The sequence below is a fragment of the Melospiza melodia genome, chromosome 9 (assembly GCF_035770615.1).
Source record: "Melospiza melodia melodia isolate bMelMel2 chromosome 9, bMelMel2.pri, whole genome shotgun sequence".
NCBI lineage: Eukaryota > Metazoa > Chordata > Aves > Passeriformes > Passerellidae > Melospiza > Melospiza melodia.
The window spans coordinates 32,084,148-32,225,504 of NC_086202.1; the positions used below are offsets into that span (position 1 = coordinate 32,084,148).

The following is a 141,357-nucleotide window of genomic DNA, read 5'->3' on the forward strand; positions in this document are numbered from 1 at the left end:
GAGGGGACGCGTGAAGCTGTGAGGGGTCGGCTAAAGCTGGGATGGAGCGGGTGATGCTGTGAGGAACCATGAGGAGCTGGTGTGAGGCGAGTGAAGCCGTGAAGGGGCGGGAGGGGCTGGGGCTGGGGCTGGGGCTGGGGCTGGGGCTGGGGCTGGGGCGGGCCCTGGGGCCACTGAAGCCGTGAAGAGTCGGCCCCGCTCCGCCTCTTCCTGCGGCAGCCGCGCACTTGCAGCCATGGCGCCTCGCCGGGAAGCCGCTCTGATGCTGCTGCTCCTCGTCCTGCCGCTGGCGAGCGCGGGGCTGAGCGGCTACTTCGGCACCAAGTCCCGCTACGAGGAGGTGAACCCGCACCTGGTGAGCGACCCGCTGTCGCTGGGTCCCGGCGCGGGCGGGTCGCTGCCCGCCTCCTGCACTCCGCTGCAGCTCCGCGCCGTGCTCCGCCACGGCACCCGCTACCCCACGGCCGGGCAGATCCGCCGGCTGGGCGAGCTGCACGCCCGGCTGCTCCGCCGGGCCGCGGGAGCCGCCGCCTGCCCCGCCGCCGCCGCCCTGGCCGAGTGGCCCATGTGGTACGAGGAGAGCCTGGACGGGCGGCTGGCGCCGCAGGGCCGGCGCGACATGGAGCAGCTGGCGCGGCGCATGGCCGCCCGCTTCCCCGCGCTCTTCGCCGCCCGCCGCCGCCTGGCGCTGGCCAGCAGCTCCAAGCACCGCTGCCTGCAGAGCGGGGCCGCCTTCCGCCGCGGGCTCGGGCCCACCCTCGACTTCGGCGGCGACGGTGAGTGAGCGACACCGCCCCCTTCCCTGAGGTTTTTCCTGAAGGGCTGAGGTGGTCCCAGCTGTCCCAAGGGGATGGGGGAGTTCCCGTGCTTTCTTTAGGTGCTCTCTGGGGCCCTGCTCCCTGAGGGGTGAGGGAGACCCATGCTCTGAGGGAATGGCTCCCGTGTCCTCCCTGAGGGACTGGGGCCGTCCCTGGGACTCCCAGCTCCACCACAGGAGACGGAGGTGCCTCGCAGCCTCTTTGCGGGATCTCCATCCCTTTCCTGAGGGAACCCTCCAGCTTTCATGGCTGGAGCCATGATCCATCCCTGAGGGTCTGCAGGGCTCCTGATGGGTGGCTGGAAGAATCCCTCCCTGTTGGGGATGTTCCCTGCTCTCCCCGTGGTTGAGAGGGACCCTGCACCCTCTCCATGGGGACACAGCCTGTCCCTTGGTGGGTGCCACGTCCTGGTGCCTTTGGGGGTGGTGCTGCTCCCTCTGACGCCCACGTTTCTTTCAGAGGTGGAGGTTGAAGTTAACGACTCCCTGATGCGGTTCTTTGATCACTGCGCCAAGTTTGTGCTGCTGGTGGAGGAGAATGACACAGCCATGGGCCAGGTGAACGCCTTCAAAGAGGGGCCTGAGATGAAGAAGGTCCTGGAGAAGGTGGCCAGTGCTTTATGTTTGCCAATGGAGGAGCTAAATGCAGGTAAGGCATTCCTGTCACAGGTGGCTTTGGCTCCAAGGCTGGCCAAGAGCAGCTTCCAAGATGTGTAGTTATGCAGAGAAGGTAATTTGGAGTGGCTGTGACTTGGAGATGCAGTCTTTAATTAAGTGCATGAGACTGTAAGTCTGTTTTGATGTTGGAGTAATGAATGCTTGTTGGATAATGGTCAGAAGAAAAAATATGCTTGAAAACATCTTTCTCGTAGGTAAAATCAGCTTTACCTGGTTTTGGAGGGATTTGAATGTTTTAATTTTGCTTTTGTGAAACCCATTACAACTCCAGCACATAAATGACTTGAGGAAAAGCAGTCCTGTGTGTTAACTCCTGTCCAGAACAGAAGTGCTGGATTTCCCTGGATGGTTTTGGGGGGCGAATCACCCCAGAATAAGTGCTGCTGTTGGGATTGCAGCATCAGGGACATGCTGGAGGCAAAGTTCAACCTGGTGCTGCTTGTACACAGCTGCTGATGTGGAGGGGGTGTTGTCCATGAACTCACATCTTCCCTTTGACTCTTCTGACCTGTGTGGCTGCACCAGCAGCTGACACCTGTTTCACATCAGCTGATGGACAGCATTTAATGTGGAATGCTCTTGTTTTCCCTCTTATCATGATGTAATGCCAAGAACTTGCAGTCCAAAATTTGGATTTTGCACAATAATCCTGTTAAACTGTGTATTTTTGGTGCTTGGTCTTTGTCCTGCCAAATATTTATTGGATGTCATTGTTTGTATTGCCAAACAGTAATTACAATTCATTTTAGAGGTAAACTGAGGAGAGAAAGCTGCTACTTGTGTAGCAGTGATTTATTTATCTTTTTCTTGTTTGTTGGATTTATTGCAGATCTTGTTCAAGTGGCTTTTCTCACCTGCTCCTATGAGCTGGCCATAAAAAATGTGACCTCCCCATGGTGTTCACTCTTCAGTGAAGAAGATGCCAAGGTATGTGAGGCTTGGAGCAACCTGCTCTGGAGGGAAGTGTCTCTGCCTGTGGCAGGGGATTTGGAATGAGGTGATCTCAAATGGCCTTCCATCCAAAACCTTTCTATAATGTGTGGTTTTAGCATGATAGAACCAGGTGATAAAATTCACTCCAGGGGACATCAAATGAGGTCTTGCAGGGCCTCCAAGACTCTCTGGTTTTGGGATCTATCAGCTCTCTAAACCAACACAGAACCCAGATAAATGAGACAAATGTTTGTTCCTCTTATTTCAACTTTTTTTTGATACTCAGTAAGGCTCCCCCAAGGCTCTTAAGGAAATTTGCACCCTTGGGAAAAGAGGAGACCTTTTCATAGATGGGTGTGCCTAAGATGATCAGGGTCACCATGGGCTTCTGCTGAGCCCTGCCCTGTTCAGTCTGGTTATAAATAACTCAGCAGGCAGGTGGGAAATGGCTTTGATGCCAGCAATTGTCAGGAGAGGAGCAGAGAACAAGGAGAAAACTGCAGGCTCTTGAATAATTCTAAGGCACAGTTCTGTCTGCTTGAGATGTGTGCACGTCTCTGGAACTTGAAATCAGACACAAAACAAGCTGGGCTGAAGGTGTGGGATGGATTCTGTGAGAAGAATGGCAAGCCAAGGGGAAAATCAGAAGTGCTAAAAAAGCTGTGGGTAGTGGTTGTCTTATGGGCAGGGGTTTTTTTGTGATTGTCGCAGGGTTGGTTTTTTTTGTGTGATTGTTACCAGATGCTGAATTTGGTCATTCTTTGATCTGTTGTCTGGTATTGTGTTGTTTGTGAGGGTCCCCAGGATGAGGTGAAAGATGAGAATCTGACTCCTTGTTCTCAGAAGGCTGATTTATTATTATATTCAATTAAAAGAATGCAATACTAAAGCTATACTAAACTACAGAGAAAGGATACATCAGAAAGTTTCACACGAATGATAATGAAAACTTGTGACTGACTCAGAGTCCAGCACAGCTGCTGGTGATTGCTTCCATTCTTCTTAATAGCCAATCAAACATTCACCTGTTGGTAAACAATGTCCAAGCCACATTCCCAAGCAGCAATCACATAATTATTGTTTTCATTCCTCTTTGAGGCTTCTCAGGAGAAAATCCTGGGCAAAGAGGATTTTTCAGACAATATCACAGTGACGTGGTTTTATGCTGAAGGGGTTTGAAATGGAGCCCTGATGTTTGGGGTTGTTTTTGTGTCATGTCTCCAGGCTGTGAGCTTTTTGGTGCAGCAATAAAAACTTGTGAACTCCAATTTTAGGTGCTGGAATACCTGAATGACCTGAAGCAGTACTGGAAGAGAGGATATGGCTACGACATCAACAGTCGCTCCAGCTGCATTTTATTCCAGGATATCTTCCAGCACTTGGACAAAGCAGTGGAGGAGAGCAAAAGGTAAATCCAGAGCCTGCAGTGCTTTGGGTGTGAGCTTTCTGTGCTCAGTCTGAGCTGGGTTTCATTGACAGAAAATTCAGTATTTTACTTCTGAATGTAGCAACAACAGGAGAGCTGGAGCTAGGAGAATTTTAACAGTGAGAACACAATTTTTACTGGAGCAGTGTTACTTTGTAGACTATATTTTTTTGCTTTCATTGTACTCAGCTAAACTATTTCCATCTTTTAACTTGCTGATCCACACAGGCCTTCAGGGAACTGCTACTTGATAGTGATGTTTTCTTTCTGCAGTTTGAGAGGAGACAATGAATTAAAATAATAGAGCTTTCTTGTTAAAAATGTCCTCATTAAAAATAATTTGTTGCTTAAATGTTGATTTACAGTCTGTGTTCATGTTCTGAACAATTAGGAATTCATGGTTAATAATCAGTCACATGAATTAACACCTTAGCAGATTCGTGTGGAAATTTTATAGAGGGATATCAAGGATAGGGCCATAGGATTGTATAATGGAAGGAGAGTGATCAATTTTGTTCCCTTTTAGTGTCATTTCCTCTTTGAGCAGTGAGAGCCTTTCAATCCTTACATTGCACACGAATTGCAGCTGTATGTCTATCAAACATCCCTGTAAGTTTAATAACAGCAATTTTTAAAAGCTCAAGAGCTGTAGTTGGAAGAAGGAGGTACAGATGGAGATTTCTGATTTTTTTGGGAGCTGTCTGAGGCAGAGCTCCCAAGCACAGTGGTAACTTTGCCTTTCAGCACTGGCTATGGAAGTTCATTTGCAACACCAGGGGCTCTCGTGTTTTGCTATCACAGAAAGAAGCAGGCAGTGAATGTAGAGAGTCAGGACCCTAAATCTTGTGAAATCCCAAGCTGGGTGAGCAGTGTTCAGGATGAGCCTCATCCTAAACAGAAATGGAAAGCTGAGGTAGCCACAGGAATGTGTTACTCCCTTCCACAACAGAAGGTGGCAGTCGTAAAGCACTGGAGAGCTGGGAATAAACGGGGTTGGGTGACCTGGAGAGCATGTGGGGAATCTGCCAGAGCCAGCTTGTCTGCCTTGGAATGTGGGGAGCAGAGGTGCAGCTAATCCCAGTTCATCTACAGAGGGAGATTTATCTCTTTTTCATAGAGACACCCTGTGGCACTGTGAGAGCACAATGAAAATGAGAAAACATACAAATAAAATATAGAAAAGTCTGTCTTTTTATAGTGATGGTCAACTTCAAGGCAGCAGGTTAAACATTTTTGCAGCTTTTTCAGGAAATGTACTTTTGTGATGATGAAATATCTTTCAGTGGAATGTTACTTCAATTTAACAGTGTTTAACATGGATTTATAACTGGCTGCTTGCTCTAAAAATTTAAGAAGTTACTCTAAAACATTTAAGAAAAAGAAATTTTCTTCCAGGCATTATCTTTGCTCCAAAATCTCTTTTCTCTTTGGAAAGCTTAGATTGGCCTATCCAGAAGTAAAAGGGAAGCATTTCTGTTCTGGGAAGAAGCTGAGGGGTCTGGATTGTCTGTGCTGCTCAGACTGGACAGTGGAGAGCAGTGTTGGCAAAGCTGCATTTTTGTGGCATGCTTTATGCCTTTATGTTCAACAGCTTTGTTCTCTTTTCATTCCCAGTGAAATCAAAAAGAAACCTGGTTCTGCCATGAAGTGATTGCTGCCCTTGCAACCTTATCACCAAACTTATTGTCTTATCAAAGCTTGATTTTATTTCCTTGGTAGAAAACTCTTCCTTCTGGTTAGTCTGTTCTTAGTAGCATGATGAAGGTGTAATAAATACCAGTTGCTGATCAGTCCCACTTTCAGTTTGCAGTGCAGAAGTTTCAGATGGTTTTAGGCTCTCCCATCATGTGAATTCCAGTATAACTCTGGGGTTTAGACTGGGAATAATCTCTTCTGTGCAGGTCTTGCTGTTAAAAGCTCTGAAAGGGAAAGGTTGAGGGCCAGGACTCTCTTTCTTCCATACAAATTTTCTTAGTTACAAAACCACAATGAGATATATATAAAATGAAAGCATTTCTGTTTTAAGGAATAGACTTTGGTTGAAAGTTTCTCTTATTCCATATCAAGCCCATGTGATTTGCTCTACTGAAATGGCATAGTTGGGCAGTTTTCTTATGTCTTCACATTTCTAAAGAATTGTGGTTTTTCCCAAGGGGATAGAAAATAACCAGGGAAGCTGATGCAGAATTACTTTTCAGTGCTGCTTTTCCCAGCAGTTTAATGAACAGTGTTTTGCCCAAGGAAGTCTGTGTATGTTGATGAGAAATTCAGGTATTTTGGTGCTTAATGCAATATGAAGCTGCTCATCTGATTTTAAAAATCTCTGCAGCTGCATGCTTGGGCAGAGGTGGATTTGCAAATCAGTTGTGGCACACTTTAAAGCACATCAGCTATTCACTAAAGCTCTTTTAGACTTTCCATTTTTTTTTTCTTCTAGCTTCAAATATTTAACATTACTATTTCCTGCTGAAAGAATAAAAAATATTATTACTTGTACTGTCCAAATGGGTTACCATGAGGCTCTGGAAATTGGGAGGAAGCTTTGTGCAGCCATCTCAGTATTTGCAGTGTATTGATAATTCCAGCTTAGCTGTACATATGCATTGCAAAATATTTGGTGATGGTTTCCTCTTAGAGAGTAAAGGGTTCCAAGGTATTTAAAAAAAAAAAAAAAAGACTAATTGGAATATGATTCAAGATCAGTTGAAGGTGATCTTTGTGATTTATGGTAGACAGACCAATTTGGCAATTTCTTGGTAGCTTTTATTGTTGCATGTAATTTGCCTTGCTCTTCTCAGGTCACTTCCCAGCACAATTGGGACCTCTCAGGAGTCAATTACAATTACTGCTGTGCCCTAATTACTCCTCCAAACCTATGACTCAGTACAAAGGAGTGTAATGGATGATCCAAAACCACCTCACAGGTCAGAACTCTACAAAGGGAAGTGAGCAAAAAGCTTCTACATATGCAGCAGCAATGAAATAATTAGGTTGAAAATCCCCTTTTTGCTCAGGTTCTGAGTTTTTTATGGAAAACCCTTCACTGCTGCTGGGGTGGCTTTTATTAATAAACAATCCATGTCTCAGTCAGCAGCTCTGCATCATAGTGTGGGCTTTGATTGCTCCATCTTTCAAAGGTGGCACTTCTGACATGACTGGAAGGAGTTTCTGGGGAAGCCAGAGGTGTGGAATTCAGCCCAGATCCTTGTGGCACGTTCAGCAGCATCCCTGTGCCTGCATTTCTGATGTGTGTGTGTGTTTCAATTTCTCAAATCTTCTCCCCGAGCTGGGCAGCCCAGGGTTTCTCCCCTGGGAGTGTGCCTGTCCATCTGTCTAGCCAGAATTAGAGATTTAAAAGTTTCTTGTGCCTTTCAGACTCCCCAGCATGTCCTCAATCTCATTAATTAGTTAATGGATACTTTTTCAGATCTATCCTGGGCAAGTATCTGAGCAGCTTTGATAGAGTCACACCCTTCTGTGTAAGAATGAAAAAGCCAAACTACACACTCACAGACAAATGAACTGGTCTGACCAGTGCCCACCTTGGCTTTGCCAGGTGCCAGCAGCCTCTTGGTTTGGTTTTGGATCAGCACTGAGCATTATTGTGGTGCTGCTGCAGGAGTGCATTTCACCTCTGAGGTCTCAAACAATGGCAGAGGTGAGATCAGCCAGGAAAGAGCCTTTGAAAGTGCAGTAGCTCCCAATGAAACACGAGGAGGCCCAGCCTAATTACCTCCAGCTGATAAAGTGTTGCAGGACTAGATAAGAGCCTTTTAATCAGGGCTTTTAATGAGTTCTGTGCAGTCCAGTCAGCTTTTCAAGTTTCCTTTTGTCATCAGTGAGCTTGTTCCTTGTTGCAGCAGAAGAAAATTTTCTGCTGTCAGTATTGGTGGTGGCATTTCCTTGTTTTGGTGCTGATTCTGGGAATGATTGGCTGTCTTTATGGTGGAAATTTTGATATATGAGGACTGTACTATTTGACAGATATCTATTTTATGCTTTTCTTATTCTTCTTCCCACTGGTGAAAACCCTCTGAGCTTTAACACTGAAATATTTCTGCTGCCCTCTGAGTGGGCAGCCTTCCCTGGTCTCTGCTGCCTCCTGCTATGTTTAGGGTTTGTCCAGCTTCTTTTTCCATGAAATAAATCCCAGGGGGAAGTGAGAAGGATGGAGAATTCATCCCACAGTTGAAAGCAGGTTTTGGAGTCCTTTGACCTGCCTTTTTTATTGGGGAGAAAAGGGACAGAATGTAGTCTGAGCTTGCTTGTTAAACAGGTGGTAAATCTTAACTTCTGTGCAGTTGTTGGAGGGATTTTTACAGGAGGTTTGAGGGTTGGCTGGTTGAGCTTTGCTGCAGGAAATGTTTCATCTTATCCCACTGTTTCCTGGGGTTTGAGTTATTTCGAGCTGAAAATCCAGTCAGTGCTTAGGAAGTAAACTTTGGTTAAAAGAAAGTTCACTTTTTCCACATGGAAAATGAACTGTCAGTAGTGGGAAGAGCAGGAATGATCTGCTCTGGAGGATGAGTAAATTGATGCAGAAGATTCAGAGTTAAACCCAAACCTGCTGAGATCCAGGAGAACTAGATTGTACCTGGATGATAAATCCCACATCTGTGCTTTTCCATGATGCTTTTTCTTTTCCCCCCATGGTGAGATTCAGCTTTTGGGGTTGTGCTGCTGAATTGTTCAGTACTTCCTGTGGCCAGACTTACTTAAAAGGTAAAAAAACCCCATAAAACCTCAAAAGTGGGCAGTTGAGGAGCTGGCAGATCTCTGCAGTGAAACTTCCTTGTCTCTGCCTCCTGAGAGCCCCTTCTGCTCATTGGAAGTGCCCCATGGAATGAATATAAAACAAATCCCTTTCAGACAAGCTGCTGATATTTATGGCAGAGTTTTATGCACAATCCCCTCACAGGTGGCAATGAGATTCCCCCAGTGGGCTTTCCCCAGCCATGCACATCAAAAGGAGAGGAAAGGTGGATTGAAATGCCATTAAGTAATTGCCAGAGTGCAATGTGGAGAACTTTGATGCTTCCAGCAAGACACTGAGTCACTGATAGATTGTGAGGCAAACTGAGCAGGGAAAACGTCTGCCATTAATATTTTATTAACCTGTGCTGCTGTTTATCACTGCTTTGTTGTTTGTTCTGCCCTCACAAGGAATGCAGGGCCAGTGGTAACCTTTGCCTGTGGGTATTCTCTGAAGATCATCTGTCATCATTCTCCCCACAATTAAAAATATTGCAGGGTAACCTTAATAGCTGTTGTGATTGTCATTGCTGGCTGATAGGAAACCACATCTGAGCTGGAGTCCAGACCCTGGCCCTGAACAGGGAGTGCTGGAACAGTCTGGGAAATCACCAGTGCTGCTGGGTTCAGGAGCCTGTGGAGAACTCAGGGTTGGAGAACTCAGGGTTGTGCTGTATCAGGAAACAGTTTTAATCTTCATTACACTAATCCAGTGGGATGGTGCTGAGTGGGAGAGGTTTGCTTTGCCTCCCAAGGCTGCTTGGCCTGTTGGCATGAGGATTTTATGAGACTAAAGCAAGTGAAGGAAAAAGTCAAGCTGCACTGAGAGTGAGCACCTTGTTCAGTCCTTCCTTTCCCACTTCTCTTGTTCTTAAAAACTTCTCTGTGCTAGAATTTGTTTCCTGCTTTGCAAACATATACCTTGCTGGTTTTCTGATTTATTTTTTGCTCTATTTTTTGTGATTTACTTCCATTTCAACATTCCTGCTTAGCATCACCTGGAAAGTAGAGCTGAACTTTGCTTAAAGCCAGCTTTGATAGCCAGAATGTTCATTTATTTTTGTCTTAGCATTTCTGAAGCCTTTTTTGAGTGAAATCCATTCCCTGTGGGGTAGTAATGCCTGTGTAAGGTTGTTTTGGAGATTCTAGCAGCATATTTGCATTCCCAGCTTCCCTCTTAGTTAACAAAACAAAGGCCATGCAGCTGGGAAGACATGAAAATACAAATAATTAAATAAGAGAAATATTGAAAAAGCATCTCCAGGAGAGAAATAGAATTCCAGGCCAGTCTTGTAGAAATAAAAAAATGCTCCACACTAGTATTGCTGAGCACCTTGATGAATCTGATACACCTGAGAAATGTTAGGGTGGCTCTTTAAAAGGAAACCATTCCTCTTGGAGCTCTTGGGAGGGATCAGCAAATATAAAATAGGGTGGTTGGTAGCTACAGTTATGGTTTCCAAACATCCTTCTGAACAGGTTTCCTTATCTAAAGGAATCAGGCAGCTGGGGTTACAGGGAGAGGTCCTTACAGAGGGAAAAACTTGATAAAATTACAAGAAATGAGGGTAGGGACAGCTGATTGATTTTTCCTAGCAGAGATAGAGCTGGAAAGATCTGACCTGCTTGGAATGTTGAGGAGAGCTGACAAGTTCAGTGGCATTGCAAATGTGGCAGTTTTATTCCAGATAAATGAGATGAAGTGTTTCTACAAGGGAGATTGTGAAAGGACCTGGGGAGACTGACTGGGCTGGAAAACTGCAGAGCTGTCAAGTAATCCACATGGGGAAAAATGATTTTTTTATCAGCTGTTGGGTAGAATCTGGGAGAGCCTATTGCTCAGGGGCCTTTAGGAGGTTGTTGTAGCTGTCTGAGATATCTCAAACTTCAGGCACGTGGGGTTTGGGGCAGCCTGGCCTGTGGAGGGTGTCCCTGACAGGGACAGGGAGTTGGAATGGGATGAAATTTAGGGTCCCAGTCCAAATCATTCCTTGTTGGATATTAGGAATTAAGCAGAGAGCTCATGGGTGTAGCATTGTTTTCTCTTATGGTTCTTGAGTTTTGTGCATTCTGATACTGTGATCTAAAGGGATGTGGAAAATTGTGAAATGACTGAGGTAGGATTTCTCAGCTTGGTAACAACACTATTGCAAAGCTGTCAGAATGGATTAAATGGGACATGGAATGTGCAGATAGAAAAATGAAGAGCAGTGTGTGAAGCTGTGCAGCTCCTCCCCACAGGACATTGTGTGTGCTAGAAATGCACGTGGATTGAGGGAGAGATTTGGCAAAGCTGGGATTCATTACCTAGGAGCCACCTCTGGCCCTGGAGACTTCTGAGCTGGAAATTGCAGGAGATCAAAGGAATGGCCTCCTGTTTCCTTCCACAGACATCTGTGTCTGGCTGCTGTGACAGGAAGGATGTGAATGTGTCCTAAAAACTAAAAATACTTCCCTGCAGGAGTGTGTGGATGGGAAGGATACATGTGAACTGGTCAAGTGGATTAGAAAGGGAAGAGAAAAGAAAGGGGATTCAAGGATCTAAAAAAGCTTTATAGTTTTCATAAATAGCAAGGGGAGAACACGAGCAGGAACATTGATTTTGGAGGAGCTGGAAGAGTGGTGAATGTAAAGATCTTGGTGCAACAGAGGCATAGGTGGGAAAAATACACTGTCCTCCACAGAGAACCTTTGTGGTTTGGAGGCTCTTGCTTTTGAGCAGAAAACAGAGGCAGGGTTTGGATGTATTTTTTAAGGGATATTTTGTCTAAGGGGGAGGGTGTGAGGAGTGGAGTCAGAAGGGCTCAGGCTCACCAGGAGCGTGGTACAAGGTGTGTGTCAGACTGTACAAACACCAGTGCACCATCCTGGCCCAGCCCTGAATTCCTGCTGAGCTGATCAAAGCTCCAATCCCCAGGTAAATCTCCCACTTAACCATTTCTCCATTGCTTTGGGTGGGAGCTGAGGAAACTCCTCCTTTCCAGAGCAGTCAAGATGTGTCTCCTGAAAGCTGAACCTGTGTTTACCTGTGCTGGATTTACATGGGCCACTTGGAACTGGTCCCCAAAAGCCATCGTCCTCCTCTGGAGCAAGGGTCAGATTTTCCTCTTGGCTGGAGTTTCCTGGCACAGCAATGCAGCTCTTATCTCCCCTTTGGCTGAGCCCTGTGTGTAACCTTTTGTTACATAAGCTGTCCTGGGTCAGGGTTCGAGGCAGTGCCTTGATTTGCTGACCTGTTCCTGAGGGAGCATCATCTCCTCCTGGACTGCTTGGTGCCCTCAGGGATTGGGAGCAGCAGTGCTCCTGCTGGTCATTGGGGCTGCCACACTGGGGAGGGACAATCTGCATTTCTGTCTTCAGGCTAAATTTGGTAAATGCTGCTGATGATTTGGAGGAAACTCTCTACATCTAATGAAGGGTTTGGCTGTGTGAGCTGCAGTCCCTTTGCATGCAGAAATTGCTGCTGCTGTCCCAGCTGAGCCTCCCCTGGCCCAGCCTGAGGCCCTTTCCCCTTGTCCTGTCCCTGTTCCCTGGCAGCACAGCCCGACCCCCCCTGGCTGTCCCCTCCTGGCAGGGAGTTGTGCAGAGCCACAAGGGCCCCCTGAGCCTCCTTTGCTCCAGGCTCAGCCCCTTGCCAGCTCCCTCAGCCCCTCCTGGGGCTCCATTCCCTGCCCTGGACACGCTCCAGCCCCTCCAGGGCTCTCTGGCCAGGAGGGCCAGACCTGGACACAGCCCTGGGGTTCCTCAGCAGGGCCAGCACAGGGGACAGTGACAGCCCTGGGCTGGCACAGCCAGGGCCCGTTGGTCTTGTGCCCCCTGGGCTCCTGCCCAGCCCTGGCACAGCCCCCAGGGCCCTTTCCAGCCCCTGTGCCCAGCCTGGAGCTGCAGGGCCTGGCACTTGCTGAACCTCACTGTGTTGGCCTTGGATCCATACTTGGACAAAGTTTAGGGAGCTGCATTTAAAATGTCTGCACCAGACTGCAATTCCCAAAGAGATTTTCCTCACAGGTTCAAGGTGTCTGTACCAGACTGCAATTTAAAATGTCTGTACCAGACTGCAATTCCCAAAGAGATTTTCCTCACAGGTTCAAGGTGTCCCTCAGCCACGGTCGCTGGCAGCCGTGCCACGCGTTGGAGTTTTGCTTTAAGGCACAACCTCTCGCTCATCCCTTCTGCTTCTTTTCTTTTGTAGCTCCAAACCCATTTCCTCACCTTTGATTGTCCAAGTGGGGCACGCAGAGACCTTGCAGCCCCTGCTTGCCCTGATGGGTTACTTCAAGGACAAGGAGCCCCTCCTGGCCACCAACTTCGCGCGGCAAGAGCGGCGCAAGTTCCGCAGCGGCCGCATCGTGCCCTACGCCGCCAACCTGGTGTTCGTGCTCTACCACTGTGACCGTGCCAATGCCTCCCAGCAGGAGTACCAGGTGCAGCTGCTGCTCAATGAGAGGCTGCTGCCCTTCCTGCACTCCAACGAGACCACCTCCACCTACGCTGACCTCAAGGATTACTACAAGGACATCCTGGAGAACTGCCACTTCAAGGAGGAGTGTGAACTGCCCCAGCTCAACGTCACTGCCGTCGATGAGCTGTGAGGGAATGAAGCGTTCTGCAAATTGCTCTGGGCTCAGCTCCACAGCTGTCGGGAACAAGCACTTTGGATGATTTGCTGCTGCTGTGTTGACTTTCTAACCTTGCAGATCTGGGGGGTTGTCTCAGCTCGGTGTGCTGGTTCTTTGTTGCATAAGCACAACTGCTGTCACAGGGAAGTTGTAACAAATGCGTGATGCAAGACACAAATACCTGTGTGTTTATGTGTGCACATGAGCTGATTTCATTGGTCACTGCTGTTGTGAATGGGCCATGGATGGATTTAAGAGCTGGGGCAGCTTCTATTTTATTGAATCTGAAGTTGGTTGGACTGATTCAGTGTTGCTTTCTGCTGCCTGTGTTTCTAGCTGCTGTTTTCCTGTGCCACGCATGAAATATTTCAAACCTTTTTTTGATCCTTTTCTCAAGCTTCTAGAACGGAGAGGGTACATAGTTCTTCTCCACAGCTGAACAACTTCTGCCTGGACAGCACCATTTCTATTTTGAGCATTTTAAAGCAGGAGGAGTTCCTGCATGCATCACCTGCTTGAAAAGGGGCAAGGAATTAAAAGTCTTAAGGTCATCATCAACCCATCCTGCATAGCAAGTTAGTCTCCAGGGTAAGTAAATTATCTTTACAAAGAAGTAGGAAAAAAAAAAAAGGAAATAAAAGTGAGGGAGTGGAAAGTAGCCACTCTTCCTTTTAGGTGCTCTGGGAAATGCAGCAGTTATTGTTTAAATACTCTGGAGTGTCCTTTCAGTAACACCATCCATTTCTGGTGTTATTTGGGCCATGGCTCTCAATCTCTTGGTCCTGCCCAGGTGCTGACAGTTTCCCTACCAGCCCTGGCTGGAAAGCACCTCTGATGTCTCCAGCCTCCTGCTGGAAATGGAATTGTTGCTAACTCTAAATCCAGTTTTTTGAACTGTATAAAGATTGGGCTGAGGCTTGATTTCTGCTGACTTTAAGGCACCAAACGAGCTGCCACTTATGCAGGCCTTACACATTTGATGTGCCACCTTGCTTTTGAAATGCAGCTGTTTTAAAGAGGTGAATGGCATAGAAGGACTGGTGATATTTTAAAGGAAGTGCACTTTAAGTAGGTTCCCTCATGCCTGAAAGCTGGGAAGTATTTCAGAGCTCTGCAGTGTGACAGTAAAAGGAAAACTGAAGCTAGCTGATGAGAAATGTCAGAAAAAGATTCTGTCATCACCTGCAAGGGAATGGTTGTTTGACCAGGCTGGCCCAAAGCAAATGAAGGATGGATTTTTGGTGCTGGTAACTCTTGAAGTGTGCACTCTCACCATGTAATGAGCATCCAGAGCTCACCCTGCCAAGTGGGGTTTGTTTGGCTGTGTTTGCTGGGCAGGAGGTGAAGGGGTTACCACAGCATGGCCTGCAGCACTTGAGGGTATAAATGTCTATAGTGCACCTGATAAGTGCTTTTTGTGGGCTCACCCCCAGAACTGGGAACTTAACTGCTGCAGAAACAGAAAAAAGCCAAACTTCAAGCTGAGAAGTTACACTTGGTGTGTGTGGGTTTTTAAATTTTTTTTTCTTGAGGACTCAGCCTTTGGTCACTTTTTTTCTTCTTAATATACCTTGTATAAAAGCACTTCATGTTTACATCCTGTAAGTTAAGGAGCAATTGAACACCTGGTTTTTGCTGCTGTGTTCAGGGCATTTCCCTCCCTGTGCTTGCAGGGCCCTGTTTGGTTTGTGCACCACTTGCTGCAGAGATCACTGAAGATACTGATTCCAATATTTCAGCACTTAGCTGTGTAAAATGTTTGAATCAGTATCCACAGCTCTTTCTGAAGCTGGGGAAATGGTTAGGGAGGAGTTGAGTGCTGCAACAAGCAGAGGAATATAGGTCAGGATAATTGTCAGCCCCTGCATATGACTCCTGCTCAATCACCTTTGCATGGCTTCTTTTGCACATGATCCTACCTGGAGACTGTCAACTGATGGAAATGGTTGTGACAGAGCCCAGTTAAGAACTTTATTGCAACATTTGAGTCAGGCTATAAAGAAATGAGCCTTTGTTTGAAGGCAGTTAAGTTTGGAAAGAGCAGATATCAGAGTGAGAAAATCCACCTTTGAACAAATATTTTTTTTCTGTGAGTCAGTGATGATTCATGAGCAGAAGGGATGAAAGCCTGACTATGTGAGATGAATGGAAGATTCTGTTGTCAGTGTTCAGCAAGACTGATTTTGAGACATCACATTTGTTAAAAGATACATCCTTCTTCCTTATGGAGGGAGGAATACCTTGCACTTGACTGCTTTTCTGATTGTGTGCCAGGTGAGGTGCAGGAACAAAACACTCCTGCTGTGGGTACCCTTTGTGCATTAGCAGGTTGATTGTGTGTTTAAATTCTGTGGGTGATGCCTCAGAAGCTGTTTCCTGGTCCACCTTGGAGCTGGGTCCCTCAAAGCCCTGTAACAGATCTCTCTTCAGGACTGTCAGCAGCTAACTGGAGAGGAAAATCTGCTGTTGGGGCTCAGGATGCTCTGACTCACTGCTCTGGCAGAATTAGAGGCTCAGTGTGGAAGTTTTACACCATTGTGGCTCTGTAGAAGTGTTGGGACATGTAAATATCCAGGCACTTACTCTGGTTCAGCACTGGGGAGGTGCTGATGCTTTTGTCTGATAAACAAAGACATTTGTTTAGACATTAAAAAAAACCCAAACTAAAATGGATCCAAATACTTCTCCAAAGCTGTGCACTGGCTCAGTGAGCAGTGTTTGATCAGGCTGCCACATCTCCTGGCAGTGCACATTCCCACATCCTGCAAGACAAATAATGCTTCCTCCTCCTTCCTGTGCCTCTGGAGCCTCATCTCACACACCTGTCAAGGACTCTCTGCAACTGGAAGCTCTCACTGATGGAGAATACCAACAGTGCTCTGCTATGCTGGCCTTCAATATGTGAAAGTACATTTTCATTTGTGAAATGGTTCATCTTTCTGGCAAGTGAATTTTTGCTGCCCAGTAAGAGCTGCTGCTGTTCTGGTTAGCATGGAGCTGTCAGATGCAGGTTTGTAATGATCTGGTACTAACTGGAGGAATTTGGAGAACTTGAAATGTGGATTTTTAGTGCTGTGAAATAAAACTGCACACGTTCTTGATCTGTTTTCTGAGCAGCAATAATGAAATGATCTTTGGAATCATGGTTTTGTTTTTCTTCAAAATACATTTGGGAGGTTGCTCTTACCTGTGTTGGTGTCTCTGATTATTTTAAGTCATCAGATTTCTTGGTGGTTAATAGAAAATTGCTTAATTAGGCAAAAACCTAACCTTAATTAGGTTTTTATGCTCACATTTTGAGGGGACTAAAGATTTCCTCTTGTTTCCAGGAACGCTGCTATAAAAAAGGTTTTTATACAATTTCCTGACAAGGTTTTTGCAGATGTAAAGAGGGTGCTGTGGCTGGGATGGCATCATCTTTGATTGAGGGCTGTTCCTGCATTTTCTGTGAAGGTGTATTAGTCTGTAAGAGAGCTGGAAATGGAAAACAGCAGAGGATGTTCTGTTTAAAGCAGGGAGAAGCCCCCAAACGGTGCAGGTGAAGAGGGAAATCCTCTCAAATGAAGACACCACACAGAACCCTGAGGAAAGAACACCATCATCACCATCCAGCTCCCCTCTCCCTGGTTTTTGGCTCTTTAATACATTAAAGAACTGTGTTTGTTGTCAGCCCTTCAAAGGGAAGGTGATATTATCAGGTGCTGCTGAGGCAGGAGTAATGGCTTATCTGTAAAGTGTTACATTCTTGCTTTCCTGGGCTTTAAATTAGAGATTTTCTCCTGACCTGACTGGCCTGGAGTGAAGGTCAGGACTGAGGAGGTTCAGGCTAACATCATGTGGTGGACTCATTTATTTATTTAATTTAACAATTCCTTTGAGTTCCAAGGGACCATTGTTGCTGCTGAAAGGTTGGAGCACGCCTGTTACTGTGTTCACTTAGCAGAAACAAATCCCTTATCTTCAGGGAAGGGATCACTGTGCAAGGAAGGGTGTGGAGGGAGCAAGGTGAATTTTGCATTATTTATTTCGGGGTTAGAGAAGCTCTGCAGGCCTGTCCACATTAGTGATCTGTAGCTCTCAAATGCTTCCCTGGCTGTGAGAGCAGATCCTGAACCTCTTACAGAAGCAGGAGGTGCCCAGGTGGTCTGGGAGCCACTCCAGAAAGGGGATCCAGGTGGGATCAGGCTCAGGGTCCTTTGGCCTGGGGCCCTCTGGCTTTTGGTGGGACGTGGTGCCTTGAGCATAGGGACAGAGCAAACATTCCCCATCCATCCTGATGGTGGCTACAGGGTTTCTGAGCTAGGGACAGTGGATTTGTGTTTAATTTAATATATTTGAAGGAATTTCTCTTCTACACAGCTGTCCTGGTGCTTTGCTAACCCAAAGGCAGGATTGTGCCCCTGGGCTCAGGTGAGACCCCACCTGCAGGACCTGGAGCTGCCGCAGAGAGCCCAGGGCAGGCACCAGCATGGGCAGAGGGATGGAGCAGCTCTGCTGGGAGGAAAGGCTGGCACAGCTGGGGGGGCTCACCTGGACAGGAGAAGCTCTGGGGTGACCAAACTGTGGCCTGAGAGAGCTGCAGGAAACATGGAGAGAGATTTTGGACAGGAGATGGGAGTGGCAGGACCAGGGGAATGGCTTCATGCTGCCAGAGAGGAGGTTTAGATGGGATATTGGGAATTAGGAATTGTTCCCTGGCAGGGTGGGCAGGCCCTGGATCCCTGGCAGGACTTTGGGACTTGGGGCACCCTGGGACAGTGCAAGGTGTCCCTGCCATGGCAGGGGTGGCACTGGATGGGATTGAAGGTCCTTTCCAGCACAAACCTTTCTGTGATTCCATGCCTTGCTTTGCAGTGGGATGGATGAGGTGGATGCTGGAGCTTTGGGAAGGTCCAGCTCCTCTCAGCTGAGCCTCCTGCCCGACTGGAATTTCAGCCACGTTTCCAGGAGCTGTGATTTGAAACCAGAGCATTCTCAGTTAGCAGAATTAGTTACCATATGCAAATCTGGGGCTTGGCATGTGTTCTGGAGCAGCTCTGCTGATACTGATCTTGTTTCAGTGTTCTTTTCCTCAATACCAGCAATTCATCCCATTCCTTGCAGCACTTTTATTGGGAGAGCAGTTAAACACTTGACCTCTTTGCATCACGCTTTGCTACTTGTGACTTTTGATTTTCTTTTCCTCACATGGGAGGGGCTCATCTTCTTCATTCCTTGTGCTGAAGTTACTCTGTTCTCATTGCTGCTTTGATTTTTGGCTTGGTTTTACCCTGTGCCTATAAATATATTTCCTAGGCCACACTTGCACACACTGTTCAAGGTGAGCCTGTGCTGTTGACTTGAAAAGGAGTGAAATGATAATTCTTGTGAACTTTTCTAGGTTTTTATTTCACACTTCCCCCACATAAAACAGCATCCCAAAGATGTCCTCTGTGTATGATGCATTGCTCCTTCTTGCTATTAATGTTATTTTGCTGCTCTCTGAGTGTTTTGGTTGCCTAAAAACACTTCTGAAAATTGGAACAACTTTCTAATATTTATGAATGATTAAAATATCATTAAAAATATTCTGATTTTTTTATATTATGGTTGTTTGAAATGAATCATTGGTTTGTTAGAATAAATACACAAGGGATGAGGTAGAGGGAGTATTTTCAAACAATCATGTAGGGGAGGAGCACAAGGAGGTGGCTCTTGCTCCTCTGTGATCCCACCTTTGTGCTGGACCAGCCAGGACACAGTTGGCTTTCTGGGCTGCCAGCTCATGTCCAGCCTCTCATTCACCATCAGATGGAAATGCCAACCTCCTAAGCTCCAGTTCCTGGTTCATGTGAGGTGCTCAGGGGTTTGGTTTGCAGCCTGCAATGTCACTGTCACCCGTTGTGTCCCTGCAGTGTCACTGTCACCCTCTGTGTCCCTGCAGTGTTACTGTCACCCTCTGTGTCCCTGCAGTGTTACTGTCACCCTCTGTGTCCCTGCAGTGTTACTGTCACCCTTTGTGTCCCTGCAATGTCACTGTCACCCTCTGTGTCCCTGCAGTGTCACTGTCACCCTTTGTGTCCCTGCAGTGTCACTGTCACCCTCTGTGTCCCTGCAGTGTTACTGTCACCCTTTGTGTCCCTGCAATTTTACTCTCACCCTTTGTGTCCCTGCAGTGTTACTGTCACCCTGTGTGTCCCTGCAGTGTCACTGTCACCCTTTGTGTCCCTGCAATTTTACTCTCACCCTTTGTGTCCCTGCAGTGTTACTGTCACCCTTTGTGTCCCTGCAGTGTCACTGTCACCCTGTGTGTCCCTGCAGTGTCACTGTCACCCTGTGTCCCTGCAGTGTCACTGTCACCCGTTGTGTCCCTGCAGTGTCACTGTCACCCTGTGTCCCTGCAGTGTCACTGTCACCCTTTGTGTCCCTGCAGTGTCACTGTCACCCGTTGTGTCCCTGCAGTGTTACTGTCACCCTCTGTGTCCCTGCAGTGTTACTGTCACCCTCTGTGTCCCTGCAGTGTCACTGTCACCCTTTGTGTCCCTGCAGTGTCACTGTCACCCGTTGTGTCCCTGCAGTGTTACTGTCACCCGTTGTGTCCCTGCAGTGTCACTGTCACCCTGTGTGTCCCTGCAGTGTCACTGTCACCATTTGTGTCCCTGCAGTGTCACTGTCACCCGTTGTGTCCCTGCAGTGTCACTGTCACCCTCTGTGTCCCTGCAGTGTTACTGTCACCCTCTGTGTCCCTGCAGTGTCACTGTCACCCTCTGTGTCCCTGCAGTGTCACTCTCACCCTCTGTGTCCCTGCAGTGTCACTGTCACCCTTTGTGTCCCTGCAGTGTCACTGTCACCCTCTGTGTCCCTGCGGTGTCACTGTCACCCTCTGTGTCCCTGCAGTGTCACTCTCACCCTCTGTGTCCCTGCAGTGTCACTGTCACCCTCTGTGTCCCTGCAGTGTCACTGTCACCCTTTGTGTCCCTGCAGTGTCACTGTCACCCATTGTGTCCCTGCAGTGTCACTGTCACCCTGTGTGTCCCTGCAGTGTTACTGTCACCCATTGTGTCCCTGCAGTGTCACTGTCACCCATTGTGTCCCTGCAGTGTTACTGTCACCCATTGTGTCCCTGCGGTGTCACTGTCACCCTTTGTGTCCCTGCAGTGTCACTGTCACCCGTTGTGTCCCTGCGGTGTCACTGTCACCCTCTGTGTCCCTGCGGTGTCACTCTCACCCTCTGTGTCCCTGCAGTGTCACTGTCACCCTGTGTGTCCCTGCAGTGTCACTGTCACCCTGTGTGTCCCTGCAATGTCACTGTCACCCATTGTGTCCCTGCAGTGTCACTGTCACCCTCTGTGTCCTTGCAGTGTCACTGTCACCCTTTGTGTCCCTGCAATGTCACTGTCACCCTTTGTGTCCCTGCAGTGTCACTGTCACCCATTGTGTCCCTGCAGTGTCACTGTCACCCTGTGTGTCCCTGCAGTGTCACTGTCACCCTCTGTGTCCCTGCAGTGTCACTGTCACCCATTGTGTCCCTGCAGTGTCACTGTCACCCTGTGTGTCCCTGCAGTGTTACTGTCACCCTCTGTGTCCCTGCAGTGTCACTGTCACTGTGTGTGCCCCTGCAGTGTCACTGTCACCCTGTGTGTCCCTGCAATGTCACTGTCACCCTCTGTGTCCCTGCAGTGTCACTGTCACCCTCTGTGTCCCTGCAGTGTCCTGACACAGCCATTGCCCTGATCCCTCTGCAGATGCCACCTGCATCTCATTTCAGCCTTGGCTTTGCCACATCTGATAACTTGGTCCCTCTCCCTCTCTCCTCACCTGGCTTAGTTCAGGTGTGGGTTGCCTTGTTTCACTTCAGTTCTTTTGAACTTTAGTGACCACCACTGTGCTTGGTTTTCCAGATGAGGTCCAGCAAACAGGTCCTTCCCTTTTTAAGGTTAATCATTAGGCCAGTGTGGTTTTTCTATTTATTTGCTTGGTCAGAGGCTGTTTTCTGTGGCCCTGGGGAGGTTTTGTGCTCTGTTTCCCATCTTCTGTTTCAGAACTCTCTCACCAGATGCCACAGCTCATTTCTTGCACGTGGATTTGCGTAGAACAAATTTCACTTTTGCAATATAAAGAGTTTTGCCAGCTCTGTCCTGCATTTCTCTGTTTGCCTGCATGCCTGCTGCTTTTGTTACCCAGGACCTGCTTCCCCAGGGCTCCCAGCCCTCTGGAGCATGAAGCATATGCAAAATCCTGCTGGCTCCTGCCCTTGCAGGAAAGCCTTGGGGGCTCAGATTTCATCTCCCATAACCCAGAATTATCAGGCTGTTCTTCATCTAGAGATGTGGCAAAGAACAGCACATCTTTCCTCTGCAGCTCTGCCCTGAACCCACCACTGGGGGTGTTTGGGTTTCCAGGGCTTGATTATCCCTGGGGATAATCAGGAGCTTTCCTGTGCTTATTAATTGTTGTGGTGTTGTGAGGTCCCCAGGATGAGGTGAGGAGAGATGAGAATTGACTCTAAGTTCTCAGAAGGCTGATTTATTATTTTATTTTATTATATTAAAAGAAAATTATGTACTAAAAGAGAAAGGAGACATCAGAAGGCTAGAAAAGAATGAATAATAAAAACCTGTGGTAGACTCAGAGTCTGACACAGCTGGACTGGGATTGGTCATTAAGTTAACACAATTCACATGGAACCAATCAAAGATGCACCTTCCTGGAAGCAAGCAACTTCCAGACCAACTTCCAGACAACTTCCAAGCAATCAGATAATTATTGTTTACATTTCTTTTCTGAGGCTTCTCTGGAGAAAAATCCTGACCAAGGGATTTTTCAGAAAATATGACAGCGACATTTTTGCCTTTCTTCTCCTGGGTTTGAGGTCAGGTGAGGTGGATCCCCCAGTGTTCCCAGGAGCAGATCTCCCCTGTGTCCATCTGCATCCTTCCCAGCAGAACTGGGAGCAAGTGCCACTCCCAGCATGACTGCCCTGTGCTCCATGTCCCTGCTCAGGCAGGACAGAGGTGGTGACTCAAGGGACTTCTTGATGGCTTCAGCTTCTTTCTTTTCTTTTTCTTTTCCCCCACGAGGTGCTGCACGTGTTGGGCACAGAGTTGGGTGTCAAAGCCAAATCTGGGGGTGTGCTTGGAGCTCCCAGCTGGATGAAGCAAGACAAGGAACATCAGAGGTTCATGTGACCTACTTGTTCAGCTCTCACACACAGCCTGCAGAGCAGGGACCTGGCTGCAGGGCACAGCTCTGCTGGGAAATGAGGAATTGTTTCCATCCTGCACAGAAAGGGAGAGCTTGGAGCTCTGTCAGGTTATTGGGCCACTTTGTGTGGCTGCCCCTGGATCCCTGGAGGTGCCCAAGGCCAGGTTGGACCTTCAGGTTGGTTGAAGGTGTCCCTGCCATGGCAGGGGTGGCACTGGATGGGCTTTGAGGTCCCTCCAAATCAGTGTTTGAATAAAGCACCCAACACTGTCACAAACAGTAAATATCACCCTGATTTTTAAAGCTTATCACTTCTACCTAAGAGTGGCTTTTCTATGAAAGTGGCAAAAAGGCTTCTCTGGATTATTTTAAAAATAGCAAAATTGAGTTTAGCAAACCAGTAGAAGTTTCCCTTCACATGGTTTTCCTGTGAGAAGCCTTTTCTTGGTTGCTGGCAGCACACATCATGGGTGACAGCTTGGCTGGGAATCTGTGTGCCAAACCCCAGTGGGGAATGGCACAGGGGGAATGCTGCCCTCCAGCAGTGCATTGCAGATCCTAAATCTGCTGCTACACGGGGGTGAGGAGCTTGGGCTTTGCCCTGTGCTGCTGGCAAAGTGCTTGGTGCTCCTGCTCACCAGTGGCTGGAGATGGAGGGAGTGACAGGAGGAGCTGCTGTCACAGCTGGCTGCTTTGTCAAAGGATTAGGATGAAATCACACTTCAAAATGTGACTGGAGCTGACTTTTCCCTGCCTGCCTGGGCTTGTCCAGCTCCAACACTGCCTGGCCCTGGAGAGGCTGGGTTTTAAATTGGCCCTTCCTTAACTGGTTCTGCTTCAATCCCCTGTCCTGGTGGCAGTTTTAGCCAGCCTGGTATCTCTGTAGATGTCTTTGGCCTTTTTTATCTGCCAGCCTGCTTTTAGAAGAAGACATAGATGGTTTCTAATCTGACTTCCTGAGTTCCCAGATTACTGTAGGGAAAGTGAGTCTGAAAAAAAATTCAGGAGCTGGGGTTTTTATTCTGGTATTGTAAAAGGAACAAGGCAGGGATATGGGTCAAAGTCTGTGATAGGGATAAGAAATCACACAGGGCAAAGGGAACAGACCTGGAGTAGATAATTACACTCAATAAATAAATATCTTTACTGCAATATGACACACCACAAAAGGATAAGAATCCTTGTTTTGCTTCCAAGCAAAGATACTTGTAAAATCAATATTCCCTTCCTTGTAGACTGTTGTCCAGGCCCTGGCAGGGATATATTTTATATATTTTATATCTTGCAGCTGTGGTGTGCAATCAGAAGGAGAGCATAAGGTCTGTCTGCAAGTGGGAGCTGGGATTGCTCTGGGTTCTGTGGGACTGGCAAGGAAACCTTGAAGGCACTGCAGGTTTATAGATAGGCAAAGGGAAAATAGAAATATGAATTTAAAAATTAAAAATAAAAAAGAAATAACTAAAAATAGGTGAGTGAGAAAAATCAAGGACCCCTGTCAGAACTTAGTTTACAGATCTGGTGGGCAGAAGCTGATGGCCAGCAATTCACCCAAAGCTGTGCCCTGGGCTCTGGGATGGCCCTGCTGGGGCAGGGAGGGGACACCAGGTGCCCTCTGAGCTCCTGCAGCCTCACACACCCTGGCATCCCGTGCTGAGCAGTGCTTGGAGAACAGGACAGGTTTGTACCCACCCTAAAAATGAAAATTATAGCTGTGGGATTGATTATTTTGCGTTTTTACCATTTCCCTCATGACTGTGGGGTTTTGGTCTGTGTGTGATGCCATCCCCAAGGCTGGACCAGTTGCACTGGGATCTCAGAGCTGTCAGTGCAGCCCAGAGGGTGTGTGGGAAAGCAGGATCTGCAGGGGAGCAGCAGTGCTTGTGTCACTGAGGCACTAAAACCTGGCCTGGGCTGCTTGCAGTGAGCTCTGCAGCACTGTGGGGAGACCCGGGTAGGTGCAGAGCTTGTTCCTGCCTTGGGCTCCTCTCTCCCATTGTGAAATCCTGGCAAACTGGTTTGGAGCTCAGCTTTTGGCTGTGGCAGTCCCCACCAGCAGTGGGTGTTGCCACTGGCTGATTTCCTGTCACTTCTGGAGCTCTTTTTCTCTCAAGCAGCTCTCTGGAAGTTTGGGATGATCCCCTGTGTTTGAATTATGGAACAAGGAAAGGAAAAACATTTCCTGTTCTCATTAGAGTGCTGATTGCTGACTCCAGGAGGTAATTCCCTACCCTGGGATCTCTGCTGCTCCCAGCAATCTGTGCTTGCCTTTCGTGGCTCATTTCTGATTTCACATTTCACAAGTGAGGCTTTAGGGCTGCAGATCCACCCTTGACTTATTCACAGAATTCAACCCCCTTTGTGCAAAGGGTGAAAGGTGAGCTGGATAAGCTGGAAGTGCTTGTTGGGGCAGTTCAGTATCTCTGGTATCTCTGCAGGCTGAGGAGTTACGTGTGTTCATTTGGGGAATATTCCGATTTCAAAGGTACCTCATGCACTGGGGACAGGATGAACAGAATTTCCCCCACTCCCTGTGGCTGCAGGATGCTCCATGAACTTGGTGACAGCTTCCCCTGGCAGTATGGAAAAACAAAGCCAGAGAATCTGAGAGGAAACAGAGCTGAAGGCAACAACTGTGTCTCCATCACTTGTAAAACTAAGCAACTTGTGAAAACCCAGAGCACTGGGAATATTTCTGTGTCTGCTCAGGGGTGCCCTGACCCCCAGGGCAGCACTGACTCTGACCCTCATTCATGGAGAAAGTTTCCTGAACTCCAGAATAGACCACAACCCACAAAAGTGTGCAATAGATTATAGAGAGCAGTGTAGGTGCATCACTTGGTGAGAAATTGAGGTTTTGGGATTTTTAGTGTGTTGTGGATGGAAGCAAGATGGAGGGCACAGGGTGTCATCCTGGGTTTCTTCTTCCTCCTTCTCCATGGGTTTGGGTGGCATTTTGTAATTGGGTGGAAAAGTCCCCATGGCAGCTCTGTGGGATCAGTTATTGGGTTAAAAGGGAAAACAATCCAGGTGTCAGTTCTTCATTGGATAGTTTAGTCTTAAAAGCCCTTGGGACAAGAGATTGTTGCCATTTGGTGCCTTCTAACAAAAAGCTGCTGAACTCACAGCAGTGAGACTGTTTTACTGATAAGAAATGATAAACACCTGAGTCTGAACATGAGCTACTGTCCCAAGTGCCTTCAATCCAGACCCAGAGAAACCAACAGCTGGGACCCCCAGAGCTGAACTTGCTCTGTAGGTTCCTGGTGCTAGGAAAGCAAATTAACCAGAGCAGAGGCAGCAGCAGTGGAGCAGTTTTAAATTCAGGGAGCAGTGGAGTGCTTTCCCACCTAGCAGTCATCAAATGAGGGGATTGTGCAGTTTCAGAGCCAGTGAGCTCCCCCTGTATCTCCCCTGTGTGAGAGCTCTGCCAGGCACAGCTCTTTCCTTCCTGGCATTGCCCAGGGGCTGCAGCACTTTGGGGCTGATAGAGCACAAGGGATGGGGCCTTTTCTTTCCACCTTGGAGGTGGCAGAAAGTTTTAGTGAAGATATCCCACTGGTCATGGCCAGCTTGGGAACGTTGATCGGAGTTTTGGCGCTTTGGGGCGATTTCTTGGGTAGTGCTGGGACAGGAATTGAGACCGAGAAGGTGATTTGGAATGGGGAGAGGTGGATGGAGCAAATGCCTCACAAGCAGCTGCTTGCTGGGCCTGTTTGGGGGAGTTATATATAGATTGTGCTCTCTGCTAGTGTGGCAGCTTGCACAATGGGCTCCTGGGAGAGCTCTTTCTCCAGGGATTTATTGTTTCTTTGAGATCAGGGTGTGAGAGCAGCACAATGCAGGAAAATGCTGAATCCCAGTGCACAGGGGCAGGTGACACCTGAATGACTTTCTTTTGTCCTTCCCAGTGAGGAGAGGGATCCCAGTTTACTCCTGTAAACAGAGTGAGAATCATCACAAATAAAAATATTCCCTGTAATCACAGAAAAACCGAATGGTATGAGTTAAAAGGGATCTTAAAGCTCATCCAGTTCCACTCTGTGCCACCCTGGGACGCCTTCCACTGTCCCAGGATTCTCCAAGCTGGCCTTGGGCTCTTCCAGGGATCCAGTGCCAGCCCCTGCCTGCTTTGCTGGGATGCTGCTGCTTTCCCTGGCTCTGTGAGGCTGAAGCTCTTGTTCAATAGCCCCAAAGTTCTTTCATGAAAATTGAGTGTCACTAATTTGTGTGTCTTGAGGTAAGCAACTAGATTTTTTTTTTATTATTTCTTGCTTAGTTTCTGATTGTTACATCAATTACTTCCTTGAAAAGCCCCACACAAATTAAAACTTGTGACAAAATCAAAATATATTTAGTTATTATAGCTTAGTATAATGGAAGGTCACACCATTCTTTCCATTGTGCTCGGGAAAAATAAGTGAAAAACAGATTAAAAAATCCTTAGATCTCTTATGCACCAAATATTTGCTAGAATTCTCAGGAAGGTTATGAGCAGTCAGTTTAATTCCTAGAAGGGAAATCACTTTGATGAAGTTAGAAGTGAAGAATGATGCAACCAATGGAGATAATGTTGACTCACTTTCTGTCTCACTGATGTGTATCTAGGGGAAACATGGAGGTGTTACATGCTCTGGATGCTAATTTTTCTGTTACATTGTAACACTAGTTTTAGCTCTTTCCCCTTCCCTTTCTACAGCTCGCTTTTAATTTAAAAAAAAAAAATGTTTTCCTTCCAAAATGCCTTCTCTAGAGCCAGTTGTGTGCCAGGCCAGCGTGGTTTAGGGTGGTCTGTTGTTACAGGAGCCCTTCTTTGTGCCTCTTCTTCTTCACAATCCCCTTTGTGCTGCTCCTGGTTCTTCTGTAAATGTGTTTCCCTGCTGGCCTTGGTCTGTTGGGCACCTTTTCCACCCTTCTGCTTTCCTGGAGGTTCAGAAAGGCAAGGTAATTCACAAAGATGTGAATTTAAGTGTACCAGGATGGACTTTCCCAATGGATATTGTGTTCAGCCTTCTTTCCCTGTGTTGTTTCTATGGCAGAAATTTAATCTGCCCTTAATTGAGAAAAACAATATGAGGAAAAGCAAGGAATGAGAGATGCTCAAAAGCAAGCCTGGTATTCTTTAGCCGAGTTAATCCTGAATGTAATGCCATGGGTTTAACTGGAATTACACTGGGGATTAGTCCAGCTGATAGCTGATCACACTGGAATAGCTGCCTGGCTTTGGGAATTGGGTGAGCAGGTGCTGTTGCCTCCTTCCAGCCCCATTCCTTCACGTCCCTGTTTTCCCACAGTGGGCCCTGTTCCTCCTGCAGCAAGATCTCATTTGGGGAACCCCATTTATCCCTTGGGGTTTCCTATTTTCTGTTTAAAGAGTTCATCAGAAGAACTGGGAGCATTGCAAAATCCCAACACCTTTTCCCGTTTCCTTCAAGGGGCTCACTCAGGGCATCAATGATTTTAAACTCTGCTGGAATGGAGGACAGAGGTGAACAGGAATATTTTATGAACTGCTGGTGAACGTGTGCTGAAGAGTTAAAGTAGGCTCAGCATGTTGGACCTGGAGGGAGCTTTGCTCTTGCAGGCACGACAAGAAGTGAGGTATCTCCTCCTAGAGGAGAGGCAGCACAGTTGGCACAGCCATCCTTGTGGCCCTGGGATGGATCCATGGATGGGTGTGGAGCAGGAGGCAGTGGTCCAGGACCACAGGTGCAGTGCTGGATGGCACCGTTCACCCTCAGGTGTAAATTACCCACTCACCCACCCACCAGGATCTTCCTTTCTCTGTCCCTGGCTCACAGGCCATCCCAGGGCTGTACTGGGGTTTCTCTCCACCAGGATCTTCCTTTCTCTGTCCCTGGCTCACAGGCCATCCCAGGGTTGTACTGTGGTTTCTCTCCACCAGGGTATTGCTTCTCCTTTCCTCTGTTTCAGCAGAGTTCAGGGACCTGAGCTTTTCCAGCAGTGGGAGACCGAGGATTTGGGGCAGAGCTGTCAGTCACGGCATTTCTCTTCCCCTCACCTTCTGCCCTTTGTTTGCTGGGAGGTTCCTCTGAGTTTCCTTTCAACTTTATTTCGTATTTTTGCCAAACCCTCAGCGACCACCCTCCAGCACCGCTTATTTTAAACATCCCTTTTACCATCCTCATCCTCCTCAGGAGCTGCTTTTCCCTCAGCAGCGTTGTGTGGGCTGCCGTTCCTCCTCCCTCTCCCCTCCCTGGCCGTGGCAGCAGAGCCCCAAGCTCCTCATTTCAGGTCCCTTTTCCCAGGCACGGTGCCGCAGCTCCCTGCCCGCCCCTCACAGGGGCTGAGAGCCGGAGCTCCCTGCCCGCTCCTCCGGGATGAGAGCCGGAGTTCCCTGCCCGCTCCTCCGGGGATGAGAGCCGGAGCTCCCTGCCCGCCCCTCACGGGGGGTGAGAGCCGGAGCTCCCTGCCCGTTCCTCCGGGGATGAGAGCCGGAGCTCCCTGCCCGCCCCTCACGGGGGCTGAGAGCCTGAGCTCCCTTCCCGCCCCTCACGGGGGTGAGAGCCGCAGCTCCCCGCCCGTTCCTCCGGGAGGTGAGAGCCGGAGCTCCCTGCCCGCCCCTCACGGGGGGTGAGAGCCGGAGCTCCCTGCCCGCTCCTCCGGGGATGAGGGCCGGAACTCCCTGCCCGCCCCTCACAGGGGCTGAGAGCCGGAGCTCCCTGCCCGGTTACCGCGGGGGCCGGGCCAGTGCTCCCTGTCCGGAGCTCCCTGCCCGCCCCTCACAGGGGCTGAGGGCCGGAGTTCCCTGCCCGCCCCTCCGGGAGGTGAGAGCCGGAGCTCCTTGCCCGGTTTCCGCAGGGGCTGAGAGCCGGAGCTCCCTGCCCGCTCCGCAGGGGATGAGAGCCGCAGCTCCCTGCCCGCCCCTCACGGGGGCTGAGAGCCGGAGCTCCCTGCCCGCTCCGCAGGGGATGAGAGCCGCAGCTCCCTGCCCGCCCCTCACGGGGGCTGAGGGCCGGAGCGCCCTGCCGGGTTCCCGCGGGGGCCGGGCCGGAGGAGGCGGGGGCGGGGGCGGGCACAGGGCGAGAGGGGCCGGCCCAGGGCCGCGCTACGTGTCCCGCAGCCCTTATAGGGCTTCCCCGCCGGGCCCACCGCAGCAGCCGCAGCAGCAGCAGCACTATGGCGAGCCGCGAGCACACGGTAGGGACGCGCCGGGAGCGGGGCTGGGCTGTCCCCGAGGCTCCCTTTCCCTGTCCCTGTCCCGCGCTGGGATCCGCGGGCAGCGGCAGTTCCGGCACCGCTCGGGAGTTCGCCGCCCCATCCATCATTACTCGGCATGGATGGTTGGGCTGCCCGAGCATCCTCCGCATCCCGCACCTGCCCCGCGGGTCCCTCCGGGCACGGCCTGGGCTCCTGTCCTGCCCCGCTCATGGCTTTTGGGGTGTCCCCTGTCCCGGTGCCAGGCGAGGCGGTCACCGCCGCCGTCAGGCTCTCAGCATCGCGGCAAAGCAAAGGAATCGCAGCTCAGTGAGAAATTCGAATTGCAAATCACGGCCGCGGCAGGCAGACACCGCGTTCCGCTCGCCAGCTGCCCTCCCCTGCTCCTCGGGGCTGGGTCCCTCTGGCTGTGTGTGCGTTTTCCAGGTTTTAAATCAGAACCAGAAGAAATCTTGACGTAAGTCTTTAGGGCTGCTTTCTGCTGGTTGACTCGCTTTTTTTCCCCTTAACTTTGCCATAAACTTTTCCGATGGATTTGATGCATTTTGGGCACAGTGGCAATCTGTCCGGGGAGGAATGCACCCAAACCCACACGGAACAAAGCGAGCCTGTGCAGCAGGGTGTTCTTGGAAAAGCAAAAACCTGTGGTTTAGGGATTATTTCAGGCAGGGGAGGTGCGATCCGTGAGCTGTGTATGGGAGTTCTGTTCATGGCTGTGACAGGAGAGAGGTGTTGCTGAACTTCCAGAACCTCTCCTTTGCCTCCACCCTGGGCTGGAAAAATGACCTTTATAAGCAAGTTTGTGGCTGACCTTTGTGCCGTGGCTGTCAAAACAGATGCTATCAGCTTGACAGCTGTAAGTGGATTTTGGTGTGCTTATCTGCCAGGTATCCGTGGGGTGAGAACAGGCGTGATTTGGCTAATTACAGGAGGTTTGGGGAGCGATGGTGAAACGGTGATGTCCCATTAGTGATCTTCCCGTGCCTTGCCAGGAAGATGTGGTTGCACAGAGTGTGAAGGAAGTTCTCTCTCCAAACTGCAACCTCAGCAGCTCCTTGGTTTCAGCCATCTCCAGTTGATATCAAAGGCCTGGATAAGGAATTTCACTTTGTTCAGGGTGCTTGGACCTTTTTTTGTGCCCACAGACACTTTTTGTGGCTGTAACAGCCATAGGTGTTCCATTTTAAAATGAAGACACAATAATTTATCCTGTTGAGATCCCTATTGATACAGCATCCTTCTGTTGCCCCTTCTTATTCCCCATTCTTCATTCTCCCAGTAACACAAATCCTTATTACCCCTAAAAATCCCTGTTGCTGCTAAAACCTCGGTTTTACCACAGTTTCTCTGTCCCACAGGCTGGATTTTGTGAGGCTGGATGTTGCCAGCTTTGTTCACTGAGGGGATGTCAGAGCTGGGTTTTGCAGGTGATGCTGTCAGCTGTCAGTTTTGGAAAGGCACAGCAGTGGCAGTGAGCTGGACCACGGTGTTATGTGACAAATTGAATAACTAGAAGCCCAGCTTTTAAACCCTCAATTCAGCTCTCTGGAGTTTGAATCTGATGTGAGGATGCTTTAATTGCACACCTATTTATTAATTGTTATTACGGTAAGGTGTAAAGAAGAAAACTTTTTTCTTTTGCTTCTGCATGTGTTGTCCTTAAAAATGAGCACATGAGCACAGCACCTGAATTCTGCCTTGTGTGAGGACCAGAGTCTTGGTGAGCAGGAACTTAATGTGGAACCACTTTGTGCTCCCTTCATTTCTGCTCACCACACTGCGAGAGGCTCGAAGTCCTCTACGTGCCAGGCAGTTCCCTGCTGTCCCAGCCCTCCCCGACAGAAAGCATTTATTGCTGGCCGGTTTCAGGCCCGGCTGTGTGGGCAGTGATGACCTTAGAGGCTCCGTGTCCCTCCCGTGTGCCCCCACGGCCAGCCCCGCTCTCTGTGGGGAGCAGGAGTGCGGTGCGGGAGGCGGGGCCGCCCTTGTTCATTGTCGGCCCTTGCACAGCGCGGCTTTCAGGGCAGCTCCCGCTCCCACCCCGCGGCATTTCCGCGGCTCGCTGCCCGCGCCCGCCGAGCCCGCGGCGCTTTCCCGACGGCCGGCAGGACACAGATGGAGCACTGTGCTCCGGGGAAGCTTGCACAGAGCCCAGAGGCACAGCCCTGCCTGCCAGGGGCGCTGCCTGCGTGCCTTCGTGTCCCCTGGGCCGCCTGGGAAGTGCGGCTCAGCGCATGGAGCCATTGCCAGTCCAGCCTCCGGTGAAGCTTCTCTTTGCTTTGCTTGGGGAGAATGAGAGGCCAGTACTGAAAGTGCCTTTTTTCAGAGGTGTTCCAGCTTTGTCACCTGCCTGTCACCTGTCACCTGTCACCTGCAGCAGCATCTCCAGGAGTGTGGCTGGTGTGGCATTGTCACAGGGCTTGCAAGGGTTGCAGGGTGAAGAGAGAGGTGAGAGTGTTGACCTCGTGTTCAGAAGGCTTGATTTATTATTTTATGATATATACACTACATGATAACTATGCTAAAAGAATGAAAAGGGAAGTTCTCAGAAGGCTGGCTAAGCTAAGAATAGAAAAAGAATGAATAACAAAGGGCTGTGTCTCAGCAGAGGGTGAGACCCAGCCCTGCTGTGAGTAGTCAGTAAATCCAAACATCCACCTGAGATCAATCACAGATCTACTTGTTGCATTCTACAGCAGCAGATAACCATTGGTTACATTCTTTTTCTGGGGCTTCAGCTTCCTGTGGGATCTCAGCACCTCAGGACTGAGGTGCAGAGTGACCGAGACCACCCTTGGGGGGCTCGGGAGTCCTGGAATGTTGCCAGAAGTGTCTGATGGCAGGACTTTGATCCTACACAGGAGATGACACCTGTATGAGGATGGGAGGATTTCACTGGAGTGAATGGTGAAGGGATAAGTTAATTAGAGTGTGAAACACAGGGTTTAGGATTTCTGTACAGGGGGGTCTAAAGAAGTAAGATGGAGGAATTGGGGTGTGTCCTGTCCTTCTTCTTCTTCTTGGCCTCCATCTTTTGTGGTGATGTTGGCACTTTGGGATTGGTTATTACTAAAAGTGCACTGGTTAATAAGGGTAAAAGGTATTGGGGAAAAATGATAAATATTGTATACGTAATTTCGAGTATAAAGATAGGTGACCACCCCGGGGGCTCTCTGTGTGCTCATGGCTGGCTGCTGAGCAGACCTCTGTCTTTTAGACCTCTAATCTTTTAGATAAATAACTAATAAACACTGAAGACCGAGAAAAAACCTAAAGCCTCTTCTCATCCTTTGGAGTGCAGGCTGTCCAAGGCCATCCCGAGCCTTTCCAGGCCATAAAACAGCTGAGAAACCAACAGCTTCCCAGAAGGGAAAATCCTAAAGAAAGGATTTTTATGAAAAGATGTCTGTGCCATGGCATCCCTGGCTGGCAGTGGGATGTGCTTCCACAGCCCCACAGGAACTTCTGCTGGCACACTTGTGTTTGTGTAGGGCTTATGTGCAAATGATGTGGGCTTATTTAAATTTATTTAAAGACCGGCAACAAACCCACAAGATCAAATCAACCCTGAGGAAAGAGGTTTAGTTTCTTTGCCTAAAAGCTGCTCTCATGTTGGAAAAAGCAGAGCTGCAGGGCAGAGTTCAGGTGGACTGAGTGGTACCCCAGGCAGAGCAGGAACACATGTACATCTCCATCGATTTAATTGCCAAGCAACATGAAAGAAAAAGCTTATTAGAACACCCAAACCCTGCATTCATCACTCTCACACTTTCTCTTAACTGTTGCCTTGAAAGTGAAGAGCAAAACAACTTGAAAGATGTTTATTTTCAAAGGTGTTCATTTCCAAAGCAGTTCTGAGTAGCTCATTGCAGTGACACTGCCTGGGGGACAGGGCAGCAAAGCCACGATTGCAGAGAATTAGCCTGGCTTGCTCTGCACTGAGTCACTCCATAAAGTGAGTTTCCTCCAACTCGTGTTTTATGCAGCGAGTCACAGGCTGCTTGTTCTTCCAGCATGATTTATCCTGTGGAGCACAGTGCCCAGCTCATTGCACCGTGACATCCAAAGGTGATTGTTTCCCATGCTTGAGATTTCTTGCTTGATTTTCTATTACTTTGTTTGCTTTGTGTCTCTTTTCTTCGGAGACCATGGAAAGGTGAGGTGATTAACTTCTGCTGCTTTGTTAATTATAACTTTCTCTCCTTTTCTTCACTATTAGAAAGTTCCCTTTCCAGTCTCTTGCTGTTTCATTCACTTGGTTAACAACCACCCTCAGCTCTGTAAGAGCAGACAGGTTCAGGCTGGGGGATTTCAGGGAAGAAAAGCCAGGAAAAGTGGCAGGTTTTTAAATACGAATGCCTTCTCCTTTCCATGCTGATCCCTCCAGGGCTTGGGGAATGAAAGAACCACCTTGGTGTGGTCAGAGCACCTCTGCTGGTGGTGGTGGGAGTGGTGCTGCCGTCCCACACTGCCCACACGTGTGCACTGCAGCTGCAGCTCAGATTTAGGCCAGGGAGTTTTGTTTTTCTGGAAGGTTTTCAAGACAAACTCTGACATATTTGCCTTTTTTTTTTTTTAATTATTATTATTTTAACTGGGCTGATGTTGGTCCTGGAGGGTGCCTTTAGAAATGAATAGCCTATCTGAAAGCAGGTGTTTTAGATAAACTCACAGCTGTGTGTACCCCCAGAAGATAAGGGGCACGCAGGGCCTGGTGTGAATGCTTGAACCTGTACTTTGGTCACACTTTGCTCCTCAAAAATCCATTAAGAAGAAGGCTGTGTAATTCAGGTTGCCATTTCTGAATTTGCTGTTATCATGAGTGGGGTGGCACAGCTGAAGGCAGTGAGAAATAGCTCCTTAATGGGCTCACAGCTTAATCATTCCCAAGTGAAAATTGACCCCGAGTGTATCATTAACAAAAGGAGGGATGCAGAAAAGCCCTGCCCGTGCCTCATGCCTCGGGATGCTGGGAGCTTGGGATTTGCCTTGGAGCTGGTAATTCCTTGCTAGCACTGCCTCCTGTCCCTCCCTGAGTGGTCTTTGCTCCTTTGCTCACAGCTTGGCTCGGTTACAGCTGCATGTGTCAGAAGCTTTGTCGGCTGAGTGGGTGCCAAAACGTCTTTGGAGAGCAGAGCTTGAGGGAGGAGCTGTTTTACACAGATTTGATTTGATTTTCTGTGAGCTGCAGCACTTTGAGTCTTGTTGAGATGAGCGTTTTGTGTGCATTGCTGGAAAACAACCATCTGCACCTACATTTCCAAGACTTTCTGACCTGGAAGTCTTTGTGGCCTCTCTGGCAGAGCAAAATGTTTTCTTCCATATCAAACTGTATTTTAGCTTCCTATTGTGGTGCATAAAATTGGGAGATCATTTCTGAGGCCTGCCCAGCCCTTCTGATGGGAAGATCATTAGGCTGTGTTGCCAGTGAGTGTTGGAAGAGAGGGGAAAAGTCATTTTAGAGGAGGGGTTTTTTACAGGGCTGCTCTAGGGGGCTGAACTGGGCATGATGAGCACCCCAGCTGTGGATGAGGCAGCCCATTCAACCCTGGGAATGCTCATTGCACCTCTGGGAATGCTCATTGCATCCTTGGGAATGCTCATTGCACCTCTGGGAATGCTCATTGCCACCCTGGGAATGCTCATTGCCACCTTGGGAATGCTCATTGCCACCCTGGGAATGCTCATTGCATCCCTGGGAATGCTCATTGCATCCCTGGGAATGCTCATTGCACCTCTGGGAATGCTCATTGCCACCTTGGGAATGCTCATTGCATCTCTGGGAATGCTCATTGCATCTCTGGGAATGCTCATTGCAACCTTGGGAATGCTCATTGCCACCTTGGGAATGCTCATTGCCACCCTGGGAATGCTCATTGCCACCCTGGGAATGCTCATTGCCACCCTGGGAATGCTCATTGCAACCTTGGGAATGCTCATTGCATCCCTGGGAATGCTCATTGCATCCCTGGGAATGCTCATTGCATCTCTGGGAATGCTCATTGCCATCCTGGGAATGCTCATTGCATCTCTGGGAATGCTCATTGCAACCTTGGGAATGCTCATTGCACCTCTGGGAATGCTCATTGCATCCCTGGGAATGCTCATTGCATCCCTGGGAATGCTCATTGCCACCCTGGGAATGCTCATTGCCACCCTGGGAATGCTCATTGCAACCTTGGGAATGCTCATTGCCACCCTGGGAATGCTCATTGCCACCCTGGGAATGCTCATTGCCACCCTGGGAATGTTCATTGCAACCCTGGGAATGTTCATTGCAACCCTGGGAATGCTCATTGAAACCTGGGAATGCTCATTGAAACCTGGGAATGCTCATTGCATCTCTGGGAATGCTCATTGCATCCCTGGGAATGCTCATTGCATGTATGGGAATGCTCATTGCATGTATGGGAATGCTCATTGCCACCCTGGGAATGCTCATTGCCACCCTGGGAATGCTCATTGCCACCCTGGGAATGCTCATTGCATCCCTGGGAATGCTCATTGCCACCCTGGGAATGCTCATTGCCACCCTGGGAATGCTCATTGCATCCCTGCCAAGCTGCTCTGGTACCCTGGGGATGGATGTCAGGGATGTGGAGCAGCCTGGAGTGCAGTGGAGCTGCTCTTCAATCCTGTCATTTTTGTGTCTTTGTATTACGGGAGCTGAAGTCTTCATCTGCTGCTGGTTTCATTCACCTCCGCCCTCCTGTGGTTGTAAAAGTGGGGGTGATGCCCCCCCCCGATGATTCTGGGTGTTTGCCTGAATTTGTGAGGGACCAATTGACAACAATCTCCAAGGAAAATGTGGAAGTGTCCTTGGAGCAGCCTTTGGGCAGCATGGAATGACCAAGGGCTGTGCTTGCAGCTGCTTTAGGGAGGGGAGGGGAAATGCTGAGCAGCCACTCATCCAGGAGGGTTCCAACATCCCTGGTGCTGATTTAGGCCAGGGTCTGGGTGACCCTGTGTGCACTCACACACTGAAAACTCATCTTGCAGCTTGTAGGGCTCAGATACACACAGAGATGGAGCAGGAAAACTTCATCCTCCTGATCCTCAACTTGCACTGGTGTCCTGCAGCTGGTTTTGTAGAGCAGCACATGGAGTGGTGCAGCAGTGAAAACAGCCCTGTGTTCATCCCCCAGGAATTCTGGGGGCACTGAGAGGTGCTGAGTGAGGGGAAGGTCTGGCCTTGTCTGCATTCCCAGTGGCAGCCAGCAACGAGTTTATGGCTGGGACAGCAGTGCATTGTCCCCCCCTCCACTGATTTACAGCCTGAGATAGCAGAGGCTGTGCCTTTCCTCCTTGATGAACTTTCCTTCCATGAATTCATCATCATGGTTTTTTCCAGCCTCTGAACTTCTGGCCTGTCAGGCAAAGTTCTCCCGTTTAACTCTGTCCTGTGTGGTGCTTCTGGCTGAGCTCCCCTGAGCTCCTCCCTGCTGCTGCTTTTGCACTTTGAAAAGCCTAAAAAAGGTGCTGAGGTGGACAGAGGTGTCCTGTGGCCTGCAGGTGACCATTGACCCCACAAAGTCAGGCACATGGGGCACAGAGAGCGGGTTCAAGGCTGGACATCCAGCCTGGGCCAGGGAGAGGCACACACTGAGCCCACCAGCCTGGGCTGGAGCCCAGCTTTTCCCCTTCCATCAGGTCCTGCAGAGGAGAAGCCTCACAGAAGAATGAGTTCTTTTACAGAATCCCAGAATTATTGAGGCTGGAGAATCCCTGCCAGCCCCTGGAGTCCCAGCTGTGCCCAGTGCCCACCTTGTGCCCAGCCCAGAGCACTGAGTGCCACCTCCAGCCCTGCCTGGGACACCTGCAGGGCTGGGCACTGCAAAGCTCCCTGGGCAGCCCCTGCCAAGGCCTGGAATGGAATTCCAGAATGGAATGATGGAACTGGGATTGTGGGTGTGGAGTTTGAATAGAAGTGTGTGATATCACATGGTGAAAGAGTTAATAGTTTAAAGTTTTATGATACAGTAATGTATATAAACAAGATGGAGGTTTCAGGGCAGAGACTGATACTTCTTCTTCACCTTCTTCTCCATGGGTTTGGGTGGTTTTGTGTAAAACCCAAAACCACTGGATAAAAAATTCCACATTGTGGGCCATGGGTGGTTGGTTATTGGGTTAAAAGTAAAAATATTTCAGGTGTCATTTCTTAATTGGACAGTTTATCCTTAAAAGGCCTTGTATAGAGAGATGCAGCTCCGTTTTTAGTTTGTTACAGTGCAGTTCTCTAGAAGGGTGAATAGATAAGAACTAATTGACCCTTTGCATGCAGAAATTGCTGCTGCTGTCCCAGCTGAGCCTCCCCTGGCCCAGCCTGAGGCCCTTTCCCCTTGTCCTGTCCCTGTTCCCTGGCAGCACAGCCCGACCCCCCCTGGCTGTCCCCTCCTGGCAGGGAGTTGTGCAGAGCCACAAGGGCCCCCTGAGCCTCCTTTGCTCCAGGCTCAGCCCCTTGCCAGCTCCCTCAGCCCCTCCTGGGGCTCCATTCCCTGCCCTGGAATCAGAAATTGATGCATTTTAAAACCTGAAGCTCCTTGAAACACAGATCCTCTGTAGCTCCTGCTGCCTGTGAAACCCCTGGAGCTGCTCTAAAGGCAGAGGATTCCTTTCCTCAGAGGGACATGCTGGGCATGATAAAAGGGGATGTCTTATCCCCATATCACTGAGCCCTGCTCTGAGGTTTGGGGTGCCTGTCCTGCCAGTGCAGGAGGTGGGACATGTACAGTGCCATATTTACCATAGAAAACCACAACCCACAAATTCAATTCCTCTCATATTCAGGGGGGAAAATAAATTATTTACATGTGGATACAATTCCTACCTGGAAATCCTTTTGATACTGAAGTTAATGTGTAGTCACAATCTGTACCTTTGCCCTCTTTTCCTCTTGTTCCTGCGCTCTGAGGGACTGATACTCAGTTTCCCATTTCTGAGCCAGATCTTTCTCTCCAGGAGAAGGCAGGCTCCTGTGTTCTGGGTGTTTTCATCAAACCAAGGCAAGTTCTTCTGCAATGTCAAACCCATTGTTTGCACAAGGAGCAGGGACCCAACTGCTCAGGTGGGTTCAGCTGGGGGAGATCATTTACCAGAACAGTTCTGAATATTCAACTTTGGGCCACCGTGGAGGGGTTTCGTGTTTAAATTGTTCTTTGTGACAAAATGCTTTGTTTGTTAAATATTTGCTGTCCCTGCAGCTGTCCCTTGAGATTTCAGGAATGAAAATGGGCAGATTTGTTTTTATAACATCTGTCCTGGCCTTCCAAGTTTATCCCAAAAATGCAGGAGCACAGAGTGAGTCAGTGGCTTTTCTGCATCGAGGAAATGACAGCAGTGACATCACTTCATTCCAAGATAAGGAAACAGATTTCAGTCCCCAGCTGCTGATCTGGCCTCACAGTGTAGAAATCAGCATCTGATTCAGGGAGTTACTGGAACATGAGCCTGATTTTGTTGATTCTCTTCTCTTTTTTTTTTGTCACAACTTGATTGTGACAACCCAAGCTGTGTGAATTTATGCCAAGAGAAAAAATATTTGAGCTGCCATCAGCAAATAAGGTCTTGCTAAGAGCTCAGAAATTCTTGTGGCTTAAGAAAACACGGCTTCAGCTTAACAGCAGCTTGAAAATCTTGTGTTGGTGAGGTTTGGCATCTGCAGCTGTCTGGCTCCAGGCTGAAAGGCTGCTTGTTTTGGGGCACTGGGATGGCTCTGCTGCTCTCCTGAAGGTTTTGTGTGCTGTGTTCCTGGCAGGGCCCTGGGGGCAATGCCAAAGGAACAGGCAGAGAGTGCCAAGGAGAGCCTGAGCTGCTGGGCTTTATTCAGAGCACTTTATCCAGGCTGCAGAAAGGGATCCCAGCCCTGCACCCTGCCTGCAACTGGGGGGACACAGCAGTGGCACTGCCCAGCCCAGCCTGGGAGAAAACACAGTTCCTGTCACCTCCAGCTGCTGGGAGAGGAGACTCAGCCCTGGGCAGGGGACAGCAGAGGAGAGCAGGGAGCTGGTGGCACAGTGGGGACACCAGGGAGGTGGTGGCACAGCAGGGACAGCAGCATGGGAGCAGTGGGGAGGTGGTGGCACAGCAGGGACAGCAGGAAGGTGGTGGCACAGCAGGGAGACCAGGGAGGTGGTGGCACAGCAGGGACAGCAGGAAAGTAGTGGCGCAATGGAGACACCAGAGAGGTGGTGGCACAGTGGGGACAGCACGGGGGCAGTGGCACAGCAGGAACAACAGGAAGGTGGTGGCACGATGGAGACACGAGGAAAGTGGTGGCACAGCAGGGACAGCAGCATGGGAGCAGTGGAGAGGTGGTGGCACAGCAAGGAGACCAGGGAGGTTGGTGGCACAGCAGGGACATCAGGAAAGTGGTGGCACAGCAGGGACAGCAGCGTGGGAGCAGTGGGGAGGTGGTGGCACAGCAGGGACATCAGGAAAGTGGTGGCACAGCAGGGACATCAGGAAAGTGGTGGCACAGCAGGGACAGCAGCGTGGGAGCAGTGGGGAGGTGGTGGCACAGCAGGGACAGCAGGAAGGTGGTGGCACAGCAGGGACATCAGGAAAGTGGTGGCACAGCAGGGACAGCAGCGTGGGAGCAGTGGGGAGGTGGTGGGCTGTACAAAAGATGCCAGCAAGGTGCCACTTCCCCATCTGGGGCTGCCTCCTGGGGTTCAACAGGCAAAATTCCCAGGGTAGCTCCTCCCTGCTGGGGTTTTCCCTGGGGAAGGAATGGGGCTGGGCTTGCAGCATTTGCTGCCTCAGTGCAGTGAGTGAATATCTGGGGAAAGCCCACAGGGTTTGGGTTCCAGGAGCTGAGCTGGAGTGTGAGACATGCCGAGGTTTCTCATTGTTCTTCAGTGTGATTGTAATCAAATCTCTGCTTCCACACACAAAACCCCTGTTTTCCCTCTCTTCCTCCTTTTCTTTGGAGTAGCAGTTTTGCTCTTCTTCAGCAAATGCCTCTTTTACAGAAGGTTTTCCCCTCTGGTTGCTCATGGATACAGTATCACCCTTTTGCCACAGCAGCCCTGGTAAAAGAAAATAATTTTTAAAGGAAAAATTTGACACATGTAATTTTTATACACCAAATGCATCTGGTAGGAACAAATTTTTTTTTTTTTGCTTTTTTTAGAATGCTGGCAGGAGTTGGGAGGGTTTTTTTAATGATAGAGTAGCTCACTCTCCTGAGGCTTAGGGAAGTGTTTGACCTCAGAATCACAGAACCTCCTGGGCTGGAAGGACCCAGAAGGATCATCAAGCCCAATTCCTGACCCTGCACAGCACACCCAATAATCCCTCCACGTGCTTGATCCCACTGCTTGCCTGTCAAAGTGAAGGCTTGCTTGATCATTCCATCATTTTAAAAGCCCATTTGCAAACAGGATCAGCTGCAAACATTTCAAACCTCTATTTTTATTTAGCTGCAATTTTTCCTTCCTGCAGACGTGTCCAGGCCGCTGTACCAAAATAGGGTGTGTGTGAAACGCTTGGCTGGAAAAAAATGAATCATATTCCTGGTGCTGTGAGCTTGCCCTGTAAATAAAAAGGCAGCTGGGGCAGTCCTGACCCTGCCCTAGCTGCTGGGTCAGGGTTTCCCTGGGGCTCTGAGTGCTGCCAGCTGGATGCTGGTGCTGAGTGAGCACGGGGCTGCTCAGCCTCGGCGTGGTTTCAGGAGTGAGAAATGAAATCCCTCTCCAGAGCAGGATGCTGCTGCAGCCTGCCATGAGTGCAGCTCCTGGCCAGCTTCCAGAGCCGTGTCTGTGCCAGCTGCACCAGGCAGGGGTCAGTTGAGGGCACCATGAGGAACTGGGCTTGGATCTGATGGGCCACCGTGGCTTTCTGGTGCCTCATCTTCTTGTGCAGCATCACAGAGCTCTGCCTGCTCTGGGTGGCTGAGCAAGGGTGTTGTGTGCACTCAGGGCATCTCTCAAATGTCCTGCTCAGCTCTGGAACGTGGCACTTGCAGTTGGTTCTTGCTTTGCTCCCACTTGTGATGCAGCCACGTGTGGGATCTCAGCACCTCAGGACTGATGTGCAGAGTGACTGAGACCACCCTTGGGGGGCTCGGGAGTCCTGGAATGTTGCCAGAAGTGTCTGGTGGCTGGACTTTGATCCTACACAGGAGATGACACCTGTATGAGGATGGGAGGATTTCACTGGGTGAATGGTGAAGGGATAAGTTAATTAGAGTGTAAGACACAGGGTTTAGGATTTCTGTACAGGGGGGTCTAAAGAAGTAAGATGGAGGAATTGGGGCGTGTCCTGTCCTTCTTCTTCTTCTTCTTGGCCTCCATCTTCTGTGGTGATGTTGGCACTTTGGGATTGGTCATTACTAAAAGTGCACCGGTTAATAAGGGTAAAAGGTATTGGGGGGAAAAATGATAAATATTGTATAAATATTGTAATTTTGAGTATAAAGATAGGTGACCACCCCAGGGGCTCTCAGTGTGCTCATGGCTGGCTGCTGTGCAGACCTCTGTCGGGCCAAGAGAAAATCTTTTAGATAAACAATTAATAAACACCGAGACGGAGAAAAGATCCGAAGCCTCTTCTCGTCCTTTGGAGCGCGGGCTGTCCAAGGCCACCCCGGGCCTTTCCAGGCCACCTAAACAGCCGAGAAACCGACAGGCACGGAGGTGCTGGTTGAAGAACCGGGGATGTGGAGGCAGGAGGAGGTGCTGCCCTAAGGAGCAGAGTTTATACTTGAAACCCTACTGGGAGATGGTAAAAGATGGTAAAATATTCTTGCAATTTGTTGGGACAGCCCTAAACCCAAAAGGGCAACAGAGCTGGGGAGGGGTTCTGATGAAGAGCAGCTCAGGGAGCTGGGGAAGGGGCTGGAGCCCCAGGAGGGGCTGAGGGAGCTGGCAAGGGGCTGAGCCTGGAGCAAAGGAGGCTCAGGGGGCCCTTGTGGCTCTGCACAACTCCCTGCCAGGAGGGGGAAGAGCCTGCAGGGCTCAGGCTGTGCTGCCAGGGAGCAGGGACAGGATGAGAGAAAACAGCCCCAAGTTGGGCCAGGAGAGGCTTAGATTGGATATTAGGAAACTTTTTTCGTGGAAATGGTTGGAGAGCATTGGAATGGGCTGCTCAGGGGGTGGTGAAATCACCATCCCTGAAACTGTTCAAAAAACATGTGGATGTGGCCCTTGAGGACATGGATTAGTGAACACAGTGGTGGTGCTGGGTTGATTGTTGGACTTGATGATCTTAAAGGTCTTTCCCAGCCTTAGCACCTCCGTAAGTCTGTGATTATAAATGTGTCTTGTCTGGTGCATTTTCTATTAAATGTGCAGTGGTTCTGCTCCCAACAGGCATCACTGATGTCTGGGAGAGGCCCCACAGACCTCTGTGCTTTTACCTGTCAGATGAGAGGAGAAGATGCTCCCTGATAAGATCTCCTTGAGCAGTCACACACAATTGATGTGGGCAAGCACAGCTCCTCCTTTCCAGGGCCAATTAGCTCAGGAGGAGCTGAGGTCACTCTTTGGGGTGCCATGAACTGAGCAATGATGGCTCTCAGAGCACTGGACTCTGGTGGTTCCTCATCTCCAGCAAGACTCTCCTCTCCCAGAGGCCACATCTCAGGAAATCCTCCTGCCTCTGGCTGCAGCCTGCTTCCACACAGGAGGGCAAGAAGCTTCTTCCCTTTGGAAACTAAGCCTAGAGACCCTTGTCAGGACCCAGGACATCCCTCTGGCTGTCCTGAGCAGCCAAGAGCCCTGCCAGGAGTCTCACAGAGCCCAAAATGCCTGTGTGGTTTTGATTATCACCCATGGAGCAAGTTCCCAACCTTAGGTGAAGATCTGCAAGCCATGACAAATTAAGTAGAATGACAGTGAATTTATCACGGGGTGAAAAAGTAGATTTTGGGGTTTTTTGGGGGGCAAGATGGAGGGATCTGGGTGTGTCCAGCCTTTCTCCTTCTTGGCCTCCATCTTCTGCTGTGATGTTGGCACTTTTGGGTTGGTTTGGAGTAGAAGCTCACAGTCTAACATAGGTGATGGGTATTGGGAAGTAATTGTAAATATTGTACACATAGTTTTTAGTGTAAAGACATAACACTGCCCTGAGGGCAGGCAGAGTGCTTGGACTGTCCAGCTGGACAGACCTCAGCAGGACAGGAGAAAAGATTTTATAGATAAGGAACAATAAACAACCTGGAGACCAAGAACTGAAGAGTTCTGACTCCTTCGAGTGCTGGGCTGGGAAAAGAGACTTTCCAACTTTCCTCGGGGTTACTGTGACAAGCTAAAAATCCCAACAACCCTTGACAGGCAGCTCAGTCAAGGCTGATCCTAAAGATCTCAGTGTCCCCCTGTTTGCCAGCCTCATGGAGGGTTTCAGTAGGAAGGGAGACCAAAAACAGGGTTTGGTTTCTTGGTCTGCTGCAGCCTCAGCCCAAGGTTTGGAGTGATGTGTTTGCTTTTTTCTCATTTCCTGGATGAGGTAAGGCAGGGTGGGCTGAGCACTGAGCTCATCCAGACAGGGCCAAAGAGCAGAATTCCAAGGAATGGGGAGAGTGTGGCAGTGTCATCTTTAACCATCTGTCTGGCAGGGCATGCACAGCCCTGCTGGGACATTTATTGCCTTGTTTGGGGCTGAATTACAAATCAGAAGTTCTTCTCCCAAACCTCATTCCCTTGACCCAGACTATTCCATGACATGCTTAGTGTCCTAAATTGTCTCTGCTTTAGGGCCCATCACCTGATGATGATTGAATTATCTACTTAAATATGTTTGATTTGCAGTAGTGACAGGGTTAAAACCCCAAGAATCAAATCAGCAGGACAGCCCTGCATCTGATTAAACCCCTCCACTGCTTCTCTCTGCCTCCCATCCATCTTGCAGGAAATGCTGTTCCCAGGCAAAATCTCTCCAAGATTTGCTGTCAGGCCATTAATGCTCAGTTTTCCTGGTGCCTCTACTCCTCTCCACCACAGCTCTGGCTTCCCAAACCATTTCTAGCTGGTGGATGATGAGGTGGAAGTTGGTCTTTCCCATTCCCAGCTAATCAAGCTCCCAGCCCAGCCATCCAGTTGCTCAGGGTTGGGAAGAGTTTCCTGGGAAGTTCAAAGAGAGCAGGAAAACCTGAGGGGTTTGGTACCATCTGGAGCTCCCAGCAGGTGGGAGAGGTGTGACAGTGCTGCTGAATTGCAGAATTGCCCTCAGTGCTGCTTTGCCAAGCTCCCAAAGGTGCCAGTGTGCAAAATAACAGCTCTGAGATGCTCACCCAGGGCAGCTTTATGGCACAGCACCCTGTACTTAGAACAATCTCCTTACATCAGCCATGTAGGAATGTGCCAGATCCTGCATCTTCCTGACCTACAGACATTATCATGGCTCATCTCCTGTGGGACACAGCCTGAACTCCTGGGGATGGGAGAAAATTCATCCATGGTGCTGCTGTCTCGCCTCTGAGAGCTCAAAATGGTCAAACTTTTGACAACCCCCCACGAAAAAAGCCCACAAAAAGCAACAAAACAGAACAAACCACAGAAACCAAGTCTTGAGTTATTTTATTCTCTGAGTCAGAGGATGTGGAGCATTCACTCACCTTTTCTGGGGCAGGTCTAGAGATGTTTTGGGTTTTTTATAGGAACACAGACTGGTTTGTGTTGGAAGGGACTTTAAAACCATCCAGTTCCACCACCTGCCATGGGCTAGGGACACCTTCCACCATCCCAGGCTGCTCCCAAGCCCTGTCCAGCCTGGCCTTGGGCACTGCCAGGGATGCAGGGGCAGCCACAGCTGCTCTGAGCACCCCTCCCAGCCTCACAGGGAAGGATTTCTTCTGTACAACTAACCTCAATTTCAGTCTGAACCCATTCCCCTTGTCCTGTCACTCTGATGAACAGTCCCCTTGCAGCTTCCCATAGGCACCCTCAGATACTGGAAAGTTCTGTGAGGTCTCCATGTTGCTTCTCTTCTCTTCTCTTCTCTTCTCTTCTCTTCTCTTCTCTTCTCTTCTCTTCTCTTCTCTTCTCTTCTCTTCTCTTCTCTCTTCTCTTCTCTCTTCTCTTCTCTTCTCTTCTCTTCTCTTCTCTTCTCTTCTCTTCTCTTCTCTTCTCTTCTCTTCTCTTCTCTCTCTCTCTCTTCTCTTCTCTTCTCTTCTCTTCTCTTCTCTTCTCTTCTCTTCTTCCCTCCCTTCCCTTCCCTTCCCTCCCTTCCCTTCCCTTCCTTCCCTTCCCTTCCCTTCCTTTCCCTTCCCTTCCCTTCCCTTCCCTTCCCTTCCCTTCCCTTCCCTTCCCTCCCTCCCTCCCCTCCCTCCCCTCCCCTCCCCTCCCCTCCCCTCCTCATATGTATCCAGGATATATTAATATCCTTGTTCCTCCTCGTTCTTTCCCTTGGGAGTTGGGAACACCATCCTCACATGAACAAGGTCTTGTGATATTTCATGTGGAGGTGCTGTTGCTGGAGCCAGGCTGTTTCACCTGCAGCCCTGCAGAGACTCTGTGGTCAGCAAGGTTGGAAGCACAGAATTAGGAAGCACCAAAATTCAGGCCTCTGGCTCAGTGCTGGTGCCTTGTTTGCTTGGGAATGCACAGGACACATCAGGGGTGTTTCTTCTGCCTCCCATTCCACGTGTGCCCAGCTCAGGGCTGCTCCTGCTGCAGTTCTTGTGTTACACAGCCAGTAAATTAGCACCTTGTTTGCAAGCCTGATTAAAATAATAGCTGAGGCTGTCTGTGTTTGAAACTGTCGAGAAGGCAGGGAGGTGTCCCTGCCCAGGCTCTGTGTCCTGCCTGCCTGCAGGGGATCAGTCACCTGGCAGAGTCACCTTCTCCCTGCTGGCACGAAGGCATCACCAGCAGAAACACCCTGGGCAGAGGCAGAGAGCCTCCAAAAAATGAATCTGTGCTGCTGAGACAGAAATCCAACTCACACCAAAGCACCGGAGTTCACCGTGTGAACCACCACACCATGCTACCTCATTGATGGATTTGCATTTCTCTGCCATCTGTTTGTCCCAGCAGACATTTCCTTTCACCCAAGGAGAGAGCAGCCAAGGTAACAGAGGTGCTTTGTGTGCTCTGTTTTCTCAGGGGTCCACCAACGTGGTTTACCAAGCCCACCACGTCAGCAGAGTAAGAGAGGACAAGTGGTCGGCACCAGGGGAGGATTCCGAGGCTGCACAGTCTGGCTCACAGGTATTTCTGTCAGGCTGTGAAATGCAAGCCTGGCCTCACCTGTGCCAGTGTGGCTGCCAGGTGGGGATTTGGGACCTGCAGGAAACGTCAGCGCTCCCTGCGAGCCGCGAATTGCAAAACAAACCCCACGTGGGAAAGGCAGCCACGCGGTGCTGGCGCAGCAAGATGTTCTCCCTGGCAGCTGCTGCCCAGAAACCAATGTTTTTATGGATTTCCCAGCTGCTCTCAGGCTCCTTTGAACATGTCAGAGGCCCTCGGGTAGCACTTGTTGTTCCCAAGTGTGTAGCTGAGAAGCCTTGGCTCCACTCCAGCCAGGCTTTGACAGTGGAACGTAGCCGGGGTTGTGCGAAAGCAGATGTTTTCATTCAGGAGTGCTGGGAAGTTCATTGGGACATGCAGGTCTGCTGGGTTGGGTTTGAGGCAGCACGAGGCAGTCACCTTGTCTGGAGAACAAACACTCCCAGCCACAGAGTCACACTGGAAGCAATCCCTTACATTTGTTTTGTTGCCCTTCTCTTCTGTCTTGAAGTATTAAACTCGTTGTTTGGGATTAGGGGCTGCCAGAAAGGACAATTGCATTCCCATTTCTAATATTTAGACAAGTCTGTCTTTTGCCAGTTGTCCAGTTGTTCCTTTGCTTGTTAAATATTGGCATTTTCTTTGGCTGCTGGAGGATGTTAAAGGACATGCTTGGAAGGATTTGTAAAGCCATTCTGATTTGCCTTCCTGTCACCTTAATTTGTAGATGCTGGATTAAAGCACATTTCTGTTCTGTTCTCCTCCTCAATTCTGAAGTGCCCAATCTGCTTTTATATAGTTTCTGAAGCCAAAAGCCCAACCCAAGGCAATTTCCTTCCTTTTCTGAGTATTACTCAAAAATCTTGTGTCTGGAAGATTTGAGCTCACCTGGCTGATGGTTATTCTTTGAAATACACTCCTAGAGAAGGAGGTGATGGGGGCCCTTTGCTGCCAGAGCCTCTCCCACTCCACGTGGTTGCAGCAAGAGCCTCTCCTTGGGTTCAGAATGGGAGAGCAGCTGGCTCTTGACAGTGGGAGCAGGGGGAGGAGGAGGAAGATGAGGAGAGACCTGGAGGAAGCAGCATCCTTTCAAACCTCCCCTGGTTTCTGGAACCTCTGTGTTCCAGCACGGCCTGGCAAGAGGCACTGCTGGGTTAGACCCCTGCAGAGGCTGGGCTGTAGATGCTTTTCTCAGGGCATTAATGCCACCCCTCCAATAATAAGGGTTGAAAAGGTGAAGGTCCATGTATGAAGGTTCATCCTTCATTTGTGGAGGACAAATCCAACTTCCTTTAGGAGGGAATGAGGTAGGGAGCTTCAGACAGAAGGAGTTTGGCCACTGGTGTCACTTGTATTTCACTCTCTTGACCTCAAACCTGACCCTTCACTCTTCTGCCTCCCCCAGGCCTTTCTGGAGCTGGCAAGACAACCATTGGCTTTGCTCTGGAGGAGTACCTGGTGGCTCATGGCATCCCCTGCTACTCCCTGGATGGTGACAACGTGAGGCACGGCTTGAACAAGAACCTGGGCTTCTCGGCCCAGGACCGCGAGGAGAACATCCGGCGCATCGCCGAGGTGGCGCGGCTCTTCGCCGACGCGGGGCTCGTCTGCATCACCAGCTTCATCTCCCCCTTCACCAAGGTAAGGGTGTGAGGATCCCAAGCATCCTGCTCTCTTCTCAGCTTCACCTCACATGATGAGGATGGTTTGTGCAGGGGGTTTCCTAAATGCACAAATGCTTGGTAGAACACTGCTGGCACAACTGCGCGCGGTCGGCGTTTGGAGGGCAGCGGCCTCGCTGGATAAATTCAGTGCTGCACATTGATGGAAATCTAAGATGAGTTTAAGATCTCCTTGCTATTAACTCCTGAGAGGTAGGAAGGAGTCACAGAAGCAGCACAGAGGTAAATGCACAAATGCTTTGTAGAACGCCACCAACGCACAACTGTGCGCGGTCAGTGTTTGGAGGGTGGCAGACTTGCTGGATAAATTCAGTGTTGCACACTGATGAAAAACTAAGAGGAGTTTAAGATATCCTTGCTATTAACTCCTCAGAAAAGAGTCACAGAAGCAGCAGCCTGTCCTAGACCTATCACTGTTTTTTTGGAAGATTTGACTGCAATTTTCACTTCCGTAGCTGCTGTTATCAGGGTGATGCAAGCAGTTCCTTTTTTCATAGAATCAAGGAATCACTGATTGGAAAAGACCTCTGAGATCATCAGGTCTGATCATTTTCACATAGGGCAGATAATTATTCACAATCTAAAGTTCTGCTGTCTTGCCTAACGAAAAAGTCTTGAGGTTTTGCATGAGAAAAGATGAAAACAGATTGATGATGTAGATTTTTACAAAATTTTTTAAAGTATCTTTAAAGAAAAGGAGGGAAGTGAGATGAAAAACCTTATTAGAACTAGTGTACATTGAATAAATCTATAAGAAAGATGAATTTACTTGTGTGAAAATCCAGGGAGGTGTTTTTGCTGCAATTCGGATTTTTCCTATCTTTCTTCTAACAGGATCGTCGAAATGCACGAAAAATTCACGAGGCAGCTGGACTTCCTTTCTTTGAAATCTTTGTAGATGCTCCTCTAAATATTTGTGAAAGCAGAGATGTGAAGGGCCTGTACAAAAAGGCAAGAGCTGGAGAGATCAAAGGTATGGAGGAATGAGATCTTATTTTGCCTTTTGCTTTCCAAAGCTTTGGATGCCTTGTCCTGGCAGTGCCATAATAGGGCTGGGTGTCTAAAGGCCCTTTGTAGTGCACAAAAGGATCCTGTTCCCCTAATCTTACTGTCACAAGTGTCACTTGTACCCAGCATGGTTGAATGCCTCCTGGTTGTTTGTACGGTGTTCTTGTCTCTAAGGCACTGATTATTCTATTAAACAAATTTAATTTGGGGTTAATTGTCCGTAGGATTCACGGGCATTGACTCCGAGTACGAGAAACCCGAAGCTCCCGAGCTGGTGCTGAAAACAAATGTTACATCAGTGTCTGAGTGCATCCAGCAGGTCGTGGAGCTCCTGCAGGCACAGGTGGGTCACTTTTGTGTCACCATCACTGGCAGCTTTGGAAGCCAGCTTTGGGACACTGCCTTTTTGGTGTTCCCCTTAAAAACAGCGTGTTACAAGTGCTGCCTGCCTCTGTCTTTCAGAACATCGTGCCCCAGGGCTCAGTCAAGGATGTTCTGGAGCTCTTTGTGCCTGAGGATAAACTCAGCAGTGTCAGGGCTGAGGCAGAGAAGCTGCCAGCACTGGAGATCACTAAGGTATTGTCACACACAGCTTCTGACACTATTTAGCTGTGGAAGCTTCCAGGGGGATGTTGCCAGAGGGGCCTCTGTTCTCCTGATGGCCCTGACTTTTTGTGGCTGTGGTTTATGGTGAGCTGAGGTGGGATCCTGACCCTCAGCCATTTTCTGCCATGTGTGCTGCAGGGTGTCAGTCTCCTCTGCTGTGTTCATACAGCCCCACAAGTTCAAGCTGCCAGAGGGGCAGGGTTTGGTGGGATATTGAGGGGCCCTGGCACAGGGTGCCCAGAGCAGCTGTGGCTGCCCCTGGATCCCTGGCAGTGCTGGATGGGGCTTGGAGCAGCCTGGGACAGTGGGAAGTGTCCCTGTCCATGGCAGGGGTGACACTGGATGGCCTTTCAGGTCCCTTCCAACCCAAACCAGTCTGGGATTCTAAGTTGTGCTGTGAAACTGTGTGAGTCTGGCTTTAAAAGCCCCAAGCTACAATCTACTGTGTCTTTCTCCCCTTATGAACATCCTGTATTTGAAGCAAAACAAAATGAAAATGCTGTTTCAGCAGAAGGGAAGGAAAAGCAACCTCTGAGTGTGACAGGAGTGTGACCCCTTTGGGTTTGTTTTGCAGCTGGATCTGCAGTGGGTGCAGGTGCTGAGCGAAGGCTGGGCCACTCCTCTGACAGGATTCATGAGGGAGGCAGAGTACCTGCAAGTGCTGCACTTTGACACCCTGCTCAACGGTATGGATCCCCTGTGTCCTCCTGTCCTGCCTTGTGGCACGCTCCTGGGGGTGGCCAGGTCACCCTGCTGTGGGCACAGCCCTGGCTCACAGCTCTGACATCTCTTGTGGTGCTGCTCAAACCTTCCAGCAGTGGTTGTGGGGCTCTTGTGGAGCTTGGCTGGACCAGGGTGTAAATAGAGATGCACACCCAAGGCCAAGGAAGCAGGGAGGCTGCCAGGCTCAGCTGGAGGTGGGAGGAGAAGGCAGCTGCTCATTGGAAACAGGAGCAGAGGCTGGATTTGCCCCCCACCCCATTTCCCTGCTTCTTCAGGGGAGCTAATCTGATTTATCTATGCATTAGCAGCCTGCTAGAGGTGCTTGGAGTAAATCTGATTTATGTTAGCTTGGAGTAAATCTGATTTATCTCTGCATTAGCAGCCTGCTAGAGGTGCTTCATCCCTGGAAGAGGCAAAGAGGGCTCAGGTGATGCCCATCCACAGCTGGGACTGGGGCACAGATGTTTCTACCCCGTTTCTCAGCTGTGGATGCTGTTGCTGGGACTTCACCTACACATGGGTGCTCACACTGGGGTTTGTAGAGCTGGCAGTGATCTCTGCAAAGGTGAGCAAGCCCCTTTGAGCCTTGCATGCCTTCTAGATGATCCTGTGGTCCCACAGGGCAGAGATTTGCTGCTGTTGCTGAGATTTGGGCACAGAGGCAAAGCTCAGGCCTGCACACATTGCACTGTGGGAGTGTCTGTGAGTGGGGGCCCTGCTCCCAGACACACCATAGCCTTTCACCTCCTGCCCAGTGTGCAAACAGCACTCAGGAGCACATGTCCCTGTTATCAGAGCCTCCTCTGTGCTCTTTGAGCTGCTCTTGTGCCTGGGGAGGTCGCAGAGTGCCCTGGGATGGCCACGTAGCTCCAGAACCCTGTACTTTGTGCTCAGGCTCATCCCAGAGTGGATCTGGTTTTGGGGTGGCCCCCCAAACCTGCCAACACCCCTGAGCACATCTCTGAGCTCTGTGGGCAGGTGCTCAGGGTTTGTGGAGGAGCAGGGGATGAGCAGGGTTTGTGGGGAGCAGGGATGAAGGCCAGGAGAGAGAGCAGCTTTGCAGGGGATGAGCTCTGTGTAGCAGAGGGCAGCAGCCTCTGGAGATCCTGTCTCCACAGGGCTCTCCAAACTCAGCATCAGTGTGCTCACAGTGACACCTGAGTGGGAGAGAGAGCACCAGCTGCTCCTGGAGAAGCTTTGGGAAGTGGTGCAGGGCTCCATCTCACTGGTGTGGCACTGCCCAGCAGAGGCTTGAGCCTGCTCTGCTTCCCAGAGCCATCGTGCCCTGGGCTGGCTGATGGTCTGGGCAGCTCCTGTGGGTTTCTGGGGACACTTGTTCAAGCTCAAATCCCTCCTGGATGCCCCAGCAGGTGGGTGGTGTGCTTTGTGTAGGGCCCCCAGGAAGGGGAGGGACCTGCAGCAATGCACCACCAGCCTGTGACACTGCCAGGAGGGGTGACAGTGACACTGGAGGTGCTGGATCACACTCAGTGTGAGGCTGTGGTAGGACCATGGCCACGCCAGCAGGAGCTTTTAAGTGCTTTGAGTCTTGAAATGGTTTCTGTGACATGCCCCTGAGTGTTAATTATCTTAATTATGTTTGTGTTCTCCCAGGAAAGAGGCGCTTGGGAGCTGGTATGTATGGAACTGTTCTCAGGCTCTGCACAAATTACCTCAACTGAGATTCTTTTTGACTATAATTTTTTGAGATTTACCAAAAAAAAAAACCCCACAAACCCTTGAATTTTATAAATTACTATGAAATTATTACAGCCATGGCCCATTTATGATCCAGGCAACTCTGACACACCCCATGTCCCAGGGACCAGTCTGCACAAAGATCCCAGTTGTGTAATTTTGTAATTACCTGCACTGGAGTGATCTTTTGTTACCTCTCCATCCTGCATTTGGAAATGGAGCCTGAAGATCTTCACTTTCAGCACCATTTGTTGGTTTCATAATGCAGCTTTAATTTTTTTTTCCTGTGCTGGCTTCATTGACTGATCATTATTAATATGATTTAAATGTATGAAGTTGATATTGATTGGATCCCATGTGAATATAATTATGATTATTCATTGAAATTGCTGCCTGGCAGATGAATGATAGCCAGTCATGAATTTAAAGTAAATGCAAATATTTTCATAAAAATTAAAGTAAAAATCTATATCATAGCCAAAATCATCAAATTAAGACTCTCAAGGGTCCTGATTTCAGTCAGATCAGAATGAATTGAATCAGTGATTTGTTTGTGACTGGAAACCCATCAAAGAGACTGATTCTCCTGTATTAACACTGGAATATTGTTAATATCCAAATATCCAAGGAGGACCTCAGTGGAACACTGGGAAATTTGGAGGGTTGGGTTAAAACCAACATGATTTCAAGCTATTGAGGGACAACACTGAAATTAGAAACTAGCTGTGCACTTACAGACTTACACAGAAAACAGATTAAAAATGGGCAGTGCAGAGATGTAAAGGAGGAGGAGTAGCAATATAGAGAGAGCCAGGAAAAAGCCCAAACAAGAAAAAAAAAAACAAATTAAAACTGAGTATGGTGGGAGAGGCAGCCCAGGAGGTGTGCAGGGCATGGGGGGCTCCAGGGAACACCAGCCTGGGGCCATCCCCACAGAGGTGGTTCCCCTGGAGGAGAAGGCATTTTCCAAGCACATGGAAATTTTTCAATTTATCCAGGGTTGCATTTTGCCAGCACATTTAAATTTTTCACCTTCACAAGCAGCTAACAAAGAAGAACCAGGGCAAGGGAGAGTGCAGGAACTAATGAAATGCTCCAGGTATCCTGGAGCTGCCTCTGGCCCTTAGATAAGAGCTTTTATATTCTGCTAACATCACCATTTATTAGCAGTGCAGAGGAAACTGCTGCAATGACTGATTTTCCATGAAAACCTCTGTTTCCTGTGCTCCCAGGGCTGCTTACAATTCTTGTCCATGCAGGAGGGTGTTCAACCCTCCCCTTCAAGGGTTGTGAGCATCCCCATGGTGCTGCTGGTGTCCCTGTGTCCTGGTTTAGGGCAAATTTGGGAGAAAGCCTCCAAAGGGGTTCCTCTAAAAAGCAAATTCAAGCAGCTCCTCCCCCAGCTGGTTCAGGAAAATATTTCCTTGGAGAAAAGTGCAAAAAAACCCTGTTTATTTAGCAGGCAAAGCATTCAGCAGCACAAAAAATTATCAATATTAAACAATAGAACCTCTCACTGTTCTGAAGAGATGGCAAACTCAGAAAGTCCTTTCTGTGGGCTGTGGCTTGGCTCACTCAGTCTCTTATCAGTCCTTTATCAGTCCCTTATCAGTCCCTCTGGTGCTGGAAATGCCATGCCCCAGGCCCAGCCTGGTGGGCCACAGGTGGAGCTGCTGGTTCTCTTCTGGGTGTTCAGTCCAGAGCAGGTTCAAACAGTTCCAAGAAAAGGAAAACCACAGTCCAGTGAAATTTTCTGCCTCAGTTAGCTAGAAACTAACTAAAAGCAAAGCAGAGCTCTGTCCTGCTGTCTGTCTGTGCTGCAGACACCACAGTTGTGGCACTCACATTCTCTGATAAAATCCCTTTGCCCAGGATTTTCTCCTGGGAAGCTGAGAAGCCTCAGAGAAAAAGGAAAACAATTCTTATCTCATTTGCTTCTCTTGTGTTGTGCTCATGTGGAATGTGTTTGGAGATTGTTTAGCACAGGTGATTGGATTCTGGTATGAGTTGTTTTCACTCTTTTGCCAGTTGTGTCAGGACTCTGGAGAGAGTAGTGAGTTTTCATTATTAGCTTTTCAGCATTTAGTAAGTATCTTTTCTGTATTCTTTAGTAGAGTATAGAATTATTTAATATAATATAGTACCCTAAAGGAATAAATTGCCTTGTAAGAACATGGAGGCAGATTCATCATTCATCATGAATGATACCTGGGACATTCCCAGCAAATACTGTAACACAGTCAAGGAGAAGGATGCAGGGAGCAAGCACAGTTTGTGATAACAAACTCCACGCTCCTTCTCTCCTCCTTTGGCTGTCAGAACAAATCTTAAAGGTGCAAAACCTATTTCTGGGCTAAACAGGGGATACAATTCAGACCATAAAGCCACGCCAGGACATCCTACAGGACATATAGTGGCTGCAGGGTGCTGAGCCCTTTTCTGTGTCTCTGGGCAGATGGTGTGGTGAACCTGAGCGTGCCCATCATGCTGCCCCTGTCAGCAGAGGACAAGCACCAGCCTTTGCTTGGTTCAGGGTGTCCCCAGCAGGCTGAAGGGCCTGGATAGCTCAGTCCTCTCCAGGACAGAATGTCTGAGTTCCCAAGCAGTTCTCAGCCACAGGCAACCTTAGCAAGCTTAAGTGAGATCAGCTCTTTAGTGATTATCAGCTCATTGTGATTTCAGCCCTTCAGCTTGCTAGGTGCCCAGGCAGGCAGACATGAGGAGAGAGAGGAGAAGGCTGTTTGGAGTTCCACAGTGATGTCTTTATTGGATCTTCTGAGAAGGGTTCCAGTGACAGCTCTTCTACCAGAACTGGGCTAAACCAGCCCTTTATACAGGGTACAGGGGGATCAGAAGTGGTCCAGTGGCAAGGGTTAAAGGAAAGTGACCTATAGGGTTACAGAGAGATAAACAGGGGTTCCAAAAGGCAGAAAAGGGTCTTTCTAGCCCATTCACCATGACTTGGCATTTCCTATCTTTAGGCTTCTGCACACCATGGGACCCTTGCACAACATTGCAGACTGCAGGGTGCTGAGCCCCTCTGTGTCTCTGGGCAGATGGAGTGGTGAACCTGAGCGTGCCCATTGTCAGTGCAGGACACACAGCAGCTGCAGGATGCTGAGCCCCTCTATCTCTGTGTCTCTGGGCAGATGGAGTGGTGAACCTGAGTGTGCCCATCGTGCTGCCGCTGTCAGTGCAGGACACACACAGCAGCTGCAGGGTGCTGAACCCTCTCTCTCTCTGTGTCTGTGCAGATGGAGTGGTGAACCTGAGCGTGCCCATCGTGCTGCCCCTGTCAGTGCAGGACACACACAGCAGCTGCAGGGTGCTGAACCCTCTCTCTCTCTGTGTCTGTGCAGATGGAGTGGTGAACCTGAGCGTGCCCATCGTGCTGCCCCTGTCAGTGCAGGACACACACAGCAACTGCAGGGTGCTGAGCCCTCTGTGTGTCTGTGCAGATGGAGTGGTGAACCTGAGCGTGCCCATTGTCAGTGCAGGACACACAGCAGCTGCAGGGTGCTGAACCCTCTCTCTCTGTGTCTCTGTGCAGATGGAGTGGTGAACCTGAGCGTGCCCATCGTGCTGCCCCTGTCAGTGCAGGACACACACAGCAGCTGCAGGGTGCTGAACCTTCTCTCTCTGTGTGTCTGTGCAGATGGAGTGGTGAACCTGAGCGTGCCCATCGTGCTGCCCCTGTCAGCAGAGGACAAGCAGCGGCTGGAGGGCAGCGAGGCGCTGGCGCTCAGCTTCCAGGGCCGCCGCGTGGCCGTGCTGCGCCGCCCCGAGTTCTTCGCGCACAGGAAGGAGGAGCGCTGCGCCCGCGTCTGGGGCACCACCTGCCCCCGGCACCCACACATCCAGGTGGGTCCTCAGCCCTGAAACCTGCCCGGGGCATGCAGAAGTGAATTCTGCCAAGGTTTTGGGTGCCAGCTGTAAGAAATCGTGCCTGGCCTAGCCCACACCGTCTTACATAGGACAAGAGGCGCTCCACGTGGGGACAGTAAATTTTATTTCCTAGATTGGAGAGTACCAGGTCATCCAGGTGACTCCCCAGGTGGAAAAAAGAGGGAGTGGTCTTCTCCCAGGGGGATTTTGAGCTGAGGGGAAGGGGGCAATGTGATACAAGTGAGGAGGGGTAAACCAGGAAGAGAGCGCTAACACTGAGGCTTAGGGGGGGGAAGAGGAAGACCACGTGATGATAGAATCCAAATCACGTGAACAGTGCCAATTACCAAACACCCAGTGCAAATACCTAAATAACTGTTTAGTGCAATACAACACAGGTGGGTCCTGCCCCTGCCTGCCACAGGAAGCACAGCCTCGGGGCTGAAACCTGCCCAGGGCATGGAGAAGTGAATTATTCCAAGGTTTTGGGTGCCAGCTGTAAGGAATCGTGCCTGGCTCCAATCTGGCTAGCTGTGGGCCCAGCCCACACCATCTTACATAGGACAAGAGGCGCTCCACGTGGGGACAGTCCTATTTTATTTCCAAAATTGAAGAGCACCAGGTCATCCAGGTGACTCCCCAGGTGGAAAAAAAGAGGGAGTGGTCTTCTCCCAGGGGGATTTTGAGCTGAGGGGAAGGGGGTAATGTGATACAAGTGAGGAGGGGCAAACCAGGAGGAGGTAAGCAAAACTGAGGCTAAGAGGGAAGAAGAGGAAGACCATGTGATGCTAGAATACAAATGATGTGAACAGTGCCAATTACCCAACACCCAGTGCAAATAACTAAATAACTGTTTGGTGCAATACAACACAGGTGGGTCTTGCCCCTGCCTGCCACAGGAAGCACAGCCTCAGGGCTGAAACCTGCCCAGGGCATGGAGAAATGAACTTTGCCAAGGTTTTGAGGGCAATGGGTTTCCTGTCTGAGCTTCCAGTCCAGCTCCTTGCTGGGAACCAGCCCATCCCAAGCAGGCAGGACTGAATTTTTTGGTCACCAGAATCCCAAGAAGGCAGGACTGAATTTTTTGGCTACCAGCCAATCCTGAGCAGGCAGGACTGATTTTTTTGGCCACCAGCCCCTCCCGAGCAGGCAGGACTGAATTTTTGGCCACCAGCTCATCCCAAGCAGGCAGGACTGAATTTTTTTGGCCACCAACTCATCTCAAGTAGGCAGGACTGATTTTTTTAGCCACCAGCCCATCCTGAGCAGGCAGGACTGAATTTTTTGGCTTTTCCCTGCAGGCAGCCAGCAGAGTTGGTGTGTTTTTGCAGCTTCTCTCTTCCCCCTTAGTCTGTGGCAGTACAAGGAGCATTGTCCCTCAGAAAGGGAGAGCTCTGGGTTCCACACAGTGACTTGAGCTTTCTGCCTGAAAGGGCTAAGAGCTGTGGTAGTTCTTTCCCCTCCCTTAAAATGCCTGGTTTAATTCATCAGCAGCAGGTGTGTGCCTTACAACAGGCTCATTCCTCCCGTGTGTTCCCAGCAGGAAAGCAAAGGGGGAGCTGGAGGAAGGTCTTGTGCCTTCCTGCAGACTGCTGGCTGCCAGAGGGGAGCCCAGCACCCAGCTGGGGGGACTGGGTGGCTGCTGCCCCACTTGGTGAGGTTTTGCTGCCCAGGACATTTGTTCACATGGTCCCTGCAATGATGTTTTCCACCTGAGAGAAGGGAAGGTCATCCTACAATGGGATTGAGCCTCACACTGTTCAAAGGAGACTGGGAGAAGGAGGAGTGTGCTGTCCCCTTTGCACTGAAGGTGTGTGTAATTCCCAGATGGTGATGGAGAGTGGAGACTGGCTGGTTGGTGGAGACCTGGAGGTCCTGGAGAGGATCAAATGGAACGATGGGCTGGACCAGTACCGCCTGACCCCGCTGGCTCTCAAGCAGAAGTTCAGGGAAATGAATGCTGGTGAGTGCCCTGGGTTACACCAGTGACAGGGCTCTTGCTGCCCCACCAGGCCTTGGTGGGATCCATGATGTGCTCTCAGCACTTCCAGGTGGCTTCTGGATGCCCCCAAAATGGCTCTGTTAGGGAGGGTGGGCAGTAAAGGGGACTCAGGGCATGGCACAGGTGGCACAGGGCTCCTTGGTCGGGGCAGTGCTTGTGATGGGCTGTGTCCCCAGTGGGCTGCTCTGAGGGCTGGGATCCTGCTCACATCCCCCCTGGCAGGTCAGATCCTCTCTGCACTGACATTCTTGGCCTTCACACCTGGGGCACAGCTCAGCTGTCTCCTCCCAGCTCGCTGTCCCATGGAATCCCAGAATGGTTTGGGTTGGAGGGACCTTAAAGCTCATCCCATTGCACCTCCTGCCATGGGCAGGGACACCTTCCATGTTCCCAGGTTGCTCCTGCTGGTGGTGCCAGCAGGATGGCAAGGGTCAGACACCCACCCTCACATGGGGGAAGAACATTGGCCCTCCTGCAGGTGCCACTGAGCTTGGGGAGGTGACAGGTCACCAAAGACATCAGTGCAAGTGTCCACTGCAAACATTGTAGGAGAGCTGATGGGGCTGAAAGCAGGGAATGCAGGGAATAAAAGGGAATGCAGGGAAAATAACCCTGGCAGGGTGATATGTGTGTGTGTGAAACATTCAGGGTCCTGTTTGTGTGGAGACAAAGCACACACAGCTCTGCCATGGCACACTGGGCACACACAGAGCTCTGTCATGGCACACAGGGCACACACTGGGCACACAAAGCTCTGTCATGGCTGAGACAGGGCACACACAGCTCTGCCATGGCACGCAGGGCACACACAGCACACACAGCTCTATCATGGCACACAGGGCACACACAGCTCTATCATGGCACACAGGGCACACACACAGCTCTGCCATGGCACACAGGACACACACAGCTCTATCATGGCACACACTGGGCACACACAGCTCTGTCATGGCACACAGGGCACACACAGCTCTATCATGGCACACAGGGCACACACAGCTCTATCATGGCTGAGACAGGGCACACACACAGCTCTCTCATGGCACACAGGGCACACACAGCTCTGCCATGGCACACACTGGGCACACACAGCTCTGCCATGGCACACAGGGCACACACTGGGCACACACAAAGCTCTATCATGGCACACAGGGCACACACAGCTCTATCATGGCTGAGACAGGGCACACACAGCTCTATCATGGCACACTGGGCACACACAGCTCTATCACGGCACACAGGGCACACCCAGCTCTGCCATGGCACACAGGCACACACTGGGCACACACCCAGCTCTGCCATGGCACACAGGGCACACACTGGGCACACACACAGCTCTGTCATGGCACACAGGGCACACACAGCTCTGTCACAGCACACAGGGCACACACACAGTTTTGTCATGGCACACAGGGCACACACAGCTCTGCCATGGCATACAGGGCACACACAGCTCTGTCACAGCACACAGGACACACACCCAGCTCTGCCATGGCACACAGGGCACACACAGCTCTGCCATGGCACACAGGGCACACACCCAGCTCTCTCCTGGCCCTGTGCAAGCCCACAGTGTGACAATGACCCCCATGTCCCCCCGCCTTTCCCTTGCAGACGCCGTTTTCGCCTTCCAGCTGCGCAACCCGGTGCACAACGGGCACGCGCTGCTGATGCAGGACACGCGGCGGCAGCTCCTGCAGAGGGGCTACAAGAACCCCGTGCTGCTGCTGCACCCCCTGGGCGGCTGGACCAAGGACGACGATGTCCCCCTGGAGTGGCGCATGAAGCAGCACGCCGCCGTGCTGGAGGAGCAGGTCCTGGACCCCAAGTCCACCATCGTGGCCATCTTCCCCTCGCCCATGCTCTACGCCGGCCCCACCGAGGTAAGGCGGCCTTGGCTGCTCAGCAGGGCTGGGCAGGCAGCCTGTCCGTGGGGCTGTGCTCACAGCCTGCCTGCAAAACCTTGCTGGAGCTGTGGCCTCGCTTTTTGGTCTCTGCGTGGTTTGTGCTGTGCTGTGTTTGCTGCTGCAGCATCTTCCCGGAGAACTCTGCTGCCATCCATCCCCTCCTGGGCTGTGGAAGGCTGGGGAGAAAGACACAAACAGGAATCACCTTGTTCTGGCAGGCAGGGACATTGATTTGAAAGCCCTTGTGTCCCTAAATCAGTGGGATGAAAGGGGCAGATGCTGAACATCCCCTTCCCTGTGCTGGGCATCGCCGCCTTGGCACGCAGAAAATTCAAACGGACCCAGCCTATGGGAATGTGCTCCTTGGTGGAGTGACAAAACTGTCCTTTGTCCCCCCAAAAAGGAAATAAACCCAGGAGTTTCTCTCCTCAATTGGATGAAAATACACCTCATAGGATCTGGGGGGCTTCACCTCAAACTTAACGATAGCCAATTGGACAGGAGCCAAAAAGTCCCACCTGAGCAATTCACTAGAAAAAGAAGAGAACAAAGAAACAAATTCTTTTTGTGAGGTGTTTAACCAGGAGAAGAACCTCTGGCACCTGGCTCGGTTTTTCTCTGTAAAGAGTTTTGTTATTTTGCCTTTTATTAAAACTTTTTTGTTCCCAACACTGCCACAGAAGCCATCCTGCTGATTTTATGCCTTCTAAGGTAGCTGAGCTATCTTGGGTGTGAAATAGATCTCCAAGAGCTTGTGAGACCTGGCTCAAGGAGACTCCTATTTCACCAGCCCAATTCCCTCCCCCTGCCTGTATGTGAAAAATGCCAATCACTTTTTAAAAAAAAATTTAAAAGTTTAATAGTAATGGTAAAAGTTTGATAGTAATAAACTGTTATAAAAATAGCAATATAATGAGAGTAATAAAACTTTGGACAATTGAGTTTAGGACAATATGAGGCAATAAGAACAAAGAGTTATGCACGGTCTGGGTGCCTCTTTCCGGGCAAAATAAGCCCAAAAAAGGACCCATGTTAACAGGATTAACCCTTAAAAGCAACAGCCTGTTGCATATTCATACACCTCATCCATGATGCATAAATTCCATTCAAACACAGGGTTCTGTCTGGTCATCGTCAACTTCTTCCAGCTAATCCTAATCCTAATCTCCAATCCTGAGCAAGGTGGGAAGAAGTTCATTTCTTCTGATAAGAGGGCAATAAATTCTCCTTCTCTGAAAGATTCAGGTGTCCTGTGGCTGCTATCTCAATGTGAGTCCTTTCTTTAGAAAAAAAGTATCCTCCATAGCAGTTTCTATTTTAACATTATGTTATAACCTAAAACTATGTTTCACACACTACTTAAGAGAATTAATGCAGCATTGCTTTCTAACACAACACATATAAAATTCATTACTGTCTGTAACTCTCTGTTTCTATTGTCTCAAATTGTCCAAATTATTATTACTCTAATTATATTACTTTTTTTACAACCATTTTATTACTATTAAACTTTTAAAATTTCACAAACAAGCGATTGGCGTTTTTCACAACATACAATACCCATTTTAATAATTGTGAGAAGCCAATCAGAAAATGTGCATTTTTCACCCAAAACCTGCCCCATGCCCTCCCTGTGCCCATCGCTCAGTGCCCGTGTCCCCTCCCCGCAGGTGCAGTGGCACTGCCGGGCCCGCATGGTGGCCGGGGCCAATTTCTACATCGTGGGGCGCGACCCGGCGGGAATGCCGCACCCCGACACGCGGCAGGACCTGTACGAGCCCACGCACGGCGGGAAGGTGCTGAGCATGGCCCCCGGGCTCACCTCTGTGGAGATCCTGCCCTTCCGAGTGGCTGCCTACAACAAGACCAAGAGGGCCATGGACTTCTACGACCCCAAAAGGTAAAGGCGGCCCTGGTTCCTTCACGGCGCGCGGTGGCGGCTCTCTGGGGACAGGGAAGGGTCCCCAAGGAGAGGAGTGGGGCAGAACCTGGGAAAGGCACCTGTGTGTTCCACCAAGAGGTGCCACCAGGGAGGACGGGCAGCACGGGCTGGGGGCTCAGAGCATGTAGGAAGGATGGGAAGTGTTGTGGACACTGCAGCTCCTCTGGGATGAGGAGCCCTGGGGGTGACTCGGGCCTGTGGGGTTTGTGAGGGTCCCCAGGAGGAGGGAAGAGATGAGAATCTGACTCCAAGTTCTCAGAAGGCTGATTTATTATGATATGATATGATATGATATGATATGATATGATATGATTGATATGATATATATTTGGAATGTGGTCTGGACATTGTTTACCAACATGTGAATGTTTAATTGTTTCTATGTGAATTGTTTTAAATTACTATTATATATTATGTTATATTACATTATATTACATTACATTATATTACATTATATTATATTACATTATATTATATTATATTACATTATATTATATTACATTACATTATATTATTTGGAATGTGGTCTGGACATTGTTTACCAACATGTGAATGTTTAATTGGTTCTACGTGAATTGTTTTAAATTACTATTATATATTATGTTATATTACATTACATTACATTATATTACATTACATTACATTACATTACATTACATTACATTACATTATATTACATTACATTATATTATTTGGAATGTGGTCTGGACATTGTTTACCAACATGTGAGTGTTTGACTGGTTCTATGTGAATTGTTTTTAATATAGATTATATTCTATTATATCACATATAATATATCATATATCACATATCATATCATAACATATCATATAATTTGGAATGTGGTCTGGACATTGTTTACCAACAGGTGAATGTTTGATCAGTTCCATGTAAATTGTTTTTAGTTAATATTATATATAATATAAAATATATAATATATAATATATAATATATAATATATAATATATAATATATTATATATTATATATTATATATTATATATTATATATTATATATTATATATTATATATTATATATTATATATTATTTAGTTAATATGTAATATTACATTATATTACATTATATTATAGTCATATCAATGCTATACTAATACTATACTGTAGAAAAAGAAAGGATACATCAGGAGGCTTAACAAGAATGATAATGAAAACTCGTGACTGACTCCTCAGAGTCCAACACAGCTGGCTGTGGTTGGTCATTAATTAAAAACAATTCACATGGACCCAATCAGACATTCACCTTTTGGTAAATAATGTTCAGGCTGTATTCCAAAGCAATCAGATAATTATTGTTTTCATTCTTTTCTGGGGTTTCTCAGCTTCTCAGGAGAAAAATCCTGAGCAGAGAGGGTTTTTCAGAGCATGTCCTGGTGGCGTGGGCCGGCAGTGCTGATGTCACCTGTCTCTGTTTCACACAGGCACGATGACTTTGACTTCATCTCGGGAACACGCATGAGGAAGCTGGCTCGGGAAGGGGAAAACCCCCCCGATGGCTTCATGGCCCCCAAAGCCTGGAAAGTCCTCACCACCTACTACCAGTCACTGGAGAAAAAGAATTAACTCTTCCTCCTCCTCCTCCTCCTCCCTAGAAAATTCAGCCTGTATTAATAGTGAGCAATGATCCATTGATTCCCTGTGACACAGATCACTTGCCATGACCCTGGGATGTTCCTGCCTGGGTCAGAGTGTTTTTTACCAATCAGAAATACTTTCAGCCTGATCCTTCTGCCCCGAAGCTGCTGGGGGTGTCCCCTTGGAGTGGAAGGGATGGGGAGAGGGCCCTTTGTTCCCAGCTGGCACCAGGACGTGCCACGGTGCTGCCAGTGCAGAGGGGCCCAGGGTAAATCCTGCCCGTGCCCTGCCTGGAGCAGAAATGAAGAAGTGCCTTTCCTCATTGTGCCTTAGACAGTTTTTTTGCTAATTAACAGCAGAATCTTTTTAATGCCTCTTTTTATAAAAAGGACTATTTTTAAGATCAGCTGTGACCACCTCCAGTTCCTTGTGGCTGAGCCAACTCCTCACTGCTTCCTTCCTTCCTTCCTCCTGCTTGACCTCTGGGCTGAGCATTCCTGTTGCTCCAAGTTCAGGAGCCTGTGAGGATGTGCCGTGTTATCCCTGGCACAGGAATCCATCCCTGCACTCACAGCCCAGCTGGGGAGCCTCTCCCGGGAGGCACCACAAACCCCGAGATCCCTGAGAAAGCTCTGCGCAGCGAGGAGAAGTCAGGGATGCTGGCACTGTGCTTCCAGGTGGCAGCATGGGCTCCCCCTTCCCTCTGCCCCAAAGGCAAATCCGGGACAAAACAGCAAAGTCACGGCACCAGGAGGGTCTGGAGGACCGGCTGAGAGAGGCTGCAGCCTCATCCACACCTGTGACCTGATTTATTCCGTGTCTGCGGATGGGGACAGCCCGAGGGCGGCAGGGGACCCTTGTCCCCCAGCCCTGTGTGGTTCTGCTGCTGCTGCTGAGCCCAGGGCCCGGTGCTGCCCCAGCCCGGCTGTGTGAAGTCCCCGCGGTCATTGTCGCCTTCCCCACCCTCGCCCGGCACGGACATCGGCAATGCCCCGCCCGAGGCTTTCCCGCTGGCTCGCGGGAGCCGCCGAGGGGACAGAGCGGCGACAAACAGCGACGGGACAGCGTGGGGCACTGCGGGAGCCCGGGGACGGTGGCGGCGGAGCAGGACGAGCAGCGCTCGCTCATTGCAGCCTCGCTGCGGGTTGGTGCGCCTGGCCCCGGGTGTTCAGCAGCGGCCCCCGGAGCCCTCGGGATGTCCCCAAGGAAGGACAATCAAGGACAATCAGCGTTCCTCTCTTCTCGTGCTCCTGTTTGAGCTCCAGCAGGATCCACGCTCAGCAAAACCAACCTGCTCTTGCTCAGTACCATGAGCTGCAACCTGCTCTGCTGTGGCCAGAGCACACTGCCCAAACCTTCACGTATAACTGGAAAATATCCTTCAAAAAGGGTTTTTAAAGTCTTTTTTTTAAAGCATTTGGAGGAAATCTGTGTTTTACCCCAAGGCAAATGCTGCAGCCTCTGTGGGAGCTGCCAGAGCACCAGCACCAGCCTCACCCAGCCAGGCCCCAAAAGTGACATTCCCGAAAGTGACATTCCCATTTAGGATTTCTAAGGAGTGAAACAGCACTGTTGCTGCTCATCATGAAATAATCCTGTCCCCCCCAGTGAATCCAGGTGGTCACAGCAGAACACAGATGTTGTGTTATCATTTTAAACCAGAGTAGTGTCCTGATTACCTCTGATTGAAGCACGTGGACTGGGGGGTTTATAGTCTATTTATTAAAGACATGAGACTGGAATTTGTACCTCAGCTGATGCATCTCATGATTTAATATATTCTGAACTCGATACTCTATGAAACACTCACTTTTAGTACAAATAAATATTTATATGTGTAAGCAGCTGTCACTTGGTGGTTTTTGGGTGGAGCTTTGCTGGAGGCTGGCTCAGCCTGGGCCCTGCTGTGCTTGAGCAGCTGTGCCTGAAGCTGTGGGAGAGGAATTGGGCTCTTCCCCCTTCAGAGAGGCAGGATCAGGTGCTGAGGGCTGGGCCGAGCCTCTGGAGCCATGGGATGAAAGCAGCCACGTCCCAAACCCTCAGCCTGTGGAGGAAATTTCCAGAGGGTTTGTGCTTTGACAAGGACTCCCACAGCAGCAACAAGAGTGGAAAACGCGGGAGAGTTCCTGGAGAAGAGGAATTGCACTCCAGCTGCAGAAACTGCCCCCAGGAGCAATCAGAAGTGACTCCCTGTGCCTCTCCAGCCAGCTCCGAGGAGTTCTGGGCGGCAGGGAAAGGCAGCTCCAGCCAGAGCCGGGATTTTGGAGGCTCAGCAGTGACCAGGGGCTGTCCCGGGTTTGTCCTGCTGCCGTGCCCGCCCTCGGGGTGACATTAACCCCTGAGGGCACACCTCACACTCAATGAAAGCCAATCGAGACCTGCCCGCCCTGGGGTTTTACCGAGCAGGAAACAGCCTGAAAATAGAGTACAAACAGCCCTCCAGCACTCGGTGCACTGTCTGATGTCAAACTGCAGAGCCAGCAACCTGAACTACTGCCCTTTTATCCAGATATTTCCTGGAGAAAATGAAATATGGGTGATATGGGGCAGTCTCGCTGTCATCAGCCCCTGGAGGAAATGAGAAGGAGCCAGCACCAGAGGCAGGGGGAGCTTCCCAGGCTGGCATTTTCCAGGTGTCACTGTCCCAGGCTGCTCCAGCCTGGCCTTGGGCACTGCCAGGGATCCAGGGGCACCCACAGCTGTGCCAGGGCCTGCCCACCCTGCCAGGGAGCAATTCCTAATTCCCAATATCCCATCCAGCCCTGCCCTCTGTCATTTTGAGGCCATTCCCCGTGTCCTGTCCCTCCATCCCTTGTCCCCAATCTCTCTCCATCTTTCCTGCAGCTCCTTCAGGCCACAGTTTGGTCACCCCAGAGCTTCTCCTGTCCAGGTGAGCCCCCCCAGCTGTGCCAGCCTTTCCTCCCAGCAGAGCTGCTCCATCCCTCTGCCCATGCTGGGGCCTGCCCTGGATCCCAGGCTCACCCAGCCCCAGCCCTGAAGTGATTTATGGCATTTACATCCCAGACTTTCCCCATGTCCATATCCCAGCAGTTCTGCTGTGCCTGAATTCCTGCAGCCCTGTGTTAGACCACTGTGCATCTCCCATTGCTTTGGATATAGGGAAGAAGTCTATGCAATTATTCCATTATTTTTATCCTCCCCCTCCCATTTGGTTTTAGGATTAAACTGGCACAAACTCAGCCCTGCATTGCAGGGGCAGGACAGCAGGGAGCACGCTGAGCCTGAGGGACACTGTCACCAGCCCCTGACACCGTGTCATGGCAGGGCTCCAGCCCTCCTTATTTCACTTTATTTTCCTTTGCAGTGCATTTGGTTTTACATCATTCTGTGCCTCCAATGTTTCCCTCCCCTCACAGGCAGCAGAGCTGTGACACAGCATCCCACCCCGGGCTTTGAGCATTTAATTCCCTTTACAGATTTGGGCTCAATTAGTGCACAGTTCATAGCATTATATGAAAAAACCACAAGTTTTTGACTACCTCTGACAATAACTCCACTAAAAAAAAAAACCCCAAACATTTTTGCCACTCACATTTGTAACCCTTGGCCTTTATCACAACAGAACGTTACAAGAATTCACCAGAACTGGTACCAGCAAGGACAGCACGTTGCTAAACCACATCAATAAGCCCAAAATCCATTTCCTCCTCTTGAAATTCACAGATCTGAGCATGGGACAGAGTCAAACATCACAGAGTGTCCCTGCTGTGCCTCAGGGCTGTGACACTTCAGGGGATGGTGCCACGGTGGGGCTTGCAGAGACCGAGGGAGAAGCAAGTCCTGGGGACAGTGCACAGGAGCCCAGAGAGCTCAGAGAATGTGGGGATTTAGGAAAGAGCAAGTGGGGTTCTACTCTAGCTGCTCACAGCAAGGGAAAACCAAAAATAAAATCAGCCTTCATTTAAAAAGCCTGCAAAAGCAGAATTCATAAAAAAATTAAAAATATTCAAACATTCTTACAGAGTCATTTACTATCTTGACTAAATGGCACCAGATTTCAAGTGGTCATGTGGAAGAAAAATCAGTAGCATTTCAAATGTTGCTTTGTTCTAGGAGCAGTTTCTATCCTGGCATTTGCTGCTAAAAGGTACAAGTGAACTGAGTATCGAGGAACCTTTTCCCTATACAGCTTCTGATTTGGTTTGCTTCAGGAAGGAAGTAGAAAAGATTTTCCATACTCAAGTTATCTACAGATTATGTCTATATATATATAAAAAAAAGTGTGGCTATGTACAGGTCCTGCACTCACACAGCCAGCCCGTGCCAGGCCCTGCCCCTGGCCCTGGCAGCAGCCACTCCTGCTGGGAGGCTCCAGGGATCCCTGGGGACAGCACTCAGGCTCCTGGGCTGGCCTCAATTGTTCCACTCATGATCTGTGCTTCCACCCCCACTGGGAATTGCAATAACTTAAGAGGTTGTTGTATAAAAACGATTCCAGGAACAGAACTCCCTTTGCCACCCCTGCTCCCACCCCCTGACACTGGTTTTGCTAACTGATTACAGAAGTCAAACTAAATCACTGTCAGGAACTGCAAACACACTCTTTTGTCTTAATCAAACACGATCTCCATGGCCAGGTTCTGCATGGAGACATCCTTGGATTTCCTCATCTTCTCGATGGCCCTGTGGAGATCCTGCTGCTGCACGGGCCGGATCTCATCCTCATCGTGCCTGGGGGAGAGAGAGACACCAGCCAGGTGAGGGGCCAGGGCTGGGACAGCTGTGCCCACCCTCACAGCCATCCCTGCCACCAGCAGCTCTGCATGGACCCACTGGAACCACAGAACCACTGAGGCTGGAGAATCCCTGCCAGCCCCTGGAGCCCCACCTTGTGCCCAGCCCAGAGCACTGAGTGCCACCTCCAGCCCTGCCTGGGACACCTGCAGGGCTGGGCACTGCAAAGCTCCCTGGGCAGCCCCTGCCAAGGCCTGGAATGCAATTCCAGAATGGAATGATGGAACTGGGATGATGAGTGTGTAATTTGAATATGGAAGACTTAAGAGTTGAAGGTTTTAGAATACAGTAATATACATAAACAAGATGGAGGTTTCAGGGCAGAGGCTGATCCTTCTTCTTTACCTTCTTCTCCATGGGTTTGGGTGGTTTGGTGTAACTGGATAAAAAACTCCACATTGCAGGCCATGGGTGGTTGGTTATTGGGTTAAAAGTAAAAATATTTCAGGTGTCATTTCCTAATTGGACAGTTTATCTTTAAAAGGCCTTGCAGAGAGAGATGCAGCTCCATTTTTAGTTTGTTAGAGTGAAGTGCTGTAGAACTCTGGGTTTGTGAGGCTGTGACATGGATAAGAACTAATTCACCCTTTGCATGCAGAAATTGCTGCTGCTGTCCCAGCTGAGCCTCCCCTGGCCCAGCCTGAGGCCCTTTCCCCTTGTCCTGTCCCTGTTCCCTGGCAGCACAGCCCGACCCCCCCTGGCTGTCCCCTCCTGGCAGGGAGTTGTGCAGAGCCACAAGGGCCCCCTGAGCCTCCTTTGCTCCAGGCTCAGCCCCTTGCCAGCTCCCTCAGCCCCTCCTGGGGCTCCAGCCCCTTCCCCTTCCTTTGACACACTCCAGCCCCTCCATGCACCCAGGGTTGCTGCAGGCATGGCAAACAGCAGAGGGATGTCCCAGCACTGTGGCAGCAGCAGGATTTGGTGGCTCAGGAGCTGGTGCACTGAAGCCTGGCACTAACCAGAGCAGCAGCAGGACCTGGTGCACTGAAGCCTGGCCCTAACCAGAGCAGCAGCAGCAAGATTTGGTGGCTCAGGCCACCTCCAGCTTGGGCACCTTGGAACGAGCAAGGCGCCGAGCTGATTTTCAGAGCCAAAAGCAACAAGAGGCAGTGAGCTGTGAGGGGCTGTGCACAGTGGCAGCAGGGCAGGGCAGCAGGACACTGCAGCAGTGTGTGGCCCTGTGGCAGCCCAGCCCCAGGGCAGCAGCAGCAGTGAGGTGCAGCAGCCCCACGTACACGTCCTCCTCGCAGGCGTTGTTGACGTACTCCCGCACGCAGAGCAGCGCCGCGTCCCGGCACATCTCCTTCAGGTCGCTGCCCGAGAATCCGTCCGTCTCCTTGGCCACCTGCAGCAGGTCCACGTGGCTGTCCACCTGTGGGGAGATGCAGCTCAGCCCAGGGACGCTCCAGAGCCAGGGGCTCTGCTCCACAACAGTCTGAGATCGTCTTCGTTTGGCAGTTTTGGGGAGCTGAATTATTCCCTTCTCTTGGAACCTCCAAGTGGGTCACACCATCACATGTGTCAGCTCATCAAACCCTGCCATTGGCCCCAAACCCACAGAATCCCAACCTGTCATGGACATAATTTATGGAAAATCCTTTCATTAGGATCTTTTGTCCTGAGAAGCTTCAGCTTCTCCATGTTTTGCTGCTTTGGAATGAGATTTGGAGAACTGTTCACCCAGCATGTGAAATTGTTTTTACTGATGGCCAGTGACAGCCACCTGTGTTGAGGCTGTGAGCAGTCACAAGATTTTCCTTTCCCTTTCCTTTCCTTTCCTTTCCTTTCCTTTCCTTTCCTTTCCTTTCCTTTCCTTTCCTTTCCTTTCCTTTCCTTTCCTTTCCTTTCCTTTCCTTTCCTTTCCTTTCCTTTCCTTTCCTTTCCTTTCCTTTCCTTTCCTTTCCTTTCCTTTCCTTTCCTTTCCTTCCTTCCCTTCCCTTCCCTTCCCTTCCCTCCTTTCTTCTATTCTTTTACTATAATTCCAATATATCATTTTTTAAAATATAATATATATAATAAAATAATAAATCAGCCTCCTGAAACATGGAGTCAAGATTCTCATCTCTCCTCTCCTCCTGGGACCCTGCAAACACCAGCACTCCAACCATCCTTACTCACCTTGGCATGTCCTTGTGGATACATCCTGGGAACCCCTGAACATTGGTATATCCTGCACTAATCACACTCCTGCCTGGCAAAAACTGCATCCCAGCAATAGTGACCCCTTTTCCCAGGAGCCCACATGAGTTTCTCACCTGTTCCTGCTTTACACAGCCCCAAACTGGGGATTTATAGGCAAAATTCTGTGTCTAACTCAGTGCACTGGGTCAGGCTGAATTCTTGCCAGGCAATACCTCAGGTTTATTCCATCTTCTTATGGCATTTATTCCTTTCCCACCATGTGCATCAGTTTTTCCTTTTCAAAAAGTTAAATCCAAGGCAGTCTAATAAAAGGCTGAAATTCAGGGCTGACTTCTTTCAAGACAGAAACTATTCCCTAAAATCATGGTTTAAGTCAGGCAAGGAAAGGGGAGGGCAAAATTCCCCTTGCAATGTGAAGTCTGAGTTTCAGAGATTCAATTCCTCTTCCTGTGGGATCACCAATACAGGCTGGTTTTTTTATCTCCCTGAAAAACTAATTTCTGTGGTTCCCTGCTGGTGAGCTGTCATTTTTAGGCCTCTTAAAAAAAATTCAAGTTGGTTTTACTAATAAAAGATACTTAATAGGCTGGAGCTCAGCCTACAGACACTTTGCAACATAAACTTGAAGGCAATTAGTGGTGCTGATTAAATTTGGGAGGAAGCTCTGAGTAACAGGGATTCCCTTTCAGGTGTGCTCACACCTCATCCCTTCCTTCTCCTCTGAAATTTGAATTATGGATCAAAAGCAGCACTGCCAAAAAAAAAGCCATTCCTCCTCACTTGAGCTGAGCCAAGAAAGAGTTAAAGAATCAGCACCTTCTTGATTTCCTTCAAATTTCCTTCCCTGATCTGAACATGATTCACCTGCACCTTTTTGGAGAGAGCAATCTCTTCTCCTGTAAGAGAAGAAGCAAATGGAGGCAGAGAACTGCAGTCACTGCTCAGAGGGGCTGATTCACCCGAGCCAGGGCTCCTGCTCACAAAGGAGCAATGCAGGGCTCTGATGGCAGGCCACACCTAGAGCCACAAAGGATTCCCAAATTCTCAGCACAGTGCCCTGGCAGATCACCTCAGCCTCAGTGCAGGGCAATTCCAAACCACACATTCTGCAGGGCCAGGGCTGCACTGGGGGCACCAATGCAGCCATGAGGCACTGGCAGGAGCTACTCACGTTTTCATTCTTCAAAATCAGCTTCAAGATGGCCTCTCTTTGCTTCAGAGCCTGAAACAGAGGAAACTGAAGTTACCAGAGGACAAAAATGAACACTTGTGACATCCCAGGGCTTTCAGTCCCTTCAGTTCCCTCACCCAGGACACGTGACACACACTGAGGGAACCTCTCTGATGGCAAATTCCCTTCCACAGGTGATGCTTGGGAAATTCTAAACCACAGAAATCACACACTGTGTGATTCAAAACTCCCCCAAAACCCCACAGAAACCCCACACATCCCATGGGTACATCCTGCACTAACCTGGATCCCAGAACAGTGACCCCTTTTCCCAAGAGTTTCTCAGAACTCTGTTGTCTGCACACCTGATCCTGCTTTGCACAGCCCCAAACTGGAGGATTTAGAGGCAAAATCTTGTGTCTAACTCAGTGCTGGAGGTTACTGAAGAGTCATTCCTGGGAAGGTCAAACACAGGCAACACACCCTGGGGTTTGTGCCTGCCAAACCTCACCTCCATCATTAAAAAGGGGAACAGTCCCCCCACAGACAATCTGGCAGCTGAAAAGTTGCTCCTCTGTCCCAAAACCCACTCCTGCCATTTCCCTCTGCTTTGCAGGCAGTTTTTGATGAGTAATTTGGGGCCTTTTCATCTCAAACTCAGTTATAAAATCTGCAAGGCTTTCCCTGCTGCCCCTGCCTGTTCCCAAGCCACAGCACATCAATTATTCCAGCTGCAGTGAGAGTCAGGGCCAGGCTGGGCTGATCACAAAGCCCAGAGCAGCTGTAAGCTCATGGCAGGGCTCGAGGGGGGGTAAGGAAAATCTGTTCTCCTGGGAGAGGGAGCCAATCCCTGTAACCTCCCAGGGCACAGAATAAAGATGGGGCTTGATAGAATGGCACCACAAAGTCCTCAAAGCCAAATTTTTGTCCTCTGCTAACTGCAAGAACAGCTGGAGATGAGGAAGGTGTGTGGAAGCACAGCTTATAAATGTTACACAGGTTATAAATGCTGTTCCCAAAGGGATCCACTCCCATGGAGGGAAAGTCAGTTCCAACAACACGGGCGTGGGAACACAGCTCCTCTCTTGCACAATCAATAAGAATTTTACTCCTCCAGTTTGCTCTCAGCAAAAATGGATCATGATTTCTGTAGCCAGGAGGGAATCCAAGCACAACTGAACTCCTGATAACACTGACACAAAAATGTCTGGTCACATCAGCAGGCATTCAAAGGTGAAATAGCTGGGAAAGGATGGCAGGAGCAACATTTGGAGTAAGGACAATTGATAAAGAACTTAAGAAATAAATCACAGAACCATGGAATGGTTTGGGAGCTGAAATCCATCTCATTCCAAGCCCATCACAGGCAGGTTTTCCAGTGTGGAAGGTCTGAGCAGAACTCAGTTCCAAACCAGCCCTTCCCAGTGTGCAGCACCCAAACAGCTCCATGCCCAGAGGAGAGCAGGGCTGAGCAGCTCAGGCTGTTGTTCCAGATAAAAAAACCCAAGAGATCAAAACTTCACCTTAAAAATCTGAGTTCTGGATGTGCTTGGAAAAGCCCTAAACCCAGGTGAGCAGAGGCAGCACTCCTGCAGGGAAAGCCCCCTGGGGCAGGGCAGGCAGGACTCACAGGCTGGTTGATGTGGAAGCGGGTGGGCATCCTCCTCATGATGGCAGAGTCCAGGTCCTGGGGCCTGTTGGTGGCTCCCATGACAATCACCTGTGTGACACCAAGAGACAGAAACCAGAGCTGGGACACATTCACAGGCTGGGAATGTCACCACCAGCCAGGGATCTCCCCCATTTCCAGAAGTTACACAGAGGTTTCCTGGCAGTGATGTCAGCAAGGGCAGCCCTGGTGCCACAAACATCACCTGGGGGGGAGATTTCAATGAGCCCAACTTGAAATCTCAAACCCCAAGGAGGAACTTAAAACTTCTGCTTGTGATGTCACTCTTAGTTCCTGGTGGAATTTAAAAGGAGATATTTCAGGAAGGTGCTTAAAAATGTGGTGGTTTTGTGCTGTGCTGGAGAAAGAATCACAGAAGGTTTTGGGTTGGAGAAGACCTTCAAAGTCATTTTGTTTTAAACTCTTCATCAGCAGGGACACCTTCTGGGAGACCACCACGGCAAGGGGATCACCTGGTACCCACATGGTGTCTTTTAAACATTCAAAAAAGCATTCCAGGAGCTCCAGGTGAGCAGTGGGTTAAAGGTGCCCAAGGCAGGCCCAACACCAGACAGTGTTTACCTCCCTGCAGCACTCCACCTCTTAACCCCAGAACAAATTAACTCCCCATTCACAGCTGCCTTGTTCTCCCATGTCTCACTCTAAGCTGTGTGCACGGTAAACAGCCAGCCAGGACAGTGACAAACGACAGGGTGGTTAATCTGGGCTGCACGACAGTGACAAACGACACGGTGATTGTCATTACCCTGGGAGGGCCAGCAGGGCTGGTGGCCCGGCAGCGTCACCCTGCCACCTAGAGGCACCGGGATGGCTGGCTCGGGCATGATCCACACTTCTCTGGGCTTTATTTTCCTGATCCACGAAAAGGAAACCTTTCCTCAGCAGGTTTAGCTCACAGCTGAGTGTGGAATTCCAGGTGGGATCAGCACATCCACCTCAACACTTCCTTACAATCTCCTCCAAGCATTTGGGATTCTGGTTTTTCTTACAAAAGGCAAACACTGCTGAGCTTGAGAGATCCCAGATTGTCTCAGTGCAGGGAATGAAGAATTTCATTTGCTCCAAGGAATTGTCAGTGTGCTGGGTAAAAAAGGTAATGCACTGTGCTTGGAAGATGGGATCCAGTGAAGGGTTCATACCACTGCTTTTTACTGATGGGGACCTTTAACCCTCCTCAGTACCTATACATCACTGGTTTTTACTCATTTTGGGGAAAAATCAGCTGAAAAACATCTTTAGCACATGCTTGGGAGAGGAGAAAAAGCTGTTTATGGAAAAATACACATTTAAAAGGCTGAAAATTTTCAACTTAGAGAATAAATGTTCCATTGAAGGGCTTTAAGATTATCCCAGGTGACACCATGGCACTTCAATCAAGAAGTGGTGTTTCCAGATGAGATGGGATGGGCTTTAAGGTGCCTCCCATCCCAAACCATTCTGGGATTCTGAATAACTCTAATATAGCTTTCTGAATTCAGAATCCCAGAATGGTTTGGGATGGGAGGCACCTTAAAGCCCATCCCATCTCATCTGGAAACATTTATTGATTAAAACCAAGCTAAGCACAAAGCCAATGTTCTCAGGAATGACCTGTGGATACAACTCCCCTCATTCCCCCAGAGTGCTGGGAATCACTGACAGGTACAAAACCCTTTGGCATCCCTGTTCCCAAGCAGCTCCAGCCCCAAAATCCCAGCTGAGGGGATGAGGGAATGCCTGGGGACTCACCTGGCAGTTGTAGTCAGTGTCCAGCCCATCCCACAGGCTCATGAACTGGGCTTTCATCATGGCCGTGGCCTCGTGGTCGGTGCTGGATCGGTTCCTCAGGAAGGAATCTGGGCCAAAGCAGGGATGCAGTCAGTGCCAGCCCCATTCCCCTCAGGAATGCACTCCTGGGCTGCTCTCCCAGCTCATACATGCATTTTCAATCAGCACTGTCAGCACACTGCAAGTGCTGCTAAGGGTGACAGTGGATTCTCCCCCATTCCTAAGCTCCTCTCTCCAAGGACACCACACAAGTGTGCCCCCATCACAGGGGATTCCCCACATCCTGTGCTCTAAATTTTCACCTGCAGGAAAATTTCACCTTTCACCTTAACCTGCATTCATGGAGAGCAGCCTCCCTGTTGGACCCTTCTCTAGGTCTGGATTGAAGGCCCTTGAGACAGTAATTCATGCTGGGATTCAGGTGTTTATTATCTCTTATCAGTAAAACAGTCTCACTGCTGTGAGTTCAGCAGCTTTTCATTAGAAGGCACCAAATGGCAACAATCTCTCGTTCCAAGGGCTTTTAAGACTAAACTGTCCAATTAAGAGCTGACACCTGGATTATTTTCCCTTTTAACCCAATAACTGATCCCACAGAGCTGCCATGGGGACTTTTCTGCCCAATTACAAAATGCCACCCAAACCCATGGAGAAGGAGGAAGAAGAAACCCAGGGTGACACCCTGTGCCCTCCACCTTGCTTCCATCCACAACACACTAAAAACCCCAAACCCTCAATTTCTCACCAAGTGCTACACCTACACTGCTCTCTGTAATCTACTGCACACTTTTGTGGGTTCTGGTCTGTTCTGGAGTTTGGGAAACTTTCTCCATGAGTGAGGGACAAAGTCAGGGCTGCCCTGGGGGTCAGGGTCAGAGAAATATTCCCAGTGCTCTGGGTTTCCACAGCTCCCCTCCTATTCTTCTGCCCTATGAAATTCCCATTCCAGAGCTCTCCTAAAACCATATTTTACCTCCCTTATGTGCCCTGACAGCAGAAGCACTGAAGTGTATTTGTTGCTGGGTTTCCTCATGAACAAAAAATAAGTAGGAATTTGTTTTACTTGTGAATTCCTCCACTACCACCAGGAAAGAAACCCATTGTTTTTCCTAATGTGCCACCATTCCTCCACAATTCTATTTCTCCTCCTGAGCCTTCTTTTGAAGGAAAAGATGACAGCAGATCCATACATCACTGAGCCTACAGTTCAAAACAAAAAACTGACAAAACAAAAAAGAGATTTTTACCTATTTCATCAATAAAAATGATGGATGGCTGGAGCTTTATGGCCAGGGAGAAGACAGCAGCAGCCAGCTTTTGGGATTCTCCATACCATTTATCTGTCAGTGTGGAGGGCTGCAGGTTGATGAACCTGCACCCAGCTTCCTTGGCAGTGGCCTTGGCAATCAGGGTTTTCCCACATCCAGGGGGGCCATAGAGAAGAACTCCTGGAAAATTCACAGAGTTAATGCTTTAATGCAGGGATAAAAAGGGAAGAAATCAAACCAAGGGAACACCATTCAATCAGAGGTTTTAAGGTAATCCCTGTTAAATTACCAAAGACAATTCCCTGTGGAGGAATTTTTCCCCTTTTTAGACAGGAAGGGTGAAGCTGATTTATTGTGGGGCTGCAACATCATCTTTAAGTTCCCTTCCAACCCAAACCACTCCATGATTCCATTTTATTCCACTCCCAGGACAGAAAATGAACCCCTATTTATGTCCTGGCAGGTTTATTTACAGCTCCTTCCAGCCCTGCTAATAAAACTTAGCACAGAGGAGTGAGGAAAGGAAAAATCCATCATACAACAGACCCACAGACAGTTTAAACAAATTACCCACAATTAAACATGACATCTTGGATTATTTTTAAACTTGTCACACTGCAAGAATTCACAGGAGTGTTTTTCTAAACACAGTTACAAAGAAAACAATTTCAAGAGCAACATTCAGTTAAAAGAACCCAAAACACAGGGAATTATTGAGGTTTTTTCTCTGTTTATGTGAGTGATGCCCACAAACATCATTACTCTGGAGCAGTGATTTCCTATTAACACCCAGCACAAGCACTTATAAAACTGGGGAGCAGCCTGAGCTGGAAAATCTGCTTTAAAAAGATAAATAATAATTAAAAAAATTTTTTCCTTCAGCTTATTAAATCATGGCATTCATGTAATTTTCCAGACAGCTTCAGTTTGTGACTTGCACAGAAAGCAGCCTGGAAAAACTAAACCAGCCACCAAAGTGCTGCATTTTCCATCCCTTTGAGCAGCCTTGAGGTGCTCACAGATCCAGGTAGCAATTGAGAGCTCCAGAAATCAATATTCAGGGAACAAAGCTGTAAATTTGGGTGTTTTGTCCAACATTTTAGGTTTAAATTCTGCTTTTTAAAAAAATCTTTTTCTTCAGTGAAATACAACAAATAAGGCTGCAGGGATTTCAGGAGTCCAACTTGTGTTTTACTGGGGAAAATGAATCTTCCACCTGCCTTAACACTGTGTAACCCAACTCTAGAGAGAACCAAGGGATCTCCAGAGGAAAAATGGGATTTCTGTCCTGCTGAATGATGGCAATTTCTAGGAGTGTCAAAGAGCAGAGTTAGAGCTCAACTCTGCCAAAGGACAACACAGGAAATGACAACTGAGGCAGTTAAAAATGCAGGATATATAAAAATGCAGGGATTGTAATGGCCTGGAGTGCCAGGACACAGGGAATGGCTTCATGCTGACACAGGGGAGGTTTGGGAGTTAGGAATTGTCCCCTGGCAGGGTGGGCAGGCCCTGGCACAGCTGTGGCTGCCCCTGGATCCCTGGCAGTGCCCAAGGCCAGGCTGGAGCAGCCTGGGATGGTGGAAGGTGTCCCTGCCATGGCACTGATGGGATTTAAGGTCCTCCCAAGCCAAATGATTTCATGATGGACATCATAACCAAAATCCAGCTCCTGCTTCATTATTCAGATCAAACTTCCTCACCAGAGCAGGGGAAGAAAGGAAATCTGAGGATTTTCCCTGGCATTGGTGCTGATGTTTGCACTTTGACCTAACAACCCACTTCCTCTTCCCTTTCTGAAAAACCTTTTATATTTCAAATATCAAGATATAAATCCATCACATTCTCTTCCTACCTTTTGGGGGCTGTAAGAGCCTGGAATTCTCAAACAAATATTTCTTCTTGATGGGCAGAATGACAGTGTCTTTCAAATCTGTGATGACATCATCTAAACCTGCAATATCACTCCAGGTCACCTGCAAGGGAAAAAACAGTGTTGGGAATGATCAGCACTGATCCTGCCAAGGAAAAGCACCCACCAGCTTCAAAGAGTGGCTTGAAAATGAAAGAGAAAAGGGATTAAAACTCTCTGCTCTCAGTGATGCAGTTTCACATCACAGAATATTTCCACAGAGGTGCAAACAATGCAAGCCAGGGACAAAAGGGGATTTTGCAGGGAAGTTGCTCACATGCATGCTGAGAGGGTCCACCAGGTGGGCAGCAATGCTCATCTCATACTCAGTCAGCTTCACATTCTTCACTCCTATCTGCTTCATCAGCTTTTCAGCCTGGGGGGAACCAAACAGCAGGAAAATCAAAGGGAAGAAATGGAATGCTTCACTCAGAAATCAGCTTTTTTAAAGAACTGCTGGTTGTGGTTTGAAAAGCTTCTCCCTAAGAGGTGAAATCTTGTTTAAGTTCTGCTGTTTCCTAATGACTTTGTTGTCACTTGAGTGAAACCAAGTCAGATGTCTCAGTTCCCATCAAACAAATGCTTGGACCCTCACATGCCCAAACCCACAACTCCTCTGTTATGACCTAAAAAAACAACCACAACAAACCTTAAAACACAAAGTGTACCCCCCAAGCCTCCAGAACACTTGGAGTTTGGTATTTTCACATGACTCAAGGAGAGATTAATGTATTTTTAAATTCCCAGGAGCCAATCAATTTCTAATATGTGTTCAGTGGGTTTTCCCTCATTTACAAGGAAAACTCATTGTGCCAACACACTTGCACAATTCAGTTTCTCTTTCTGCTCAAAGTTGCAGTAAGTCCAACAAGGTTTTGGGACAGTTCAGCCTCTTAGATAACAGCTGGCACTGAATCCATTGGGAAAGTTGGTTTTCAATTGAAAAACTCATCACAAAAGGAAAACCACCCAACACAGGTCGCTCAAAACCTGTGAAATTCTTGTCAGTCAGAAACCAAACCAAAAGAAAGCTGCCACATTTCCAAAGCAAACCTTTAACTTTTGGTTCTGAAGGGCCCCTAAAGCTTTTGCAGAGCACAAATTGTTCCAGTTCGAGGTAAGCAACGAGGCTTTTCATTTTTTCCCTCCCCCCACCTTTCCAAGGCATTTTGACTGCTGGTGAAGGTCTCTGCCTTCACTAAGGTGCCAGAAATGCAGAGCTTTCAAGTTCTCTTTTAAGTTAAGAATTAAGTCCAGGTTTAAGAATTAAGAATTAATTCTCAAATAATTTTCAAGGTTTAAGAATTAATTAATTCTTAATAATTAATTCAAGGTTTCCAAAAGCAACCAAGAGATTGATTTAAGGCCACTGCTGCTCAGCAAAGGTGTCAGAAGCAGAGGAGGCACGAGGCTCACAGAATTGCTGAAAATGAGAGCAAACAGCTCTGATTTTTAGCAACAGTTTAGACCCACAGTTTTTCCACCACTTCAAGCTGAAAACTGCAACTTGTTACACAAATTTGTTCTTTTTCATTTGCTCTACACTGCAATTTGTTATGAAACCTGAACGCACCGACAACTAAACCCCGAGACTGCCTAACAAACTCCAGCTCCCCTCATTCCTCAAGATGCCAAGGAAACAGTGCAGAAAGCAATCCCACCTGCTTCTGAGCTTCCACCTTCTGCTTCCTGGTGGGGTCAATGGCATCCACCATCCACTTGATGGTGAAGTAGGTGACAGCTCCGAAGATGGTGAGGCGGAAGATCAGCCCCACCACCTCGTTGCGGCTCAGGGGCCGCGAGAAGGCCTCGGCGTGCACCATCCTCCTTCCTGCCCTGAGGGGAAAAGGGGCAAAGGAAAGGGAAATCAGAGCTGGAAAAGCATCTGCAGGGGGTTGGGATGTCGGTGGATAAAGGGGGTTGTGCAGGGAGTTGGGGTAAGTGAATGGAGAGAGGCAAGACGAGAGGATGGGATTTTGGGAATTAGGAGTTGTTCCTGAGGGTGGGCAGGCCCTGGAATGGATTTCCCAGAGCAGCTGTGGCGGGCCCTGGAAAAAAGAAGCACAGGGAGGGAAGGAAAGGGAAATCAGAGTGGTAAAAACACTTTCATGGGGTTGAAATGTTGTTTGATAAAAGATGTTTTGTAGGGAGCTGGGATAAATGAATGAAGAGACAGTAGAGAAGAGGGAATGGGTTCATGCTGACAGACAATGGGATTTTGGCAAGCTGTGGCTGCCACTGGAAAAGGGAAGGACAGAGAGGCAAAGAAAGAAAAATCAGAGCTGTAAAAACACCTGTATGGTGTTGGAATGTTGTTGGATAAAAAGTGTTTTGTAGGGAGTTGGGATATGTGAATGGAGAGACAGGAGAAGAGGGAATGGATTTCAGGCTGTCAGAGGATGGGATTTTGGGAATTAGGAGTTGTTCCTGAGGGTGGGCAGGCCCTGGAATGGATTTCCCAGAGCAGCTGTGGCTGCCCCTGGAAAAAAGAAGCACAGGGAGGGAAGGAAAGGGAAATCAGAGCTGTAAAAACACCTGCATGGGGTTGGAATGTTGTTGGATAAAAGGTTTTGTGCAGGGAGTTGGGATATGTGAATGGAGAGAGGCAGGACAAGAGGATGGGATTTTAGGGAGGAATTGTTCCCTGGGAGGGTAGGCAGGGCCTGGAATGGATTTCCCAGAGCAGCTGTGGCTGGCCCTGGAAAAGGGAAGCACAGGGTGGCAAGGAAAGGAAAATCAGAGCTGTAAGAACACTTTCATGGGGTTGGAATGTTGTTGGATAAAAGGTGTTGTGCAGGGAGTTGGGGTAAGTGAATGAAGAGACAGGAGAGAAGAGGGAATGGGTTCATGCTGACAGACAATGGGATTTTGGGAAGCTGGGGCTGCCCCTGGAAAAGGGAAGGACAGGGAGGCAAGGAAAGGAAAATCAGAGCTGTAAAAACACCTGCATGGGGTTGGAATGGTGTTGGATAAAAGGAGTTCTGTAGGGAGTTGGGATAAGGGAATGGAGGGATGGGACACAGGAATGGCTTCCCAGTGCCAGAGGGCAGGGCTGGATGGGATATTGGAATCAGGAATTGTTCCCTGGCAGGGTGGGCAGGCCCTGGCACAGCTGTGGCTGCCCCTGGATCCCTGGCAGTGCCCAAGGCCAGCCCTGGCACCACCTGGATGCTGTAAGGCACCTCTGCCCATGGACAGGCTTCCATGTCCCTTCCAACCCAAACCAGCCTGGCATTCTGTGCTCACAGTGGGCACAAATTTCACACTCCCACTGCCACTTTGGGGGCACTGCTGCCCCTGAGTGCCCACTGCTGGAGCCAGGGAAGTCCAGGATTGAAGCACAGAGGTTTTTCCCTGAGAGGAAGCTGACAGCAAAGGCACCTGGCTGCCACATCAAGGAGCAATCAGCAATTCCCATTTGATTAAAAGGAGGTTAAGAGCTGGAGCCTGCACCTGGCAGGATGCATGGGGAGTTATTAATATCCCTGGAAAGCTGAAAATGCTGGATGTGGCACACAGCTATCCAGGGAAAAGCCTGGCTGCTGCAGGAGCCAAGCCCAGAGAGCACAGCACCCTCAGCCCTGGGAACAAAGGGCACAGAGGAAAGAACTGTGCTGAAACTCTGGCAAAATGATTTCTAAAATCAGGGTCCAGCTCCTCCCCAGCTCTGGGAGGGATCTTCTTGAGAATCCCAAATCCCTCCTTGGGCACTGCCCCATTTTCCTTCTGCAAGGGCAAAACCAGCAGCAGCTCCTGCCACTCCCTGGCCACTCTCCAAACCAAGCTGGCAGCCAGGGCAATGCTGGAGCAGCAGAGCCAAATTAACCTGGATCCCCCTCCTATGGCACCCCTGGAGCCAAATTATCCCTGGATCCCCATCCCCAGGGCACCCAGAGCCAAATTATCCCTGGATCCCCATCCCCAGGGCACCCAGAGCCAAATTATCCCTGGATCCCCATCCCCAGGGCACCCAGAGCCAAATTATCCCTGGATCCCCATCCCCAGGGCACCCAGAGCCAAATTATCCCTGGATCCCCATCCCCAGGGCACCCACAGCCAAATTATCCCTGGATCCCCCTGCCAGGGTAATGCTGGAGCACCCAGTGCCAAATGAACCTGCATCACCTTCCCCAGGGCAACTCTGGAGCCAAATTATCCCTGGATCCCCCTCCCTAAAGCACCCACAGCCAAATTAACCTGGATCCCCCTCCCAGGACACCAAATTAACCTGGATCCCCCTCCCAGGACACCAAATTATCCATGGATCCCCATCCCAGGGCACCCACAGCCAAATTATCCCTGGATCCGTGCTAAAGGATGTGAGGAAGCAGCCCGGAGCCAGGGGATTGTGCGTGTCCTCCTCAGCCCGATTTGTTACAATAAAAGGGCTCTGTAGTCACTGAGCAAGGAGCAAACCTGCCCAAAACCCCGCGCAGAAACCTCCTTCTTATGCAACGCGTGCCCTGAGCGCCAACCGAAAGGAAAAGCTCGAACAGCGAGGAACCGAAGCAGAACCCGGCCGAGGGAAGCCCCAGCCCCGCACAAAAGCCGAAACCCGGCGGAACTCAGCGTTTGTCCGCCCTCGGGGCCCGCGGCGGCTCCGCGCTCCCGGTCAGGCGCAAAAGGGAAACCAAAAGCGGCAGCGGCGCCGGTTCCCGTTCCGCTGCGAGGGCACGCTGCCGGGAAAGCCGGGCAGCCCCGCTGCAGCGCGGGGATCCCCCGCGGGGCCCGGCAGCCCCGTCACGGCAGCCCCGGGCAGGGCCGGGCCGGGCCGCGCCGCCCGTGACCTTCCCGCCGCCCGGCAGGTGCGGCGCGGCCGCGGCCGCCGTCCCGCCGGGGCACTCACCGTGCGGCGGCTCTCCGGAACACGGCGCGGGCCGGGCGGCAGCAGCAGGAGGAGGAGGAAGGCGAGGAGGAGGAGGAGGAGGAGCGGGAGGAGAAGCGGAGCAAAAACCGGCGGCGGCACCGAGGGCCCGGCAGCGGCGGCGGCGCGTCCGGCGCTTCCTCCGTCCGTGCGGCGCTCGCCGCCCCGCCCAAAGGTTCCGGCCGGCGGCGGCCCGCGCGAGGGTTCCGCCCACCGGATGCGGGGCAGCCCCGGCCGGGGAGGGCCGGGAAGGGCCCGGAGCCACCGGAGCCACCGGCAGCGGCCCAACCGAGCGGCTCCAGCGGCACCCCCCGGGCCGCGGCCCCCGCCTGCAACCGCCTAACGACAGCGGGAACTCCGCTCGAGCCCGGCTGGCACACCCCACTCACGGTCAATACGTGTGCAACGCGTTGAGTGCAGAGTTAGCATCTAAAACAATACATAGAAAATATAAAACAGGCGTATGTACACATATATTATATAGAGAGATATAGATACAGTTTATGTATCTGTAAAATATAAAACGTGCATATATACACGTTATATATATAGAGAGCTATAGATACAGTTTATGTATCTATGAAATATAAAACGTGCATATATACACATTATATATATAGATACATAATTTATGTGTACATAAAATATAGAACATGCATATATATACATATTTTATATAGATAGATATATAATTATACATAAATATAAAACATGCATATATACACATATTTTATATAGATATATAATTTATGTATATCCAAAATATCTATTATATATATATATAATTTCAGTATATATAAAATCCAAAACACGCATATATACACTTATTATATATATATATATATATATATAATTTATGTATATATAAATATAGAACATGCATATATACACATATTTTATATAGATATATAACTTATGCATATCTAAAATATCTATTCTATATATATAATTTCTGTATATATAAAATCCAAAACACACATATATACACATATTATATATAGAGATGTATAGTTTATGTATATATAAATATAGAACATGCATATATATACATATTTTATATAGATAGATATATAATTAATGTGTACATAAAATATAAAACATGCATATATACACATATTATATATAGATATATAATTTTTATATATATTGAATGTAAAGCATGCATATATACACATTATATATAGATAGATATATATTTTCTGTACATAAAAAATACAAAACATGCATATATACACACATATATATAGATATATAATTTATGTGTACATAAAATAGAAAACATGCATATATATACATATTTTATATAGATAGATATATAATTATACATAAATATAAAACATGCATATATACACATATTTTATATAGATATATAATTTATGTATATCGAAAATATCTATTCTATATATATATAATTTCAGTATATATAAAATCCAAAACACGCATATATACACTTATTATATATATATATAATTTATGTATGTATAAATATAGAACATGCATATATACACATATTTTATATAGATATATAACTTATGCATATCTAAAATATCTATTCTATATATATAATTTCTGTATATATAAAATCCAAAACACACATATATACACATATTATATATAGAGATGTATAGTTTATGTATATATAAATATAGAACATGCATATATATACATATTTTATATAGATAGATATATAATTAATGTGTACATAAAATATAAAACATGCATATATACACATATTATATATAGATATATAATTTTAATATATATTGAATGTAAAGCATGCATATATACACATATTATACAGATAGATATATATTTTCTGTACATAAAAAATACAAAACATGCATATACACACATATATATTGATATATAATTTATGTATATACAAAATATAAAGCAGGCATACACACACATATTTTATATAGCTAGATATATAATTAATATATATTAATTATATATGCAAAAATTATGTATACAAAAATATAAAACATGCATACATACACGTATTATATATAGGTAGATATATAATTTATGTATATATAACATATATATATTATACATATATCTAATTTCTGTATGTATAAAATATAAGACATGCATATATACACATATTATACACAGATATATAATTTCTGTATATATAAAATATAAAGCATGCATATATACACATATTTTACATAGCTAGATATATAATTTATGTATACATAAATATAAAACATGCATATATACACATATTTCATATATAGATATATAATTACTGTATATATAATATATATTATATATATAATTCATGTATATATAAATATAAAACATGCATATATACACATATTATATGTAGATATATAATTTATGTATGTATAAAATATAAAACATTCATATATACACATATTTTACATAGCAAGATATATAATTTATGTATACATAAATTGAAAACATGCATATATATACATATTTTATATAGACAGATATATAATTTATATATATTAATTATATATACACAAAATTATGTATACAAAAAATAGAAAACATGCATATATACACATATTTTATATAAATAGATATATAATTTATGTATATATAAATATAAAGCATGCATATATACACATATATCTATAATTGATGTATACATAAAATATAAAACCTGCATATATACACATATTATATATAGACAGATATGTAATCTATACATTAAAAATAAAACCTGCATATATACACATATTTTATATAGACAGAGATATAATTAATATATATTAATTATATATACAAAAATTATGTACACAAAAATATAAAACATGCACATATACACATATTTTATATATATAGATCTATAATTGATGTATATATAAATTATATATAATGTATATATATATAAAAATAAAACATGCATATATACACACAGTTTATATAGCTAGATATATAATTTCTGTACATATAAAATATAAAACATGCATATATACACATATTATATAGAGATATATAATTTCTGTATATATAAATATACAACATGCATATACATCCATATTTAATATAGATATATAATCTATGTACACATAAAATATAAAGCATGCATATATATACATATTTTATGTAGCTAGATATACAATTAATATCAATATTAATTATATATACAAAAAATTATGTATACAAAAATATAAAACGTGCATATATACACATATATATATAGATATATATAATTTCTGTATATATAAAATATAAAGCATGCATATATACACGTATTTTATATAGATAGATATATAATTTCTGTATATATAATATATATTATATATATAATTCATGTATATATAAATACAAAACATGCATATATACACATTATATTATATATAATTTATGTATACATAAAAATAAGACATGCATATATATACATATTTTCTATTGATAGATTATATAATTTCTGTATATATAAAAATAAAGCATGCATATATATGCATGTTTTATATAGATAGATATATAATATATATATTAATTATATATACAAAAATTATGGATACAAAAATTAGGAACATGCATATATACACATATTATAGATAGATACATAATTTCTGTATATATAAAAAATATATATATCATATATAATTTCTGTATATAATATGAAACATGCATATATATACTTATTTTATATAGATAGATATATTATCTATATATTAAATATAAAACATGCATATATATATTATTTTTATATTTTTTATGTGTGTGTGTATATATATATATATAGCAGCAGCAATTTCTCCAGGCAAGTCCTTCCCTGTCACGCTGCTTCTGCAGGCTTGGATGGTATCAAAAGTTTATCATCTCCTGGAGCTCTTTGGTTTTCAGCTCATCTGGACCATTGTGCTCGTTCATTCCTGGAAAAAAAAAAACTATTTAGGACCCTTCTGGTTTCCTTCCCACTCCTGGGAAAAAAGTGACATCTGTTTTGTGCAATTAAGGAGAAATGCAAACACACACACACACACACAGAGGAGGGAAAGCAGCTCGAAATTTACATTTTGTCGCTGCTGTGGTGGCAACCTCTGAAAGAAATCCCATCAAAAATAGTTTTAAAAAATGTGGGGAAATGCAAATTTTCAGGGCGGTGGCCAGGATTGGATTGGGCTCCAATATATTCAGATATTGAGGGATGGTGCTCCAATTTATCCAGATATTGAGGGATGGTGCTCCAATTTATCCAGATATTGAGGGGTTCTGCTCCAATTTATCCAGATATTGAGGGATGTGCTTCAATTTATCCAGATATTGAGGGTTGTGCTCCAATTTATGCAGATATTGAGGGATTGTGCTCCAATTTATCCAGATATTGAGGGATGGTGCTCCAATTTATCCAGATATTGAGGGGTTCTGCTCCAATTTATCCAGATATTGAGGGGTTGTGCATCAATTTATCCAGATATTGAGGGGTTCTGCTCCAATTTATCCAGATATTGAGGGGCTGTGCTCCAATTTATCAAAATATTGAGGGGTTGCGTACCAATTTATCCAGATATTGAGGGGTTTGCTCCAATTTATCCAGATATTGAGGGATGGTGCTCCAATTTATCCAGATATTGAGGGGTTCTGCTCCAATTTATCCAGATATTGAGGGATTGGGCTCCAATTTATCCAGATATTGTGGGGTTCTGCTCCAATTTATCCAGATATTGAGGAATTGTTCTCCAATTTATCCAGATATTGAGGGTTGTACTTCAATTTATCCAGATATTGAGGGTTCTGTTCCAATTTATCCAGATATTGAGGGGTTGTGCCCCAATTTATCCAGATATTGAGGAATAGTGCTCCAATTTATCCAGATATTGAGGGTTGTGCTCCAATTTATCCAGATATTGAGGGGTTCTGTTCCAATTAATCCAGATATTGAGGGGTTCTTCTCCAGTTTATCCTGATGATGAGGGGTTCTGCCCCAATTTATCCAGATATTGAGGGGTTGTGCTCCAATTTTTCCAAATATTGAGGGATTGGGCTCCAATTTATCCAAATATTGAGTGTTGTCCTCCAATTTATGCAGATACTGAGGAATTGGGCTCCAATTTATCCAGATATTGAGGGATTTGGCTCCAATTTATGCAGATATTGAGGGTTGTAGTTCAATTTATTCAAATATTGAGGGTTGTGCTCCAATTTATCCAGATATTGAAGGGTTCTGCTCCAATTTATGCAGATATTGAGGGGTTGTGCTCCAATTCATCAAAATATTGAGGGGTTGTGCAGCAATTTATCCAGATATTGAAGGATGGTGCTCCAATTTATCCAGATATTGAGGGGTTCTGCTCCAATTTATCCAGATATTGAGGGGTTGTGCTCCAATTTATCCAGATATTGAGGGGTTCTGCTCCAATTTATCCAGATATTGAGGGGTTGTGCTCTAATTTATCCAAATATTGAGTGTTGTCCTCCAATTTATGCAGATATTGAGGAGTTGGGCTTCAATTTATCCAGACACTGAGGAATTGGGCTCCAATTTACCCAGATATTGAGTGGTTCTGCTCCAATTTATCCAGATATTGAGGAATTGTTCTCCAATTTATCCAGATATTGAGGGTTCTGCTCCAATTTATCCAGATATTGTGGGATGTGCTCCAATTTATCCAGATATTGAGGGGTTCTGCTCCAATTTATCCAGATATTGAGGGGTTGGGCTCCATTTTATCCAAATACTGAGGGATTGGGCTCAAATTTATCCAGATATTGAGGGGTTCTGCTCCAATTTATCCAGATATTGAGGCATTCTGCTCCAATTTATCCAGATATTGAGGGTTCTGTTCCAATTTATCCAGATATTGTGGGATGTGCTCCAATTTATCCAGATATTGAGGGGTTCTTCTCCAATTTATCCAGATATTGAGGGGTTGTGCTCCAATTTATTCAGATATTGAGGGGTTCTGCTCCAATTTATCCAGATATTGAGGGGTTGGGCTCCATTTTATCCAAATACTGAGGGATTGGGCTCAAATTTATCCAGATATTGAGGGGTTGTGCTCCAATTTTTCCAAATATTGAGGCATTCTGCTCCAATTTATCCAGATATTGAGTGGTTGTACTCCAATTTATCCAGATACTGAGGAGTTGTGCACCAATTTATACAAATATTGAGGGGTTGTGCACCAATTTATCCAGATATTGAGGGGTTGTGCACCAATTTATCCAGATATTGAGGGATGGTGCTCCAATTTATCCAGATATTGAGGGTTCTGTTCCAATTTATCCAGATATTGAGGGGTTGTGCTCCAATTTATCCAGATATTGAGGGGTTGTTCTCCATTTTATCCAGATATTGAGGGGTTGTGCTCCAATTTATCCAGATATTGAGGATTTGTTCTACAATTTATCCAGATATTGAGGGTTATGCTTCAATTTATCCAGATATTGAGGGGTTCTGCTCCAATTTATGCAGATATTGAGGGGTTGGGCTCCAATTTATGCAGATATTGAGGGGTTCTGCTCCAATTTATGCAGATATTGAGGGATTGGGCTCTAATTTATCCAGATATTCAGGGACTGTGACTGATTTCCTTCCCAAATTTCGCATGGGCTTTCCACTCGCAGCTCCAGTGGAATGGGCTGGCTGGAAAATGGGATGTACTGGGAGCCACGGGGTTATACTGGGAGGAAAAGTGGTGGTGGCAGCTCTGTCCCCAAAGCCCTTACCTAAAACCAGATCCAGGGGTTGGGAACACAACTTAAACCTCACACAAGTTGGGATGGCTGGGAACCTCAACCCAGCTCATTCCAATCTGGCCTTGGACACTTCCATGGTATCAATTTTGGGGTTTGCAGCTGGAGGAAATTGGGAATGTGGGAATTGAGGGGGTTCACACGGAGCTCTGTGCCCACCAAGTGCTCCTGGAGGGTTGGCACAAGGATAAGGGGATGGAGATCAGTCCCAAATATATTTAGCCTGAAAAGCAGGAGGAGGTTGTGGGAACAGCTTTGCAGTGGGAATAATGGTGGTAGAACATCTCAAGGTGCAACTTGGTATTTCTGAAAGGAATTATATCATAGAGCATTTGCAAAGGGCTGGAGGATGCAGCAACCTGGGAAATCCCTCTGCCTGATATTCTTTTATTTTGAGCCCTTAAAGGTAATTTCCTGAATTTAAAACAATAAATTCCCAAAAAGTTACAGCTCTCAGCTCAGAGTGCGAAAAGCCTTGTACAATGGGGTTTATCCCCTAATATTTTACATAAAGACTGATTTAGAGATTTCTAGGCAGGGTTTTCTCCCTGCCAGGTGAAGTGTGATCAGCGTGGGAAGGAGAATGGACAGAAAGCTCCGTGGAAACCCCACGGGCTGCTGGCTGGGCTGGCCTGGGGGGACTGGCATGTCCCTGTCCCCCAGCTGGGCTACCCCGAGGATATCAGCAGCAATTTCTGCATGCAAAGGGTGCTCAGACCTTGGCAGGGGCTGCCCAGGGAGCTTTGCAGTGCCCAGCCCTGCAGGTGTCCCAGGCAGGGCTGGAGGTGGCACTCAGTGCTCTGGGCTGGGCACAAGGTGGGCACCGGGCACAGCTGGGACTCCATGAGCTGGCAGGGATTTTCCAACTCATTTGATTCTGCCCTTCGAGGGCAGCAGGCGGCCCCGAGCCCCCTTCCCTCCGTGCCCCGGTGGCTGCAGGGGGCGACAGGCGCTCGCTCACCGCGCCTCCTCCACTCCACGCCAACCCCGGGGAGCGTGAGGGGAGGAAGCCGAACCCCCTCAAGACGCCGGGCTGACACCCCCGCTGTTGCCTTTCCCCGCAGCCCGTTCTTCCCCTCGCCTTCCTCCCTCCCAGCTGGGTTGAGGAAGGAGGAGAGGAGAGAAGAGAAAAGGCGGACAAGCGGCAGTGCCGGGGCTCGGGGGCTCTGAGGGGCTGAGGGGCCCCCGGCCCGCGCGGGCCCCTCACGGCCACTTCCGCCCGCGGGGGAGGCGCCGCCGCCAGCGCCCACGTGACGGACGCAGCACCACGCCGCCTCACCGTATCGCTCGTATCCCTCCGCTCGCCGCTCCCCCCCGTCCCCCACCCCCTCTGTGGGGCGAGGAGAGCCGGCGGACAGAGGGGTGCGGATGGTGCGCGCAGCGTGATCCGTTCCCCTCGTCCTCCCGGTGCGCCGCTTCTCCGCTTCTCCGGTGGCGGGGTGGGAGGGACTACTTTGTGTGTTGGCGGATGCGTCGCGTGGGCGTGGCGGCGCCGCCCGCCGTCCCTCTCGGAAGCCGCGGCCATGATGGGCGCCCCGCGCCGGCGAGCGCTGCGGGCCGGGGGATGAGCGCGGCCGTGCCGCCCTGAGGAGCCGCCGCCGGGAAGAGCCGAGGGAGCGACCGCCCGGCCCCCGGGGCGGGGAGCGGAGCGGGGCCGGGCCGGGGGCGCGCCCCGCGCCGCTGTCACCATTGCCGGGGCCCGGAGCGCCGCAGAGCTGCTCCCCCCGCCGCCGCCGCGCTCGCCCCAAACACGGCGGCGGCGGCGGCACCGCCCGCAGGGGCTCGGCGCGGCTCCCGACGCGCTCGGAGGAGGAGGAGGAGAAGGAGGAGGAGGAGGGAGCGGCAGCCGGTGCCGCCGCCGGGAGCCGGGCCCGCCCGGGGCTGAGCCGCCGGAGCATCAGCGCCCGGGGCCGCCCGGTGGTGCCTCGCGGCCGCCGCCCGGGCCCTGCGCGCTGCCCCGGAGCGGCCCCCGGCTGCCAGACATGACCGCCATCATCAAAGAGATCGTCAGCAGGAACAAAAGGCGATACCAGGAGGATGGCTTCGACCTGGACCTGACCTGTATCCTCCTCCCGCTCCTGCTCCCGCACGTCCCGCGATTGCATCAGACCCGCGCGGCGTTACCTAACGCGCTGCCCCCGGCCGCTCCGCCGCCCGCCGGGGCTCGCCCGGGCCGCCGCGCCCTCCCCCGCCGCCGCCGCCTCGGCCGCCTTTTGTCCGGGCCCGGCAGATTAACGGGAGCTCCAGGATTAACGCCAGCGCTCCTTGGCGGCCCCCCCGAGCCGAGCCGAGCCGAGCCGGGGCCGTGCCCTCCCTCCCCCCGGCCCCGGAGCCCCCCGCTTATCTCCGGCTCTCCTTTGGTGCTTGGGCTCACGCAGCAAATGCGCCCGACCCGCCGTGATTTGCGTGCACAGCGCTTTATCTATATATATATGTCTATATTTTTTTTTTTTTAATTTAGTAACTCGTCTTGAATCGCGATTATAATCGTGGCAGGCCTGTGGCTTTCCTCGGGTTGCTTCAGTGCAAGGCTGTGTCCTCTGCCCTGATTTCCAGCCCTCCGCTGAGGCAGAGCTGTACCTTAGCATGCAGCGAGGCTCTCCACGGCAAGAGGTGGCAATCGCTCCTTCCAAATTCTAAAAAAAACCCCAAAACGGCCAAAACTCACCATATTTTTTATTTTTCCCGAGGATGTGTCACAAACGAGAGCGTGTCGGGTCTCCTGGAGGAGCGCTGTACAGAATACTTATTCTGGAATAAGTAATTAGCGTGCAGTTACGGCTAATGAGGCAAAAGCCGGTGTGTAGTTTTGGTGGCCTTTGGAACAGATGTGCTGGGCAGATGTTTTCGCCTGGAATGCCCTGCAGGGCTCATGGTGGGTAGGGGCAGGGTCTTGCTCCGTGCTGGGGGAAGATTGGTGCTGTGGGAAAGGTTTTGGGGGCAAGAACTTTGCTTAGAAGTTGGGAAAATGAATATTGACAGCAGTGCTCAGAGCTGGGCTTCTCCCTGTGGAGAGATGTTTCTGTTCTGCCACGGGATTAGGTGGAAATTTTATTGGGTTTTGGAGCAATTCCATTCAGGTCTGAGCAAGTGCTCCAAATAAATCCAGTTTTTGAGCAGGATCAAAGCTGCTGAAAGCTGTAGGTAGTACAGATCTCTTGCTTTTGCATTGAGCCTTGGCCTAAAATTTTGATGGCTTTAAAACAACCTGAAATGTTCTGGACTTCAGTTTAGCATTTAGTTAAAAACCCAACAGCTCTGGTTCATTATTTTTGCATTATGTTTGTGATAAAAATACTTTTAGGCCTGGATTTTTAGGTTCTTGCACTTGGTGATTTTGTTGGCCGTTGTGAAGATTTTGTTGCCTTTATGGAAAGAGTTAAATGGTGGCAAAACCAAAAGATTTTTCCTTCACAGTTGAAGAGTTTGTTGTTTCAGGCATCTTTGCCCAGATGTGCCCTTGGTAGGGAGAGATAGTTTGACCCAAACACATCTTTTTAACTGCTCATATCCTCCCAGCAAGAAAATCAGTGAATGCTGAACCTCGACTTTATTGCTCAAGCTTTCCTAATGATGTGTCAAGTGCTGATTGCTTATTTTGAATTTTAATTCTTAGAATTTTATGTTAAAACACTGGGCTTAGGCTGGTGTTTCTAAAAGGAGCAGCTGGCTGCAGTCCTGCCATGAAAATTGTGGAAAAGATGGTATGGATTCTTTAATGATAAAAAAAAATATTATTGGAAGAAGTGGTTTTTTTTTTTTTTTGAACAGATAATTAATGAATGAGGATTTCTGTGCAGTGGCTTTGCATGAAGGCTGATGCTGCTGCAGAAGTGAAAGTTGAATTTTTTCATCACTTTGTGCAGGACTCTCATGGAATTGTTGCTCACCATCCCTGCTAGCTGGGAATAAAAGCCTGGTAGCTTTTCATTCCTTACACACATGGCCATGGATTTAATATCACAACCATGTGATATTAAAGGGAAAAAAGAGAAAACCTGAAGCCCAGGTGAGCTGTTGAAGGCATGGCAGGAGGAGCAGGTGTTGAGATGCTTTCTCAGGGTAGCTGCCTCTGTCCAGCCAGTAGGGAAGGGCAGCCAGGAATTGGACATTTGGGAAATGGAGCTCTGGGTTCCTCCTGCAGCTCCAGAACCCTCAGCAGCTGCTGCTCACCTCCTTTAGGAGCTGGGGAGTGAAAGGAGCTGCAGTCAGGGCAGGTGAGGTGTCTGTGCTCTGTGCTCTGCCACGTCCCCTCTGAGCAGAGATTTTTGGGCATGGATGTTATCCAAGGCCTTGCAGGAACTCCTGGCTGAGGTGCTGGAGTGTGGGTCAGAGATTTTTGGCCATGGATATTATCCAGAGGCCTTGCAGGAACTCCTGAGTGCCCCAGGAGCTGCTGGAGTGTGGGTCAGAGATTTTTGGGCATGGATATTATCCAGAGGCCGTGCAGGAACCCCTGGGTGCCTGAAGCAGGCTGGGTGAGGTTCTGGAGTGTGGATCAGAGATTTTTGGGCATGGATGTTACCCAAGGCCTTGCAGGAACTCCTGGGTGAGGTGCTGGAGTATGGATCAGAGATTTTTGGCCATGGATATTGCCCAAAGGCCTTGCAGGAGCTCCTGGATGCCCCAGGCAGTTCTGGAGTGTGGGTCAGAGATTTTTGGCCATGGATATTGTCAAATGCCTTGCAGGAGCTCCTGGGTGAGGTGCTGGAGTATGGATCAGAGATTTTTGGCCATGGATATTACCCCAAGGCCTTGCAAGAACCCCTGGGTGCCTGAAGCAGGCTGGGTGAGGTTCTGGAGTGTGGATCAGAGATTTTTGGCCATGGATATTGTCAAATGCCTTGCAGGAACCCCTGGGTGCCCCAGGCAGGCTGGGTGATGTTCTGGAGTATGGATCAGATTTTTGGGCATGGATGTTATCAAAATGCCTTGTAGGAACCCCTGGGTGCCCTAGGAGGTGCTGGAGTGTGGATCAGAGATTTTTGGCCATGGATATTACCCCAAGGCCTTACAGGAACTCCTGGCTGAGGTGCTGGAGTATGGATCAGAGATTTTTGGGCATGGATATTATCCAGAGACCTTGCAGGAACTCCTGGATGCCCCAGGCAGTTCTGGAGTATGGATCAGAGATTTTTTGGCCATGGATGTTACCCAAAGGCCTTGCAGGAACTCCTGGGTGAGGTTCTGGAGTGTGGATCAGAGATTTTTGGCCATGGATATTGTCAAATGCCTTGCAAGAACTCCTGGGTGAGGTGCTGGAGTGTGGATCAGAGATTTTTGGGCATGGATATTGCCAGGAACTCCTGGGTGCCCCAGGCAGGCTGGGTGAGGTGCTGGAGTGCCAAAATCCTCGGTTGGGCTGTGTCAGAGCCTTTTAAAAGTGATCTTGATGTATCTTGATGATCTTGATCTTTGCAGTACAGGACATTGTAGGTGGAGCCCTGAGTTCCTGAGGAGCTGGGTGAGAATCCTGGTGTGTGTAATGTGGGATTTCAGCAAAGGGAGACAGCATCTTCCCAAAATCAGTGAAAATGGGCCTGGGTGTCTTTAAAAACCACCCTGCTGCTGCTTGTCATCTAATCAGATGTGCTCTCTGAGCACTCTTTATGCACATCTTGGAAAAAATATTCTGAACTTCGAAGAAAAAAGGGTTTTAAAGGTGGAGACATTAAATCAGCTGTTTAATACTTCAGATAGTTCTGGTTTATTTGGGTTTTAATTAATCTCTGCAGCCCTGGATACTTTTTGGTGCCCGTGGGTGAGAAGGAAAGTTTGGATTCATGTCTTTCTTCTCTGATGCTTGCATTTCTTGATGCTGCAAGCACCAGAATGTTTTCTGAGGAATGTTCTGTGTGTTATTTCTGAAATTGTGCAGTTTCGTGATGCCCTCTTTACAGTAAAAAGAAAACCCCTCCGTGCAGCAATACACGGATTACCTGTGTTTTAACAGCTCTGTGTGTGAATTTAGCAAACGGGAATGAATGTAACTGTTTCTTGGGGGTGTCCTAGCTCGGTTAAACTCTGCCTGCCGTGCCCAGGCCTCCTGTCAGGGTGCAAACGGGCAGCCAAGCCGAGCCTAGGGCTCGACTGAAGCATGTGGAACTCGTGACCTACATAGTGCTCCAAACTGCAGCAACATTCAGGCAGGGGAGATGTTGGGAGCAGTTTACACGTCTCACACGTCCTTTGTCTCGTGGAATGAAAGGCAGGGGGAATGCTGAAATTGCAGCAGGAAGCTCCTTAGAATCTCTCCTTAGGATCTCTTCTTGACTGCTTTATGCTGTTTGCAGTCCTAAAGCTCTTTGCATTTTTAATGAAATTTGAAATTATGGGACTTGACTCAAAATGGCTCAGCTTCCAGGAAAAAAAAAAAAAAAAAGTGAATTAGTAGCATGAGGTCTATACTGTGTTTAAAAATAGAGCCTGAGCTGGAAATGCCATTTGTTTAAAAGACTTGGGCTCATTTTAAAATTGAAGTTTGTTAGAGGTTTTGTAACGAGTTTGTCTTGTACACAAGCACAGGGAGGGTTTAGAAGAAACTGGAAGAGACCAACTGGCAATGCATTTTATTGGTGGGAAAGGATTTCTTTGTTCTGAAGTAAACCATGTTCCTTAGCAGTGTTTGGAGCCCAGCAGACTGATTGTGCTTCTGGAGCCTGGGATGGTGTTGGGTTTTGGACCAGATCAGTGCCAGTTTTGCTCTGAATTCATCTCAGAAGCCTGGGGCTCAGCAGAGTTTCAGTTCCCTGCTTGGTGCAGGGTGTGTTTGGTCCCAGGAAGATTTCTGCACTTAGCAAGGATGAAGGGTTTGACCTGTCAAAGGTGGACAAAGCAAGGTGGTGATTGCTGCAAATGTGTTCCTGCATTTTCCCTTCTGGGGTTTGACATTCACTGCTCCCCACAAGCCAGAAAACCCCAAACCCTGTGCCATGGTTGTGTGGATGGGGGTGTTGGGCACCTAAAACCTTCAAACCCCACACTCCAGCAGGTGCTGTGGGTGCAATCCCATCCAGAGTCACCCAGCCCCTTCCTGCCCTGCTTTTCCACTGCTTTTATTCAGAAAGGGACTTAAAAAAAGCCCTCACAAATTCCAGCTCATACCTTTGCACTTGTGATGGAGAATTCTTAGGGAAATGTTTCAGCTTGGATCAGAAATTGTCAGTGCATGTGGAGGCTGTTTGCACAAGCTAAACTCCAAATTCAAAATTACCTTCCTGTGCACACTTTGAAGTGGTGGCTGTGTGTTCTTCTCAAGGTGGGCAGAGAAATGAGGGCACCCTGCATGGTATTTCTTATCTGGTGACCTCTTAAAAATGCCCAGCCAGGGTGATTGATGATTGGAGCTTGGTTTTAAGCTCAGTTAAGTTGAGAAGTCTTCAGAACATGCAGGGTTTTGCTGTTAAACATGAAAAGGGTGATGCTGGATCAGCTGCCAGCTTTGCTAGGACCAGGTCTGAGTGTTTTTAAGGAAAAATCCAAGTTTTTTGTTACTTACACTAAGACTGATGAGGTGCTGGCACTTGAGGGGTTGCTTTGTGGGATTTGCTAGCTGAGGACAGCTCTGTCCCTGTTGAGGAATTGTGGAAATCCCTCCCCACATTGACTCTGTGTGGTCCAGCTGCACTCTTGGAGGATGGTGAATTTTGGAAATGCATCTTTCTAGGAATGTCTGCTAGCCAGGAAAGCCTTTCTGTGCACAGGATGGTTCCATCTGCCTTCCCCTGACCTGGGAGGGGATGGAGAATTGAGTGTGCAGCTTATGCAACACTGGGGCTGCTGCAGTAGAATCATGCACAGAGATTAGTTGGCTCTAGATAACTGCTGGGCTGGGGCTGGCACGTTTCTCTGGGACAGAATTCCTGTTGCTACACTCAGAACACCAAGAAGAACTTGCCAAAGTGTTCTGGGGCACAGTGACTTCTGTAGAGACACTGAGTATTGATGTCTTAAAACATTTGATAGAGGAATACAGAATTATCCTAATTTTCTCCCAGAAGAGAGGTAGCTGTACTCTTCATTCTCTCCCTTGTAGCTTGGTTTGGACACCTAAATCCTCTTTGTTGTTGATATAATTAATATCAATTGATATAATTTATTCAGTAAAATATGGCTGAAAGGATGTTGTGTTAAACCCCTCTCTGCTTAAAACCATAAAGCCAAACCTAAACTTCAAGGAGTACAAACACAAAGTTGAAATGTTCTGTGTAAGTTTTTGCAGGTTGTGAATTGCTGAATAGTTCCTAAATGAAATTCTATTTATAATGGATTAATGTTGTTGCCATATTAATGCTGCATAAGCTGACAAATTATACCCTGGTACCTTAGCCAGAATCTTCCCTTACCACAGGTTTAAACATGAAAATGTTGTTGTAGAATGATTTAAAGGACAATTGTTGTGTTCTGACAAACTGCAAGAGAAGGGAGGGAATAGGCAGCTGAGCTGTCAAATCCCTTAATTACATTAGAGACCAAAGATTGTGTCATTACTCAGAACTGACTCCTTCCTAGTTTGGAGCAGCTCAGAGCTCTGTGTGATTTTTATTCATTTGCTGTGCATGCTGAAGGTTAATTTATTGCATGGCTTTTTCAGGGAGGAAATTGGGATCTGTAGCCTGGAGTTGTGTGTGGTAATTCCTGGATATGCCCTGTGCCTCATCTTAAATCCTAGGGGAGGTGTGGGTTCCTTGGATTTGGCACTTGGGTGAAGGTTTTTTGGGATTTCCTGTGAGGTACTGGAATGGTGATTTCTAGGCTGTAAGAAGAGAATTTATTTGGAAATGTGTGGCTCTGTAGAGCAGGATGTCTCCTGAAACATGGATTATTTGTGGGTGGTTGAGTCTCCTTTGGGCTCTGTTAGTTTTTGCATGTGTCTTAGGCCCAGGTTGATATTTCAGATGTAAACAAATCCTTGTTGCAGTTTCTACTTCAAGCCAGCATCCTCTTTGCTCCTGTCATCATCTGCCTCCTCTGCTCTTGCCTGTGAGGGCCTGGGAAAAAAAAAAAAAAGAATTTTTGTAGAATGGAAGTAAATAATTGTGCAATTAGGCCCTGTATCATGCTGCATAAATCTAGGTTATCTTAATAACAATTCTTAGGCAATGGAGCTCAAGTGGTGGCTCTGTGATTCAAATGGTAATTGACTGTGCAGCTAAAAAAATTCAACTCCACTGCTCTGTGTTTGGGATGATGACTATTGCAAAAGCTGGCATTGTTCCCTTTAAAGATGAACTCCCAGCTCCACTGCGTGCAGCAGTGCAGAAAAACTGCTTCATATCCAGTTTTTTGTAGTGAAGTGCTTAAGAAATGTCTTTATAAACTTAATTCTGCCTTTGTGGAGCTGTGGTATAATAGCTTTTAATTGCATGATTAATTTTCTTACAGGGCTCTGCTCAATTCATGGCATTGCCTGGGTATATATTGGGCTCCAAGTGAAGAGTTGTGGATTTTCTCTTCTTTCATTTCTTGTGTGGGTGACTTGGAGAAGTAATGTCCTTTTTTTATGCTAACATTTAGAGGAGGGAAACACCAGATCTCATTTGGATAAAATTATCTATTTGGAGCTTTTTGTTTGAGTAGTGCTTTATTAGAATAGCCCTGGGTCTTGTTTTGCCACTCACCTTTGTTTTCTTTTACACATTAAGCTTTGATCAATCCATACAAACCCTGCTTTTTATAATTTCTGTTCTCTGAAGGTTTTTACTGTGCTGTGTTTATTTATTTTCTTTTGACCCACCCCACACACATTAAGGTTTGATCAATCCATACAAACCCTGCTTTTTGTAATTTCTGTCCTCTGAAGGTTTTTAGTGTGCTGTAGCCCCACAGCTCTTTTAAATTCCCTTGTCTCTGAAAGTTTTTGGATGTTCTTTCAGCCTTGCAAAAAGTTGAGTCTGAGCCATTTTTCACTTCCTGTCAGTAAATATCAAAGTAGTGACTCCTCTGTGCTGGCTTCTCTTTAGTGAATAAAATTCCTGTGTTTTTCTGGGGGTGTTTGAGGTTAGGACATGCTTAAGTACACAGTGGTGGTTCAGGGAGATGCTGCAGAGTGGGGAGGTGTGCTGGGAACACACCATCACATCTCACAGCTCTGCTGGAAAGGGCTCATGCTGAGTTGGATGGATGGTGGTTAGAACAGGTCAGTTTGGCACTTAAAAACTCAATTTGGGGTGTGGTGGTGCAGCTTCTCCCAGCATTGCTTCCTCTGCAGGGGATCTGCTCAATCCCTGCCTCATGTGCACAGCTGGATGTGGCACCCACAGGGTGGGGATTTGATGATGCCAGAGCATTTTCCAAGCTCGGTGATCCTGTGATTCTGCACCATCATCCTTGGGCCACCATGTGTTGTGGCTGGCTGTGGAAAGATGGGATGTGGCCTTTCCACAATGGCAGCAGAAACAAAAGAACTTTCTTTCCTGGATCTCTGCATGTTTCCCTCTGAGTTAGGGACTTGAGCCTCAGTCTCTGCCTTCACTTTGTATCAGTAACAGAGTGTGGTGCATCATTTGTTATGTTCCTGTTTGCTCTTTGTGAATGGGCAGGGCAGCTTTTCTGTGCCTTTAATATAGTCAGCTATTTTAGAGAAGGGTTTCATGAGATGGGATTCACAAGGATCATCAAATCCAGCTCTTGGCCTTGCTCAGGACACCCCAACAATCCCACCCTGTGCCTCAGAGCATTGTCCATACATTTCTTGCATCTCCTGCTTCCTTTACTCTCTGCATGCTTTTGTGTCTTTATTTATGATTCCAGACCATTTGGAAATGGAAATTTCAGGTGCCTTTTCCTCAGCCTTTGGCAGTACAAGCTGTTCTCTAGAGCAGCCATCATCTTTCATGCCTTTGTTACCATTTTTCTCTTTCTGCTGTGAGGCCTGTGGGGTTTTTTCCCCCCAGTTTTAACATGACCCCATTAGCAAAGCCTCCATATGGCTGAGAGTTCCTGGACACATTTCCTACACCCCACAGATGAAAGGAGAGATTCTTGCTCTGGGATGACTCCCAATATAATGAACAGGTCCAGAAGTGAGTTGTGGATGTAGACAACCTGGCATTTCCTCCTGAGCCATCTTCTGATTTATTTCTTTATGAATTTGAGTTCCCCTGCAGACCTTTGTTGACCTCATGTGGGCAGCTTTGCCTCCTGGATATGGAGGAGTTGCAGTTGTTGCATTGCAATTGCAGGCTGAAAGCTTAAAAAAACCTAAAAAATGGGGGAAAAGAGAATCCTTGTTGGAATATGGAGCCTATTTCTTTATGAATTTTCTTTATTTCTTTATGAATTTGAGTTCCCCTGCAGACCTTTGTTGACCTGATGTGGGCAGCTTTGCCTCCTGGATATGAAGGAGTTGCAGTTGTTGCATTGAAATTGCAGGCTGAAAGCTTAAAAAAAACCCCTAAAAAATGGGGGGAAAAGAGAATCCTTGTTGGAATATGGAGCCTATTTCTTTATGAATTTTCTTTATTTCTTTATGAATTTGAGTTCTCCTGCAGACCTTTGGCAGCCCCATGACCTGATGTGGGCAGCTTTGCCTCCTGGATATGGAGGAGTTGCAGTTGTTGCATTGAAATTGCAGGCTGGAAGCTTAAAAAAAAACCCTAAAAAATGGGGGGGAAAAGAGAGTCCTTGTTGGAACATAGAGCATCAAGGGGTTAAATGCATTTCTTGTAAATGATAAAATGTTTCAGCCACATCTGAGTTGGTCCCTTTGCTTGTTGTTCAAGGCACAGATGGTAGAGTTGACAAGTGCAGCTGGCTGGCTACAAGGAATCCTCCTTTGCTCTGAAGAACTTTCTTCCTGTTCATTTCCTCTATACTTCCTGCTGATCCAGGCTCCTAGAAAAACACTAAAATGATTTTGCATTTCATGCTGGCTAATGGAAATGCTGCCTGGTAAATAAAGAGGGCACTCATGGGTACAGCTTAAACAGCATGCATGTCAGGAAAGTCTTCAGATTTGCCTGGATATATTTTCCTGTGCCATTTTCTTTTTTGTTCTTGGGATGCTGTCAAGCAAATGGCACTAATAAGAGCTTGGCCATTTGTCAGGGCTCTTAAATCTGTTTGAGGATGGAGTGTGGACACTTCTTGTAACACTCCCCCTGTAGCTCCAGGCTGTCAAGCTGTTGAACAGTTAGAGCAGTGCTGGTTTATTTTCTCCCTTGCTGTTGCTCTGTGACTTGTTAAAGCTGGAGTTAAAGGGCTGGAGGTCACCAGGGGAACGTTTCAGCCCAGCTGTGCTGCCACAGCTCCTGAAACCTGCAGGCTGATTCAGACAACAAAGCAACTTGGGGAGCCTTCAAAGCCACTCTGTGCCTCTGCTCCTGGGCTCTGCTGTCACATGGGACGTGGCAGTGACAGCTTGGCCACCCCACGCTGGTGGCTGTGTCCCCTGGCAGGCAGGCAGGGGGTGAGGGTGACACAGAGCAGAGCTGGCAGCAGATGAGGAGTGGGCTGCTGGGGAGCAGATTAAAGCAAGGCCAAGCCTCCCCTGCCTGAACTGGAAGTGAAAATTAACATTGCTGGCAGTTGTGGAGCTTTTTTCAGGCTGTAGATTCCTCAGTTTAAGGCTGTTCTTTGTTAAATGAAATTCCAGTTTGGGAGCTGGAAGCTGAGGGTTGGGAGAGATGGACTGTTGTTGTTTTATTTGCAGGTGTCAGGTTCAGGATGTGCAGGAAGATTTTTAGCTCCAGAGCACAGCTTGAACAGCCCCATCATTCACAGCTTCAGGAATATTCCTTCTTGGACATTTCCTTTCTAAAGAAACACAAAATCTAATGTTTGCTAGGTCTTCTTGAAGCCTTTGATTCACAGAATCCCTGAATGGTTTGGGATGGAAGGAAGCTGAAAGCTCAGCCAGTTCCATGGCAGGGACACTTTCCATGATTCCAGGTCACTCCAAGCCCTGTCCATCCTGACCTTGGACATGCCAGGGATCCAGGGGCAGCCTCTGTCAGGGCAGGATTTCTTCCCAATATCCAATACAAACCTTCAGTCTATCGATGGGAAACCATTCCCACTTCTCCTTTTGTTCCAGCCCCTTGAAAATACTAATATTAGTAAAATTGCAAGGGACTATGAGTTTAAAAGTTCTTTTTCCTTTTTGTTTTGATGTAAAACTCATCTCAGTGTTGGATTTCAAAAGCTCTGTGTAAATTCTGTAGCACTGGCCTGCCTATAAAATAGGAGATGAGGTCATTTGCTCTTTGTTTTCCTGTTATAGCCACCTTAGGAGTGGAGTGAGGATCAGGGGTTAAATACTTGGAAATTTAGGACTTCATAAAACCCCTCAGACATTCTCATGATGTTCCAGTTACTGACTGGCAGTGTTGATCATTGCAGGAAAAGCTGCAGCTGTTGCTTTTTGCAGCTTCCTTGTGACTCTTTAAGAATTAAGAATTGGTAAATGTTTTGCTATGCTTTTTTGGCCACTTTCCATTATTAGGAAAAAAGTCTGAATTTGTGAACAAAATCAGTTAGAGGACCAACATGAGTAATTTACTTTTATATCTCTATGTATGTAAAAAATTGCAAGTGTATACTGCATATTCTTTAATTTGGTCTTGGCATAATGTGAATATATAGACAGCTATTTTTGAAAGTGATTATAACAGCTGATTTGCATAATGATCCAGGATTTTTCTCATAGCAACTGGAAAGACTGTCATCTTCAGCAATGTGGGGATGATTTCAGCCTTGAAGGAGAGTGTTTTGTTCAGTGTGTGAGCAGCATTAGAGCATTGCTGCAGTGCCACATGGATTATTTGCATTGCTCTGCCTTCTGCATTGACAAAGCATCATTGTGGCACGGGGTGATTGAGCAGATAATGGGGTGTGGTGATTTTAGGGTTCCTTGGGCACAGCACAGTGTTGTTTGGCTCCTTTGGAAGTGGAGTTGTGCAGCTGGTGATAAAAAACTTGAGTGGAGGATGTTGTGGTGTTCTGCCTTGTGTGATGGGGCACCAGAGCACAGAGAAGGGGTGAAGCTGCCAGAGTGTGACCAAAGGAGGGACACAGGGGTGGGGAAGGGTGTGGAGGGGCAGCAGAACAATCTTTGAATAATCCCAGAGCCAGGAGCACTGGGATTGTTCACAGGAGGACATAAAGGGCAGAGCTCAGCACAGGCTGCAGCTCCCAACTCTGCTCTCTGTGCCTGGGACAGACCCAGGAATGCCAGGGCAGGTTCAGGTTGGATTTTAGGGCAAGGATATTCCCCAGAGGGAATGGGCACAGCCCTGAGGCTGCCAGAGCTCCACACAGGGTGGGATTGTTGGGGTGTCTGTGCAGGGACAGGAGCTGGATCCCTGATCCTTGGGGATCCCTCCCAGCTCAGGATATTTGTGATCCTCTGATCATAGGTCTGTCCAATAATTTTTTTTTATTATCAGCACTAAAATCCCACCTTCCATGTTTACAAGACTGAGTACTTTAAAAACTGTTAGAACCATTTTTGGGAATGAGTATCTTAGGGAAGAGCTACTTTGGCAAAATGTGGTAGGATTTATTTTTTATGCTTTTTAAAAAGCCCATTTCAAATCCTTGTGGATCCTTGTGGGTTCCTTCCAACTCAGCATATCCTGTGAAATTTTGGTAGTTACAGCTCTTTGGTTGATTTTGTTTTTGCTGAGGCTTTTTCCATTTTTGTTTTCCTGCCTTAAAAAAAAAAAAAAAAAAAAAAAAAAAAAAGCTTGGAATTGATAATGAGCTTGTTGCACGTTTTAACTGATCAGTTCTCCCAGATTTCTAAAATTAGCAGTTTGGTTACCAATTTCATGATGATTCAGAGTTCTCCCTTTGAATGGAAGCCCAGCTTCCCAAGCTCCTGTGTAAGAAATCTCATCCTGGTAGTGAATATCTTAATTTCAGCTTTGGAAATGGATGTTGAGTGAAGTGAGGTGTGAGAAGGGCTGTGTGGAGCTGCAGTGTGTGCCTGGTGAGAGCAGAGCCTGCTGAAGGTGCTGCTCAGGGGATGGTTGCTCCTGAACCATGGTTGCTCCTGTGCTGGGGCCAGTTCTGTTCAATATTTTTATTGATGACATGAATGAGGGTTTGGAGTCCTTTATTAGCAAATTTGCAGATGACACTAAATTGGGAATGTGTGTAGATCTGCTAGAGGGACGTAGGGCTCTGCAGAGAGATTTGGAAGGGTTGGATGGATGGGCAGAATCAAATGGGATGAAGTTCAACAAGACCAAGTGCTGAGTCCTGCACTTTGGCCACAACAACCCCCTGCAACGATATAAGCTGGGCACAGGGTGGCTGGGCAGTGCCCAGGCACAAAGGGACCTGGGGGTGCTGGTCCAAAGCTGGCTGAACATGAGCCAGCAGTGTGTCCTGGTGGCCAGGAAGGCCAAGGGCTCCTGGCCTGGATCAGGAATGGAGTGGCCAGCAGGAGCAGGGAGGTCACTCTTCCCCTGTACTCGGCCCTGGTGAGGCCACACCTGGAGTATTGCATCCAGTTCTGGGCCCTCACTTTAGGAGGGACGTTGAGATGCTTGAGTGTGTCCAAAGGAGAGCAACGAGGCTGGAGAGGGGCTGGGAACACAAACCCTGTGAGGAACCCCTGAGGGAGCTGGGGGTGCTCAGCCTGGAGAAAAGGAGACTCAGGGGTGCCCTCATCACTCTCTACAACCTCCTGAAGGGTGGCTGTGGTGAGCTGGGGGTCGGTCTCTCCTGAAGGGTGGCTGTGGTGAGCTGGGGGTCGGTCTCTTTCTCCGGGCAACAACAGACAGAACAAGGGGACACAGTCTCAAGCTGTGCCAAGGGAGATGCCAGTTAGAATTAAGAAGGAAGTATTTTACAGAAAGAGTGGTCAGATACTGGAATCATCTACCCAGGGAGGTGGTGGAGTCACCATCCCTCGAAGAGTTCAGAAAAAGGCTGGATGTGGCACTTGGTGCCATGATCTAGTTGAATTGTTAGAACATGGGTTGGACTTGATGATCTTTCAGGTCTCTTCCAGCCTTGAATTTCTGTGATTCTGTGAACTGGTCCTTGCAGTGATCAGGGGCTGTCCCTGTCCCTGAACAGGGATTTCATTCCTCAGCATGGGGATAAAAACAGGCTGGGAGGATGCAGGAACAGCCATGCCCTCCCCTGCTGCAGATTTGGGGTAGTTTTTCACAGGATGGGTGGAAGAAGTTGGCTTTATGACAGCTTTTCCATTTAAGTGATGAAACTTCAAATTTCTGTTCAGAGATTTAATTCATCTGTGCACACAGCAGCACCACTTCCATTCTGTTCTTCCATCTCTAAAGCAAAGGCTTTCTTTAATTGTTTGAAGCACCACAAGAGCTCCAAAGCAGCACATCAAGGCTGCCAGAGTTGGCCAGTGCTCTCAGGGGTGCACAGGATGGAATTGTTGGGATGTGTGTGCAGGGCCAGGATGATCCCTCTGGGTCCCTTCCAGCTCAGGATATTTATGTTTCTGCATCTCTTCACCGTGCTGCCAGGAGTATTTCTGTCAGCACGTAAAAAACCCCAAAATCCTCTCTCTGAGCACTGAGATGGGTCTGTGCTTGCTGTTCCTGCTTGCCTTGGAGCAGCTGGAGCTGGAAGGGCGGTGCTGGGGCCGTGTCCTTTGGCAGCAGCCCTGTGCAGACACCAGGGTGAGTCAGCAGTGCCTGGGAGCTGCATTCCAGCCTAATGCCTTCAGATAATCACCGAGGTGCTTCAGGACCATTCTGTTGAGGTGGGGGAGACATTGGCTTGCCTGTTGATAAAAATTATCCTGTTTTGTAAAAACAGCCCTTCCTCCCTATGAGGATAACTGTTGGGTGCTTCATTTTGAGCAACAGTTGAGTTGGGATTTTGTGCTGTCAGGTCACACAAAACAATTGTAGTGAATCAGCATCCCAGGCTCACAGAATAGTTGGGGTTGGAAGGGACCTCTGGAGATCATCCAGTCCAACTCCCTGTCCAGGCAGGGTCACCTGGAGCTGCTGACACTTCCAGGTGGGCTTGGGATGTCTCCAGAGAGAGACAAACTCAGCACCCTCTGTGGACATTGCTCTGTTACCCTCCAGGGAAGTTTTCTTCCTCATGTCAAGAGGAAGAAAACAGATTCATAAACAGACTCATATTTCCCACCTCCCCTCCTTATTTCAAGTATTTTCTCGTTGTCTTTCCTTACTGACATATTGCGGAACACCTTTTCCAATTCCCACTTTTGGCTTAAAATGTAAAAAAAAATTGTAATGATCACAGAATCATGGAATGGTTTGAGGGACCTTAATGGGTTAAAGCTCATGGTTTAAGGGACCTTACTGGTTTTAAGGGACCTTAAAGCTCATGGTTTAAGGGACCTTACTGGTTTTAAGGGACCTTGAAGCTCATGGTTTAAGGGACCTTACTGGTTTTAAGGGACCTTAAAGCTCATGGTTTTAAGGGACCTTAATGGTTTTAAGGGACCTTGAAGCTCGTGGTTTAAGGGACCTTAAAGTGGCACCCCATGCCATGTTCAGGGACACTTTGACCGTCCCAGGCTGCTCCAAGCCCTGTCCAGGCACTGCCAGGATGAGCTTTAGCATTCCCAGTGCCTCTTGCTTGCCAGGGGGGGATCAGTCAGTCCAAGGCTGCTCTCCTGGTCCTGGAGGGCTTTGCCTGGCTGCAGTTTGGAGCAGGAATGGCTGGGAGCTGTGCCCTTGAGGCAGGAGCTGAGGAATGGAGCCTGGGAGCAGCCAGGTTATTTTGGAACTTTTTATCTGCCTGTGCTTGGAGGCTTTGGTGTTTGGAGCAGTGTGTGAGCAGGCTGGAACGCTGCTGTTGAGATGTTCTGTTCCCTTGGCTCAGGGGGGGTGTGTCTGCCTCTCTCCCATCTTGCACCAGCTGGGAATCCTGGAAAGTATCTCCTGTCTCAGCCCCTGGGAGAGGAGAAGCATCTGAACGTCAGGATTGCAAATCAAAGTGTGAGCAAGTCACTGGCAATTCAGTGAAGTTTGGGCAGCTGTCCCATGGGTGATGCTGCAGCTGAAACTGAGTTTTGTTTGGATGTGTCAAAGTGAAATTGTTTTCTCTCTGTTGCCAGCATGAGGGCTTGTCTTCCACAAGACAAGCAGACTGATATTCTGGATTGTTTTGCTGTGGTAATTGATGGTGTGTGATGGTTTGTGTAGCCCTGCTGCTCAGATGCACAAGGAGGGGCTTTGGAGGAGAAAAATGCTGGAGCTGGGAGTGGGGAGGAATCAGGAATTGAAAAGGAGGAGGGAGTGATGAGGTGTATCAACCAGGTAATTCAGTTAATAGAATATCAAACCATGATATGATATTCTTCTGCTTATGGCAAAGAATAACTGATAAAGCAGTGAAGACTTTGCTAATTATATCACACCTTTTGTTAATTAAAGAGGTGTGAACTGCTTGCTGAGTAAAATAGATCAGAGGGAAATTCAAAGTTTGTGATTTGAGGTTATCACAAGCTTTGTAAGTTAAGCACTTTAATGTTTTGTTGGGTTTTTTCCCCAATATGTGTTTTTTTTAGTGTTTGGCAAGTACAGAATAAACTGCAAACCAGACACAAACCTGTTTCCGTGTCTGTATTTAAAACAACCACAAATATTTATTTGGCTTACTCCAAAACTTTTCCATATTTTTTCTCTTTGTCTGTACAAATGATCTGTCGAATGGCCCAAGCAGACCAATGCCTATTAATACTTGGATTACAACACAGTAAATGCTAATTTATTTTTTTTTTTCCAAGAGTACAAAACATTATTTCCGTGTATTCAGTTCCTGATGTTTTTCTGAAGCCTTGCAGTTAATGGTGTCAATGCAGAGCTTGCTCTGTGCTGCTCTGCTCTTGAGGACTTGTGGGAATTTTGCAAGGGTGGAGTAGAGTAGTTTGTGTCCTACTTCAGGCTTTTCTTTGTGCACACAACTGCAATTTTTGCCTTTTGGAAGCCACTGCAGGATCTCCCATTCTCTCTTTGGAGCTTTGGTATATTTTCACCATGAAAATAAAAACAAATTTGAAAAGGTTGGGATAATTTAGCTTGAGAGAGCCCTCTGGAAATCACCTCCTCCAGCCCCCCTTTTTAAAGCAGGGCCAACTTCAAACATATCATGCTTTGTTCTTGCTCCTGCTAAAATTAGTTTGAGGAGGAGTATGTTAATGTGGCAGGCTATGGGTTGTTTGGAGCTGCTGCTTTCATTTCTGGTTCACTCTTCAGCTGAACTTTTTCACTACATTATCATTTCTAATAATGCTTTAAACTTAGGAGGACTTTCTTTTCTAGAACTCTGTTCAAAAAAAAATCCTTATATCATTTCACCACAGGGAAAATAAATACCAATCATTTTCTAGCAGTTTTGACTTCTTTATTACATCAACTCTAAACTTCAAATTTTCTTATTTGCCCCTTTTCCTTAGCATTGATTTGTTTGCCTAAGAGGTACTTTTCTTAAATTCTTTTATCCTGGGTTGCTTTTGGCAACTGAATCGCAGGTAGTTTAGAATAAGAAATGAGAATATTTGTTCAGAAGTGGGTAATTGTTGGGGTTTTTTTTGATAAGCAAAGTATATAATCCTTTTTAGATCTGCACATTCCCACTTATTGCATGCAGTCTGATTTGGGTACAGTTAAACATTTGATTAATATCCATTTAATGCTTTTGTAGACGTTTCCCATGCTTTATAAACATTTCCTTAACTTGAATATTCAGATATTTATCCAAACATAATTGCTATGGGCTTTCCTGCAGAGAGGCTTGAAGGAGTGTACAGGAACAACATTGATGATGTAGTGAGGTAAGGCTTTCTTTTTATTTTCCTTAACTTATAAAACTTTAAATAATCTTTTCTGTACTCATTTATGTCCTGCTGAGGAAACCCTGTGTGTTCTGACTTGTAGAAATGCTGAGTTTTTTTGCATTTTATAGATGTTGCCTTAATAGCTATCCTGAAAAATGTTGGAAACAACAAAAAATGGGCAGCCTGGTGCTCTGGGTTGATCTTAAATGCATATAATCTGCTTTTTTTAATGGGAAAATTTGATTGCAGTAACTTGTGTTGCAGTAAAAAATGGTTATTTACTTATAGAAAGACATCAATCCAATGGCTTTATTCAGTGTCAAGAGTTTCCTCAGGCGACTGATGGTATTTCAGGATAAGTTTGCTTTTATCCTTTCTTCAGTTGATAAATGAAGTGCTTGATTAGTAAATTCTGATTTCAAATAGAAAATGTAGCAAACACTTGTTTCAAACAGCAAATTTGAAACATAAGCATAAAAGTAAATGACTTTTAATAAAGGCTTTTACATTGGTTGTGTTGAATAATTATGGACAAGGAGAAAGATGACCTAAAATCTGTTGCTGCTGGTAGAAAAGCCCCTATAGATTGTCATTTTTAACTTCAGATAAAATCATTACTCTGAACTGCTGGCCACAACTGAGAAATAGGTGGTGAGTGTTGTAGGAACACTGATACAATTCATTTAGTTCAGACCCTGCCTGGAGACTGTGAGAAGCTGTGTTAAAACCAAACACTTGGTAGAAGCCGCCAAAAGTTTGTGGTTTTAGGGTTCAAAGTTGTGATTTTTGTTTTTGAAAAGTGGTGCTTTGAGAGAGATCATTTGAAGGGAGATCATTTGAGAGGGATCTTTGAGAGTGATCGTTTGAAGAGAGATCATTTAAGAGATTTTTGAGAAGAATCATTTGAAGGGAGATCATTTGAGGGGGATCTTTGAGAGAGATCATTTGAGAGGGATCACTGGAAGGGAGATTATTTGAGAGAGATCATTTGAAGGGAGATCATTTGAGAGTGATCATTTGAGAGATCTTTGAGAAGATTCATTTGAAGGGAGATCATTTGAGAGGGATCTTTGAGAGAGATCATTTGAAGGGAAACAATTTGAAGAGAGATCTCTGAGAGGGATCATTTGAAGAGAGATTGAGAGAGATCATTTGAGAGGGATTGAAGGGAAATAATTTGAGAGAGATCTTTGAGATGGATCATTTGAAGACAGATCATTTAAGAGAGATCTTTGAGAGGGATCATTTGAAGGGAAATCATTTGAGAGGGATCATTGGAAGAGAGATTTGAGAGAGTTCATTTGAAGGCATTATTTGAGAGGGATCATTTGGAAAGAGATTATTTGAGAGTGATCATTTGAAGGGAAATCATTTGAAGAGAGATTGAGAGAGATCATTTGAGAGGGATTGTTTGAAGGGAAATCATTTGAGAGGGATCTTTGAGAGAGATCATTTGAGAGGGATCATTTGAAGGGAGATTGAGAGGGATCATTTGAAGAGAGGTTATTTAAGAGGGATTTTTGAGAGAGATTATTGGAAGGGAGATTATTTGAGAGATCTTTGAGAGGGATCATTTGAAGGGAAATCATTTGAGACGATCTTTGAGAGAGATCATTTGAGAGGGATCATTGGAGGAGAGATTTGAGAGAGATCATTTGAAGACATTATTTGAGAGGGATCATTTGAAAAGAGATTATTTGAGAGTGATCTTTGAGAGAGATCATTTGAAGGGAAATCATTTGAAGAGAGATCTCTGAAAGGGATCATTTGAAGAGAGATTGAGAGAGATCATTTGAGAGGGATTGTTTGAAGGGAAATCATTTGAAGAGGGATCATTTGAAGAGAGATTATTTTAGAGGGGTCTTTGAGAGACATCATTTGAAGGGAAATCATTTGAAGAGAGATCTTTGAGAGGGATCATTTGAAGGGAGATCATTTGAGAGAGATCATTTGAAGAGAGATCATTTAAGAGATCTTTGAGAAGAATCATTTGAAGGGAGATTATTTGAGGGGGATCTTTGAGAGAGATAATTTGAGAGGGGTCATTGGAAGGGAGATTATTTGAGAAATTTGAAGAGATTATTTGAGAGGGATCTTTGAGAGAGATCATTTGAGAGGGATCATTGGAAGGGAGATTATTTGAGAAATTTGAAGAGATTTGAGAGGGATCTTTGAGAGAGATCATTTGAAGGGAAATAATTTGAAGAGAGATCTCTGAGAGGGATCATTTGAAGAGGGATCATTTGAAGAGAGATTGAGAGAGATCATTTGAGAGGGATTGAAGGGAAATAATTTGAGAGAGATCTTTGAGATGGATCATTTGAAGACAGATCATTTAAGAGAGATCTTTGAGAGGGATCATTTGAAGAGAGATTATTTAAGAGGGATTTTTGAGAGGGATTATTTGAAGGGAGATTATTTGAGAGATCTTTGAGAGGGATCATTTGAAGGGAAATCATTTGAGAGGGATCATTTTAAGAGAGATCTTAGAGAGAGATCATTTGAAGACATTATTTGAGAGGGATCATTTGAAAAGAGATTATTTGAGAGTGATCTTTGAGGGTGATCATTTGAAGGGAAATCATTTGAAGAGATTGAGAGAGATCATTTGAGAGGGATTGTTTGAAGGGAAATCATTTGAGAGGGATCATCTGAAGACATTATTTGAGAGGGATCATTTGAAAAGAGATTATTTGAGAGAGATCATTTGAGAGACATCATTTGAAGGGAAATCATTTGAGAGAGATCTTTGAGATGGATCATTTAAGAGAGATCTTTGAGAGGGATCATTTGAAGAGAGATTATTTAAGAGGGATTTTTGAGAGAGATTATTTGAAGGGAGATTATTTGGGAGATCTTTGAGAGGGATCATTTGAAGACATTATTTGAGAGGGATCATATGAAAAGAGATTATTTGAGAGTGATCTTTGAGAGTGATCATTTGAAGGGAAATCATTTGAAGAGAGCTTGAGAGAGATCATTTGAGAGGGATTGTTTGAAGGGAAATAATTTGAGAGAGATCTTTGAGATGGATCATTTAAGAGAGATCTTTGAGAGGGATCATTTGAAGAAAGATTATTTGAGAGGGATCATTTGAGGGATCATCTGAAGAGAGATTGAGAGAGATCATTTGAGAGGGATTGTTTGAAGGGAAATCATTTGAGAGGGATCTTTGAGAGAGATCATTTGAGAGGGATCATTTGAAGGGAGATTGAGAGGGATCATTTGAAGAGAGGTTATTTAAGAGGGATTTTTGAGAGAGATTATTGGAAGGGAGATTATTTGAGAGATCTTTGAGAGGGATCATTTGAAGGGAAATCATTTGAGAGGGATCTTTGAGAGAGATCATTTGAGAGGGATCATTGGAGGAGAGATTTGAGAGAGATCATTTGAAGACATTATTTGAGAGGGATCATTTGAAAAGAGATTATTTGAGAGTGATCTTTGAGAGAGATCATTTGAAGGGAAATCATTTGAAGAGAGATCTCTGAAAGGGATCATTTGAAGAGAGATTGAGAGAGATCATTTGAGAGGGATTGTTTGAAGGGAAATCATTTGAAGAGAGATCTTTGAGAGGGATCATTGGAAGGGAGATCATTTGAGAGAGATCATTTGAAGAGACATCATTTAAGAGATTTTTGAGAAGAATCATTTGAAGGGAGATCATTTGAGGGGGATCTTTGAGAGAGATCATTTGAGAGGGGTCATTGGAAGGGAGATTATTTGAGAAATTTGAAGAGATTATTTGAGAGGGATCTTTGAGAGAGATAATTTGAAGGGAAACAATTTGAAGAGAGATCTCTGAGAGGGATCATTTGAAGAGGGATCATTTGAAGAGAGATTGAGAGAGATCATTTGAGAGGGATTGAAGGGAAATAATTTGAGAGAGATCTTTGAGATGGATCATTTGAAGAGAGATTATTTAAGAGGGATTTTTGAGAGGGATTATTTGAAGGGAGATTATTTGAGAGATCTTTGAGAGGGATCATTTGAAGGGAAATCATTTGAGAGGGATCATTTTGAGAGAGATCTTCGAGAGAGATCATTTGAAGACATTATTTGAGAGGGATCACTTGAAAAGAGATTATTTGAGAGTGATCTTTGAGAGAGATCATTTGAAGGGAAATCATTTGAAGAGAGATTGAGAGAGATCATTTGAGAGGGATTGTTTGAAGGGAAATCATTTGAGAGGGATCTTTGAGATGGATCATTTGAGAGGGATCATTTGAAGAGAGATTGAGAGGAATCATTTGAAGAGAGGTTATTTAAGAGGGATTTTTGAGAGAGATTATTTGAAGGGAAATCATTTGAAGAGGGATCTTTGAGATGGATCATTTGAAGAGAGATTATTTGAGAGGGATCATTTGAAGGGAAAGCATTTGAGAGGGATCTTTGAGAGAGATCATTTGAGAGGGATCATTGGAGGAGAGACTTGAGAGAGATCATTTGAAGACATTATTTGAGAGGGATCATTTGAAAAGAGATTATTTGAGAGTGATCTTTGAGAGAGATCATTTGAAGGGAAATCATTTGAAGAGAGATCTCTGAAAGGGATCATTTGAAGAGAGATTGAGAGAGATCATTTGAGAGGGATTGTTTGAAGGGAAATTATTTGAGAGGAATCTTTGAGATGGATCATTTGAGAGGGATCATTTGAAGGGAGATTATTTGAGAGGGATCATTTGAAGGGAGATTATTTGAGAGGGATCATTTGAAGTCCTGAGCTCAGTAGCTCTGTGAGATACTCAGCCTTTGGTGTGAGGATCATGCAGGAAGGTTTTCAGGGAAGATCTTGGCAAGGAGGTGCTTCTCCCAGCTGGGAGGTGCCATGGGGAGTGTCTCATGATGGTGCAGAGTGTTCCCACACAGCATCCTTGTGTCTGAGCTGGGTTTGATGGATGGAGCCCTCAGGCTGGATGGCTGCAGGCAGAGCGGTGTGGGCAGCAGCTCCTGGTCCCTGGGGACACCAGGGGACAGTTGGGCTCTCTGAGGGGCTGGTGCTGCTCAGCACCTCTGTGGGTGACACTGACAGAGGGATTGAGGCACCCTCAGCACGTCCAGCTGTGACACTGAGCTCTGGGTGTCAGTCACACCCTGATGGATCCAGAGGCACCTGCTCCAGCCTCATGGAGTCCAGCAGAGTGAAGTGCATCTCAGGGCATCTCCCAGCATCAATCCAGGGCATGAGCAGCTGGAGCAGCCCTGGGGGTGCTGGGGGTGGGAGCTGGGAGCCAGAACCCCCCCGTGCCCTGGGCTGAGCCCCAGCGTGGGCAGCAGGGCAGGGGGGGATTCTGCCACCTGGAATTCTGGTGCTTCCAGCATTAGAAGGATGTGGAACTCTTGGAGCAAGTCCAGAGGAGGCACCGAGTTCTGATGGGGCTGGAGCCATGGCAGGGCTGGCACTGGATGGGCTTTAAGGTCTCTTCCCACCCAAACTGTTGTGAGATTCCTTGATTCTACAGCTGCTGGCAGGCAGAGCTAGGGCTGCAGGAATTTCCATGGGGATTGCACCCAGCTTGGACAGAAGTGAGCTGAGCTCCTCCATCCCCACCCTGGGAGGGCTCCTCAGCTCACCTGGCAGTCAGAGCTGTGCAGGCAGTGCCTCCCTGCACAGCTGCACTCAGCTGGGCTCCAGGGGCTTGGTTTTGCATGTTCCACTGTCATGACGAAAATCACCATCCACAAATAGCACTGAGAGTGTCAGAGCCTGGAGCTGCGCTGAGCTGGCTGGGGGAGGTGCAGTGCCTGCATTCTCTGCTGCCCTGCTGAGCAGGGCATTATTCCTGTGGTAGATTAGATATTGGGAATGAGGAATTGTTCCCTGGCAGGGTGGGCAGGCCCTGGCACAGGGTGCCCAGAGCAGCTGTGGCTGCCCCTGGATCCCTGGCAGTGCCCAAGGCCAGGCTGGACAGGGCTTGGAGCAGCCTGGGACGGTGGAAGGTGTGAGGGGTGAAAGGAGATGAACTTTAAATCCCTTCCAACCTAAAACATTCTGTGATTTATCCAAAGTCAAGCCTTTGCCCCTGTCCCACAATTTTCAAAGGTGGAGTTCACCAGGGACTGGATAGTCCATCAGCTTCATGCAAAGGTGCCTCTGACTGCTGGGAAAGAAAGCTGCCTGGAAATGTGGAGTCTGTGGCTTGAGAGGGACCTTAAATCCCATCCAGTGCCACCCCTGCCATGGGCAGGGACACCTCCCACTGTCCCAGGGTGGCTCCAAGCCCCAAAGTCCTGCCAGGGATGCAGGGGCAGCCACAGCTGCTCTGGGCACCCTGTGCCAAGGCCTGCCCACCCTGCCAGGGAACAATTCCTTCCAATATCTAATCTAACATGGGAATAATATAAATAAATATTGATAGGCAGCAGTCTTTGAAGGCCCTCTTCCATTCACAGCTTTGAATTCAGTAGCTTCTGGATGAAGGAAAATACATTTTAGTGGTTGAGGAGGTAGACATGTATAAATTAGATTTTTGGAATGCCTATATAATTATTAAGCTGTCCATAAACACTGATCAAAAGGAGCAGTGATCACCTAAAAGCATCATCAACCAAATTAAGATAAGCAGAGATGTAAATTGATCTGCAGGCAACTGGATGCTCAAGTATTATTACATTTGTTACCTTTTTAAACAAGAAGAAAATGTGATCATGCAGCATTCTGTATGTTGCAGTCCTCATCTACTCCAGTAATTTATTTATTATTTTTTCCAAGTGCTTTTTATGCAGAAATGCAAGGTGCTCAAGCTCCTGAGCAGTTGGTATTGAGTCAGGATCCAGCTTTTTTTCTGAATAGCTGGTACCCTGACACATTCCAGCCTAATGCTGGCTGAGAAGTACAACCTGCACTGCTGCCTGTCTCCTGTGAGTGACACTTGGAGAGGTTTTGCCTGGAATTTTGTCCTTAAAAACATCCTACTCCACTGTGTGGGTACTCCTGGGAAAGCAGAGCCAGCTGTCCTCGCTGTGGTGTGTGTTAACAAACAGGAACATCTCCTGAAACAAATCCCTGTGTCCACCGTCTTCCCGAGGCTCTGCCAAGCTGCCAACAGGGGCACCAGTGGCACTCAGGGAATTCTTTTTCCTCCTTCACTTGGGAGTTTCCCATCTGTTCCCATTTTAGTGCAGGCCTTTAACCACAGAGCTGTTCTAGGTTCTCCTGGAATATTATGACTGATAACCAGAGCTTGTTTTTGCTTGAGCTTTCCAGGATTTTAGCAGCTAGTGTTTCTTTTCAATTTGAACAGCATGTTCTGTCATGGCTAATTAAATTCCTTCTGGCTGATGTGCAGATACACACTGTTGATGATGTTAAGTGTAAACATTTGCATGTTATTTCTTCTTGCACATTGCCAGGTGACACATCATATATAATCACAGCACTTGTGATGAATCATGCTTGCAGTTTGGCTTGTAGGGGAAGTTTGTGTTCCAGAGTGAGCATGGGAATGAAATGAGTGTGGAAAAGTGCAGTGGTCCTCCTTCCAAAACCCACAGGATCACTGGGGACAGACTTCAGTGGCAAATAATAAAAACCTGGGGTTGAAATGAGTTATTTTGGCTAGAACTGGAACACAAAGAGTTACTTTACCTGCTTTCCTTCCTTGTGGCAAAATATTTGGCACAGGTGATTAAATGGGAAGTGTTTCCAGATACCTGGTGTGATCAGTGCTTTCTGTTTGAAAATAACCAAGCCTTCCTCAGCTCCTCACAGTGACCTGCAGGTGTTTTAGGAATCAGGAAATCAGTCCATTTGCAGTAAATATTTCAGTTTCAGGTCAGACCTTGCTTCCCTTACTTGCATTAGTGGTGTTCCATTAATCCACGCTGTTGGATTATTTGGATGAGTGAGGTTTCCAACTCTGCCTCTTTGATTTTTGGGGCACTCTGGGACTGGGAATGCAGAACTGCTCATGCTGGGTGCTGCCTTAAGGATGCTGCAAATTAAGATCAATATTATTCAATGTATATTCACACATTCTTTTTTTTTTTTTTTTTTTCTCTTGAAGGTTTTTGGATTCAAAGCATAAAAACCATTACAAGATATACAATCTGTAAGTATGCTCTTAAAGATACATTCTCCAAAATAATGACTCCTAAAAATAGCTGAGCAGTGCAAGTGCCTTGTTGCTGTCCTGAAGCAGAGCTGGAGATGTTTTGCACATTTCTTAAAACAATTAAGGCTGATTGAGAGCCCTGGTACTTCATTTAGTGGAGCTGAGTGAGGTTAAATGAAATGCTGGTGTGTATTCATGTTACTTGAACGTTTTTAAATGACTTGGCATGCAGCCCATCTGCAGCTTGGGCCATGTGATTAAAAAGTGAAAAGTAATTCACAGCAGGCTTTCTGTCCATGTATTCATGTCCAATTGCCAAATGAAGCTTTTCCTGGTTTTTTTCTCTATTTTTTAAAAAAATCAAACTGCATTGGTACCAAGGTTCTGTTTGCTTCCTCCCTTTTCTTGTGTGTCCCTGTTTATTACTTTAAAAAAGCTCTTGGAGCAATTGTTGCTGATTTCTGACTTCTCTGAAAATTTAGTTCTGCAGAAAGCTGGTACTGTTACAGGAGTTTTCTGGTTTTGGCTTTATTTTTTGGGGGGTTTTTGTGCTGTTTCTTCATCTAATTTATTCATTAGCTTAGACTAATTTCATTTGTATAAATGATTTAGTGATGTCAAAGAGTTGTGGTTTTCCTACCCCTCATTTATTTTCCTAAAAACCCAAGTTGAAAATTGACTCTCAGATCTGTTACAACTTTAATATTTTTTTAAAATGAATATTTTTAAATATCTGCAGTAGTAGAAAAATTATTGTAGTACTGAATCTGTCAAGTCATTAAAGCAAATATTTAAAAATAAGGATTTAAATCTGCCTCTAGCTTAGCTAAAGGATTGTGCATCAATTTCCCTGATATTGGAGAGAAGTAACAGTAGAAATTGAGGAATCTTCCAGTGGTCATTGAAGTTGTTGTGGGGCAGAAGCCATGAACAGCTTTTTAAAGTTTGTTAGTGAGAAGAGCAGTGATGAGACAAATTAATTTGATGTTTCTGTTGCTGCTCTGTGTGTTTTCAGCTGTGGAAAAAACTTGTCCAGGTGTGCTAAAGGTTTTTGTTTTCAGTTTCCTTATATAAAAAATTGATTTTCTTGTTGTTAACTGCAAAACAATCACAAATGAATCTTGCTAGAATTACTTTATTCGTCCTCAGATGAAAAATTTCAGAGGATAAAATTGTCTGGGGATATATTAATGCTTGTGCAGGCCAAATTTATAAATATAAAATGCCATCAGGTGACTTGTGGCAATGTTTGCTCAGGAGATGAGAAGGAATTGCATCCATCAGGTGTTCCAGAGAATTCCATTTCTTCAGATGAAGCTGATCCTTTGTAAATAATGATCTATTGTCTGTGTTTCAAAGGAGGAGGTGGGAGTTCAGAGGAGTTACATGATTAGAGTCAGAATTATTTCAAAATCTGTCATGGGATTTGAGTTCCCTTAAGGTAGCTGTTCCCTGAAGTTGATAATAATGTGTGTATTGAGCAGTTTTATCTAAAAGGATTTAGAGATTTTTCTGAAACTATGTCAGTTATGCCCCATCCTCACATCTTGGCTTTTAACTCCCCAGCACTCTGAGTTTAATTTTCCTCCTTGTGTTGCTCCTCTCTTGTTTGCCTTTGCTATTTCTTCAGTATTCTCTTAAATCTGTTTTAAATCCCCTTTAAATCTGTTCTTGCACTTGCATCTCCTCACTTCCCATGCTGCCAGGTTGTCACCTGCCCTGTTGTCATCATCTCCTCCTTCTCCACTGGGTTTCCTTGGGCTGTCCTGCAGGCAGGTGCTTCAGGGAAGGAGCTGGGATGGAAATGGGGATTTTCTGTGCTTGCTGTGTCCCTGGGGCTGGGCTCTGGCTGATGGTGACTTTCACCTGGCAGCACTTGGCTTCTGGCTTGATTTAAACTCACTTTAATCATAAGGACAGCCAAACCCTTCCTTAACCCCAAAAATATCAAAAAAAAATTCAGATTTCACCTGGAGATCTGCTGCTATTTGAGTTATGATAGTGTTTAAAACCCCACCCCAAATGCACTTGAAGCATTAAGCCCCACCAGTATCCTCAGATTGTGTGCTAGTGGGATTTCTGCTGCAAATACCCACAAATTCAGTGCAACTGAGCCAGGATTGTGTTCAACCATTGCTTGTGTATCCTTGGTATCAACAAAACTATTTTTAATCCCTCATGGTATTCTACTCAATGATACTGTCTAAAAAAAAATTGAGGAATCTTCCAGTGGTCATTGAAGTTGTTGAAATCTTCCAAATTTAATGGGTTTTCTACCCATTTGTGGATTTTTTTAAAAATGTTTTTAAGACTTTCATCTCTTACTCCCCATTTGAGCTGGGTGTTTCTTTAGAAGGAAGCAGGAAAGTTTCCTGGATAAAATCTTTGTGGTACCTGCTTTGCTTCCTAGCAGCTTCCCAAATCCCTGTGCTGCAGGAAACTTTCCTGCATAAAATGCTTTGTGTGTTTGCAGCTTCCCAAACTCCTGTGCTGCAGGAATCTTTCCTGGATGAGATGCTTTGTGTGTTTGCAGCTTCCCACATCCCTGTGCTGCAGGAAACTTTCCTGCATAAAATGCTTTGTGTGTTTGCAGCTTCCCAAATCCCTGTGCTGCAGGAAACTTTCCTGCATAAAATGCTTTGTGTGTTTGCAGCTTCCCAAACTCCTGTGCTGCAGGAATCTTTCCTGGATGAGATGCTTTGTGTGTTTGCAGCTTCCCAAACTCCTGTGCTGCAGGAAACTTTCCTGCATAAAATGCTTTGTGTGTTTGCAGCTTCCCAAATCCCTGTGCTGCTGGCTGCTCCATCCCCTTTGGCTGGACATCCTGCATCCAGCTCTCTTCTCAAAGGCTCCAGTGCCTTTGAAAATAATATTTTTGGGAGTCTCCTCTTAAGTGCCAGCTTAACCTGGTCGCTGTGATTGGAGCTGTGAGAGCTGCCAGGCTTTTTGGAGCACAGGTAGAGCTGAGAAGGTTCTGGAATTCAGGGAGAGGGAAGCTCTGGGAGCAGCCCCAGCAGAGCTGCCTGTGGCTGTGTCCTGGGCAGAGCTCTGGGAGCTCCAGTTTGAGTCACACAAGGAGCAGCCCAAAGGTTTGTGTGTGTGAAAGTGTCAGCTCAGCTCCATGGGGCCGAGAGATGAGTTCATGGCAGTCCTGAAGCTGCTGTGGGAATTGGAATAATCCTGGGAAGAGCACAGGCTGTGTCAGAACTGGACATCCAGGGGTGATTTCTCTGCTGAAATCGCTGCAGCACTTGTGTTTCAGCTCTTCCATAGAATCCCAGCCTGCCTTGGGTTGGAAGAACCTTCAACACCATCTTGTCCCTTCTCCCTGCTGTGGGCAGGGATGCCATTTGCCAGCTCAGGCTGCTCAGGTCCCCATCCCAGCTGGTTTTAGCAGGATTTGAAGCAGGATTGTTGTCACTTTTCCTTTCTTAACTTCCACTCGCATCATCTTCCCTGCAGGGAGCAGCTCCAAGGGAAATTCTGGAGGGTATCCATCCACTCTTTCTTTCTTCCCCCTTATCCCAAAATCTGATCTGGTTGTTCTTAAGGTGCTGGTTTGGCTGCTTTAGGGGTGGTTTGTGTCTCATCACTGCTGTTTATCCCTGGGAATAGCAAACCCAGTGGGGTTTGCTGTGGTTTTGTCCAGCTGGGGAGGGTCTCTGAGTGGGTAGAGGCTGGTACAGCTCCAAAGCTTTCAGAAATGTGCTGCAAATACCCCCAAATTCAGTGCAGCTGAGCCAGGATTGTGTTCAACCATTGCTTGTGTATCCTTGGTATCAACAAAACTTATTTTTTAATCCCTCAATGTGCCATTTCCCAGGTCTGAGGGGGAATGTGGCTGCTTGGCCTTCAGGGGTGACTTAAATTCAGGAATCAATGCCAGGGACAGCAGTGCCACAATCTCTGCTTGATCCAGGTGATCTCTGCTAATATTAATGTGGATTTCCTTGTGATCCCCATTGCTCTGAGCAGCCACACTGCTGCTGAGGCACCCTGAGCTGTGTTTGGGTTCAGCATCCCTGCATGAGGGTCACAGCTCTCTGCTCTCCGGGTGTTTGGCAGCACAAAGCTGCTCATGTCAGGGTTAGAAGGTGCACACTCAACTCAAACTTGCATAAATTGAGTCACACTGACTGAAACACAACCATGCACTACAATTACCAAAGGGTGAGTATTTGCCTTTCAGGAAAATAATTCACTTTTTAATGAGCAATCTGCTGCAAAACTTTTTTTTTTTTTTAGTTTTTCTGTGTGTAACCTCTAGTTTTAAACCATAAAGGTGATGGGCATGCATGATTTTCCAGGATTTTTCCTCAGAGACTTGTCTTGAACTCTTGTTTTTCTTTTTCAGATGTGCTGAAAGACATTATGACACGGCCAAATTTAACTGCAGAGGTAAGATTTTACTGCCTGATGTGTGTTCTCTTTAAACCCCAGTGAATGAAGGCCTAAAGGAGGAGCTGATGAATAATCATGGAGGAGATTTGGGCACAAGGAATGATGTCAGATTGCTTTGAGTCATTGGAAAAAATTTGCTATATTCTTGGTGCTTTCAAAAAAGTGTGCTCCTGACAGTTAAAGATCAAAATCTAATAAGAAGTCTACAGTTGCAAAAAAATTGCTGCAGGATGGGTTGCACAGAAGTTTCAGTTCAGTGAAATACAAATTCCTTGTACAATTTTTGTGTGAAGCACAAATTCCTTGTACAATTTTTGTGTGAGGTACAAATTCTTTGTACAATATACACCTGAAGTAGAAATCCCTTGTACAATTGACATGTGAAGCACAAATTCCTTGTACAATTGACAGGTGAAATAGAAATTCCTTGTACAATTTTACACTTGAAGCACAAATTTCTTGCAGAATTGACATGTGAAGCACAAATTGCTTGCACAATTTTCATGTGAGGTAGAAATTTCTTGTACAATTTTCGTGTGAGGCACAAATTCCTTGTACAATTTTCATTTGAAGATCAAATTCCTTGTACAATTGACATGTGAAGTATATATAATTCCTTGCACAGTATACATGTGAAGTAGAAATTCCTTGTACAATTTTCATGTGAAGCTCAAATTCCTTGCACAATTTATGTGTGAAGCCCAAAATCCTTGTGCAATTTTACATGTGAAGTACAAATTCCTTGCACAATTGACATGTGAAGTAGAAATTCCTTGCACAATTGACATGTGAAGTAGAAATTCCTTGCACAATTGACATGTGAAGTAGAAATTCCTTGCACAGTTTCCATGTGAAGCACAAATTCCTTGTACAATTTTCGTGTGAAGCACAAATTCCTTGTACAATTTTCGTGTGAAGCACAAATTCCTTGTACAATTTTCGTGTGAAGCACAAATTCCTTGTACAATTTCCATGTGCAGCACAAATTTCTTGTACAATTTTCGTGTGAGGCACAAATTCCTTATACAATTTACATGTGAAACATAAATTCCTTTTACAATTGACGTACGAAGCACAAATTCCTTGCACAATTTAAAGCACAAATTCCTTGTACAGTTTACATGTGAAGCACAAATTCCTTGTACAATTTAAAGCATAAATTCCTTGTACAATTTAAAGCACAAATTCCTTGCACAATTTTGGTGTGAAGCACAAATTCCTTGTACAAATTAAAGCACAAATTCCTTATACAATTTCCATGTGACCCACAAATTCCTTGCACAATTTAAAGCACAAATTCCTTGCACAATTGACATGTGAGGCTCAGAGGAGTCTGTTTTTTATGAAGGATGGAAATGGAGAACATTTAAACCATTATCTATGTGTATAAAGCAACTTTGGGAAGATCTGGCAGAACTTTCAGATGCTAAAATAAAAATTAATTCCCATGTGATGTCTCTTAGAGATGAGTTGGGTCTTAGACACTGCAGAGCTGCCAAAAGCAGAGGGGAATCTTTCAGGGGTGCTTCTGACCTTGACTGATGTAGTTTTGTGTCAGAATTACCTCTCCAGGTAATAAATAAATGCAGATTTACCTTGTTCTTTGGGCAGAGGAGCATTTCTTGCTCACAAGTTGTAATTCCTTCAGATGAGGGGAGATGAGGAGTCCTTGTGCCTACAGAATCATAGGAGATGAACAAATTCTGGGCTTCCTCTGCATCATAGCAATGGCTCAACTTCTATTTTTCATTATTATTATTTTAAACCATCCAGCTAATTATGAAAGAGGGTTTAGAACGTGACCAGAATGTAATTGGCTGCTTTCATAGCTGAATATAGAAGGGCTGAAATTGTCTTGTTGAAGTCAGAGCTTCTGATTTGCTCTCAGGATGTTGAATGACAGTGCCCAGAAACCTCAGTCAGCAAGGAAAAAAATATTTTAGGATCTGCTGGAGCAGTGCTTTGGGGAAGAAGAGAAGAGGACATGTTCTAATATGGCCACAGCATATGTTTGTTTGAGTTTCTGCTTTCTGATACGGGGGTGCTCAGCTCCCTTTGCTGTCAATCCCAGCCCCAAGTGCTGCTTGTGACAGCACCTTTCACAGCTCCTCTGCACAAGACATGCTGTTTTTCATTCTCATCCTCGAATTAGTTAACCTCAGATAACCAAATTGGTGACTCAGGACTTCCCTAAGCAGAGGAACAAAAGTTGTACTTGAAAATCTCCTGAAGTGAACTGACTGCAAAGGGAACTGGTGATTGTACTGAGCATGAAACACCAGAATAGTTCATTATTCACCCAGGATGATCTTGCATCACATTAAACCCCAAACACTGAAAGCTCTTCATCTTCTTTGGGAGGTAGCTTTGTGTCCTTGGTTTTTCCAGTTTCTGAAATCCTTCCATGCTGGAATTGTCTTCTGCTTTGCCACAGATTTTCTTTTTTTAAACTCTTCTATGTGCTATGGGATTTTTCTTGCAATGTGTAGGGGCTGGGAGAGGGCAAGCAGGATTATTCTCCATTGTAAGGAATCAAAATCCATGGAGGAGCTGCACCTTCTCAAGGCCCTACTCAAGACTGTGCAGCTTAATATTTCCTTCCTCTTAATCCCTGCACAGCATCCCAGGGCACCCATTTCATCTTCTCACCCCAGCTTTGAAGAAAATATCACAAGTTTTGCTTTTGATTCCAAATCTTTGAGAGCATCTTCAGCATCCTGTGACTGCTTGGGAGTTTTCAGGCTGTTCTTTCAGGATTTTTTCATTCCCCTTTTCATGGGAACCTTGCTGGCTGTAGCTGTGATAAACTCAAAGCTGTACACACAAATTTGAATAATTTTTGCAGCTTCTTTTCTTAGAGATTTCTAAATAAATTCCATCTTTAATTTCACATAAAGCTTTGGGGATCATTTGGGGAGCCTTTGGATCTTCCATGTGGAAGAGTTCATGTGTTCATGTTGTGTTGCCTCTTTAGCAAAGATTATTTCTCAGCTTCCCCATTTGTTCTGGGAGATGAAGGGGGCAGTCTGAAAACCAAAAGGCTGTGGGCTTGTCCTGCAGTCCTTCAGCAGTTCCATAACTTCATCCCTCACTTGTGCTCTTGGAGTCCTTGGGGATTCATCAAAAGGAGCCTTGCATGTGTGACTAGGGAGTGCTGCTTACAAAACCACTACAGACACTTGCCAGAAAAATGAAATGCATTCATTTTTAGCCCAGAAAAGGAAATGGTGTTTCTAGCTGAGAATTTTGAAGTGTAGCAGAGTTGTGTTTGTGAGATCCCAAGGCTGGGGGTGGAGAATTGGGGTGCACTTCACCAAGTGCTGTTGTGCTGAAACCAGAACACTGTGTGTGGTTCTGGTGGTCAGGGTGATGTTGTCCTTCATCTGATCTGAGGTGGGAGAAGTTTGGGTGCTTCTCTCTGCTTTTAGTGCTTATTCTTAGTTCTCTTGAGTTTTCTTGCATTTCCTGCATCACTGGAAATTCTTTTCATCCTTAGATGGAAGAGTGTGTGTGAGTACACCCATATCAGAAAGGACAGCATTGTTCAGTGCTTTGACTCTAAACCCATAAGCATTGCCAGTGCCTTACCTGAGATTTCTCTCCCAGTTACCATTTTTGATGTATGGAAATGGCAGGTTTTTGTTTCACAAAGCCTTTGAGCAGATTCTGAGACTTTGTCCCCAGTGTAGACCCAGCCATGTTCAATAACTTTTCAGCAAAGTTCCTGTTGTCTCCTCAGTGACTGAGGCCTGGCCTTGTTCTCTCTTAGCAGGTAGTTTAATTATTGCTGGAGTAATGGCTTTTCACAAGGTTATTCTGTGTGCCAGCACGCTCTTAAATTCTGGAAAATTCATGTTCCAGAGCCTGTGCAGCTCAACTTTATAGAGGTGTGAAACAGTTGCTCCATGGAGCAGGATGAATGGAGAAATGTCTGCTTGGGATACACTGAATAATCCTGGAATTAAAAATAAATATCAGTATGTGAGATGAGGGGAGGGGTGATTGTGACAAGCATGTAAAAATTAAGTTATTCAAAGGTGACCTGAGCTTGCTTTGCCTTTTGAGGTTCTGATGAACTCCTCCTTCTCCCTGCAGTTGCACAGTACCCTTTTGAAGACCATAACCCACCACAGCTGGAGCTCATCAAACCTTTTTGTGAAGATCTTGACCAGTGGCTAAGTGAAGATGACAATCATGTGGCAGCAATCCACTGTAAAGCTGGAAAGGGACGAACTGGTGTCATGATTTGTGCTTATTTGTTGCATCGAGGCAAGTTTTTAAGGGCCCAAGAAGCCCTAGATTTCTATGGGGAAGTAAGGACCAGAGACAAGAAGGTGAGTTGTTGCTGTTCTTCTGTCCCTCTACCTAAAACTTGCTGCTTTTCCTCCTTGAGATCTGTTTGATCTTCAAACCCTTTAGGTTGTGTTGTCTGATTTAGCTCCAGTAGGATTGGATCAGTGCAGTTGGAAGTGGAAAAGCTTTAGTCACAACATTAAATCTGATTTTAACATGTTCTGTCCAAGAAGACCTGGACAGTTGATTTTAAATGGCTTTTTCAGCATTGTTTTGCTGAAAAACAGAGGGGCAGTGATCTTTCTCATTCAGCATTTTCAGCCCAAATGAGAGGATTGTTCCAGCTGATTTTTGCCTGAATGGATGAGTTGTTTATCTCCTCAGGTTCCCTTTACTGCTGTGGTGGGGTTTGGAGGTGCATAGGGGAATATCCCATTACTGTTGGATGCCCCTTGTCTGTAAAGGGTAGTTAAGGACCTTTCTGGCCTCATTAATGAGAATTTAACTTCCTTATTTGAAATCTTCTCCTAAGATGATAAGATGTGACTTTTAAGGTGATTTTAGCAAGTTTCCCTGCTCATCTTCCATTATTTCCCTGAGTATGCTGAGCATCCCAGGGGGTTCATCCCTGCAGGCCAGTTCCAACCTCCTCAAGCACAGAGCTCTCCCTGCTCCTGCAGAATTTACACAAAGTATTAATTTCAGTGCGTTGGTCTCCAATAAGAAGAGCTTTGTGTCTGAAGGCTCTTGAGAGCATAAATGTCACATTAAGAATTTTAGAATATGGCTGTTAATTCATTGGGAGGAGTAAAACTCCTCAGTCTGCTCTGCTGACAAGGTGGAGATGTTATTCCATGTGCTGAGCTGGTTGTGGTGTCAAGATCAAGATTTCCCATCAAAACTTTATGGCTTTTGGTAAAAGTGCATGAGAGTGGCTAGGAATGAGCAGTGTGCTGAATAAACAGAGTAGATTACTCCTGCTGATAAGGGTTATCTCCAGAGCTGGATAAGGCAGCATGAAAACTACACAGTGAAATGCTGTGCCTCAGTTTCCCTTCATGAAAAGAAGGTTGTATTGCTGCAAGTTGGGTGTTTGTCAGTGCCCTTGGGCATCTTGGAGGGGAGGGAGAGCTCAGTAAACAGGAGCAGGGAGAGCCTTGTTTACCTGACTGTAAATACTGTCTGTAACCAGCAACTTGTTTTGGTTTCAGTGTCTCTACTGCAAGAGTTGAATTTTTTCCCCTTCCCAGCTCTACTTGAGCTTGGTTATCTTGCTGTGGCCAGTGGGCAGCATGTGATTCACATAATCCTTCAGTAGTGTTTATAAACAGGTATTGCAGGGCAGGTTTCTGGAGCCTTTCCTTCCCTTGTGGCCCATATTTCAGTGTTATATGTCAAGTGCTGCTCTCTGATTTGATATTTCACCACACCTTTGTAGAACTGACTTCCTCAATTCAAAGTCAATGAGGCATCAAAAGAGCTGTTTGCACAAAGGAGCAAACAAATGCCTTTTTTCTTTCTTTTTGGGCCAACATAGCTATGATAAAGGAAAACTGGCTTTAATAAGGACAGATTTTCTTGGTTTAAAGCAAGGACAACTTTGCACCTGTAGCTGCTGAGAGCAGCTCAGCTCCAATCCCTGCTGCCATCGAAGCTCAGAGCAGAGTGCTGCTGTGCTGGCAGGAAGTGTGAGTGTAATTGCAAGAGGAAGTGTGACTAATTGGTCAAGAGCACAGCCCTGAGTACTTCTGGAGCCAGATTTTCCCAAGTGCCTGCTGGGAAAAGCAGCTCCAGGGAGGCCTTTGCACCATCAAGTGAGAGTTGGTGGAGTGAGGCTCAGAGTTGCTGGTTTTGTGCTGAGCAGCAAGACACGGCAGAGGCCAGGCTGTCTCTGAGCAAACCCTCTCCTGGGGTATTTTATTTCCTCCACAAGCTGCCTCTGTTGGCTTCTGAAACTCTTCGTAGTGGGGGCAGCTTAGTCAGAAGAAGGGAGTGGTGAAGATTAGGAAGTGTGGGCTGCATGGTTGTGTCTGTCTGGCTCCACCACTGCAGAACATGAGTGACTTTTCTTTTCCTTGTGACCCAAAGGAGACAAAGGCTTTGCTGAAATGGGATAAAGACCAATATTTGGAAGAAGTAAACCCCCAAAAAGTCTTCTAAAGGAGCTGCTGCTGTTTGAAGTGATTAGTTTATCCCACTTTTTTCATATGGTGGATATGACACTACTGTGGTGACAAAGGCTGGCAGTTTACCTTCCCACAGCTGGAGAAGGTCTTTATTCGTTCCTGCCTGTGCCTTGGAGGGTTTTGTGGTGAGGATTAGGCTTGGAAAGAAGCTCAGTGGATGGGGATCCACTCAGGAGCATTCTTTGAGCACCACGGAGTTTTATTTTCAAGGGTGGCTCCTAAGAGTTCTCATATGGGGAAAGGCTGAGAGAATTGGAGTTCTTCAGCCTGGAGAAGAGAAGCCTTGGGTTGACCTAATTGTGGCCTTTCAGTACCTGAAGGAGCTGATAAGAAAGATAGAGACTCTGTACAAGGGCCTGGAGAGCAGGACAAGGGGAATGGCTGCATGCTGGGATATTCAGATGGGATATTGGGAAGGAATTCTGCCCTGAGAGGTTTGGGAGTGCCCAGAGCAGCTGTGGCTGCCCCTGGAGCTCTGCAAGTGTTCAAGGCCAGGTTGGACATTGGGGTTTGGAGCCCCCTGGCACGGTGAAAGATGTCCCTGCCCATGGTGTGACACTGGATGGGCTTTAAATCCCTTCCAGCCCAGAGCATGCTGTGTTTCTGTGGTGTTGCTGTAAGAGAAGAGGAAGTGAAACCCAATTAGTTTGTGTGAGGAAGCCTCAGAATGACCCTGTGAGCAGGGCAGAGTTCCCATGTCTGGTGTCAGGGCTCATCACTTGTGCTGTTTGGGGGACATGCTCAGTGCCAAACCTGCTGCTCTGAGGCTGCAGCTTCACCCTCACAGCAGGCTGTATCCTAAAGGGAATATTGTTTCCAAAATATTTGTTCTTCATGGTCCTGCCTGTGCTACACTGAGAGGAGAACCTGACAATGTTTGGGAAACTCTGGCATAGGGACCAGAGGAGTTTATCTCACTTCCACTTAAAAATTGTGGTGATAGATGGGAAATACAAGCTTGAACTACTTCCCTGTCCTTACTTTTCTGGAGTAAAAGTGAGTGCTGCTTGATTGCACCCCATGGAATATTGTTAGCTTGTTAGGAAAGTGTTCTGCTTGGAATTCAGACCTCTGGAAATGGAGAACTCAGAGTTCTGCCTCAGTGGGACTGCTTTTAGGGTTTTAGGGTCTCAGGATCTAAAGCTGTGTCTCCAGGGAGTCAAACTATGGCTGGAGGGCTAAAACTGCCCTGTTGGACAAGATCTGGCTTTGCTGTGGTTTGGACTCTCGGTGTGAAAGTTGTTCTGGTCCCAGCCTTGCTTGTGCTGGGTTTTTCCTTAGGACACATCCATTATGGCCTGAGGAAGCTCTGGGCAGGCAGGAATGTGTTCTCCTCACCTCTGTGCTTTCCTGGCAGCTTGGCCAGCTCTGCTGGGGCTGGGATTTGCTCAGATCCCAGGAAGGAGAACTTTGGAGCTCCCTTAAGGAGTGGGTGTGATAAGCACTGGGGACATGTGAGCCAAAAGCAGCCAGCGTACAAGGCTGCTTGGGAAGGTCATTGTGCAAGTGCTGCAGGGAAAGGGCTTTTGTGTAGTTTAGAAGCAGCTCAAGTGATAAGGAGACATAATAATCAACATTTAAAAACAAATGGCAGGAAGTGGCTATTTTCATGTGTGCATAATAGAGATTTACTAAATTAAAAGCACTCTTAGCTGCTGGCTGTTGTGAGGTGAAACTAAAAGTTTATAGGAATATGAGGTCTAGGTTGTGTCACCAAATGCTGCCAGATTTGTGTATGAAAAATCTTTGTTTATCTCCAGTTTTATTCCAATTCCACCTTCAGCTTTAATCAGAAAGATTCCTTACTGATGCTGTTGCAAGTCTGCAGTTACAGGTTGTTCTAGACCATGTAATGCATTTTCTGGGAAATGAAACAATTTTTCATCTCTATTAATTTTACTTGAAAGTATTGGCTCTAAAAGCTTTGAAAATTTTCCCTTATTTGAAGCTTTGAGCTGATTTAAAATCAGTAATAAAAACATTCTTAGGTTTTATGCTCTCAAGGCAAATGTTTACCTCAGGGTTTGAACACTTTGGGCTGTTGGGCCTGTTTTAGTGAAACTTTCCACATTTTTGGGAAAATATTCCAGGATGTTTTGTAAAGAGAAGGCAGCACCAGGCTTGAGTACAGTGATATTAGCAAACATTAGTCTTTTGACTTAAAATCCTGTCAGAATGTAATTCCTGTAGTGGTAGATTTTAGAATTCCTAAATGTAGTGATGCTTTAAAGTTTGAGTATGTTCAAGGCCCCTCTTGTTAAACATTTTTTGCTCTCCATCCCCAAAAAAGCAGCAGCATGAGCCTATTTTTGACATGACCCTCAGGCTGTCTGTGGTGTTAGTTTTTAAGAAATGAGAAAAATCTGCATTCTTTGCTTCATTGCTGGACATGGGTGTTTGGAGAGCACAGAATCACAGAAGGGTTTGGGTTGGAAGGGACTTTAGAGGGTTGTTCCAGCTCTCCTGCCACGTCAGGGACATCCCAGGGTGGCCTTGGACACTTCCAGGGGCTGCCACAGCTTCTGTGGGCACCCTGTGCCAGAGCCTCACCTTCCTCTGGCAGTGGGAAGCCATTCCCCTTTGTCCTTGTCACTCCAGGTTCCTTTTCCAGGTTTCCTGCAGCCCCTCCAGGTCCTACAAGGCCACCCCAAAGCTTCTCTTTGGTGTGAAGGATCCCAGTTCCCTCAGCCTTTCCCGGTGCCGGAGGTGCTCCATGCCCTGAGCCCTGCTCTGGGTGCTGCTCAGCAGTGACTGAGCTGCTCTTTGGGCTGGAGGTGATGAGCAGGAACCAGGTTGTTCCAGCTCTCCTGCCATGTCAGGGACACTTTCCACTATCCCAGGCTGGCCTTGGACACTTCCAGCTTCTGTGGGCACCCTGAGCCTGCCCACCATCCTAGGGAAGGATTTCTTCCCAATATCCCCTCTGGCAGTGGGAAGCCATTCCCCCTTGTCCAGGTTCCTTCTCCATGTTTCTTGTTGGCCCCTTCAGGTACTGCAAGGCCACAATGTGGTCACCCCAAAGCTTCTCCTCTTTGGGCTGAAGGATCCCAAATCCCTCAGCCTTTCCTGGTGGCTCCATGCCCTGAGTACCTGGCAGAGCAGTGCCCCGCTCTGGGTGCTGCTCAGAGTATGTTCAAGGCACCTCTTGTTAAACATTTTTTGTTCTCTATCTCCAAAAAAGCTCTTTGGGCTGGAGGTGATGGGCAGGAAGCCCTGAGTGATGCTGCTCCAAGGATTTTAACCCTTGTTTTCCCTCTGTTTAGGGAGTGACAATTCCCAGTCAGAGACGCTACGTGTACTACTATAGCTACCTGTTAAAGAATCACCTGGATTACAGACCAGTGGCACTGCTGTTCCACAAGATGATGTTTGAAACAATTCCCATGTTCAGCAGCGGAACTTGCAGTAAGTACCAGCAGCCCTTCACCTCTGCCACGGAGCCTGGTGCCATTTGGGATGGGGTGGTGGCACCCAGAGCTGCACAGCTTGGAGGAAATCACATGGAGGCACCTCACAATCCAAAATCTGCTGGTTTTGTGTGCTCTGGGATCTCCCAGGTGTAGGTTGGGAAGCACTCATGACTATTTTACTACATGCAAGTGTGTTAATAGTTTGAAAATAAATGATTCCATCTGGAAAATATCTCCAAGATTGAGTCCAGTCAGTGCCCAGTCCTCACCTTGTCACCCAACTGAGTGCCACATCCACTCCACCATTTTATGTATATTTGGGTATTTGTTCCTCACTTTTATGAAAAACCTCCTTTTTAATTTTTTTTTAACACAGCAGCTCTTGGGAAACATGAATTGCTGCAAAACATTTGCCTAATGGCATGTTGGCTTCCAATGCAGCCACATCATTCTTCCCATGATGTTCAAAAAAGAAAAAAAAAAAAAAAATGAATCAGTTCAACTGGGTACATACCCAATTAACTCTGGAATAAACTTTGCTTTATGTGGAGCTTTCTAAAGCATTAATACACCTGTAAATGATTAATCTCATTTGCTGATACACTGTGTTAGTGAGGAACAGCAGATTTGGGGGAAGTTTTGAAATACAAAAACAAATTCTGCTGTGTTACAGGGCAGTCACTGCCTTGTGTTGCGTGCTTGGATTTTGGTGGTGGAAAAATTCTGCTGGTTTTGCTTTGGGGATTACAGCAATGTGTAATTAATTCCAGTGCCTCCTGTGGCTTTGATTAAAATTGCCCTGTTAATATTGTTGTGAGACAGTACCTGAACATGTAACACACACAAGAAACAACGGGGCAGCTTGTCAGCCTGTACAGGAGGAGGGAGGGAGGAACCTTTGCCAAAATCCCCGTGTGGAGGTCACAGATTTCTGCAATTACCACTTATTTCATGTTTTGGATGAACTGGGCTGTATTTTTGAGGCTGAACTGCTCAAGTGAGTGCTGACTTGTGTGTCCATGGGAGGATGTTGGGACAGACAACAGATTGCCCGAGCACCTGAGAAGATAAATAACTGCAAAGCTCAGCAGTTTTATGCTGCAATATTTTAAGTTTCTGTGGAGTTCTCAGTGACTTTTCAGAATGTGAAATTGATGGTGTTGTGTCTTTAGCTGTGTTGGCAGTAATTTTACCAACCTGGTCACTTTGACTCTGCCTTCCTTGGTATCACTGAGCTGCTCTAAAGGCACAGACAGGGCAGAGCCCAGCCTCTGACACTGGCAGAGGGGAAATTTAGAAGGAATTGTTCCCTGGGAGGGTGCCCAGAGCAGCTGGGGCTGCCCCTGGATCCCTGGCAGTGCCCAAGGCCAGGATTTTGGGGCTTTGGAGCAGCCTGGGACTGTGGAAGGTGTCCCTGCCCATGGCAGAGGTGGGAATGGATGGGATTTAAGGTCCCTTCCAACCCAAACCATCCTGGGATTCTCTGAGCCTGCCAGTAATGGTTTCATCACTGGCTCTTTCAGCAGCTCTACAGGACTGTGTCTGTCCTGACTATTTCCAAAGCACCTCTTCCTAAACTGGACCAAAAACCCCTTTTATTTAATTTCAGTGTTACCCCTGCAGATTTAATTGGGGAAGTGATGCCATGGCACTTCTCTGGTGCTGGTGATTTACAGGACCAGCTTAGGCTCTTCTGATGGGTTTTCAGTTCAGTTTTGTCCTTGTTTTACTTTATTTGTGTAAGAGTAGAGTCAGTTTGTGCTGACATGACCAGCCAACAACTGGAAAAAAAAGGTGAGAGAGAATAAAACCTCTCACTTTATTCTGTGCAATAGAGAGGAGGGGGAAAATGCAAGGAACAGTCAAGTAATTCACATTTTACAATCATTGTATTAAAAAGAAATAACATTTTAGGAACTCCCTGGTGGCCTGAAAATATTGCCATGAAGGACAGAAGTCTCAAGGCTGTTTCCAGTAGCATCTGGCAAAGTTTGATCCCCTGTGGTGTCAAACCCTTAAGAGAAATTTAGCAAACTTTGAAAACATCACAGCTCACGATTTTATTTCTGCTACCAATGTTGTGCTTTTTTTTGCCACTTTGGAGGTTTTTCTCACCAAGTGCTACTGTGTTTTGTCCCACAGATCCTCAGTTTGTGGTGTACCAGCTCAAGGTAAAGATATTCACCTCCCCTTCAGGACCCTCACGACGTGAAGACAAGTACATGTACTTTGAATTCCCCCAACCTCTGCCCGTATGTGGTGATATCAAAGTGGAATTTTTCCACAAACAGAACAAGATGTTGAAAAAGGTTGGTTTCTTTGCTTTTTTTCTGAAAAATGTTGTCAAGCCAGCCCCTGATGCTTTAGGGTTGGGATGTTGGTTATTTTTCAGGGATGTAATCATGACATTTAATTCTTTGATGTCTGGTTTTCCCAAGGAGCCAGTGGACCACAAAATGAAAGTTGGATGTTTATGGAGTTGTGAGATTAAGTACAAAGGTTGGGTAAAAATGATCCTGAGGTCTGTATTGCAGTCTTTTGGGTAGTAGTGAGTAATCTAATTGAGGAAGAAACATTCACCTTCTAAAAATAGACTTGCATACTGAGCAAGTTAACTCCAGCTGTTTTCTTCACTGAATTTTCCTGAGGTTTGAGCAGGCACAGAAGATCCTGTCTGTGCTCTTGGCTGATTTGTACTCATCTGTCAAATTTAGCTGAATTTCTGAGATAATTGAGTTCCCACGCACTTTGTAAAAGTATCTCTGCAATCTCTTCACCACCTCTCTGTTCCCAGCTGCAGTGCCTTGACATGAGAGGCTTAGAGAATTCCCTCTGAGCTGAGGGTTTTATTAGGGTCTCAGTTATGGAAAAAAAAAAAAATAAATTAACCTAGGACTTACTTTGAAACCAAAGTCAGCCAGTTCTTAAAGCTGAATTCTTGAAGTTCTGGTGCTTGTGGAGCCACTTTGGATCTCCCAGAGTGAAAACTGAGGATGAGACTGTGCTGATTAAAGGCTACCTTGATATTTGCTCTTTAAAACTCCTCATCACTGTTGAGTGGAGGTTAGAAATTCACTTCAGTGAGTGAATTCCTAAAAGGAAGAAATGCTCAGGTGGATCAGAAGAGAAGTGATGAGGTAACATCACTCAGAGCTGTGCACACAGGTTGTAGCTGCCAGTGTGAGTGAACATGCACACTGCTGTGTGGGCTTGCTTGTGTGAACAGGTTTAATTCAGCTGCTGCTGTCTGCACAAGTTTCTGGACAGTTCCTTGGTGGCCCTGTTTTCCTTCTCCTCTGCCTGTTTGAGGAGATGTTTTAGTTGCTCAGTGCAGTTTTGTGCTGTAAAAGCATTTTCAAAGTAGAAATTCAGTTTCAAAGCTGAGCTTATTGACATGCAAGCAGGCAGCTCTGAGGAGAGGCTTCTGCAGGAGCACCCGGATGAGGGCTGTGGGCTGAACATGAGGGATGCAGTGGGGAGCTGAGGCAAAGCCCCAACATCTCAGACATTTATCTCCCCTCTCCTGTCTGAGCTGTGAGTTTGTTGTCCTTTGCCATCTCCAGTGACACACGGAGTGCAGCCAGACCTGATGGAAGTGCTGTGCTGCCCTGCCCATCCCTGCACTACCAGTGTGCACCTCAGGATCTTGGCTCTGCAGCCCCAGGAGCAAGCTGCTGTTTTGTTTTACCCCTGGAGATTTGTTTTAAAATTTGTTTTACCCCTGGAGAGAGCACTGAGATGCAGAGACTCTGCAGTGAGAGCCCCTCATGAGCACCCACAGTTTCTGCAGGATGAGCTGGGTCCTCAGGAGTGTCTAGAAGTGCAGAACCACAGCAGGAGCATTACTGTGCTGGAGTTTCATTTCAGAGTCAGATTGTGGTTTCATTTCTGAAGAATCTTTGTCATTTCTCAGTAGCTGGTTGGTTGGTTTTTGGTTTTTTTTGGGTTTTTTTTTTTCCTTTTTGTCTATTCTTATCAAATACCCAAACTGTTTGGGTTCTGTGGATTACAGGTAGTGCAGAGGTGCTCAGTTTCTCAGTGTTTTTGGCCTGGTAGAGCCAAAGAAATGGTGAAGATGGTTCTTTTCACATCTGCAAACTTTTCTGAGATGGAAACTGCTCCTTCATCACCTAGTTAAAAAAACACCTTGATAATCTCTCTAAAATATCTGTTGAATCAAGTGTCTTATTGTCTCAGCTTTCAGTATGAATGGAGGACAGAGGAAAATAGGTGTGAGATGTTCCACAGTTGTGGTAAGATCACCTCCCTTAGCTCTGCTGCAGGCTCAGGAGCTGATCCTTCCACATGGTCCTTGCATAAAGTGAGTGAGGTGAGAACAGGGCAGAGGGGAACATTGGTGCCAGAGGATCCTACCTTGGCTCAAACTGAGCACATTTCCCTGTCCTTCCTTTTCTGCATCAACTATCTGCACAACTTTACCCAAAAATGAAGGCCCTCCACTGGGGAGACTGATATTTTAAAGATCCCCTCATGCAGTGATCACCTAATTAATGAGGAGCACCATAATTAGGAGCAACAGCATCTTATCTTTCAGAGATTCTAGTTTATTAACCAGATTTATGACAAGTGGAATTGTAAGTCTGTTTCCTGCCACTGGTTCTTGTTCTTCACAGATTTTCTGTTAGCAGATTACAGGTTGCTAAACAAATCTTAAAGACATCACATATTGACCAGTCTGAATTTTAACTTTAGCATAATAAAAACCCAGGAATATCAATTAAATAATATCAATTATCACCTGTATTTGCTCCCAAATTTACCAATCCTTAAAGACATCACATATTACCAGTCTGCATTTTAACTTTAGCATAATAAAAAACCTGATAATATCAATTAAAAGTGTAATTCCTGATCCATTCTGAGCCTCAGGCTGGAGAATGGCTGTGTCTCACCTCTGGAGAAGAGGAAAACTTTTTGTCCTGGCTCTTATTTGGTGTTTGATAACACAGATCTCAGCTGAAGTGCCCCAGATTCCCTCACCTGTATTTGCTCCCAAATTTCCCAATCCTTAAAGACATCACATATTGACCAGTCTGAATTGTAACTTTAGCATAATAAAAACCCAGGAATATCAATTAAATAATATCAATTATCACCTGTATTTGCTCCCAAATTTACCAATCCTTAAAGACATCACATATTACCAGTCTGCATTTTAACGTTAGCATCATAAAAAACCTGATAATGTCAATTAAAAGTGTAATTCGTGATCCATTCTAAACCTCAGGCTGGAGAATAGCTGTGTCCCATCTCTGGAGATGAAGAAAATCTTTGCCCTGGCTCTGGTTTGGTGTTTGATAACACTGATCTCAGCTGAAGTGCCCCAGATTCCCTCACCTGTATTTGCTCCCAAATTTCCCAATTCTTTGAAGGACAGCATTATCTGCAGAGCTCTCTGTGAGGAGGGCCCTCCTCAATTTTGGATAAAATCATTATCCATAAACCAGACCAAACCTAAATGACTGCAAACACCTAACAGTGCAGAGTCAGAGTGAGATTTAAAGCAGCCACATGTTCTTTCTTTTAATGGCAAAAGTTAATTTAGGCAAATTCAGTGGCTTTTAGGAGCTGACTTCAGCCACAGGATCATTGGTACAGGGCTGACAGCCTTGAAAAAGTTCATCCCTTCCATGGTTTCTGCCACCTGGCATCAGTTAGGAAGTCCCCAGCTCTTGATCTTTTCTTGTCTAATCAAGTTGTTTACTTTATCCTCAGACTGTTTCTTCAGTGAGCTGTAGCTCCTTCCTTTCAAGAATGAAATGCATGCCCACATGAGAACAAAATGGCTTGGGGCTCAAGTGCTGTGACTGTGGATGAATTTCTGATGGGTAGAAGTTTGTAATTTGGGAGATTTTCTTTTTTGAACGTGGCTTTTTCTTGTAGCTTGACTGTTCTTCCATCTCAGACTGCTGCTGTAGTTTTGCTGGGGTTTTTTGTAGTTTTTCCTCTGGTTTTGCTTCCATGGATCCCTGCAAAGCCTTTTTCTTCCAGTTATTGATGTTGACATGATAATCTGAAAGTATTTCAGAGTATCCTTAGATCACTCGGTTCAATGGGAGCCTGTTTAAAAATAATACAGAAATCTCCTCATCTTGCTGCCTCCAGAGCCTGGGGCTGGAGGAGACCTTTTTTTGGGAGTCCTCCCAGTAGAAATGAGAGGGAAATGTTGATGTGGGTTTAATTTGTGAGAGTCAGTGGTGTTTTGTCCCCAGACTCCAGCGTGGGAGGGCTGACAGCATTGTTTGAGCAGTTGCATTTCATCTCTCAAGCCTGGAGATAAGTTCTGCTGCAGAGTTCAGCAAGACTTTGGGCAGTTGCTGTTTAGCAAACACTGAGGAATGAACTCTGAAAATGTCAGAAGGACTCAGTGTTGATCTGCAAAATGGTACAGGAAGTTCCATCAGGGGAACAGGCTGAACCAAGATCCCATTCTTGGAGAGCATCCCCAGCCCCTCAGCGGGTGCTGCAGAGTCACTGGGACTGCCTGGGGATCTCTCTGCAAAATTCAACTCTCAGCAGGACATGGGAACTCCTGATTGATGCTTAAATCTTGGATTTGGACCCCAGTCTGCAGCCAGAGAGCAGCTCTAGAGTGGAAAGTGTTTTTCTGTCACTCTGAGACACTGCACAAGGTGGGGACAAGCATTGTGGGATTAAATCAGCCTCTGTCTCAGCTGATACTGCACTGGAGATTAATGGCACAGATTTGGTTATGGGAAGAAGTACATCTGTGGTTTTTTTTTTTTTTTAAGACAGATGTCTGTGATGTAACTGGAAGTGAAGCAAAACACATTGAAAAACAGTCTCTAATACTTTTTTTTTTTTTCAGAAGTCTATTCATTAACTTGTGTTATGTGAGCACTTGGTCTGGTATTTTGATTTGCTATATAAAGCCTGAGTTCAGTTCATGCCTTGATTTTTAAAATTCCTATCTTTGGCCCATATTACATCATCTTTCCTCCTTGTCTCTCGTGAAATATCTTGGGTCCTGATGCTTCAGCTAAATCCTCACTTTGAATAATGGATTTGCTCTTCAGTGAAAACAGTGACACACTTATCAGCCTTAAGAACTAATTCCAAAAAACATGACCAAGACTTCCCTTAATTTGAGTGGCCATGCCATGTTCCAAGACCCATGAACTCAGTTTATTAGGCTAATTAAGTTGTGCAGTGGGAAGGAAAGGAAAACAACTTGATGTTTTAAAAAGCTGGAGGGAGATAAAAGGAGAAATGACCAGCTCAGCTGAGTTGTAGTGTTTAGTTTGAGTCCCTGAGGACCTCTGCAAATTTGTCCCAAGGAACAGAGATTAAAAGCTGTCTAGGGAGAGGTTTGTGAGTCCCCCCAGCCCTTAAAGTTCCAAGTAAATCCCTCCTGGTTCTGCACTCATGGAACTGAAGGTGAGGCACAACAGAAGTGTGCCTGCTGCTGGCATTGATCCCACCCAGGGGCCTCTCCTGTGGCACCAGAGGGGTTTCAGCAGCAAAGTGCTGCTTGTCTCTGCTGTGACCCGAGCAGGAGTGAACCTCTCACCTCTCTGGAGTTCTTTCTGAGGGACTCACTGTGTGGCTGAGGAGAAACCTGGCTTGGGGTACCCTGAGCTGGTCTTCACAGAGATTTTGTCTGCTGCTTCTTCCTCTGGGACAGAGATATCAGCAGAGTGAAGCCAGGATATTCATCCTCAACCCCAGACCCAGGCAGGGCATTTTTAAGGCTTTTCTTGGGGAAAGAGGAGGGTGTGAAATGTGTAAGCAAGAACCTGCTAACTGCTGCCTCCCATGGAAGGGCTCCAGCAAGGCTTCTTCAGAGTGGGGTGGCTTGGAGGGACTCAGTGGCGCTGGGAAACATCTCTTAGACTCCCCAAACAACTCATTTGCTAGATTTGATTCCCAAAGTGCTGGAGAGAAGTGGGGAACTCAGCTACCAGAAGTGTTCCTGGCTGGATTTTTAATTTCTGTCCTGGAGTCTCTCAGGTGCTTACAGAAATGCAGACAAGCTGGAAGCGGTTTGTAGGCTTTACCTAAAATACTGAAAATGAGTCTGCTGACCTTTGGCAGAGAGGGACACTTGTGAATTCCCAGTATCCTGCTGAAATAAATTTTTGAGGAGGATGAGTGTGAGTTAAGTAGTCCAGCTCCTCCCTGCCTTCTTTCATTGGCTCAGGAAAATCCTGTGGTATTTTGCTGGTGCCAAAGTGCCTTCAGCAGGAGGCCTGCCTGTGTCACACACACTGGAACCACTTCTGTTCCACCTCTGATTTCCCCCCTGCATCCTTACCAGCAGAGATGAATGGGAAGATAGGGCAGGATGTGAATTTTCCAGTAAGAAACTGGAATGAGAGCTCCTTGGTAAACCAAAATATGTGAGTTAGCTCAGAAGGAGTGAGTTTGTGTTCTGTGTAATACCCAGGAATGTTAGGTTCTGCAGTGGCTTCCTTTCCCTGCAGCTTGAGCAGCAATACTGACCCTTGTGGGAAGAATTGACCATTTACACCTTGGATCTTGAGCCTGAAAAGGCACATCAGAGTCACAGAGAAGATTTTTTGTGTAAAGAGCAAGTGGAGGTAGCTCAGTGTCAGAGGGAGAGGTTTGGTGTGGCAAGGAGAGCTGACCTTGTGCCAGTGTCAGAGTTTGGTGTGCCAGGGAGAGCTGCCCTTGGAAACAGCAGCTCAGGGCTGGCAGAAATGTTCAGGATCTGTGGTACAGGACCTGTGGTGCAGTTAGGGCTGTGGCAGAGGGGGGACTCAAACTGCTCAAGGTCATCTGTCAAGTTCTGCTTGGGCTGAACATCCTTCAGCTGCCTTGGCTTGTCCCTAAAACCTTCCTGCTGGCCAGCAGGCACTGGCTCTGCCTTGCTCTCAGTGCTGCTCAGCAAAGCACCCAAGAATCCTTGGCTGATTTGTGGTTTTGCTCAGTTGTAGCTATTTCTGTATAAAAACAAGAGAAGCTTTCTGTTACAGGGGAGATTCAGTATTACTCACCTCAGCTGGTTCACACAGGTTATTTCTTGGGTTTAGGAATTGCTTGGCAAGTTGTGAGCAAAAAAAAAATCTATTTATGCCTTGTGATTGTAAGTTTAAGTTTATTGAATTTATTACCGTCTGCTTTTATTGCAGGTATGATAGTTTTAAGCTTAGCTCTCTGAGTGACTTCTAAAAGCTTAATTGGTAAAAGTTGAGCTTGATGAATGCAGATTTTTGT

At 47.0% G+C, this 141,357-nt stretch overlaps 4 protein-coding genes across 5 annotated transcripts in view; 3 read left to right on the forward strand and 1 right to left on the reverse strand.

Moving 5' to 3' along the window:
- The first annotated feature begins 214 nt into the window (after positions 1–214).
- Positions 215–16,411, forward strand: MINPP1 (multiple inositol-polyphosphate phosphatase 1). Its single transcript, XM_063164090.1, has 5 exons — positions 215–776; positions 1,278–1,466; positions 2,325–2,422; positions 3,703–3,836; positions 12,799–16,411. The coding sequence occupies exons 1-5, from the start codon at positions 236–238 to the stop codon at positions 13,196–13,198; spliced, it is 1,362 nt and encodes a 453-aa protein (XP_063020160.1). The 5' UTR covers positions 215–235; the 3' UTR covers positions 13,199–16,411.
- Positions 16,412–29,458: 13,047 nt separating this feature from the next.
- On the forward strand, positions 29,459–65,638 carry PAPSS2 (3'-phosphoadenosine 5'-phosphosulfate synthase 2). The gene is made up of 13 exons (XM_063164091.1): positions 29,459–29,566; positions 46,630–46,734; positions 48,158–48,393; positions 49,269–49,407; positions 49,667–49,785; positions 49,905–50,018; positions 50,623–50,734; positions 52,386–52,406; positions 56,125–56,330; positions 58,182–58,317; positions 59,971–60,239; positions 61,934–62,163; positions 63,644–65,638. The coding sequence occupies exons 7-13, from the start codon at positions 50,683–50,685 to the stop codon at positions 63,783–63,785; spliced, it is 1,056 nt and encodes a 351-aa protein (XP_063020161.1). The 5' UTR covers positions 29,459–29,566; positions 46,630–46,734; positions 48,158–48,393; positions 49,269–49,407; positions 49,667–49,785; positions 49,905–50,018; positions 50,623–50,682; the 3' UTR covers positions 63,786–65,638.
- Positions 65,639–67,073: 1,435 nt separating this feature from the next.
- ATAD1 (ATPase family AAA domain containing 1) lies at positions 67,074–83,499 on the reverse strand. Of its 2 annotated transcripts, none has more exons than XM_063164094.1 (10): positions 83,346–83,499; positions 80,161–80,335; positions 78,777–78,875; positions 78,443–78,563; positions 76,567–76,767; positions 75,281–75,387; positions 73,493–73,582; positions 71,863–71,913; positions 69,815–69,921; positions 67,074–68,489 (listed from the first exon to the last, which is right to left on the reverse strand). In XM_063164094.1, the coding sequence occupies exons 2-10, from the start codon at positions 80,320–80,322 to the stop codon at positions 68,369–68,371; spliced, it is 1,059 nt and encodes a 352-aa protein (XP_063020164.1). In that variant the 5' UTR covers positions 80,323–80,335; positions 83,346–83,499; the 3' UTR covers positions 67,074–68,368. The 2 variants fall into 2 exon arrangements, with proteins under 2 accessions (XP_063020164.1, XP_063020163.1); XM_063164093.1 differs by having other exon boundaries at positions 69,785–69,921.
- An 8,466-nt stretch (positions 83,500–91,965) lies between these two features.
- PTEN (phosphatase and tensin homolog) overlaps positions 91,966–141,357 on the forward strand; it is a 54,987-nt gene continuing 5,595 nt past the window's right edge. Inside the window, exons 1-7 of the mRNA XM_063164095.1 lie at positions 91,966–92,108; positions 109,707–109,791; positions 117,801–117,845; positions 122,203–122,246; positions 126,345–126,583; positions 131,992–132,133; positions 134,281–134,447. Of these exons, the coding sequence (XP_063020165.1) occupies positions 92,030–92,108; positions 109,707–109,791; positions 117,801–117,845; positions 122,203–122,246; positions 126,345–126,583; positions 131,992–132,133; positions 134,281–134,447 (801 nt within the window). The 5' untranslated portion in view covers positions 91,966–92,029. The remainder of the gene's footprint in view (positions 92,109–109,706; positions 109,792–117,800; positions 117,846–122,202; positions 122,247–126,344; positions 126,584–131,991; positions 132,134–134,280; positions 134,448–141,357) is intronic.

Bases quoted from the DNA above. Each gene is read 5' to 3' on its own strand.
- MINPP1 (XM_063164090.1), top strand. From the start codon at position 236: ATGGCGCCTCGCCGGGAAGCCGCTCTGATGCTGCTGCTCCTCGTCCTG. The intron at 1,467-2,324 runs GTAAGGCATTCC...GATTTATTGCAG, and splicing joins AATGGAGGAGCTAAATGCAG to ATCTTGTTCAAGTGGCTTTT. The intron at 2,423-3,702 runs GTATGTGAGGCT...CTCCAATTTTAG, and splicing joins TCAGTGAAGAAGATGCCAAG to GTGCTGGAATACCTGAATGA.
- PAPSS2 (XM_063164091.1), top strand. From the start codon at position 50,683: ATGAGGGAGGCAGAGTACCTGCAAGTGCTGCACTTTGACACCCTGCTC. The intron at 52,407-56,124 runs GTATGTATGGAA...GTGTCTGTGCAG, and splicing joins AAAGAGGCGCTTGGGAGCTG to ATGGAGTGGTGAACCTGAGC. The intron at 60,240-61,933 runs GTAAGGCGGCCT...CCCTCCCCGCAG, and splicing joins TCTACGCCGGCCCCACCGAG to GTGCAGTGGCACTGCCGGGC.
- ATAD1 (XM_063164093.1), bottom strand. From the start codon at position 80,322: ATGGTGCACGCCGAGGCCTTCTCGCGGCCCCTGAGCCGCAACGAGGTG. The intron at 73,583-75,280 runs GTGAGTCCCCAG...GGTGTCACACAG, and splicing joins ACACTGACTACAACTGCCAG to GTGATTGTCATGGGAGCCAC. The intron at 71,914-73,492 runs GTGAGTCCTGCC...CCTCTGTTTCAG, and splicing joins GCTTCCACATCAACCAGCCT to GCTCTGAAGCAAAGAGAGGC.